This window comes from Lactuca serriola, chromosome 1 (genome assembly GCF_051521515.1).
Source record: "Lactuca serriola cultivar US96UC23 chromosome 1, Lser_US96UC23_V15, whole genome shotgun sequence".
Classification (NCBI taxonomy): domain Eukaryota; kingdom Viridiplantae; phylum Streptophyta; class Magnoliopsida; order Asterales; family Asteraceae; genus Lactuca; species Lactuca serriola.
Genome location: NC_136408.1, coordinates 30,629,602 through 30,773,780, shown reverse-complemented (window position 1 = coordinate 30,773,780; position 144,179 = coordinate 30,629,602). Strand labels below are relative to the sequence as shown.

General features: G+C 36.2%; 10 protein-coding genes and 2 long non-coding RNA genes across 16 annotated transcripts in view; 5 read left to right on the top strand and 7 right to left on the bottom strand.

The window, feature by feature from the left end:
• LOC145080095 (RNA-binding (RRM/RBD/RNP motifs) family protein) overlaps positions 1 to 3,425 on the top strand; it is a 4,328-nt gene extending 903 nt beyond the window's left edge. The window contains exons 3-6 of one of the 2 annotated variants that reach the window (XM_079023148.1): positions 796 to 976; positions 1,661 to 1,697; positions 1,783 to 2,068; positions 2,221 to 3,425. In XM_079023148.1, the coding sequence (XP_078879274.1) occupies positions 796 to 976; positions 1,661 to 1,697; positions 1,783 to 2,068; positions 2,221 to 2,261 (545 nt within the window). In that variant the 3' untranslated portion in view covers positions 2,262 to 3,425. Of the gene's footprint in view, positions 1 to 795; positions 977 to 1,660; positions 1,698 to 1,782; positions 2,069 to 2,200 lie in introns of both variants that reach the window. The other variant, XM_079023149.1, reaches the window with a different exon arrangement.
• Positions 3,426 to 38,533: 35,108 nt separating this feature from the next.
• On the bottom strand, positions 38,534 to 41,158 carry LOC145080079 (E3 ubiquitin-protein ligase). The gene is made up of 5 exons (XM_079023147.1): positions 40,833 to 41,158; positions 40,383 to 40,453; positions 39,255 to 39,360; positions 39,004 to 39,136; positions 38,534 to 38,906 (listed from the first exon to the last, which is right to left on the bottom strand). Exons 1-5 carry the CDS (start codon positions 40,919 to 40,921, stop codon positions 38,745 to 38,747), a joined length of 561 nt encoding a protein of 186 aa, XP_078879273.1. The 5' UTR covers positions 40,922 to 41,158; the 3' UTR covers positions 38,534 to 38,744.
• A 4,930-nt stretch (positions 41,159 to 46,088) lies between these two features.
• LOC145067912 (tropomyosin) lies at positions 46,089 to 49,087 on the top strand. The gene is made up of 12 exons (XM_079014940.1): positions 46,089 to 46,267; positions 46,375 to 46,461; positions 46,960 to 47,093; positions 47,314 to 47,372; positions 47,455 to 47,509; positions 47,602 to 47,652; positions 47,836 to 47,875; positions 47,950 to 47,990; positions 48,062 to 48,163; positions 48,282 to 48,329; positions 48,605 to 48,724; positions 48,856 to 49,087. The coding sequence occupies exons 1-12, from the start codon at positions 46,219 to 46,221 to the stop codon at positions 48,922 to 48,924; spliced, it is 855 nt and encodes a 284-aa protein (XP_078871066.1). The 5' UTR covers positions 46,089 to 46,218; the 3' UTR covers positions 48,925 to 49,087.
• A 353-nt stretch (positions 49,088 to 49,440) lies between these two features.
• On the bottom strand, positions 49,441 to 50,893 carry LOC145067906 (spliceosome-associated protein 49-like). Its single transcript, XM_079014934.1, has 4 exons — positions 50,640 to 50,893; positions 49,965 to 50,176; positions 49,732 to 49,861; positions 49,441 to 49,641 (listed from the first exon to the last, which is right to left on the bottom strand). Exons 1-4 carry the CDS (start codon positions 50,677 to 50,679, stop codon positions 49,604 to 49,606), a joined length of 420 nt encoding a protein of 139 aa, XP_078871060.1. The 5' UTR covers positions 50,680 to 50,893; the 3' UTR covers positions 49,441 to 49,603.
• A 588-nt stretch (positions 50,894 to 51,481) lies between these two features.
• On the bottom strand, positions 51,482 to 54,800 carry LOC145080063 (eukaryotic translation initiation factor SUI1 family protein). Its single transcript, XM_079023146.1, has 8 exons — positions 54,545 to 54,800; positions 53,905 to 54,016; positions 53,541 to 53,731; positions 53,370 to 53,464; positions 52,883 to 53,260; positions 52,623 to 52,731; positions 51,913 to 52,558; positions 51,482 to 51,733 (listed from the first exon to the last, which is right to left on the bottom strand). Exons 1-8 carry the CDS (start codon positions 54,677 to 54,679, stop codon positions 51,609 to 51,611), a joined length of 1,791 nt encoding a protein of 596 aa, XP_078879272.1. The 5' UTR covers positions 54,680 to 54,800; the 3' UTR covers positions 51,482 to 51,608.
• A 20,285-nt stretch (positions 54,801 to 75,085) lies between these two features.
• LOC145053096 (uncharacterized) lies at positions 75,086 to 75,881 on the bottom strand. Its single transcript, XM_079001078.1, has 2 exons — positions 75,613 to 75,881; positions 75,086 to 75,500 (listed from the first exon to the last, which is right to left on the bottom strand). The coding sequence occupies exons 1-2, from the start codon at positions 75,879 to 75,881 to the stop codon at positions 75,086 to 75,088; spliced, it is 684 nt and encodes a 227-aa protein (XP_078857204.1).
• A 4,770-nt stretch (positions 75,882 to 80,651) lies between these two features.
• On the top strand, positions 80,652 to 81,854 carry LOC145080047 (uncharacterized). Its single transcript, XM_079023145.1, has one exon. The coding sequence runs from the start codon at positions 80,771 to 80,773 to the stop codon at positions 81,593 to 81,595; it is 825 nt and encodes a 274-aa protein (XP_078879271.1). The 5' UTR covers positions 80,652 to 80,770; the 3' UTR covers positions 81,596 to 81,854.
• An 8,445-nt stretch (positions 81,855 to 90,299) lies between these two features.
• On the bottom strand, positions 90,300 to 90,932 carry LOC145053078 (uncharacterized). Its single transcript, XM_079001055.1, has one exon. It carries the CDS (start codon positions 90,930 to 90,932, stop codon positions 90,300 to 90,302), a length of 633 nt encoding a protein of 210 aa, XP_078857181.1.
• Positions 90,933 to 94,402: 3,470 nt separating this feature from the next.
• LOC145080036 (uncharacterized) lies at positions 94,403 to 97,042 on the bottom strand. Its single transcript, XR_013695114.1, has 3 exons — positions 95,295 to 97,042; positions 94,651 to 94,905; positions 94,403 to 94,570 (listed from the first exon to the last, which is right to left on the bottom strand). It is a non-coding gene; the product is annotated as an uncharacterized LOC145080036 (long non-coding RNA).
• Positions 97,043 to 102,718: 5,676 nt separating this feature from the next.
• LOC145080025 (uncharacterized) lies at positions 102,719 to 104,740 on the top strand. Its single transcript, XR_013695112.1, has 2 exons — positions 102,719 to 103,392; positions 103,467 to 104,740. It is a non-coding gene; the product is annotated as an uncharacterized LOC145080025 (long non-coding RNA).
• Positions 104,741 to 105,436: 696 nt separating this feature from the next.
• LOC145079984 (translocator assembly/maintenance protein) lies at positions 105,437 to 112,398 on the bottom strand. Of its 4 annotated transcripts, none has more exons than XR_013695106.1 (12): positions 112,244 to 112,322; positions 111,487 to 111,584; positions 111,323 to 111,379; positions 111,173 to 111,235; positions 110,994 to 111,062; positions 110,815 to 110,907; positions 110,593 to 110,697; positions 110,437 to 110,514; positions 110,227 to 110,355; positions 110,028 to 110,121; positions 107,255 to 109,946; positions 105,437 to 105,673 (listed from the first exon to the last, which is right to left on the bottom strand). XR_013695106.1 is itself a non-coding variant. In XM_079023142.1 (12 exons), coding segments are annotated over exons 2-12 (975 nt in total). In that variant the 5' UTR covers positions 111,583 to 111,584; positions 112,244 to 112,322; the 3' UTR covers positions 105,437 to 105,672. The 4 variants fall into 4 exon arrangements, 3 of the variants coding, with proteins under 3 accessions (XP_078879268.1, XP_078879269.1, XP_078879270.1); XM_079023142.1 differs by having other exon boundaries at positions 109,757 to 109,946; XM_079023143.1 differs by lacking the exon at positions 105,437 to 105,673 and having other exon boundaries at positions 109,675 to 109,946; positions 112,294 to 112,398.
• On the top strand, positions 107,543 to 109,663 carry LOC145095297 (exocyst complex component EXO70I-like). The gene has a single exon (XM_079033207.1). The coding sequence runs from the start codon at positions 107,543 to 107,545 to the stop codon at positions 109,661 to 109,663; it is 2,121 nt and encodes a 706-aa protein (XP_078889333.1).
• Positions 112,399 to 144,179: the final 31,781 nt, after the last annotated feature.

Genomic DNA, 144,179 nt, shown 5'->3' with positions numbered 1-144,179 from the left:
ATAGAAAGTATTATTTCATGTTGGTATTCTTGAATTTATAAAACTACAAATCTTTTACGACTTTAGGTTTGTTAATTATGACTAGCATTTGGAATCTTTTAAGAAAACGAATTGTTCGTAGACATGATCATGTATATATACGCAACTATACATTGGGCAGCCTATTGTTAATCTATAAAGATAATATCTCATGGTCATGGTTTCGGATTAAAGAAGTGGAGCTGGAAGATGAATATCCATTGCAAAAACACGATTAAGAAAAAAAATAATTGTGTTTTTTTTTTTTTTTTTAATTAAAGAGAATCAATGAATATTATCGAGTGAGGTAGGGTTTCCACTTTTATAAAGAAATATATCAGTGTAATGCTTTAATTACAACCACACCCACAAAAACATGCATACATGATATATGTATCTATATGTTTTTCTTAAAAACAAAAAAAAAAAAAAAAAAAAAAAAAAAAGACAGGTCATATACAGCTAGCTCAACTTGGTGGTACTCATGTATTTCACTTCATTTTCTTTTTTCATTTCTTATAACATTAGGGTTATTTCAGTAAACTTATATACACCTATCTCGAACGAAAAAATCATGTAATTCGTACGATTTCTTTAGTACAATCTGTCAAAAGAAATCTGTTAGCTTGTAAGTCATCCATTTACTTGGGATCAATTAAAGTACAACAGTTTCGCATACATATGCATATATATTTTTGTATACATCACTATCATGGCTTAAAAGCATGTACATATAATATGTGTGTATAGTTGTAGTAATAAATACGTATAATGTAGGTGGAGGAAGGACCATTAGGGTCATGGGTGGTTATGGAGGAGGGTATCATCATCATAATCATAACCATCATCAAGCTGGTGGTGCAGGTGGAATGGGGACGACAGCTTTCCCTTCTGCTACAGCCTTCCCTCATTATGCCATCCACCAAGGCATCCCTTTCCCTGCTACTAATCTTTATGGGTATACTCTCTCTCTCTCTCTCGATACAATACATAGACATATCTATATGTATGTATCTATGCATTACGCATGGAATGTAGCCACCAAGTATCACATTCCCTGCTGCTAATTAATCTTTATGGGTTAGTGTGTATATATAGACATATACATGCGTACATATACATATATATAAAAGGTTGTTAGAATAAATATTTTAGTTGAAGCATGTGGGCAAGAGAAATAATTAAACAATATTTGAAGGTTTCTTCTGTAAATTGGCCCTTCTGTATCCAGGCGTGCTTTGCTGTGCTCTATCATCCACATGCCTAGCCATCATGATTGCAATCCCATTCTTTCTCTCTCTCTATATATTCTCTCTCTCTCACACACTCTCTCACACACACTCTTTCTCTCTGACCCTAGTCAAACTAACCTGCAAACCGCACATGAGCAGTACTGTACATTACAGTACTTCCATTACGACTTTAAAGATAATTTTGGGACTTTCGTTCTTTTTTTAATCCATTTCAGCAGGCATATGCCATGTACTATGTGTATGGATGATTGTATTCTGTTCTTTCATTTGATTTTTTCTCTTTAAAATATTCGTTCATGCATCCCATGCATAAACTTATAGTCATGTTATAACTTCCACTATACGTTAGGTTTTCATTTTTCTAATTTTCCTTACTCTTGGATCTTCAGATACTCTCCATATTCTCCAGATTACACATATCCAACGGTATGTTTTCAAATTACGTTGCGTTTTTTTTTTAAACGTTTGAATTTGGTTTTTAAGACTTGACTGGTTTCTTGTGTTAATTCAGAGTTACTATAATGTTTATGGAGGCACAAATGGGCAGTATCCATATTATGGAGCAAACGCCGGTGGTGGTATGATAACAGCTGCCGGAGCTGCCGCCGCAGCCGCCGCCTTCTACCCCTACCTGAACATGGCGGAAGGTGGTCATGGAAACTACGCAACTGGTCAAAGCTATGGTGTGTACCCTCATCATCTTTATCAGTATTCTGCCGTGAATTCTTCAGGAGGATACCCACAACAGTATGGCACTCCGATCTCCCTAGCAGCTACTCCACCATTGCAACCTGCAGGTTTAATTTGCATTAAATATATAGATTTTATAATTTATTATATACTATAACGTTTCTTTCATTTCTAATTAATTAATCACACTAACGACAAACTAATCGATTCTAATGATTTGTTACTAACATTTTTGACAGTTTGTTTTGCTGTACCACAGGCGTAAACATGGTTCTACAATCGCCTGCTGCTCATCATTAAGAGATTCAAGAACTACGTTGATGAAACCGAGCCTGCATGCATGCATAGTTCTCTTTTCATTCTCAGAATCTTTTCCATTCTGAAAAAAAAACCCACCCGACCTTTGGCCCAACCATGGTTATCTCTTTCTTTGTCTCTCTTTCATGGAAGCCTTGTAAGTCAAGGTTATCCAAGGTATGGAATCAAGCCCCCCATAGGGGTTATCCATCCAAATTTAGAGGACATTTTTCTATCTTCTCTTTAAAGGGCAGGGTCCCCTACAAGAGAAGGACACCCCAAAAAGCATATGCATGTGCATCTCACCAACTTATGGCTACGGAAAAAGGTTCATAAGTTGGGGAAATTTTTATATAAATTCTTGGCCTATGGGAAAAGGTCAACAAAAAAAAAAAAAAAAAAAAACTAAGACATCATAAAATCAACTCATTTCTCTTGAATTAAGAGAGTTTGTAAATGCTTCAAGTTTCAAATTTTGATGAATGATGTCTTTTTTTTATATATAAATATATACATTAGTTTAATTAATCATGGGGCATTGGAACGTGCCTTAAGTTTTTGTTTTTCTTAACTTGAACCCTAGTCTTAGATTTTTAAAAACTTGGCTAGCATGTTTTTGTTAAAACTATTTCTAAAAAAATTTCTTTCTCGGAAAACAACTGATCATCCCTTCTTATGGTAAGAAGGGGTGATCATGTTTCTTTTTTAAAATTTCTTTGTAAATTCACTTTGGCTAAACAATGGGATTGTTAAGCCATGTTACTAAATAACATTAAGGTGTAGTTGTAGTGCATTTAGGGTTTTTACCGACTTTTTTAGGTAGGTATCATGGGCTTCGTTAATGGAAATGGAGTTCAAATGCATTTGGAAAGTAAGCCTTGAGAGATATTTTCAATCTCTTGGTTTACGATCTCTAACACATCAACCATGGTTAGGACTCAGGTCAACTTTTCCCTTTCCTTCCCTTCCCTTCTCCCCCTCTCCCTCCTATCTGGCTCTCAAGTCTCAAGTAATTTACTTTGAGATGAAACTTAGTACTCTTTTATAATATGTAATCATGATCGAAGGTTTGAACATGGGATTGTAACTAGGAATTAATTAATGTTGCTTAATTACAACACTCATTCTCAATCAATGGTGATTGAGATGAGCCTCTACTTAACCAAAGTTTATTTTCCTTTAGAAGACGTATTGCATGCTTTAATATTCTTTAATTACCTTGCTAAATAATCCCCTATCATGCGACTCCATTTTTCAAATTTGAAAAAATGACCATGTTTCACAAACATATTTACGTATTGTTAAGTCCCATTGTTGGGTTTTTAGTGTTAGATGGATTATTTTCAAATTAATTGATAACAAGTATTTTTATTTTCTCAAAAAAAACATTCAATTCGTCTCGTCTAAGAACATGCAACGTTTATTTCCTACATGCTTTAATACACTTTTTGATCAACAATAAAAAACTTAAAAGGTTTTCAAGTAAGATAAAATTACGAAACTTGTAAACAGTTAACTATTAGTTTCACAAAAATGTAATTATTGTTATTAGAAAAATTGAAGATATAGTTTAAAATCTTATAAAAATGTTAAATATTGCATTTTTGAGGCGTTTTAAAACAAACGATATTGTATATATGAAATAGAGAAATATGCAATGTTTTAAAAACCAGTTTTTTAGTTGAACCGGTATGGTGAACGATTTTCGGTTTAACCGGTTCGACCGCTGAATAAACCGGTTTTTATAATTTTCACATTTTTTCATATTTTTTTACACATAAATACATACACAAATAAATAATTTGATGTACACAAGTGCAAACATTAAAATAGATATGAAAACAAGTTGTAGATCAATCTAAATACATTAAAATAACCCATAACCGTAAGTTTTACATCAATACATATGCATTAAAAATAAAATAAAGGCCTAGATGAATATAATACGTATCAAAAAACTTCATAACATTTATCATTTGTTTTTATTAATAATTTTTTTAATAAATGTGAAAAAATACTAAAGTTTTATTATGCAAACGGTTTCATATCTATGTGTTTTTATTCAATTTAACCGGTTCAACCGGATTTTTATATAAACCGGCCGATTCGATCTGGTTCAGAAATAGACATAAAACCGGTAATAGTTGAACCGGTCCTTTCCCCGGTTTCCGGTTCGACCGGCCGGTTCAAACCGGTTTTTAAAACATTGGAAATATGTATGAGTTTTTTTTTTTTTTTTTTTTTTTTTTTTTTTTTGGGGAGATATGTATGCGAGTTCAAGCCTACGCTACGCCAATTAAGTCTTCATGAATCATGAGTGTTGTATCCCATTTAAGTATATGTGCTAAATATTTTGGTTGCTAAAAAAGGGGAAAAATATGAATATAACATCAAGTCATGAAGATCTTCAAAATAGAAAAAGCAAAAGGAATCTAAATAAAAAACTTGAACTTTAGTAGTCCGGTTTTTAGAAATTTAAAATGAAAGTCGAATTTCTCTTTTGGGATGAAAAGAATATTTGGAATAATATATATACGTGTCCATCGATCATGATGCATGCATAAGCATATCACAATATTTTTCACGTTATATATATATATATATATATATATATATATATATATATATATATATATATATATATATATTCCATGAAATGATAAATAATAAGCAACAAAATTGGAAAAGAATACGGGAAAAACATAAATGCATATACAAAAGCCATCAACGATGATGGCTTTTTTAAACAAAAAGTTAAAGATTAGTAATGATGGTGGTATTTAAAAGAACCAAATATCATTAATGTCGATAATTTTTGTATTATAGGGAAAATACAGCCATAATTAGTTGAATTTTAATATAATTGTGTTCTTTCAAAGAAAGACCATAAACTAAAAAATTGAATGCAAAACATAATGTCTGTCTTTTCAAATTGATTGTTGATGTTATCATGATAATGTCTTCACTTTATGGAACCTTCAAATTGTCTTTGCTTTATGATGACTGAAACCTAACTCCGAACACGAAAACTTTTTCCCGGTTCATTGCTTGTATCTTTTTCTTTCTGGTTTTAGTATGACTTGCTATGATTTTTTTCTTCTTTTGTGATCATTTTTGTTACATCGACACAATAAAATGGAACATTACCTGAGAGAAGCAAGGGTGTTGACACTTACATTGACACAACATTCTTTTTCTTGGTATAAAAAATATTTTTTCCTGATGGCGGCCATCTTTTGAAGAAAGGATGACATTCATTGTCGTGATATGACTTGTTACTTGTCAATAAAAAAAAAATCAAGTTATTGGTAAAGGTGATAGTAAGTGAAGCTTAGGGATGTTAGTGAGAATTTTAAATAAGCTTACAAATTTTTTGTACACTCCAAACAAAGTTTATAACAATAAACATAATATTTTGATTTGTATATGTTATTTGGTATTAGAGATAATTCCAGAGATAATTCAATACAAATAGATTAGATTTAATTTAAGTTTTAAATCTCTATTTGTATGGCTAGTTAGTTACGCTTTGTTGTATTCGTGTACTATATATACCATCAATATACAACCTATAATTTTAAGGGAAAATCAATAACTCTTATATGGTATCAGCCTTATAAACGATCCCACCATAAATTCCCCCATTCTTTTTCATGGCCGACAGCTCATTAGAAACACCCTTCTCTCTTGCTAATATCCTTCATCTTCTCACAGTGAAGCTCAATTCCACCAATTACCTGCTTTGGCGAAACCAGGTCCTTCCCCTCTTGTCTTTCCAACAACTTGTTGATCATGTTGATGGAACCCTAGTTGCTCCTACAACGACAATTGACGTTGAGTGAAAATCTGCCCCCAATCCTGAATTTCTTACCTGGAAAGAGGCGGGTCAAAAAGCCTTTCTTATTCTACAATCATCTCTATCAGAAGAAGCCATGACTGAGACTATTGGTCTCCAAACTGCACGAGAGGTATGGGTCTCTCTTGAACGTGCCTATTGTCATGACTCCCAAAAACGGATGCAAACCCTTCAAGATCTTCTTCGTCAATTAAGCAAGGGTTCCTCCATTGTTGTTGAGTATGGTCGCAAGTTTAAGGCTACCTGTGATCAACTAAGCGCTATTGGCCACCCCGTTAGTGAGATGGATAAGACCCATTAGTTCTTACGAGGGCTTGGGTCTTCTTTTGAGATGTTTTCAACAGCTCAAAGAGCTGTATGTCCCCGCCCCTGCTTCCGTGATTTGTTATGCCAAGCAGAGAGTCATGAGCTCTTTCTTGCCTCCATGAACAACTCTCCCCATCCAGTTGCTTTTACTACTCAATCTACTCGTACTCCCAATCCCTCTTCTAAAGGACGAAACAATATCTCAGGGGGGGGGGGGTTCCTCAGGTGGTCGTAGTCGAGACAGACACCCCCCACATTGTCAACTTTGTCATAAGAATGGCCACTGTAGCACCTGATTCCTAGTAAGTACTCCTTGTGATTAATATTTTAATTTTATTCATTTTTACCTTGGACTCGGCGAGTTGAAGGACCAACTCGCCGAGTAGGAGCGGGATAAGGCGCGGGGTTTGAACTTTTTACTCGGCGAGTCGGTCCCTAGACTCGGCGAGTAGACCCTGTTTGGACAAAAACCCTAATTCGGGCGTTTGCACCCTATTTAAACGCTCTAACTTGGCCTCCTTAGTCCCTAACACTTCCAGAGAGCTGTAGAGAGAAACCCTAGCCCCCATATTGTTCTTGAGAGTGATTTTGGCCTTGTGAAGAAGGTTTGGAGCTTAGAGGAAGGAAGAGGAGGTTGAATGATGGGTTTTGGTCCTAAGAACATCCTATGTGCTCATACAAACGCTAATGCTTGGATCTAGGTTTCTCTATTGTACATGCAAGTTATCCAAGACTATAAACCCTAATTCTAGCATATGGAAATCGATATTAACATATAATTAGGTTTAAGATGTTACCTTGATTGTTATGTAGTAATAACAATCCCAATTCCTCCTTGAATTGACTTTGGAAGGCTTAGAGTCACAGGTGTCACTCCTCTAATGACTTACAAACACCATAAGCAAGAGGATGAAGAGGAGAGAGGTTAGAGGCTGCCCAAAACGTGTTCTCAACCTTAGAAAAGAAATTCCCCATGTTTTTGAGCCTTAAGGGTTCTATTTATAGTGAGGCTATTAGGGTTATCTAACAAGGAAACCCTAATTTGGTTGCTTAAGCCCTAAGCAACCCATAGACTCCTTTAATCAAGACCTTGGACGATTTCCTTATGGGCTTCCCATAAGAATTCGTCCAACCCTTGATATAAGGCAATCCATGGCCCAAATTGTAATTATCCTATAATTACAATTCCAGTCCCTTAAGTTTAATTAATCTCTTTTAGTCACAAAACTAATTACCAATTAATTATTGACTAATATTAATTAAACAATATGATTTCTCCTTTAATATATTATTCTCATAATATATTAATAAATCATATTTAATCCTTTCTCTCCATAATTCGTCCTATCAAGTTGCTTTGGTGAAGGCAACCCAAAAGGACCATGCACCATCGGGTCAAATACATACCAAAATAGTTATGGACTTAGACACTAATCCAACAGTCTCCCACTTGGATAAGTCTAACAACTATTCTGCGTATGACTTCAGATCCTGATATGCAATTGTAGCTTTCCAAAGCCGCTGTCAACTCTGATCCTATCAGATACGCGTGTCCTTAAGATAAGGGATCATATATTCCTCCATTCTTGATATCGTATGAGATATGATTTCAAATCATTCTCTTTGTACTATATCTCGATTTCTGATTTATGACGACTGACTAATTGAACAAATCAAATTAGCCCTAGCCCGGCCGAGCATTTACGTTTGTCATCACTAAATCATCGAGGGGCCCAAAGATATCGCTTTTATCCTTCTTTGGATAAAAGGAACGGATAAACTTTGATACAATGCTTGCTTGCACTCACTTACCGAATTACACACAACAATATGTTTTATAACACCAAGTTACTAGTGCGTTTACATATTATCAATGTGCAACCGATTTGCAAGATACAACTCACACATCTCGGTTTCAAGAATATAAGATGTTATCGTCTCACCAATCACTCGTGAAAACAATTCATGGAGTGATCCAAGTGAGCGTGGGTTTAATCCAATGCTCAAATCACATTCATAAGCACTCATGAACGTTGCAGCAAACATTTGCTTATGTCTAATGCTCTTTAGACAATCCACACACCAATTCACAACAGTCTTCATTCATATCTACTTCCAACATATGAACGACTGTGACCCGTTCGAATAATTCGATTATTCTTAATAAACTCAATTATTCTGGAAGTCAAAACATGCAAAGTGAAACACAAGAATAATACTAATCCCATATGGCCTCAAACCTTTGAGTATAAATAAAACTCCTTCTATTTATCACCATATCGATTACTCATTATTTGTCGTTTCGGGTAATCAACTTCTTACTTGAATTATTACACTTGTCCCATGCTCTTAGCATGCACACAATGTTTACCTATGGTTCTTACTTTTGTGAAATAGATCAAATTGAACACATTTCCAATCATTCTCATTTCACAACTCCAAATCCTTTTTCATAAGTGTGAGAATATCAAATTCTTGTTACTTATAAAATATGCTAGATTCTAATATTCTATGCAACTATCCTTTCGTAATGTCACTGCACCAAAGTCACAAAGACTATTGCCAATGATATTACAAAGTCCTCTATCGGAGATTGTTACAAGACAATTCCATAGACGTGATGTCTCTCACTCAAAGTACATTCTTTGAACATCCTTTTGCATAGAATTTCTAATCTAGTCATAGATTTCTCAATATTCAATTCCCAATATGGACACACTTCCATATGTTCCATATGACAACTCATTCTTAATAGAATCTTTTCTATTCATAATAGAGTCGATATGGTCCATCCAATATGGAAACATTTCCATATTTTCTAATACTATACTTCCAACTACTCACAAGCAACCAATCCTCGTCGAACTTTGGATTGTCCTTTGATAGTTGTTTAATTATTTTAGTCAAAACCAATTCTAGTCCCTTTTCCCTCTAAATGCCCTCGACATTTGGAAAATTTTAGAATGGTCAAACATTAAAGCATTTGCAATCGATCCTATACCCGAAGCGTATGGGACACGACGCACAATGTTTTGTTTGCTATGTTCTCAAAATTTGAATTGTGAAGAGGAATGCCGTAATCATAATCAAAATTTTAAGAACACACTATGTACCTTTGGCTAAATTTATTAACATTTCTCAACCTAATCCTTTAGATTTGAAATGAAGCATAATATTCTCTCCCTTAATTATAGCAAAACAACTTTACAACCCTTACGACTTTGCAAGGTATAACTCTTGTTTTCTATAATTAATATTGCCAACTTGCAATACGTGCCTTAATAATCATACAATCATAACATTTATGCTCCCACTAGCTTTGACACATATTCAAAAACATCTTAACTTTCAGAAAGACAATACCTATTGAATTTCTTAAGTCCATGTTTCTAATACTTAATGCTTTGATAATCTTTTATCAAGGTCTCTTAAACTTATACACCTTTGCCTTAGATATCTTATATGTGTGTCTAAACAATTGCCAAACCTCACAATTCAAATTATGGAAAGGGATACCGTAATCATAATCGAATTCGAGAATGCAATTTTACGATCACTATCTTCTTAAAATCTTTCTTAGTGAAAGCATTTCCTCACAATCATTTTCACGAAGGAGGAAATCTTATGACACTTAGATTTGAGCGGTGTATGTGTTCCTATCCATGTGAATTTGTTAAAACCAAAGTTTACGACAAATTTAAACTCATATGGACCGAACTTTCTTAATCTTGATTTCTTGCCTTATGGTAGCACAACTGCCCACCACGTCTTCCAAGTAGTTAAGCAGCTCACCTTTTTCTTATCAATGTACATTCCATTGATCAAGGTCCTTGCCTTTTAATGCATTCAAATGAGAACTCATAGGACTCACATGCATAATTAACTCGATTGGATTGGCATAGAAACAAAATAATGTCAACACGATAGGTTGTAAACCTCAACTCGTGTGCTAGTGATGATCGATAGGTTTATTTGATTTGTTCTTGAAACCTTTCAAGACCATTAAGACTCCCACTGACTCCTTGACATATAAGATTCTCTTGTCAATAAACATTTCTTGACAAACAAATATTCAAGAGTTAGTGTAGTTTTTATCAAAACACTTCATAAATTGGTCCTAGTTGGTCTTTGTCTTATCCAAGACATCACAACTTTCCACATTTGATGATTGTTATAAACCTTCTTAACACTTATCACTCAATGTCACAATCTTAACTTTAAGACTTGTTTTGGAACGAAGTATGATTGACTTCTTGATTTAACCATTTCTCCAATCCTTGATTCCTCTTCTTAAACATACAATTGTACTAAGACTCACTTAGAGGATCAATTGAGATATGGTTCTTAATCATTAAGACCTATCATAAAGCATAAAAGCTACTCTCCCTTCTTCTTAGAATGGAGAAATTTTTTATCTTTCTGCCTACTTGATTCTTCTTATTTGTTCTGCTTATTTATTTAAACTTTTTCAATCAATTCATAATCACACTTAATCTTGTAAGTATAATCATATTTACTAAACCTTTAGTAAATCATGACGAATATCATTGTTACTCTTATGGTGGACTTGATCAACACACACCTTTGTGTGCTCGATCTCCTTGTCCTTCACTTGACACTTTGTCAATGAATTAGTCTAATTTTCAAATATGAAATTTCTCATTCATCGTGCAACCAAGTTGCATGATTCCAAGTTTCTGTCCAATTGAAACTTGGGCGATGAGAAACTCTCCCTATTTGGTAAATTCTCAACTTTCCATAAATAACATAATAAGAACCAAATCCATTATTGCTAATAATAGAAATATTCAAACATCAATTTTTTCATATACGCCATTACAAGGATAAATAAATAATATAAAAATCAAAATTTATTTTATTGCGGAAAAATTTGTCCTTACAATGCAATTCATTGAAAAACTATGCTAATACATCTTTCTTAGCAATCTAATTCTAACTCTAAGTAGTAGCTCAAGAATCTAATCTTTAATTAATGCGATCGAAATCCATTTCTTCACGGTTAGATTCTGCTCACTTCTTCCCTTAAGCTTCTTTTTTTTTCGATCCTACAAAACATCAATTGTAATCTCATCACATTATGTATTAAGAATCTACAATAGAAGCTTAAAAGAGTTAGTCAATGGATTTTACCTATATTAGAGACATACGTTTCGACTCTCCCATCTCTTAGATCTCTCAGGTAAATGGGGCAGTTTCGTCTCCAATGCCCTTTCTCTTGGCAATAAAAGCAAATTGACTCTTTTGGAACATGACATGGAACTACTTCAGACATTTCCTTTCTCTTATGATCAAACTTTTCGATCATAGCATGTCTTTCATTTCCATTGTCTATATCCATAGAGGTCTTGAAGGCAGATTCACCAATCAACTTTGCTTTTCTATTGCGCCAAACCATTGCTGATTCAGCAGCAACAAGCATATAGGTGAGATCTATAAGGTTCACGTCGTAGTTCATCATATAGTACTCTCTTACGAACTCACTATATGAGTTAGGAAGTGACTGAAGAACCCAATCAACAGTCATTTCCTCACAGACAACAGATCCCATCATTCTTAACCTATCAATGTGTGACTTCATCCCTAGGACGTGTGCACACACTGACTTTCCTTCTTTGTGTTTACTTGCCAAAAGGGCTTGAGTGATATTGAACTTTTCAAGCCTTTGAACTTGTGGGTTAGGGAGAATAATTGGAGGAAGAGGAGGAAGTGAAGCATGATCTCTTGTTCCTCGATCGAATCGTGGAATATCATCTTCATGTGGAATGCTTGTTCCACGAGATTTGAGAAGACCATAGTTGTCGAACTTTGACATCTACAATACGGGAGAAAAACGAATTCAAGTTAGTTGATAGATTGAGTCCTTAGTAAATCACCCAAATGAGATACTAAGGCTAGGACCCAACACAATATTCTACAACTCGGGAGAGGGATGTCGTAACCCTAATTGCAGAATATTTGAAGGTAAGTGAATGACGATTCACTAATTTCCACCACGAAAAATGAAAAAGAATTTAAGTTTTAAATCTATGAAAACTCCTAGATCCTTTGAGATTCATTGAACTTTCAATGGCATGTTTAATTCTCGATATGCCCCTCTAGTTTGTGACTGGGATGCCGAGGATCACAAAGCAGGTGTGAATAACCATGCAAACTTACATGGTGCCCTCACATGTTACAGTCACCTATTCGATGTGCCGGTAAACCACACACGCTCCACCGAACTATGACAAACATTGAGTCACCCTTTGCTACCTTTGCTTAGAACCATTTAGTGTGCCGGTAAACCACACACGCTCCACTAACGTCTTTGCAAGGGCACAAAGTGTAATTTCATGGAATTGCATCAATTCACTTTTGCCTAAGTAACTAAGATTGGGAATTTTATGAAAACATTTAGTTACTTTAATAATTCATTATACTTATAATGGAAGGTTTCGTCCTATCCTACCCGTTCGGCTAACGACCCTCCACTAGTCAAGGGTGCGGTGGGTAAGAGTGGATACCCATTCAATCGTCATTTTATAGGCAATTTCCTTAAACACCCCTTATAGACCAGCTTCGTGAATGAGGCCTACTAACGGTAAGACTGACTTTTACTCATACATATATATAATGTTAGACTTTTAATGTTATATACAGTATAGGGTGTATTTTATACTTTTAAAATATTAGGTGGTCAAATTTAACAATTATACCTTTAATTCAATTAAATTGTAAACCAAAACTTTTATGGATTTATTAAACCTCTTTTAATTATACACCTTAATTAATTAATAAAACCATAAGGGTGTGATTTGAACTTTTTCAAAACAATACTAGGGTTTTAGAATTTAACATTCCTAATTAAACTTTTAATCAACTTTTAAATTCCAAAACTTGAGGGCAAGTTTTGAAACATTTCAAACATTAGAGTTTAGAATTTAAATACACATCAAAATTAAACCATTTAATCAAAATTTAAATTCCAAAACTTGAGGGCAAGTTTTGAAACCTTTTTCAAAACATAAGGGTTTCAACTATTTAAATTTCAAAACTTTTGGGTTCAAATTTAAACTATAAAACCTAAAGGGCAAAATATGAAACTTTTCATAACAACAAGGATCAAATAACAAATAATTTAAATTAATATTTAATCACATAATTATCCATATTTGATTTGTTTAATGATTTCTTGCAAAACAATTTATCAATTTAGTCAAAATAATTAATCAATTATCTTATAAGGAAACAATTATCTTATTAATTGATAAATATTTTCAATTAGATCAAAATTATAGTCAAATATATCATATAATCGGATTAATATTGATCTAACATGATAAGGTAACTATCCCAATGCAAAAACAGTAAGAAATCCCGAGATAACCTCCATCTGACGAGTTGACTCGTCGAGTCAAGCTTGGACTCGTCGAGTCACCTTGGACTCGGCGAGTTCAGCTATGGACTCGGCGAGTCCAGCCTCCAGAAACCCAAAAAAACGAATTTTCCAGATATGCAATGCATCAATACAATTGAAACCAAGCTAGGCTCTGATACCACTGATGGGTTTTGGTCCTAAGAACATCCTATGTGCTCATACAAACCCTAATGCTTGGATCTAGGTTTCTCTATTGTACATGCAAGTTATCCAAGACTATAAACCCTAATTCTAGCATATGGAAATCGATATTAACATATAATTAGGTTTAAGATGTTACCTTGATTGTTATGTAGTAATAACAATCCCAATTCCTCCTTGAATTGACTTTGGAAGGCTTAGAGTCACAGGTGTCACTCCTCTAATGGCTTACAAACACCATAAGCAAGAGGATGAAGAGGAGAGAGGTTAGAGGCTGCCCAAAACGTGTTCTCAACCTTAGAAAAGAAGTTCCCCACGTTTTTGAGCCTTAAGGGTTCTATTTATAGTGAGGCTATTAGGGTTATCTAACAAGGAAACCCTAATTTGGTTGCTTAAGCCCTAAGCAACCCATAGACTCCTTTAATCAAGCCCTTGGACGATTTCCTTATGGGCTTCCCATAAGAATTCGTCCAACCCTTGATACAAGGCAATCCATGGCCCAAATTGCAATTATCCTATAATTACAATTCCAGTCCCTTAAGTTTAATTAATCTCTTTTAGTCACAAAACTAATTACCAATTAATTATTGACTAATATTAATTAAACAATATGATTTCTCCTTTAATATATTATTCTCATAATATATTAATAAATCATATTTAATCCTTTCTCTCCATATTTCATCCTATCAAGTTGCTTTGGTGAAGGCAAACCAAAAGGACCATGCACCATCGGGTCAAGTACATACCAAAATAGTTATGGACTTAGACACTAATCCAACATTGAAGTGCGCAAGGAGGGGAGGTAGATCCGGAATCTACACTGTGAGAAGCTTCCATTCAGGTAGAAAAGTTCTTACCTTGATCATTAGTTCATTAGACCCCCTTTTTGTCCCAAATTAGTGGTTTCAAGCCCTAAAACCTCAAATCCCATGTATTTACGCTTTAAGTTCTGAAAGGACTTCAGATTGAGATCTTATGGACATCCTAGAAGTATAAAGTCTCTGTGGTTGGGGTTATTGAGGTCCCTATTGAGAGTATGACCCCTTAAAGAGCTTGGATTTGCCTTCTTGAGCTTATAGGGCCATGCATGCACGTAAAGTTTGCAACTTTACGTGATAAGCATGCCCTAGGAGCATAGATCTATGGGTTAGAAGCGTTGCATGTCTCAGTTTTGGTCTGTATGGGAAGTGGGTCGAAGGGACTCGGCGAGTCCCAAAGTGGAACTTGGCGAGTTCTATGAAGATGGTCTTAGACTCGGCGAGTTGGATGAACAACTCGGCGAGTCCTATGAAGATTGCCTGGAACTCGCCGAGTTGTTCTTCAAACTCGGCGAGTCATATGAACTTTCACTGAGTAAGAGGGGTTAAGTGTCGAAGGTCCAACCCTTCGTATCTGCACGCGGAATTAGCAGTGTAACGCAGTCCCAAAACCCCAAATCCTCTCACGGGATGCTCTGGTGAAGATTGGAAGCGAGTAGGAGATCTGCTCGTGGAACTCGACGAGTTGCTCTCGGACTCGGCGAGTCGGATCACGAGTTGGTTCTATAGTCCCGAGTAGTGAGTTAAGGGTGACTCAGTGAGTGGAAAGAGGGACTTGGCGAGTAGGACCGGGCTAGTAGGAGAAAGACTCGGCGAGTCTATGCCACGACTCGGCGAGTCCAGTCAACTGGAAGTTGACTTTGACCAAGGAGTTGACCTTGGACCAGGGATGGGTCAATCAATTGACCTAAGGGTATTTATGAGTGGCTAATCTATGTTTATGGATCTGTAGCCGGAGGATTACCGGTGCAGCAGCCAGACGTCCAACAGTCAGACTTTCGGTAGCTACTTTTCGAGGTGAGTTTCCTTCCAGTAGTAATGGGTCTAAGGCACCAAGGCTGGCCCGTTTAGACGATATGTTAGTGTCGGAGTGTGGGCAGAGCCCATATCTCATGGTTGAGTTTGATTATGACATATGTCGGTATGATAGAATTGTTTATACTTGTTGTCTGTGTGATACTTGTATGTTATGGTTTAGCAGCTAAGTGTGGGCGAGGCCCGTATCTCTCTGATAGTGGAGTGTGGGCGAGGCCCGAATCTCTCAGATAGCGGAGTGTGGGCGAGGCCCGTATCTCTCAGATAGCGGAGTGTGGGCGAGGCCCGTATCTCCCAGCTAGCGGAGTGTGGGCGAGGCCCGTATCTTCATGAGTGTGGGCGAGACCCGTATCTCCTAGCTATTCTTTGTATGTTTGTATGGTATGAGGTATTATGGGGGAACTCACTAAGCTTCGTGCTTACGGTTACAGTTTTGTTTTCAGGTACCTCTTCTTCAAGGGGGAAGGAGCTGGCGCGGTAGCGGCACATCATACACGCACCTTGTTTTCCGCACCATGAGTCATTCTGGGATTTTGTACTCTGATAGTTTATTGTTTCCATGTTTCGGTTTCAGACACGATCTATGTTATGAAATGGTTTGACCAGACAATGTTTTTAATTACAATCATTTTCTAAAAGCTTTGGTTTAAAAAGAAATTTTTGGACGTGAAATTTGGGTCGTTACAGCCACTATGTTGGTTCCTGTCCTGATCTCGCTACTTATGCTACTCACGGTTCTCCTGTTGATGCTAACCTTGCCCAAGCCTTTCAAGCTCAGTGCAATGTTAACACTCCGGACTGGTTTGTCGATTCTGGTGCTTCTTCACATATGACCAACTCTACTACAAATCTTGATTCTTCATCCTCCTATTCAGGCAAGGAGCAAGTGGTATTTGCTAATGGTAATTACTCACACATCTCTCATATTGGAACTTCTTCTATCACTAAAGATGTCAAACTTTTAGACGTTCTTGTTGTTCCATATCTCACCAAAAATTTGCTTTCTATCAGCAAATTGACAAATGATTTACCATTTGATGTTCTATTTTCTAACAAGCTCTTTGTCATTCAGAATCAGGAAACCAAAGAATTTCTAGCAAAGGGCAGCGTTGATCAAGGCTTATATGTGCTTGAGAGAGGACAAAAGAGTTTTTTAGCTACTTTAAGAAATAAATGCAACAAAGCTTCTTATGAACTTTGGCATATTAGACTAGGACATGTAGATTTTGATCGTATTTTTTTGTTAAATAAATTTGGATATTTATCTACCAGTTTAATTTTACCTAAACCCATTACTTGTTCATCATGTGCCCTTTCAAAAAGCTAAAAATTACCTTTTGATCAAAATTTAAAATGATCATCACATGTTTTGGATTTGGTGCATTGTGACTTATGGGGACCTGTCCCTATTGTCTCCAAAGATGGGTATAAGTACTATGTATTTTTTATTGACGATTATTCCCGATTTACATGGTTGTACCCCCTTAAAGCCAAATCAGATTTTTCCACTACTTTGTCCACCTTTCTAACCTTTGTGCAGACTCAATTCTTTTGCAAGGTCAAAACATTTCAGTCAGATGGTGGTACTGAGTTCATAAATCATCATGTGAATACTATTCTTACAGCCAATGGCTCTCATCATCAGATTTCTTGTCCTTATACACCTCAACAAAATGGTCGGGCTGAACGAAAGCATCGCCATATTACCGAGATCGGGCTTGCCATGTTATTTAATGCTCATGTTCCAGCTTCATTTTGGGTGGATGTATTCTCTTCAGCAACATATATTATCAATCGCCTTCCATCTAAACTATTAACTAATAAAAGCCCATTTGAGGTTTTATTTGGCATCTCTCCTAATTATGATGTTTTTCTTGCTTATGGATGTCGAGTTTTTCCTTATCTGCATCACTACTCGGCCCACAAACTAGCTCCAAGAAGCATTGCCTGCATTTTTATTGGATACAACACCCAATATAAAGGATATAAATGTCTCGATCCTTCTACAAATCGAATCTACACAACTCGACGTGCCCAATTTGATGAACATGTCTTTCCTTTTTCTGGTACCACCTTTACATCAGATTGTGCTACTTTAGTATTCACCAATTTTGATGAACCTATGATCGATTCTGCTATTTCCATCATCACATCACCGATGACGTCCAATGCATCTACACCAGTGCATGCTCTACGCTCTTGTACAATCTTTCCCAACTTATTCACTTCCGAAAACAGATGCACCACCTTACTTTCGCCATCATCTCAGTCGTTTATGGTTGATCCTCTACCCTCTCCACGCTCACTGCCAACAACTTCTTTACCAGCGGGTCAACCATCAACACAACAATCTGTTACCTCCACTCACCCTATGATTACAAGAGCTAGGGCTGGTATTTTTAAACCCAAACATGTTGTTGATTTGTCTCATCTTGCTCATCAGGGACTTCATCATGCATTGTTTACTACAAAAGAGCCTAAATGTTTCAAGTCAACAGCTAAAAACCCCCACTGGCTTCTTGCTATGGAAGAAGAAATGTCTGCTTTACGAGCTAATGACACTTGGGAGCAGGTCACTCGTCCTACTTCTTCTAATGTAGTAGGCTCTAAATGGTTTTTTCGGACAAAGTTTCACTCTAATGGTACCGTGGAACGTCTAAAAGCAAGATTGGTTGCTCAAGGTTTTACTCAAGTTCCAGGTCAAGATTACTCTCACACCTTCAGCCCAGTCGTTAAAGCATCTACAGTTCGCATTGTATTATCTCTTGTTGTGATGCACAAATGGCCACTAAACCAACTTGATGTCAAAAATGCATTTTTGCATGGACATCTTACTAATACGGTGTTCATGGAACAACCCCCGGGCTTCATTGATCAACGGTTTCCCCATCATGTTTGTTGATTAAAAAAGACTCTTTATGGTCTGAAGCAAGCACCACATGCTTGGTTTCAGTGGTTAAGCACATTTTTAATTAACCTTGGTTTTGTTTGCAGTCGAGCTGACACCTCTATCTTTGTTTTCAAAATGGGATCCAACTTGTTATATCTACTTGTGTATGTAGATGATATCATCTTCACAGGTAATAATCAGCTGCTCATCAATTAGTTCATTACTAAAATCAATAATGAGTTCGTTACAAAGGATCTTGGCCCTTTAAATTATTTTCTTGGCCTTGAAGTCTCTTACATCGATGATGGCTTATTTCTTACACAAACGAAATATGCTCATGATATTCTCACTCGTGCTGGGCTACTTGATGTGAAACCTGTGTTTACACCCTTGTCAACAACTAAGATTCTCACATCGACTGGAGCTTTATTTCCTGCTCCTACGCTTTACAGGTCATTAGTTGGTGCGCTATAATATCTAACTATCACTCGTCCAGATCTTTCTTATGCAGTTAATCAAGTTAGTCAATTTCTTCATGCTCCTACTAATAATCATTTTCAAGCTATTAAGAGGATTCTACGATATGTCAAGGGTACTAGTTCGTATGGTTTGCATTTTCAACATCCAAAAACGTCTTCATTGCTTGGATACTCTAATGCTGATTGGGCCAGATGCGTTGAAACCCGACGATCTGCCTATGGATACTCCATTTTTCTTGGTGGAAATCTGGTTTCTTGGAGTGCCAAGAAACAACCCAGCGTTTCTCGTTCTAGTTGTGAATCGGAGTATCGCGCTATGGAAAATACAGCTGTTGAAATCGTTTGGGTTACCAACTTGCTTCGTGATCTTCATGTTGTCCCTATCGTTGTGCCTACTCTTCTATGTGATAATAAGAGTGCCTTATTCCTCAGTCAAAATCCAATCTCTCACAAGCGTGCCAAACACATTGAGGTAGATTATCACTTTGTTCGTGAACTTGTTGCTTCTGGTAAGCTGATCACCCAGTAAATTCCCACTCATCTATAACTAGCCGATATCTTCACCAAGAGTCTTCCACGACCTTCGTTTGAGCTTTTTCGTGCCAAGCTTCGTGTTGGACCTCCTCCTCTCAGCTTGAAGGGGGGGGGGGGTATTAGAGATAATTCAATACAATTAGATTAGATTTTATTTAAGTTTTAAATATCTATTTGTATGGCTAGTTAGTTACGCTCTGTTGTATTTGTGTACTATATATACCATCAATATACAACCTATAATTTTAAGGGAAAATCAGTAACTCTTATATTTAGTAAAAGCCTCTCTAAGTGGAGGCATATGTATTGCATAAGTACATATATGAAAAAATATTACAATATTACAATAGTGCCTCTAAAGTATACAAAGAGAATAAAACAACTTTAACTAACGCACCCTCTCATTTTCAATAAGGGGTTTACAAATGTTTAAATTGTGTTGAGAATAAAAAAAATAATTAAGTAGGAAGACCCTTTGTAGATATATCTGTAAACCGGTGCGTTGATAGCACGTGCAACATACGCACATGTCTGATAGCAACACATTCCCTGATAAAATGTAATTCTATTTCTACATGTTTGTGCATTGATTTTGTACTTGTAACACCCCATTTTTTTTCAAACTTTTTAAATGTTCTGGTTATAAAACATTCAGATATTAACCCTCATTTACTAAAAATCGGTCTTACAAAAACATTTACAATTAAAAGTTGGATGTTACCATTAAGCATCATACAAACCATAGCAAACAAATAAGAATTACATCCATACCAATATTAAGAAACTTAACAGGTTCCACTCTATCTATCATGACACATCATCTAGCTTCTATCAGGCAACATTCTATCCTTATGTATAACATAGGATACATGAAACGACCCAAAAATACGACCCAAAAATTTTCATTTTTCAATATAATCAAAACCATAATATGAGTATCATAACGTAAAAACATACGCGATGTATCCCAATCATAATAAAATACTGTGCGGAAAACTGTATCATACTACATCAAATCCAAAACAACTAAAACCATCCCCAGGATAAATGCTAAGTTGTGGTGTGTGCGATGCTGTCACCCCGAGCTCTTCCCTTTGCTTGCGGAAGTACCTGAAACCAAAACTGAAACTGTAAGCACGAAGCTTAGTGAGCTCCCCCAAAATACCACATACCATACAATGACATATAACACATATTGGGCCTTGCCCACTGCATCGGGCCGAAGCCCGGAAACTGCATCGGACCGAAGCCCGGAACTGACTGGGACCTTGTCCCCTGCATCGGACCGAAGTCCGGAACTAACTGCATCGGACCGAAGTCCGGAACTAACTGGGACCTTGTCCCCTGCATCGGACCGAAGTCCGGAACTAACTGCATCGGACCGAAGTCCGGAACTAACTGGGACCTTATCCCCTGCATCGGACCGGAGTCCGGAACTAACTGACTGAACATATCATAGCATATCAACTAGCATGAACACATATACTGCATACTGCATCGAGCCGTAGCCCGGAACACATAACACGTAACATATGAAACATAGCACATAAATCCTGTCTGAGCCACGAAGGCATCAAACATACTAGCTACTACATCGGACCGAAGTCCGGAAACTACCGCTAACTGGACGGGCCGGCATTGTGGCCTTAGACCCGTCCCTACTTGAAGGAAACTCACCTCGTAAGCTGGCTGCTGAGTGTGTGGCTCGGGAAGCTAACGGATGCTGCTCCTGAATCTCCTCGGCTACAAGTCCATAAGCACACTCAATCAAATACTAAACACTGCACTTAGGGTAAAATGACTCTTTTGCCCTTGGTCAAAGTCAACTCTCTTTGGGCTGACTCGCCGAGTTGGGTCACCCAACTCGCCGAGTCCTACTCTCACTTCTCAGTTCTACACGCTGCTACTCGTCGAGTGAGGCATCGACTCGGCGAGTACCCTCTTGATCCAAGAACTCAGACAATCTTCATCCGACTCGCCGAGCCGTATGAACAAACTCGACGAGTTGTTCATGATCCTAAGAAGATTGTCTTGGACTCGCCGAGTTGTATGAACAACTCGCCGAGTCCCTCCATCACTGAGTCTACCCTCAACCCGCTGAGTCCACTCTCTAACCCACTGGATTCACTCGACACTGACCAAAATGAAGGACTCGGGAACTCGCGACCCAACTCGCCGAGTCGTTCTTCCCGACTCGCCGAGTTGCCGCCATGCAACTGATTTTTACTCGATTTTGTTTGAATCCAACACATACAATTGATAGATCTGAGTCCATTAAGCTGATTTACCACGTAAAGTTTCCAACTTTACGTGCACAACCTCATGAATAAGGGAAATAAGGCTAAAGGATGCATAAAATGGGTAGATCTATGATTAATATGCAAAGTAACTCCAAAAAGACAGTAGATCTGGGCTCTAAAACACCCCATCATTCAGATCTAAAGATATCTCGACTTATTAAGGCATTCATGCAAACATAAGGCTTGGAACAAGCATCAACTAGCTCTCAGGAGAGCCCTAATGGAAGTTTAAAGCATATAACAAGAGGGAACTCCGAAAATACCTCAAATAACTCAGATTTGCCCTTGGATCTTTGCACTCCAACTCTTCTCCTTGCTTCTTTCTTCTTCTCCTTCTTCACACCTTCACAAAATGGCACAAAACACTTAGCTCACACAAGGGTGGATTAGGGTTCTTTCTCACAGTGTTCTCAGGGTGAGGGAGGCGAGAATGGGGCTATAAGGTGGTTTAAATAGTGGGCAACCCGGGGATTTAGGGTTTCACCCAGACGGATGGACTCGCCGAGTCCAGGATATGGACTCGCCGAGTCCCCGGCTCACGCGTGCTCGCAGCCGCGACCCTACTCGGCGAGTCAGGCTATGAACTCGCCGAGTCCCTCTTGCAAAACTTACAACAATTACCAATGAATTAACATACCGGGAACGGGTCGTTACAATTCTCCCCCACTTGTCTCAGACTTCGTCCTCGAAGTCTGCTACGGCTGGATCTGCAAATAACTCTGGGTAGTGCTCTCTCATCTCCTCCTCAGCCTCCCACGTCCACTCAGACCCCTTCCGGTGCTGCCACTGCACCTTTACTAACTGAATTTCCTTGTTCCTCAAGGTCTTGGTCTTCCGGTCCAGAATCGCGACCGGTCTCTCAATATAATTCAGGCTACTATCAACCTGAATATCCTCTAGGGGAACGACTGCTGATTCATCCACCAAACACTTCCTCAACTGAGACACATGGAAAGTGTTGTGGATCTGACTAAGCTCTTCAGGAAGATCTAATCGGTAAGCAACCCGACCCACCCGGGCCAAAACCCTGAAAGGACCAATAAATCTGGGGCCCAACTTGCCCCTCTTCCGGAACCTGATGACACCCTTCCAAGGTGATACTTTCAGAAGGACCATATCCCCCACCTGGAACTCCAAGTCCGAACGCCTCCTATCGGCGTAGCTCTTCTGCCGACTCTGAGCAGTCTGCAGTCTACTACGGACCTGCTGGATCAACTCAGTCGTCTTGAGCACCACCTCCGTGCTCCCGATGACCCGCTGACCGACCTCGCCCCAACAAATCGGGGTCCTACACTTCCTCCCATACAGCATCTCAAAGGGAGGTCGGTCAATGCTCGCATGGTAACTGTTGTTATACGAGAATTCCGCTAACGGAAGATACGTATCCCAACTGCCACCGAAATCTAGGACACATGCCCTGAGCATATCCTCGAGAGTCTGAATCGTCCTCTCGCTCTGCCCGTCTGTCTGAGGGTGGAAAGCGGTGCTGAAATGGAGACGAGTACCCATCTCGTCGTGGAACCGCTTCCAAAATCTGGATGTGAAACGGACATCTCGGTCAGACACCACTGATACCGGCACTCCATGACGTGCCACAATCTCACGCACATAAATATCGGCTAACTTCTCCGCCGATATACTCTCCTGGATCGGGATAAAATGGGCACTCTTCGTCAACCGATCCACTACTACCCATATCGAATCCACCCCACGTGCGGTCCGGGGAAGCTTGGTGACAAAATCCATGGTAATGTCCTCCCATTTCCACACGGGAATGTCTAACGGCTGCATCCTGCCGTGAGGTCTCTGGTGCTCCGCCTTGACCTTCCGGCAGGTCAGACATCTCTCGACGTACCAGGCGACGTCCCGCTTCATGCAGGGCCACCAATAATCGGGTCGAAGATCTCGGTACATCTTCGTCGCTCCTGGGTGGATAGAAAATCGAGACTTATGAGCCTCGTCCATCAATACCTGCCGTACCCCACCCCAGTACGGTACTCGGCCCACTATCCTCTCACACTTCTGCCTCTCCTCCTTGAGGCCCTCCATCTGAGCCTCCTTGATCCGCTCCAACAGTGGAGTGATCACTGTCATCCTCATACACAGATCCCTGATCGGGGCCGCCGACACCTTGCGGCTTAGGGCGTCGGCCACCACGTTAGCCTTCCCTGGATGATAAAGGATCTCACAGTCGTAATCCTTTAGCACATCCAACCACCTCCTCTGCCTCATATTCAGACTCGGCTGATCCATAAGATACCTCAAACTCTTGTGATCCGTGTATATAGTACAACGGACCCCATAAAGGTAATGCCTCCAAATCTTGAGGGCAAACACAACTGCCCCCAGCTCCAAATCATGGGTAGGATAATTAGCCTCGTGAGGCTTCAACTGTCTCGAGGCATAAGCTATCACATGGCCTCGCTGCATCAGAACTGCTCCCAAACCTGTGATCGAGGCATCACAATAGACTACAAAGTCCTCTACTCCCTCTGGCAAGGTAAGGATCGGAGCCTCGCATAATCTCTGCCTGAGGGTCTCGAATGCTGTCTGCTGCTCCGGACCCCAACGAAATACCACTGACTTCTTGGTCAGTCGGGTGAGCGGCACTGCTATCTTGGAGAAATCCTGAATAAATCTCCGATAATACCCTGCCAACCCTAGGAAGCTCCGAATCTCAGATGGAGACTTCGGGACCTCCCACTGCATCACGGCCTCTATCTTGGCCGGATCTACCAGAATACCCTTCTGGTTGACGAGGTGACCAAGGAACTGCACCTCGCGCAACCAGAACTCACATTTGGAGAACTTTGCGAAAAGTCTCTCCCTCCTCAAAACCTCTAGCACCTCCCGCAGGTGCTCCTCGTGCTACTCCTGCGTCTTGGAATACACCAAGATGTCATCTATGAACACTATCACTGACCGATCCAGCATCGGCCTACACACGCGGTTCATGAGATCCATGAACGCGGCTGGAGCATTGGTGAGCCCAAATGGCATCACCACAAACTCGTAATGACCATACCTGGTCCTGAAAGCAGTCTTCTGTACATCCTCATCTCTAACCCGCATCTGATGATATCCGGAGCGTAGATCGATCTTGGAGAACCAAGACGCTCCCTGAAGCTGATCAAACAAATCATCTATCCTCGGGAGTGGGTAACGGTTCTTCACCGTTACCTTATTCAGCTCCCGATAATCAATACACATACGATGCGACCCATCCTTCTTTCTCACAAACAGGATCGGCGCTCCCCAAGGCGAACTGCTCGGCCGAATGAAACCCTTGTCTAACAGCTCCTGCAGCTGTGTAGACAACTCCTGCATCTCAGGGGGAGCTAGTCGATACGGTGCCTTGGCTATCGGAGCCGCACCAGGAATGAGGTCGATCCTGAACTCAACCTGTCTCTCAGGAGGTATCCCCGGCAAATCCTCGGGAAACACGTCCGGGTAGTCTCGAACAATAGGAACATCATCCACTGTCGACTTGCCCTTCTCCCGGGCATCCAAAACATAAGCTACAAAACCGGCGCAACCTTGCTGAACATAGCGCCTCGCCCTTGCGGCAGAACAAAAGGTCGGTCCTCGCTGTGGCCTCTCGCCCTGAATCACCAACTCTCCCCCACTGGGAGTGCGAACCCTCACTAGCTGAAGCTCACAATCAATCACCGCCCCATTGGGTCTTAGCCAATCCATACCCACAATAACCTTATTCCCTCGCAGGGGAATAGGTACCAGATCCACCGAAAACTGCTCATCAAATAACTGAAGAGAACACCCTCTATGCACTCTGCCGACCCTCACGGTCCTATCATCCGCTATCTCAACCTCTAATGGACAATCCAGCTCCCCTGGAGCTCTACTGAACCTCTTGCTAAGCGCAAGAGATACGAATGATCGGGTAGCCCCCGAATCGAATAATACCAAAGCAGAAATGCCGTTCACAGAGAACGACCCTGAATAAAACATTCCATCATAAGCAACATTTAATCAATAATAATAAAGAGATAAAAGGGAAGATACATAACCGTCACCACATCAGGAGTCGCTCGCGCCTCCTCTGTTGTCATCTGAAACGCCCTACTCTTCGCCACTGGCGCATCAGCTCGGCCCTGCCGGCCATCTGTAATCCTCAAAGTAGCAGGGGCAGGTGCAGCCACCTTCCCCGCTGAAGCTAAACTCGGACACTGGGACTTTTTATGTCCCCTCTGATTGCACTGAAAGCAAATCAGATCTGATGCTGCGACGGCAGTAGCAGGGGCCGTACAATCCCTACTCAAATGCCCAACCCGACCACACTTGTAGCAGCCGGAACTCCCTGCCTTGCACGCTCCCTCGTGCAATCTCCCACACTTGCCACATCGACCGTGGCTCTGCTGACTCCTAGATCTGTGATCCGAAACCTTGGGCTTTTTGCTCGAACCGCCTGAACCCGAAACCGCCTCCGGTTTCCTCTTCTTCTCCATCTCAAGATCAATCTCCCTCTCCCGAGCTCTAGCAATCATATCTTCCAGCGTTTTACAGCTGGACCGGCTCACAAACTGGCGGATATGGCTCTGCAACATCTCATGATAACGGGCCTTCTTCATTTCCTCATCAGCTACATACTGAGGAACGAGAAGAGCCCTCTCCCTGAACTTGGCGGTGATCTCCGCCACTGTCTCTGTAGTCTGGGTGAGGTCCTGAAACTCCCTAGCTAGCTGTTGCACCTCAATGACCGGTGCAAACTCCGCCCTGAACCTGGTAGAGAAATCAGCCCAGGTCATGGCGTCCAATGCTGCATCGTCCCCAATGGCATGCCCGACCTCCTCCCACCAATCTCGTGCCCTGTCCTTCAGAAGACAGGACGCCAATCTGACCTTGTCCCCCTCGGGACATCTGCTAGTGCGGAAAGCATTGGCCACATCCGCCAACCATCTGCTGCTCGCTATGGGGTCTCGCGCCCCATGATAGTACAGAGCTCCACATGCCCTGAACTCCCTGAAAGTAAGGGTGCGCGACCCCATCATGGCCGCCACCTCGGCACGGAAAGTGCCCAATCTCTCATCCATCAGCTCTAGAATCCCCTCCTTGATCGAACCGAAGATCACAGGATTCTGCTCTATAATGATGCGCGTAATCTCCGAAGAAAGAAACTCTCGGGTCTGCTCATCCATGCGCTCATCCCCCGAACCTGAACCTGATCCCTCCCCGGCACCTCCGCTGCCGGCTGCTGGTCTCGAACGCAAAACCACCATTCTGAAACACATCACAACTACATCAAAAAACAGAAATATCTTGAGGGATCATTGATACTACAACTAGCTTCCTGGTCTTGTCTCAGCCTTTCTTGATTCGAGTACGGATCCTCTGCTTCCAGTAGTACGGGCCCATACTACCTTCCACATCTATCCGTACTTTCTTCAAGAATTGCCCTGACTCCACCAAGTCACTTCTACTACTACTGATCTCTGCTACTCTCATCCTAGGCTTGCCCCAGGGAAACCTCAAACTCCACTCAACTAGTCCTCAGCTGCTGCAGGTCTCCTTATAATGCTAATTAACCATCACCTGAACACCATCACATGTGACAAAGATCAGATAATCCTTCAAGTAAAAGACCCGTCCCTATAACGGTTGGACTCAAACAAGAGCTGCGCAATAGGGCCAGTTCCAGTACTCTGGGATTATTCAATCCTGATCACATGTGGTGTAACGTGTTCACCTAATGGCTAACTTCCATCACTCAGAACTCCCACAAAGCACGAAGCAAGCAGCATTCGGAACAAGGAAACATACTCAGGCAGAACTATTCTCAAACGAGAAACTGATCTAGCATACAGTGCTAAGCTCATACTATCAGGCATAACCTAAACAGGCTATCCTACTGCTGTCTACTCATTACTAGCATGCAATACTCATAAGGATGTAACACATAAAGCAGGCACATAAGGCATCCTCCTAGATCCTTAGTCCTATACTAGCACGTTGTTCTATTGAACTGAAACTGAACAAATAACTTGTATGGGTAATTTAGGAGTACTTACTTGAGCTCGGCTGATCGCATGCACCACACCCTTATCTTGTTTTAAAAAAAAATTTCTTTCTTTCTAAGTGCTTTCAAAATTCTTTTAGAAAACATTTTCCTTTTAAAAATCTTTTTATTTCCCCTTAGTTTGAGTTCAGATACACCCGGAAGTGTATCCGAATCCCTCAAACCAGGGCTCTGATACCAACTTGAAACGACCCAAAAATACGACCCAAAAATTTTCATTTTTCAATATAATCAAAACCATAATATGAGTATCATAATGTAAAAACATACGCGATGTATCCCAATCATAATAAAATACTGTGCGGAAAACTGTATCATACTACATCAAATCCAAAACAACTAAAACCATCCCCAGGATAAAAGCTAAGCTGTGGTGTGTGCGATGCTGTCACCCCGAGCTTTTCCCTTTGCTTGCGGAAGTACCTGAAACCAAAACTGAAACTGTAAGCACGAAGCTTAGTGAGCTCCCCCAAAATACCACATACCATACAATGACATATAACACATATTGTGCCTTGCCCACTGCATCGGGCCGAAGCCCGGAAACTGCATCGGACCGAAGCCCGGAACTGACTAGGACCTTGTCCCCTGCATCGGACCGAAGTCCGGAACTAACTGCATCGGACCGAAGTCCGGAACTAACTGGGACCTTGTCCCCTGCATCGGACCGAAGTCCGGAACTAACTGCATCGGACCGAAGTCCGGAACTAACTGGGACCTTGTCCCCTGCATCGGACCGGAGTCCGGAACTAACTGACTGAACATATCATAGCATATCAACTAGCATGAACACATATACTGCATACTGCATCAAGCCGTAGCCCGGAACACATAACACGTAACATATGAAACATAGCACATAAATCCTGTCTGAGCCACGAAGGCATCAAACATACTAGCTACTACATCGGACCGAAGTCCGGAAACTACCGCTAACTGGACGGGCCGGCATTGTGGCCTTAGACCCGTCCCTACTTGAAGGAAACTCACCTCGTAAGCTGGCTGCTGAGTGTGTGGCTCGGGAAGCTAACGGCTGCTGCTCCTGAATCTCCTCGGCTACAAGTCCATAAGCACACTCAATCAAATACTAAACACTGCACTTGGGGTAAAATGACTCTTTTACCCTTGGTCAAAGTCAACTCTCTTTGGGCTGACTCGCCGAGTTGGGTCACCCAACTCGCCGAGTCCTACTCTCACTTCTCAGTTCTACACGCTGCTACTCGTCGAGTGAGGCATCGACTCGACGAGTACCCTCTTGATCCAAGAACTCAGACAATCTTCATCCGACTCGCCGAGCCGTATGAACAAACTCGACGAGTTTTTCATGATCCTAAGAAGATTGTCTTGGACTCGCCGAGTTGTATGAACAACTCGCCGAGTCCCTCCATCACTGAGTCTACCCTCAACCCGCTGAGTCCACTCTCTAACCCACTGGATTCACTCGACACTGACCAAAATGAAGGACTCGGGAACTCGCGACCCAACTCGCCGAGTCGTTCTTCCCGACTCGCCGAGTTGCCGCCATGCAACTGATTTTTACTCGATTTTGTTTGAATCCAACACATACAATTGATAGATCTGAGTCCATTAAGCTGATTTACCACGTAAAGTTTCCAACTTTACGTGCACAACCTCATGAATAAGGGAAATAAGGCTAAAGGATGCATAAAATGGGTAGATCTATGATTAATATGCAAAGTAACTCCAAAAAGACAGTAGATCTGGGTTCTACAACACCCCATCATTCAGATCTAAAGATATCTCGACTTATTAAGGCATTCATGCAAACATAAGGCTTGGAACAAGCATCAACTAGCTCTCAGGAGAGCCCTAATGGAAGTTTAAAGCATATAACAAGAGGGAACTCCAAAAATACCTCAAATAACTCAGATTTGCCCTTGGATCTTTGCACTCCAACTCTTCTCCTTGCTTCTTTCTTCTTCTCCTTCTTCACACCTTCACAAAATGGCACAAAACACTTAGCTCACACAAGGGTGGATTAGGGTTCTTTCTCACAGTGTTCTTAGGGTGAGGGAGGAGAGAATGGGGCTATAAGGTGGTTTAAATAGTGGGCAACCCGGGGATTTAGGGTTTCACCCAGACGGATGGACTCGCCGAGTCCAGGATATGGACTCGCCGAGTCCCCGGCTCACGCGTGCTCGCAGCCGCGACCCTACTCGGCGAGTCAGGCTATGAACTCACCGAGTCCCTCTTGCAAAACTTACAACAATTACCAATGAATTAACATACCGGGAACGGGTCGTTACAATACATGACATTAAAAGAGATACATAAGACAATAATGTCTCGTGAGCTACACGGATTTATGAACAAAACATTTGTCACGTTTTCATCAAAAACATTTAGTCTCCGCAAACATATTTCAAATAGACATTTTCTACGATTGCATTCCATATCAAAACATTTCATTATTCATAACATAATTCAAAAAACAATTCTTTTCACATTTCATTACTTCTTTCATTGAGAGCTAATTCTAGTGTGAACCGTTGCCATTTTTATACGTAGGGTCTAGCAATATCCCCAAGTCTATACCAAGGTGAAAAGAATAAAATCAGTCTACCAATGCATCATTTCCGTTAGGTAATCTATCTTGCAAAGGGGAAGCGTCGTCCCGATAGATTCCTCTATATCCCGCTACGACACTACAAACAAAATGACATTTATTGGCATACACTTTTAATGGCACATTGTTTTTGTGCCACCGTATTATAGTTTTAGTGACATACTTTAAGTGTCATTAAAAAAGTTATTAGATTTAGTGACATATAACATTTTGTGACACTAATATTCAAACTTATCAGTGACACTAAGATTTAAAATACCACTAAAAGTATAATTTGTATATCATATAAACTATTATATTCCACTAAATACTTCCTTCTGCCAAAACTACGTGATGACAGATATAAGGATTTAAGTCATTATTTTGGATCATCTCAACCCGCTTACTCTCTAGATTGAAGCCTCAATGAAACCCTAACTAATTTCTAATTCCTCAACTCGCCTCATTTTTCTATCTAATTTATTCTACAAATCTTATTTGTATATGAAGTGGTGATTGATTCGGCAACACCAGCGCCAACAACGACTTCTTCACTCACTCCTGGGTTTTGGTTTCATCTAATTGTTTCCCTCTTCTCTTGCGCTTTTACCCCCTTCCATCACACATGCTTTACTCTCTCACTCTAGCCATTCGTCTCCATAGAAACCTTAGCTATCACCTCCGCTCTTCCTCACCAACTCCAATTACCTTCACTCTAAAATCCCTAATCGTTGGCGATATATGTGGGTCCCTCTGTGATTTGGTGTTGACTTATAGTGTTGGGCCCAACCATGACTCAATTGATGTGTTCAATTGAAGTCTTATGTCATCATCACAAATCAGGAAACCGAGAAACAAAATTTGGACAATGAGATTGATTTTAATCCATGTCTCATGTTTGTATAACATCTATTAGAACGGAGGAATATTTGATCACTTATCTAAGGACCAATGTATGTTTAAATCAGAGTTCGGCAGTTGCTTCGGAAAACACACTTTGTTGTTTAATTTGGAAGTTGTAATTTAGTTATAGACTTATTCAAGTGAGAGACTGTTGGATTAGGTGTCTAATCCATTAACTAAATTATTAGCAAAGTCCTTTTGGGTTGCCCTCAAACCTAGTAAGAGAATGGAATGTTATTTGGAGAGAGAGAGAGAGAGAATGATATATTAATTTATTATATGATTAATAAATTAATTAGAAATCAAAATAAATAATTTGTTAATATGTTTTGAGAAAAATATATTAGTTCGAAATTATATTATAAATTAATAAGAAATTAAATGGAATTAATTTTACGATTAATTGGAATAATTAAAAATGGAAGGACTAAAAGTGTCAATGTCCAAAAGTTGAACGTTGACTGATTCTAGAACCTCCCTAAGAGAGGGGACGATTCTAGAGGGTATAAGGGAGCCTTTCTTGGTCTCTAAAGAATACTAGGGTTGCTTTGGGGGAAAGAAAAGTGTTAGGGTTATCCATAAGGAAACCTGCCTTTTATGCACCTCCTTATGACCTATAAATACCCTTATCCCTTATGATTTACGGATTCACCTCTTCCAAGATACCCTAGAGCCGAAAATCATATCCTTCCCTTCTATCTTCAATAGCCTCCAACTTGTAGTGTTTGGGTGTAAGCCATCAGAGGCACGAGATTTCTGGTGCTGACTTTCTGAAGATCTACAAAGAAGGAATTCAAGTTTATTTACAATAATAAACTAAAAGGTATGTTTTCTAATAACCTATCTCCAATTTCGAAAATAACAGTCTACTTTAGGGTTCTTGAATTCAAATTGTTGTTTGCATATCATAGTGAGAAGATAGATCCTTTAGGGTGTATGCGAATTTAGGGTTTTGTATTTTCCACCAAAAATATGATCTTTGTTATCTATAAAACCCGTCATACATAATGGGCCTCGCCCAAGGAGTAAACTGGCCCCGCCCAAACTTCACTGCCAGGAGCTACATCTTGGTATTCCATACACTTTTAGGTGTCAGATACTAGTCTCGATACAATCCATAAAGTCATATGTAATCAGGGGTCAGATAGACAGTCGAACGGATGATCCAACCAGGAGCGAGCAATCAAACAAGAACATCACAATAAGCCATTAGACCAAGAGTTCTCGGGCTATCCAACTTAGACTACATAGAACCCAAACTATCACTACCATATAATCATGTAACATAAACATATAACATATACTATCATATTAAATACTCTTGACAACAAGCCTTCCCTAGTTACCCTACCAACATTACCCATAACAATATCATACAATCAACAAGAAAGACTTTGTTAGTCTAGCATACTAAAGCACCATGTGTTTTAAACTGCAAGGCATAACAAGAACTCATCCTAGACAAGTAACATACTTATACTCTAACAGTACCTTTATCCTACCATGCAAAGGATATACAATGGCATATGTGGCATAATGAGAAACTCACTTGGACTGAAGAACCAGAAAAGCACAACAACACTCTTACACCTGGCACAACTCAATTATGTGAACTGTCTAACACCAAAAGAGATAAATACTCAATCAACAATCTAAATCCTCCAAGTTTGACCCTCAAGTCAAACTAGTCAAAAGTCAACGGTCAACGAAGTCAACAGCCACCACGACGTGGTGACCTTTTGGCCACGTTGTGGGCATGTCATTGCAATTATTCCATATGAAGTACATTGCCATGCTGTGGACCCTCCTTGTCCATATTGTGGGAATGCCATGACGAAACAGTTGCGATGTAGGGCTCCTCCACGTCGTGGTCATTCTTTGGCCACATCGTGGTGACTTCCAAAAGCCATATTTTCACATTAAGGACTTAATCCGTTAACTCCTTTTCCCCAACTTTCCTGAAAGGTCCATTTCCTTCTAAAGAACCATAAAAATCATTACTTTATGGACATGCGTGTCCAATGCATGTCTATCCCAAAACTAGGTCAAAAGGGTTAGAAATGGAGTTAAAACTCCATATATTACACCAAACAACAAGAAAGTCTAGATCTAGAACATATGATGACCAGGGGACCTCAATAAGTGAAAAAGTTGTCAACTCTATCCAAACCAACCATTCATAACCACAAATCATGAAGGAAAAGGGAACAAAACGTAGATCCACAAGATATAGACTAAAAATATGGGAACATTAAGACTTACACAAGTCCAGAAGGTGCACCAAGAGATGAAGATGATTTTGCTAGTTGGTCAATGGCTCTACAAATCTTTCCTTCAATATTCAAGTACTCAAAACACCATTAAAGATCTCAAAAGGCAAGAGGAGAGGCTAGGGTTTCGAAATAGGAGGATTGAGGCTGAGGGAAAAGAGCTAACCCTAGAGTTAAGGTCTTTAAATATGGAGGAAACCATAAAAATCATGGGCTTGGGTTACAACAACTGCTACGTCGTGGCCATCCTTATATGACATCGTAGAGCTCACCAGAGACACATGTTTCATATAACTCATGTCACATCATGGGCATCCATGCACCATGTCGTGGCAAATGGTTCTTCTCTATAAAAACCTATTTTGATCCCTTTAAGTCTTTACCTGATACTTTCTAGAAAACGGGTGTTACATATTCATAACTATAAGTGACTATGGATATTTAAAGTAGCTTATTGTTATTTATGAATGAAAACATGCTAATTCGGGGCAAAATGACGTTTGATGAAACAATGCACCTTATATATTAATTCATCATGATAAAACATCACCACTTAATTCCCCGATACCAAAATACAAAAATTCTTAAACAACCGATCTCATCCTTTTAACATGATTAGCCCCAATACCATTAATAGTCTCATGTTGTGTGAAGAAAAGGCATGGTCTTAGGTTATGTTTTAGTGATTTCACCCGAGTGAATCTTTTAGGAACCACTAACTTCATTTTGATTTAATTCACTACATATATCATAATGAAAAAGTCTTAGCGTTCTGTGGAATTCATTCCTCATATGCAAGTGTCTCTAGTACACTCAAGTATTTGTCTAGATATATTTAAGGAGATATTCAATAGTTCTAGAAACAATTTGTTTTCTTAAAACATTGACTTATCTCTTTAATGTTTTTTCAAAAATATATATGAAAGCCTTGAAGTATATTCAAATATCTTATGTCAGATTGGGCATATTGATCTTCTCTAAGAGGGATCCAATATGTCTGGTGTACCATACTACGTGAAAACACGGTCGGACTAGAATCATCAAGACTTCTCTCATTAGTGTTGAATGTTCGCATAAGTATTACCACTTAATACTAATTTTCACCATCCAGGTTTGTGTAACTAATTATTCTTAATTTTCATAAAACTCAAGAACACTATCCATTCACTCTTCAATGCTCTAAGCATATCAGACCAAGTACATGACATGTTTTTTTGGTAGACTTGGTGGAATAAAATCTAGTGATCTCCATGTCTCATCAAATGTGGTCTTTTAATGTCATGTCAGATTGGTATGATTTCAAACAAAAAATTTATCTTGAACTTAGAGATGGAAATGGGGCTCGGGAATACCATGGACCCCAATCCCCATCTTCATCCATGAATCCTCATTACAATCTCCATCCTCATCTTCATCTCCATCAGAGAATATAAATGAATCCTCATCCCCACCCCCAACAAGGACTGGGGATCCTAATGGTGAATCGAAGATTTTATTTTTCTATTTCAATATGAAACTTTTATATAAAAAAAAACTATAAATTTCAATTAACAAAACATAAAAAAAATCTATAGATTACATAAAAATCATAAACATTTTTTCTATCAAATTTAAAGAACTCTATAGCTAAAACTAGATAGACTCACACCTATCTAGTTTAAGACCCTTGTTTATGGCTAAAACTAGATAGGCGTGACTCTTCAATCGAAACATGTTCTTTCTTTTTTGTCTACCCTAGGTGTTATTGATTAGGTTTTTCATGTCTAAACTACTATTTTGACATATGTTCAAGTTAGTAGTTGATCCGGTAGCCTTGAAGATGGACGATCATTCTGATTTTTTAGAAGACATCTTTTAGTGCATGCTAAAGGGCGTGTTCGGCACGGAGCGTTTTGGAACGTTTGAGAGCTTCTAGCTTCTAGCGTTTGACAAAACGTTCCGTTTAAAACAAAAAGCCTCGTTCGACACTACAAGCTTCTAGCGTTTAGTTTAATCAAAACGCTCCAAATCCAAAAGCTACTTCATATAGCGTTTAACAAAACGCTACAAGCTACCCGCTACCAGCTAGTTTTGCCGAACACGCCCATAATAGTTACTTAATTAAAATTTGTCTCTTGGTTGTTACACCCTCATCCTCATATATTTTGAAATTTTTAAAACTTTAAACAGTTAAAAACTTAGACTTTACCCACGATTATTTTTTTAGACATTACAAATTATTTTTCTGAAATGCTTTAAAATCTTATTAAAATAACCATTGCAAATAGCCTATACAAAGGATTTGACAACAAGGCATCTTCACACTTAAATGTAGAAACATATAACCCAAAGTCGTGGATGTTAACAAAAATTGACCAAGAATTATACGATCAAATTAATGACGCTGAGCAAAATGATTTATTTTTTTGCTTTCTTTGCAAAAGAAGATCCAATTTCTTTTGATGATGTTAAGATAAGCGAGGCACTTAAGAAGAGATTAGCTCGGTTGAGGATGATACACAATTTGAAGACTCGAGACCAATGTTTTAAAAACCGGTTTTTTAGTTGAACCGGTATGGTGAACGGTTTTCGGTTCAACCGGTTCGACCGCTGAATAAACCGGTTTTTATAATTTTCACATTTTTCATATTTTTCTACACATAAATACATACACAAATAAATAATTTGATGTCCACAAGTGCAAACATTAAAATATATATGAAAACAAGTTGTAGATCAATCTAAATACATTAAAATAACTCATAACCGTAAGTTTTACATCAATACACATGCATTAAAAATAAAATAAAGGCCTAGATGAATATAATACGCATCAAAAAACTTCATAACATTTATCATTTGTTTTTATTAATACTTTTTTTAATAAATGTGAAAAAAATACTAAAGTTTTATTATGCAAACGTTTTCATATCTATGTGTTTTTATTCAATTTAACCGGTTCAACCGGATTTTTTTATAAACTGACCGGTTCGATCTAGTTCAGAAATAAACATAAAACCGGTAATAGTTGAACCGGTCCCTTCCCCGGTTTCCGGTTCGACCGGTTCGACCGGCCGGTTCAAACCAGTTTTTAAAACATTGCTCGAGACTGTTGTGTTACTCATTTATCTTGCAACTCAAAATAATCAGAATTTGTTTAAAAATGGAATCTACACCTTGATTTGCCAAAAATGAGCAAATCTAATTTACGCAAAACATTGTTGGTACTTCAATTTACTTGCACATTATTATATATATTTTATGGAAATTGTTTTTTTTTATGAACAATGAACTTTTATAATTTTTGTCTATTTTAGTCCCTGAACTTTATATTGTTTTTTGGTAGAATTGGTCTCTATACTTTGGCAACTTTAGTCCTCATTTTTTAACCATTTAGACACTTTTGGTCCTTATAATCAATATTTTAATATTTAAAGTTTGACCACAAAACTTTAGCGGTTTGATAACTTTGATCCCTTTTCTATTTAGGAACCTTTTAATATTTAAAGTTTGGCCACAAAACTTTAACGGTTTGACAACTTTAGTCCTTATTTTTTTAGCCATTTTGACACTTTGGTCCTTGTAATTGATATTTTTACATTTTTTAGGAACTTTTTAATATTTAAAGTTTGGCCACAAAACTTTAACGGTTTGACAACTTTGATCCCTTTTCTATTTAGGAACCTTTTAATATTTAAAGTTTGGCCACAAAACTTTAACGGTTTGACAACTTTAGTCCTCATTTTTAGCCATTTTGACACTTTTGGTCCTTGTAATTGATATTTTTACATTTTTAGGAACCTTTTAATATTTAAAGTTTGGCCACAAAACTTTAACGGTTTGACAACTCTGATCCCTTTTCTATTTAGGAACCTTTTAATATTTAAATTTTGACCAAAAACTTTAACGTTTTGACAACTTTGGTCCTCATTTTTAGCCATTTTGACACTTTTGGTCCTTATAATCGATATTTTTACATTTTTAGGAACCTTTTAATATTTAAAGTTTGGCCACAAAACTTTAATGGTTTGACAACTTTGATCTCTTTTCTATTTAGGAACCTTTTAATATTTAAAGTTTGGCCACAAAACTTTAACGGTTCGACGACTTTGGTCCTCATTTTTTAGCCATTTTGACACTTTTGGTCCTTAAAATCGATATTTTTACATTTTTTAGGAACCTTTTAATATTTAAAGTTTGGCCACAAAATGTTAACAGATTGACAACTTTGATCCCTTTTCTATTTAGGAACCTTTTAATATTTAAAGTTTGGCCACAAAACTTTAACGGTTCGACAACTTTGATCCCTTTTCTAAAAACTTGCTAATTCCTACCGCTTTAATTCATTAGCCATTTTCACACTTCTGGTCCTTGCACTCAAAACTTTTACATTTTTTCATAAAAACATGAACAAAACGGTCCGGGGCAAAGCCCGGGTTTGTCATCCTTGCACTTTCTACGTCTGTCATATTTATCGATTCGGAAACAACATTGAAAACTTCTGGCCCCCGGTAACCTTTCTAGTTATTATGGAGAAGTTGTTTATTACGTTTACCTTTGTTTCTACTTTCATTACTTGAACCTAACCATATTAACACTTAGAGAAAAAAAAAATGTAGTCTCAGATTGAATATGAGCTCTAACTAAAATAAAAACCAAACATAATATTCAGATCTATAAAATCCAAAATTTTCACTAAAAACTTGTCTAATAGATGCCAACAGAAAAAAAAAATCTCCATAAAATATTGTTATTATTGAGAATGGAAGGTTCAACAATCTAAATCCATTAGTTTTATTCCACACATACAAAGTTAAACAATTTATTAGCCTTACATATATATACTTACAAATTGAAAAAGAATATTGAATAATTTCTCTTTCTCCCAAATGCAAAAAACTTAAAAGAATTATGCGACATTTTGGTGGTGTTGTTTAAGTATCCCTCACCCTAAGCTTTAATTCTGTGCTGGATGGTGAGGCTAATTTTGGGCCTGAAGTGTTACTGAATTTATGCACTAAAATCACAAAAGCAGGTAAAAGAATTACGTAAAGTGCCCCTAGGATCAACGGTGCCAAAACCAACCACCCCAACAACTGTAAAAAAATAAAAGTTTAACTTGTATCACGCATTTGAAGGAAACGAGTTTAATGTGAAATTTTGTAGGGGTAAAATTGTAAATATGCAACATACCGCATGAAGGAGGCTTCGAAAGATCTCCATAGAAGCTTCACCGGTTAATACCTTCTTTAAAGCATCAGAAGTCAAAGGGAAATGACCTCCACCCATGATAAACTCACCAAAGCGTAAAAATACTATCATCAGACTAAATCATTAAAAAAAAAAAGGATCAATATTTTGTAATGCAAGATAGGAAAGGAATGGATAAGTTTTCTAGGGCTATTTTAGGTGATGAAGATGAGGAGGGTATTTTTGTCTTTTACCTGAGCTCTAATGGAGTAGCAATAAAATTAGCCAACATAACTGTGGGAGCATTGACAGAAGATCCAAGCACTGCTATAGCTAGCCCACACAGGAACACTGTCACCCCTGTTGCGATATAAGAAGTTACTATATTGCCCTTTTGAATGAAAATTAGTTAAGACTTGACATACCCACTACTTGAGGAGAAAAAAAAAACGTGATCCTGTATTGTAATGTTAAAAGTAAATAACATGATTTATACTGTTTTGTAATGCAAGACTTGACATACCCACTATTAGGGGTGGTTTTGAAATAAATCTTGATCTCAGAGAAAAGAAATGATTTATTTTTAAAGATTTAGATTGTGCCAAATGACATGACATTGTTGTTGGAAGGTCAACTTTGAAGAAAAGGTAGGAGCTAACTAACATTTCCAATAAGGACAAAACATATTATAAATAACTATTAGTATTATTTAAAAGAAATAACGTTTGATTTGAAAACTTATCTAAAGAAAGAAATTCCTTTCATCCCAATATAAATTAATGATTTACTTGGTGCATAGTTTGATAAGAGTATCAACTTAAGTCCATTATCTAAAATGCTTACCACATAAGTCCAAAATAGAAAAAATTCATGGACTGAAATCAAAGTTAAAATGATATTTTGTGATGACTATTTAACGAGTAAAAAACAAATATGGATTTAAATGTTATCACAATAGAAAATTTTGAATTTATTTTGAAACAATCCAGGAAGACCATTAGTTTTGAGGTACATAAGAACAGGAATCTTATGCTATATTTGAATCAAATTCGGGAACTTTTATTGAAACCAAATAGAACATATTTTCAAAATGGATTGAAATTGCATGTTTTAATTTCTTTGATTAAGAAACATGAGTTTTTGTCTTTAGTTCATCGATTATAAGAAGAATTAAAGTACCACAGTGGATGATCAAAAACTCAGTTACCCTGTATATTTTAACATGAATTATCATGACCTTGTTAGATTGCTAGTAGATGTGATTTAACATTCTTATCTCAATAAGCATAAAGACCTGTATAGAGTTGATTTATGTGAGCACATAAGTCAAGATTGCAGTTTTCCTTCTCAAGCATAAATAAGGATTTGAATCAAAAGCATACCAACAATTGGGAACACTCCTAATGAAATGCCAAGGGCAGTTGAGAATGCCAGTTGCTTAGGCTCTGCTCCCCTAAAATCAAAGTGTCATAAAATCAATAAAAACAAATCAGTGCCACTCAACTTGTAATTAGAGAAAAAATGGGTAAATTTTGAGAGAATTTAAACACTCATTGTTACGAGTTAGCTTTCTGAACAAAAGGAATCTTATCCTATGGAAGAACAGTTCACAGGATGATAACTTAATTGCAATATAATTTTGCGTACATGTTAAATTCAAAAAAAGTTAGGTTTGCTTGAGTTGAATCTGAGCTAACAGGTGATATATAGTCCGAATTAATCCAGCAAACAAAGAAGACGTGCTTAACATTTCTTCAATTTGGCACTTTAACAGGTAAAATTGAAAACAGAAACTAATGAAAGATTGTTAGGAAACACGAGTGGTTGTTTACCTGCGAAGGATTTTAACGAAAGGATCAACGATCTTCTTGCGAAGCCAAGGAACCATGGCTCCTAATCCACTTCCCGCCGTATCCGACATTTATAAAATAAAAAACGATGTATACAAATCCGAACTCGAATTAGTTCAAATTCGTCTTAAAATCGATGAATCAAAGACAAAAACTCATGTTGTCTCTTACTCAAAAAATTTAAGACCCGCAGTTTTCGATTAATGGTCAAAAGTTGTTGATTTTGGTTCTATGGAAAGTGCCAGAATTCGCTTACAAAGAAATGCAGCACACAGTTCTGTTTCTATCGTGCAAAAGAAAATAATATCTCTCTCCTAAATGCGTTCTATCTCCTCCAATCGAATCTCCATGAATCGTTTCCTCTGATTGGAAGTTTTAGGTCGCATTCCATTTCAGCCACAAAACTAATAATTTTTTTATTTGGACCACTATACTAAATATCTCACATTGTGATGTGACTCGCAATAACACCAAAACATTTTTATCTCCATACGACCATAAATTAATCATACTATAAATCATGCATTTAAAGTCGATCAGTTTACGTAGTAAAACGACTGTTGCATCTCACGTGCCATGCGAATTCAAATATTTTTGAACTGTTATTATGAATTTGATTAAAAAACTGATCGGAGATGGATTTTGATGCGTGAGTGACAAATAGTTGTTTAATAAAGATTGATTACTAATTTTTTTATGATTGTCACTATGAAATTATTTTTTACATAATTAACTTTTTATATCTTTATTTTTATTTATATTTTTTAAAGATTCTTTTCATTTTACATCTTTTTTTCAGACATGTTTTTTTTCTTCTGTTTTTGTAAATTCTATTGGAGAAATTAAATATCTTTCTATCTTTTAATCCTATCAATTCTCCTACCTATTTAAATTATAACATGTGTCATATTAGTATCCTAAAATATCATTAAGGGAGTGTTTGACTTAGCTTTTTAGAGTCCAAAAGTCATTTTCCAAAAAGTTACAAAAAGTCAGGTTTTACTGACTTTTCCAAAAAGTTGATTTTTCTTCTATCCAAAATCCAAAAGTTGCTTTTAAAAGTCTTTTCCCAAACATCTTTTGACTTTAATCTTTTACTAAAAGTTCTTTTGGCATATGAAAAGTTAAGTCAAACATCCCCTAAATCTAATTCAGGGTCGTCTCTTAGATTTTGAGGGTCTGGACGAAATTGGGCCTCTCTCTCTCTCTCTCTCTCTCTCTCTCTCTCTCTCTCTCTCTCTCTCTCTCTCTATATATATATATATATATATATATATATATATATATATATATATATATATATATATTAGTAAAATTTGTTAATAATATGATAAGTCGATAAACGTTATAAAAATAATCAAATAAAATAACGATACTATATATTATCATACGATAAGTCAATAGATGTTCTTCTACTATTTCTTAAAGCAAAATTATCCACAAACTCTTATAATTAATACTCTTTGATATATCGCTCTCAATAATTATCGTTGTCAATCTATTAAGTCTTTTATGTGACATTGTGAACCGTAAGTATAACTTTAATTAAGATGATGACAACCATATAGAGTATTAAATGATGACAACCATATATATATATATATATATATATATATATATATATATATATATATAAGAATTTAATTAATATTATAAAAGCATGTGTTATATTTAAATACGTGGGTCTTGAATGTCATAGGGAAAAATAGAATTGTGAATGAAATTAAATAACATAATACAAATGTGTATTTTTAGACTAGAGGGGTGAGTTTGTGTAAATTTAGGAAACTATGATGGAAAATAAAATAAGAGATGAGATGTTGTAGGAAAATGAGCAACTACGCAAGGACCAATAGTGTAACTTCACTAGCAAATCGTATAAATGATTAATTGAAAAAAAAATTGTAAAAAATTGTTAGAAAGCTCGAATGCAGATCAATCGGAAGTAAAGGATTCATGGCGCCCAATTTTCCCAACTAAGCTAGCATATAAGTATGTCAATTTTGGATAAGATAATATTATATATTAAATATTCTAGATAATTTCGTTAGAAATTAGGGCCCTATTTTCTTTCGGGCCTGATGCGGTTGCACTTTTTGCCCCTCTTTAGAGCCGATCTAATTAAATGAGCATTAAATGTTACACATGTCACCATTTCATTAGGTAGAAGGATATATAAGAACAAAAAGTAAGAGAATAATTCTCATTCTATTGTAAATTATGTTCTGCTAATGATACATACATAAACTTTCAGTAGTGAGACCTGCTTACTACCCATAGTTAATAACACTTCGAAATTTATGTGTAAATACGTATTTTCAAGTAAACAAGTCTAAATGCAATATAGAGGACTTTATAAATTTAGTGGTCAGTATATGATTTTTTTTTTCTTGAATTTAGAAGTCCCAAAGAGTAGCTACATTGCCTATTTTTCTTAAGATAATTTCAAACAAATTTGTATAAAGTGTGAACGTACTTTTATAGTTTTTTTAAATGTTAACAATTTAAACAGTTGTGCCCCAAATCGATCCCCAATTGACATCTTCAAATTCCAAACTTGAACTAGGCAAAAATAGATTACGGTATCTTTAATTAAATTTCAAACTATAAACTAATGTATCTATTCGGGGATTAAATTTCAAATTATAAACTAATGTATCTATTTGGGGATGATGTATATAAATCAACTTTGCTATTAAAATCATCTCATTCATGAATAAATGAATGGGTTGGTTGTATAAAAATATTAAAATAAGTAAAAGTTCTCCAAATGATAACGAATGGTACTCTGCCTCAAACCTCATTTTGTACTATTTTTTATTATAATATTAGTTTATAACCCATGACCAACACGGTTATAACATTAATTAAAATTTCATATTAAAACATCAAAATTAATAATCAATTATTTTAAATAAATTGTTACTTAAAAGATATTTTTTAGTTATATAAAATTATAATCGTTGATTTAAATAAATATGGGGAGTATATCACCTTATAATCTGTATTAATTTTATTTTATTTTTAATTTAATGTTATTAATTTAATATGATTATAGTGAGAAATTTGAAATTAAATGAGAATCAATTATTAAATTAATGTAATTAGAATAGGAAATTTAAAATTTGAAATTTAAAATGGATAATAAATATATCGACAAGTAATTAATGAAGAGTTATAATACTATCACACTTGTCAATAAGATAATAAATTTATTCATTTATTAAAATATTAATTTTATATATAGTTTTAAATAAAAAAAAAGGAATATCCTTTTTCATTACAATTTAACTCATTCGGCCTATTTTTCTTATTAATAATTGTTTTGTATAATAATTGTTTTATATAGTTTTAGAATAAAAATAAAGAATATCCTTTTTAGTTTGAAAATCAAGAAACTATAACTTCTTATCTTCTAGAAATGTACAATATAAAAAAAGTATAAAAATGTTATTCAAGTTCATAATTTTTTATCTTATAAATAGACTATAATATCGACATACTTTCAAGTCAGTTCTGATTCCCTATTTATAATCTTTTATATTTCGTAATTTATATTAAGTCGGACGGTATCATAGCGGGAAAGGGGAGATGGTAGCTTTCCCTCGTACTAGAACACCATCCATTGGGTGAGGGAAGCAACCCGCGGGAAAGAGGTGGGGGAGGGGGTGTTGCACTCTCTCTCTTCGTGTTTTTTTAATCTTTTTTAATATTTATAAAATTATATACCTATTAAAAAAATATATCAAAATTTATGGTTTATAATTCCCTACAAAATGAGTATAATATATGTATGAAATATATATTTTTTTAAAAAAATAAAAAAAATAATGACGGGAGCTTCTCACCCATTCCGTAAGTTTTAGGTGAAAGAAAGGAAAGTGAGGGAAATGATGGTTTGGCCCACAAAAAATGAGGAAAACATCCCTCCCATACCCTCCACTCTTATGAATCATTCATTTCCAAATACTTTGTTTGAATTTTGATAGTTATCAAGATTATTCAAATAGCCAATACTATGAACACTCGCATTTTTTTTTTCAGATCTAAATCAAGCATATGTCACTTGAACATCTCAAAACCTCATAAAACATCGAAAAACAACAACTAGTCAATAATATGTATTTTGCATCTTCTAAATATGTAATTTTATATTTAATGTTATATTTGTAACTTAATTTATCATTTTTATTAAGTATGTTTGATAAATGTTATATATTTTTATGTCTATTTTTTTAATATTTTTGTATCTTAAATAAATAAATTAGTTGTTTTGAAAAAACAAATAGTATAATAATAAAAATTATGAATTTTATGTAAATAAAAAAATGATTTTGGTTGGGTTGTTAATGGGAATGAAAATTTAGATTTAGTGGGGTTGTATAGACCGAAAAATAAAAATTAGTTTTTTAATGAATATTTGGGTTGGTTGTGATTGTGAATAACAATCAATATATATATATATATATATATATATATATATATATATATATATATATATATATATATATATATAAAAGGGAAAATTGCAAAAAATACATTAAGTTTATATAAAATTTTGATTTTGAAAATGTGTTTTTTTTCTTAATTAAATCACTAAGTTTAAATGTGTGTTGCAAATTTAACCAATCGACCAATTTGTATTATGTTTTTATGTTTCTTATTTGCTGACTAAGCAAAAAACAATATGACTTATATATATGATCCTAATTGGCAAATATTTGAGTTAAATTGAACTTATGAACATATGTACTCACTTTCCTTAATATCTTATTCTCTACTTCTCTCAATGAATCACAATTTTGTGTAATGGTTTCCCAAGATCATTCAAATGGTTAATAATCCCAAAATGACTAAGCAAAATAAGAAATGTTATCCACATTAACAACTCCTAAAGAAACCTTTTTTGCATTACTTACGCCACCATTAGATTATTGACCACTTAAACAACTTTTGGAAAGTGATTGCATATTATCATAATGCTTTAAAATAATAATAATAATAATAAAAATAATAATAATAATAATAATAAGAGGGAAAGTAAGAACGTGAAACTCCTAAGTGGTTAATTGGTTAAATTTACAACAAAAACATAAACTTACTTAATTGAGAAAAACTAAACACAATGTCAAATTCAAAAATTTTATATAAGTTTAATTTTTTTATGCATTTTGCCATATATAATACTACCATTGTAATTTAAAATAAAATAAAATAAGGTGTATCGGCTTCTTTAAATATTTTTCTTTTCCTTCTCCCACCCTTTTTCTACGGATAGAACTGGAACTACTGAGGTAGATTAATTGATTGTGAATCACATTACAGATTGATATATTTTTGTTACGTGAGGTTGTTGAAGATTTCGAGGATGGAGGAGTACTTACAGTACATGAAAACTTTACGCTCTCATATGAACGGTGAATCCCTCTATACATTATTGAATTGCCAAATTGTTTGGTAATTAGTATTTTGTAAGTGATGAATTGATGATGTGTTTTTATTTTGTATGATGATGTGATTGAAGACGTTGAGGATCAAGCAGCGAAGGTTTCTGCCGAAGAGCAAACACAGATCACTACTATTCAGACTCTGAAGAACGAGGTTGATTTAGGTATCTGAGTTTCTACTTTCGTTTGCAAATATATTCAGAAGCGTATGTTCACGCTTTGCTGTAGTTATAATTGTAGTTTTTTGATGCCTAATTATATAAATTTGGATCTGATCAATGTTAGTTTAACTCTAGCATCTTGTCGAGGATCGTAGTATTGTTCTATAATTGCTCATGGTGCGAGTTATTGAAATACCGAGATAGGAAAAACCCTAATACGATGTCCTTTTGCAACATTGCTTAATTAAACGAATATATGGTTTCCATTTGGTCGTATTTTTCAAATTTTGATAGCAGAGGATAAATCTCTTACCATGATTTCGTTATCATCCATCATAAACTCATTATTAGACAAGTCTAATGTGGTTATTAACTACGACATTTATTTTTTCATTCCTACCAAATTATCTCAAAACTTGTATTCTAACTCAAAATTCACATTTCTGGAAACAAAATGAGGATGACGTACATGTGTAACACTCAATTCTGTGAAACTTGCAGTTAAATCTGAAACAAAGCTACTAAAGGAGGATTCTGACCTATTGATGAAGGGAAAGGAACACATATGTTCTCAGATTTTAGAAAGACGAAATAAAATTGCTTTGTTGGAAAATGATTCGTCCACACTTTCACAGGTAGGGTTTATTTGATTCATTTCTACTGAAATAATGAATGAATATAAAACAGAAAGTGGGTATTTCTACTAAATAAGTGAAAAGTCTTGAGGTTTTTACATAAGGATGATTTCAGTTGGAGTGGAATTTCTACAATAATCCTACAACATGTCAAGTTAGTGATTAATAAGGTCTTAGTTACTGTATTTCTTATGTTTTGATTCTACAAAAAAAAAAACAGACATTGGAGCTTATCCAACAGGAAAGATGCAACTTGTCAACCAAACTTGTTGAGAAGCGGTAATTATAAAGACATAATACTGAAAATGGATATAAATAATGGGCATTATGTAGTGCTGATTTGCTTTTCTTAATGTAACAGTGCATTCTATGGCATGACTGAAGAGGAGATCAACACCAATTTAAAAGAGCAACAGGTTCTGTATCTTTTCTTTGCACTATGTATTTTTACTGGTGGTATAAATTATAAAACAGTCAAGTAATAAATAAACTTTCTTGAATTGCATAGGACTGGTTGGATTCATACAAGTCTAGTTCAGAGATTGGAGAGCATGGTTTGGTAATTTATGATCTATATGTGTTCCATGGTCAACTTGCAAGCAATAGCAACATACTTTACTCTTTGTCTTTCTACCTGTATAGGCAATGTACTTTATGTTAAGACTTTTCACGATAGCAACAAACTTTATTTACTATCTAGTGATGGAATTGCCCCTATTAATGTTGAATTAACATGTTACAGGTCAACACACGAATTGACCACAGGGATACTAAATCTTCAGGTATAAATTCATTTCCAAGTTGAACATCGTTGAAAGAAGACATAATAATGAAAACTTTGAAACTTATGTCACAGGAAACTATGATTTTACAACCCTAGTCACAAGTGGAAATCTGGTATGTATCCTTGGATGAAAGCTTAGTTTAATGCAAGTTAATATTTACTCTAAATACTTTTGTATGTTTAGAATGATGCATACAACAATACAATGACAAAGGTTGATGCTGCCAAAGCTAAATTTGACAAGCTAACACAAATGAGATCTGAACTTGCCTCAGAACATCACAAGGTTTACGCAAAAATCTAACCTTCTCATGTTAACAGAATTAAAAATAAATATCCTTTTGATGTGAGTTAATATTTAATCTCAAAGTGCTGGTTTGTTCACAAGTCTTTTTTTTTTACAGGTGAAGGAATCATTGGAGAAACTGAAGGGTAGAGTTGAAAATTTTAAGGTTAGTTTTCATAACATACATTTTAGTTCTTTTCTGTCATCTTTGTTTACTACTTGGTCCCAATTCCACATAAATTTTAAGGTTAGTTTTCAATGCACTTTATCTCATACTCATTATAGCAATGTAGTTATTATAGCTTATTATTGGTAAAGAAATGTAAGTATGTTACTATTAGGGGTGAAATATAAAGTACATTTTACAAGTATCAAGTCATATATTACTATTATGGTTAAATACATGTAAGTATAGTATGTTGCTATTTTTGTGGGTTGCAGCCAGAACTAAGGGATATGCCTAGTGAGACCCTGGAAGAGGAGCTTCAAGCTCTTATTTCTGACAAATCTGGAGAAACTCAGTATCATGAATCTATGCAAAACCAAATCGACACTATTAAGGTAGACAACACGTGGAATTGATTTATTTATTTTTACCAAAAAACAATGTGTTCGAGTCAAAACTCAAAAGAATCAGTTTTTTGTGCAAAATGAAAGAAAAGATTGATTAAAATGATGTTTTGTTTGATCAGGGAATTTCACACATGGTTAAATGTGGTTGTGGAGAGGAGTACAAAGTAGAAGTGGATATTTGTTTGTAATAGAAACATGTCACAACTCAACAAAAGGGTCGTTAGTCTTTACACAAAGTCCATTGTATGGAGCTTGAGTACACTCACTAATCATTGGCATACGTATGAGTGCAAAAAACTCCTTAATGCTATTATATTAGATATGAATGCAATCAACTTCTTATTACTGTTATATGTTGTAATATAAAATAATTTAGGATGTTACACGCATGTAAATATTTTTTTGGATGACTTTCCACTCGTTAAATACGTTTTTGTAGCAAAATGTTTTAATTCTACTTGTTTAAATATTGAAAATTAAACTTAAAGAGAATTGACTTATTTTAAAAAATAGGTCGAATTTACCACACTTCATGTTACTCAACAAAGAATTGCCAAGTGGTTGATCATATACATATAGATAAATGGTATGGATGGATTGATAGGTAGGATCAATGGATGGATTAGATAGATTGATTCCATGGATGAGATAGATGGGATATGTTTAGATTGATTAAACTAACTTTTTTTTTTTGAAAAATCAAATGGACATATCAAGATCATTTTAGTTCTCCAATGGAAATCAAAACTTTATTTACATGGGAAAAAAAACCATGCATGAACACATTTCTAAATACAAGATCATATAAGCAACTTTTTAAACTGTCAAAAAGATACTATTAAGTATTAACACCTTCGTGCTCTAGACTTACACCTCCTTGTCTTTATTCAACCCCAAATCTTCATCTACATAAAAGAAAAAAAAACGTTTAGAAACCCCAAATGAGAAGCAAAAAAATAAAAGTAGAAAGAAACCAAGTGATAAAGATACTTTACCTTGTGCATATCGTGACAGAGAGCTCATAGCAACATCTTCATGGAAGCTTGATTTAAAAGTAGAGGTATATGTGAGCATGGACATGGATTGTGCTTGCAAGTTCAAGGTGTCCTTGTCTTGTCCAGATATCTGTTCAACTTCATCTATCAATCATCATATGAATATGAAATAATAATAAAAAAATGTATGAAATTCACTCATTGAGTTTAAAGAGGAAAGTAATATATGTCACCCCAAATCTCAAGGTTTTATTGTAAAGGGTGACAAGCCCAGTGAAAAGCCTGACAGCATAATCAGCAATCTCCTCTGTTTCATATTCTGCAAACGCAAAGCCTTTTGGTTTATCAGTTTCTTTATCTCGAGGAATGTGCAAATCAACTACACGACCAGCTTGAATAAGTATATCGTATAAAACCCTATCGCTTACTCGCTCATCCAAATTACCTGTATAAAAAGTAATAATAATAAAAACATCAGTTATAACTAAATAATGACATAATTAAGGAGCTTTAACTGACCAACAATCATCTTTCAACCAAAAGTATAAAGAGTTATAGAAAAAAGGGAACCAGATCATGTCATAGAACAAGAATTCAGGAAGAAGACAAGTTTGAAAGCATACATAATAACGTTTAGCCAAGCAAATGTGATCTACCTGTAAACTTGAAAACGCAAAACTCTGATTCTCAATCAGAATTTTACATGGTAAGAAGATTTTTAAGAAAATGAATTTTGCTTAATTCCAGTCCAAAAATCAATCAACCAAAATTAATTGCAATACAAACAATTAGCGCTAATAATCCCGATTGTTGGGACTGGTATTTAGAATCCCACACAAAATGCAATCAAATTACTCGACTAATGGTCGAAATGTAGCAACTGTGTTAAGGTTAGATTTGAAAGTTACCAATATAAACAGTGCAGCTATCCCTAGGATCTGATGACATGATCGACTTAAGAATTGCCGCTAGGAAACAGACGAGAAGGTGGTGAATATCAAATATCGTACGATTTACGCTTTGTTTGGAATTGCGTTTTGAAACGACTTGATTTCTTATTTATCATGTCTTAAGTTTCTAGGAAACAGACGAGAAGGTGGTGAATATCAGCTATCCCTAAGGATCTGATGACATGATCTGATGATACGATCGACTTAATTTTCTCAATTATGTAGCTCGTGTCTTCATAATCTTCTCATAAATATGTATAAAACTAAATATATTTTTCATTTAATCGCCCAATCCTAAAATTAAATGTATAAACAAATATCTGCACCAAAAAACAAACACATTATTTACACATTTGCTCAATCCCAAAAGAATTTGACGTGAGCAAATTTGCATTTTATATGCCTTTTATTTTCTTTAATGTAATGTAGTTTTATTTTTCATAATACAAGTATACTTCAGATTTTGGGTCCATTTGTCACTCACATATTCCATCCCTATATAATAACATTTTGCATACGGAAAATATGAAAATATATGAATTAATACATTTGTAACATAAGGGGCAACCGAGACTTTTTACACTTAGTTTATAGTTATACATACCGGATTTTTATTATTTGACTTTAATTGACCACCCAAAATTGAAACAAGTCCTAATAACTAAGCTTCACACATTATATATTCAGAAAACCAAACTTATTGTATAAAATTTTCGGCAACAATTTTGGGGGTCCACTCCAAACTTCCACCTATTTGTCTTTATTCGATCTCACACTTTCATGTATATATATGTGGCAAATAATGAATGCATCGGTAACTTGTATATCATGCGATTACGAAAATTCATGTAAAATTTCATAAAATCCTAGACATTGTCAAAAACATAGATAATATGCAAAATAGCATCTACATTATGAGCAACATCTTCATTTCCTTGCTGTTTTATCCAGAACCTCAATATATTTCTTTGGGATCCCATATTGCTCAACGAGATATCTAGCAAGTACATCAATCACCCCGCCTTGAACAAGAACCTCATACCCCTTCTTCCCTGGTTACAACAACAACAACAAAAAGTTAGAATGAGGAGGGCATTTTACGTCTTTTGCACAGACAAGACAAAGTCCATGTCCCTGTCCCACCTTTTGGGTGGAGGACAAAAATCTCGGTCAAGCACAGTACAACACAACCTGTTCTGTTTTGTCCTGTACTATTACAACTACAAAGTACCTGGCATTTCGGTGACGGAAGTACTACAAGCAAACTTCTTCTGCAATTCCGATGCCAACGGGTCGGCATCAATCAAAAACGATTCCATTCCGGAGAGCTTCGTCACCTTCTTGTTTCCTTGCCTTCTTTCCGTCATTATCTGCATCGCCTTCAAACCACCTTTTCTCACAACCGATTCCTTTCCTCTCGTCACTTGGTGATGCGCTTGCATTCTGTTTATAAATGTCGGTGCCAAATCCTTCTTGTGTATTTCCGAAGGGTACGTCGATCCTTTCTTAATAGCTCCCTTAAACAACGCATCGCATAAGATCGCATCCAAAACAACAATCGACTTATTTGTCGGTTTGACCAGGTTTTCCTTTTCCACGTAGGCAAACACCACTTCGCTTGCCTCAGATGCGGTGTACAGCTGGCGGGTGTCGGCCCCCACGGAGGTGAAAATCGGATTCACATGAACACTTGGTTTGTAAATCTCTATGACCTCCATTGTTGTGTTGAGATCGGTTTCATTACTGGGATGATCAACGGTTTGTTCGGTTTTCTCCACTTGTTGTTTTTCAGGTTTAAAAGAAGTGTAAACCGGATGCTTTCGGTTAATGGACAAAACCATGACTTCTTTTTTGTGTTTATCTTCTTTTGATGATATCTGCAAGTCAACAAAAGTCAACATGAGATGAGGAAAACATAATCTTGAAAGTCATTCGGCTTACCAATCCTTCAGTAGACTTGGATTGTAACCATTTTGATAACTTTTTGTGTGAAGATTTCTTTATATCCAACACGATTCCCGATGGCCTACAAGGTAAGACATGATTCGCCCTGCAACAGAAATAAAAAGTGTCATAAACCATTCAGACATGAAACTATAATATATTACATAAACATATATATATATATATATATATATATATATATATATATATATATATATATATATATATATATATATATATATATATCAGATACTTACCATAATGTACTTCCGGCAATAGGAAGATCTTTATCCTTCATGGTAGTGTAAAAAGCTTGCAAAAGGCATTTGTCCAAAAGTGCATCTACGTCCTCAACTGAAAGGGTATTTTGGTCTTCTGCTGCAGTGCCCTTATCACTTTCAACATTTTCTGTTACCTTTAGATTATCAAGATCAGTGATTACTTGTTGGGAGATATTTGTGTTTGAAGATGAATCATCCAGGCCATCAATGATGGCATTGGCCACCTCTAATTCTTGGTTGTCTGCATTATTTTCATGATCGCTTATGGCATCAGTAGTTGAAAGAGAAGGATCCCCAAACACTACATCTTCCAGAAACCCAGCATTGGGCACATATCGACCTTCAGCTGATTCCCTAAGGACATATATGGAATTTCAGTTTATCAGTAAGTTCAATGAGTCGATTTGGACTACATTTATAATAAAAAAAAAGGATGAAAGTCAATTGCTTTTCTTGTATTTACCAAAGAGCATCTCGGTAGTGATGACTAATCTTTAAAGCCTTTCCACGAAGACCAGCCTTTAAAGCCTCAGAGCTGCTCATGTAGGTAGACCCAACCTATAAAAAAGAAAAAGAAAAATTACATATTTGAATATTTCTAGAAAGTTCCGGAAGAAATAGTGTAGAAACTGACTGCAATTGGAGCTGGATTCCCAGGAACTTTAACTGCCCATGGCTGCCCGGCTAAAAACTCAGGGAGACCCTCTGAATCTATACTGATGCCCGGAAACATCAAATCTGCCCCTCCAATCACATATCTTGAAACCTCTCCCCCTTTCAGAATGAAAGAGGGTAGAAGATGAGGAACTTTCCATAATGCATACACTGCATTTCCAGATCAATAATGTTAGAAAAGGCGCACCATATATTCCAAATAGGTCACTAAACTTAGGGTTATTTGTGTCATTTGGTAACTAGGAGTTTGAATATCCTCTCACCAAGTGCATAAAAATGATAGTCTATTGACCTAATTCAAAGAATTTGTTGTAGTTGAATACCTGTTGGAAATATGGTTGTGCCTCTGCTATCAACATCAAAGAAAATTGGCAATCCACCTTCTAAACTGTAAATAAGGACACGGTTTGGGTGCTTTGAGACTGTTATCTCTACCTACAAGAAAACCATAACATATTTATATGCATCCATTAAGTTTTGTGTCCATTTCCATTCCAATCATAGTCATAATCAAGTGGTAAAATCATCAGTTTAAACACACATTCGAACACGTTCATATTCTTAAATGCAGGATGATCAAAACCAACATCACCAATGTGTTTGTGCTAACATTCTCATCTCAAATGTTTTATATTTTCCAAATTGAAGCAAATGTCGCTTCTAAAAGATCAAATTACCTTGAATTAGTAACATTTTGCTTCATGGTTGGCTATAATTAGGGCAACCCACTATTCACTAAGTAAAAGACGAATTGATTTACTACATACATTAGAACCAACAATAATATTATCAGAGTAAGGGAATCCAGATTAAAAAATTGGACCTACACCATTCACCAAAATAGCATGTTACAAAGACGAACTCGTAACCAATCAATTAGAAGAAGAAGCAAAAGGAACCCCGTGTTGATTACTGTATCATAGAAATCGATTCAACAAAAATACGAAACGAAAGGAGATAAACCTTAGGGGGGATTAAAGTGTCGAGGTCGGAATCGGAAGCAGCCGGGAAGCGTTCTTTGATGGTTCGCTTCAACTTCTTACGATCTGCACCCGATAATCGCTGCTGCGCTTTTGCCTCCACTGATTTCTTGAACATTTCTTTAAATCAAAACAACTCTCGTTGATGATTGTATCTTTGGCTCACTGCGGGTATGCCGAGCTTACAAAGGAAGAACGCAGGGCAGGAAAAAGGCGAAGCTTGTAGAATCGCTCTACCGCTTTGGAGGCGCTTTTCTTAATTTCCCCAGGTTATCTATCCCTTGTCATTATAAGTCCCTAGGTTTTTTTTTTTTTACAAATTGATACCTAATGTTTTAAGACTAAAGGGAGTGGTGTCCAATGTTTTAAAAATTGGTTCGAAGCGGCCGGTCAAACCGATTGAATCAGGCTCCGGGGAAAAACGGTTCAAGTATCATCAGGTTTATGTCAATTTTTAGACCGAATAGAATTAGATGGTTTGACTAAAACCGGGTTGAACCATGGTCATAAAACCGGTAAAAAATATTTTAACCAATATATTTGACTTAGATTTTACTTGGTCCGATAACACAAACTCATTTCAACACATATTGAATAGCGATAAGCCATTAGGTTATCTCGTTTAAGCATCATATACACCGATTTTCTTCCCATTCAAGCCTTTAGACATCTCATTTTTACCATATCTCTCCTACATATTTGCAATTTTGCATGGTTTATCATGTCACACTTTTTTAATTCTATTTAACCATTTTAATTTAGATAAAAACTAAAAATTTCATTATTTAAAAATTAAATTACAAAACATTAGATTATAAACTAACAAACATAATAAGAAAAATAAGAAAGATAAACCTTACATGATATATTTTTTTCTTGATTTCAGCTTACCGCCTAAGCCAATTTACGCTACTCATTGGTGAAATTATTCATGTAATGATGTAATGGAATGTGGGTGGTGAAAAAATAGGTCTACATATTTAGGGGTGAGCATGGTGCGGTTTGATGTGGTTTTTGGTCAAAACCGAACGCAAACCAAAAATGTGGTTTTTTCCAACTATAAAATCGAACGGTGCGGTTTTTTAGATGTGCAGTTTTTTTGGTTTTTTATGCGGTTCGTTTTTCATGCGGTTACAATTCAGTTGTTAATCGCATAAATTATGTTGCATTTTCTTTTTTATAATTCAACCACATGTTATGAAAACTATATAGAACAACTGGTTCAACAAGTTAAAACAGAAACCGGTCAAGCCATTGGTTTGACTAGGTGGAAAAATCATTAGATTGTTCAACCGGCCAAACCCAAAGGATTCCGAAAAAACCCACACGGTTTACAGGAAAAACCAAAACAATTAATCCCATTAACTGTTTTTTTGTAAAATAAAAACATTTAATTTGAACTAACAACCATTTGCTTGCGGATGAGTCCAAGTTTGTACCTACTATAACTTTGTCATTGTTCAAGCACATATATGATCGGCACATTTCCTCCGTCATTTTATACTAGATGTAGATAAATGACTTTTTTAGCAAATAGTTTCTTGCATGAAAATAATTATTACATTTTATTATTAGTTATCATGTAATAAAAAATTACTATTTTTAAGTAAAATATTTATGTTTATACCTTATATTTATATTATTTGTTTATATTATAGATGTAAATTAATTAATATTGGTGTTTAGTTTAAGAAATTTAAATAAATTTATATACATGAACCTAATATTTTAAAATTTTCGTTTTGCTCCAAATTGAAATTCTTAATTACTTTTACTAATTCAAGTCTTCAAACTTTTGACAATTATTAATGAATTATTTATGCATAACTGATATGTACAAAAAAGACTTTGTAACTTATAACTCTTAAAATTCAAAATACGACTAATATGTTTTATAATATAGTATAAGATAAGTGTCCCTCCATCATCTACTTTTGGTGTGTTCGACACGCAACATTTAGGAGCTACTGACTTATAGCTTTTAAGAAAACGCTACTAAAAAAGAAAAAACATTGTTTGGTGACAGGAGCGTTTCGCTTTTAGCCTAAACAAAACGCTCCAAAATCAAACGCTACCCGCTATCAACTACCCACTATCCGCTACCCGTTAGCAACTAGTTTTGTCGAACACGCATTTTGTGTTGTTCACCAATGTAGCTTTGGCTCACTGCGGGTATGCCGAGCTTACAAAGGAAGAACGCAGGGCAGGAAAAAGGTGAAGCTTGTAGAATCGCTCTACCGCTTTGGAGGTGCTTTTCTTAATTTCCCCAGGTCATCTATCCATTCTCATTATAAGTCCCTAGGTTCTTATTTTTTACAAATTGATACCTAATGTTATAATACTAAGGCTGCATTTGGTTGGCAGGAAATGAATGAGATTCGAAGGAAAATGATTCAAATTCCCTCGAATTCATGTGTTTGGCTGGACTTAGAGGGGGAAAAAGATTCCTAAATGAAATAAACTTTCCACCATATGGACGAAAGTGAATTCCTTCCAAAGTTGGATGGAAAACATTCATTCCCATCAAGAAAAGTGACAGATTACAAAAATACCCTTTGTACTTATCAGAAAACCCACCACTACCACCTCCACTACCATCACCAACCACCACCGCCGCCATCACCGCCCCACCATCGCTACCACAATCATCGGCACCACCACCACTATCATTGTCGCCGCCACCGATCACCTACCGCCACCACCACCGTTGCCGCCACCACCCTACCACCGCCAACACTACTACCACCATCCATGGCCAACGCTACCGACCACCGCCACCAGCCACCACTACCGCTACCATCACTCACCACCACCACTACCAATATCTTCACCACCACCTTCACCATCACTACCAACATTGCCACCACCATCATCGCCACCACTAACACTACCAACGTCACGGCCACCGCACTCACCACCACTACCATCACCCACCACCACCACCACCGACATCGCAACTACAACCACTCACGACTACTACCAACGCTGCCACCACCACCTTCATATCACCACTGCCATCAGCCGTCACTGGCATCACAAACACTATCACCGTCCTCGTCATCGCCACTGCTACCATCATCACCACTATCATCGTCACCACAATCAACGCCACGACCACCATCAACCGTCGCCGCCACCATCACCGTCATCCACCACCATCACCGCCACCCACTAGTATTGCCTCCACCATCACTGTCACCGCCACCACCCTCACCACCACTGCTACCACGGCTGAAATTTTATTGTTTTTATACTTTATCTAGTGTATCTTTAAATATAAGTTAGAAAACAAGGTAAAATTAAGCAAACCATGTAAAAAGGGTAATTCTGTCGTTTTATATGAATTCCAATTCCATTACTGCGAATAAAACAGAATTTGGAATTAATTCAAATTCCATTTCCTGCCAACAAAACAGCATATGAAATTGGATTCAAATTCCTGACAAATTCATTTTCCAATTCTAATTCAAATTCCTTCACCAACTTTATGCGAACCAAACATCACCTAAGGGAGTGGTGCCCAATGTTTTAAAAACCGGTTCGAAGCGGCCGGTCAAACCGATTGAATCAGGCTCTGGGAAAAACGGTTCAAGTATCATCAGGTTTATGTCAATTTTTAGACCGAATAGAACCAGATGGCTTGACCAAAACCGGGTTGAACCATGGTCATAAAACTGGTAAAAAATGTTTTAACTGATGTATTTGACTTGAATTTTACTTAGTCCGATAATACAAACTCATTTCAATACATATTGAATAGCGATAAGCCATTAGGTTATCTCGTTTAACCATCATATACGTAGATCTTCTTCCCATTCGAGCATTTAGACACCTCATTTTTACCATATCTCTCCTACTTATTTGCAATTTTACATGGTTTATCATGTCACACTTTTTTTAATTCTATTTAGCAATTTTAATGTAGATAAAAACTAAAAATTTCACTATTTTAAAATTACATTACAAAATATTAGATTATAAACTAACAAACATAATAAGAAAAATAACAAAGATAAACCTTGCATTATATTTTTTCTTGATTTCAGCTTACTGCCTAAGCCAATTTAAGCTACTTGGTAAAGTTATTCATGTAATGGAATGTGTGTGGTTAAAAAATAGGTCGGCATATTTAGGGGTGAGCATGGTACGGTTTTTGACCAAAAAGGACCCACAAACCGCAAATGTGGTTTTTTTTCCAACCATAAAATCGAATGGTGTGGTTTTTTATGCAGTTACGATTCAGTTATTAACAACATAAATTATGTTGCATTTTTTCCATTGGTTTGGCTAGGTGGAAAAATCATTAGATTTTTTAACCGGTTTCGAAAAAACCCACATGGTTTACAGAAAAAATCAGAACAATTAATCCCATTAACTGTTGCTTGTAAAATAAAAACATTTTAAACTTTGAACTAACGAATTAGCCATTTGCTTGCCGATGAGTCTGAGAACGCAACTACTATAGTTTTGTCATTGTTCAAGCACATATATGATCGACACATTTCCTCTATCATTTTATACTATATGTCTATACGCGCAAAGCAGCGTCGATAAATAGTTTTTTTAGCGAATAATTTCTTATGTGGAAATAATTATTACATTTTATTATTAGTTATTATTTAATAAAAAGTTACCATTTTTAAGTAAAATATTTATATTTATACCTTATGTTTATATTATTTGTTTATACTATAGATGTAAATTAATTAATATTGGTATCTAGTTTAAAGAATATAAATAAATTTATATACATGAACTTAATATTTAAAAATTTTCATTTTGCTCCAAATTGAAATTCTTAATTACTTTCATTAATTCAAACTTTTGATAAATATTAATGAATTATTTATATATAATTGATTTGTAAAAAATAACTTTGTAACTTATACTAATATATTTTATATTTATAATATAAGTATAAGATAAGTGTCTTTTCATCATGAACTTTATGTTGTTTACCATGTGGGAAAGAAAACAATACATATACGATTTTAAACCAAAATATAGTTTTAAACAATTCCTTAAGAAAAACACTACTCTCATATTTTATTAAATCTATTTTATTATATATATATATATATATATATATATATATATATATATATATATATATATATATATAAAGAAAAACCGCATTGAAATTTTCGGTTTTTGCGAAAATAAAAACCGTACCGTCTGTTTTTCTTTCGGTTTTTAGTTTATACAGTTTTTTTGCTTGCGGTTTGGGTTTTTCTCACCCATAGGTATATTAGTGTCGCGGTAGAGTGATAAAAAGATTTGAATTGTTTTTAGTTGGTGTCTTTTAGTTGTTTGGAGAGTACGATGAAGATATTTTTATAATAGTATGATTGAATAAAACATACAAGATAAATTGGTTGATATGTTAAAAATGTGTCTATGATTGTAATTATAAAGGGAACTTAATTAAATTTAAAACAATGGATAAAAAAATAAATTGAGCATTGGGATGCGAAGTGTTGAGTTTTCTATTGGGATTTTTAGCCCATGATAAAGCCCATTTTTATATATATATATATATATATATATATATATATATATATATATATATGTTGCATTGCCTAATTTCAACAACACACAATATTTTTCAGCTACCAAGAGAGTTAGAGATAGTAAGAAGCAAAAGAGGGTTTTTTTTTCTCAATTCCCTTAATTGAAGATAGACCTGCAGTGTTTGGTAATTTTCTGGAGATCCAACGGTCCGTTTTCTCTCATTTTTGGATAGCAGCTTCCCAACATCGAGGCCTTCAGATCCAACGGTTGAATTGTGGAGATCAACTCCAGAGACCCGGGAATCGTCGCTTCTGTTTGCTGCTGGAAATCAGGAACGTTTTTTAGTGATATTCTTCTTTGTCTTTGCTTATTTGATTCCATGTGCTTGATGTGATTTAGTTCCAAGTATATGATGATTACTAGAAGAATTCACGCGCGTTGCGCAGCGTATATTAAAAATATATTTTTAAAATGTTGAAAAATACATGTTTAAAATGGTTATATTATTGACATTAACTTTGACATAATATTTTGAACAATATTATTCATTGACATCAATCCACATTCCTCAATAATAAAATTAAATATAATTATCTATTTAATATTATTTTTAACAATTTTTATGATTGATTAATATAAATTTTTACTTATGCGATTATTTTCAAATTTCAATAATGATGTTAATTTAAAATACAATTTATTTGTTGTTAACGTTATGTAATTTATAAATTGATGTTATTATCATTTAAAGTTATTGTTCTCTAGTTTTAAACCACTTATTATTATTAATAAGTTAAAGAAGACTTTTAAGAAACTCTTAATATTACTATTAAAATGTAAAACATACACTAAATAATAAACTGATAAGATAGACAATTTTCATTTTAAAAGAGATTTGCATAGATAATATGACATATCCATGATTTTTATAATTTGATTTTATTATTTATAATTATGGTTCATTAGTTTTAAAACCACTTGTTATTATTAATAAACGAAAGAAAACTTTTAAAAGAAACTATTTATTATAATTAAAATGTTAAACATATACTAAAATATAAAGTCATAAGATAGACAATTTATATTTTAAAGAGACTTACATGGATATTATGTAAAATATTGCATATCCATGATTTTGTTATTAATTATTACTTTGAAGCAACACAAACATACAAACGTATATATAATATTTAATTAAATATTATCTATATCTCTTTTAATAACATATAATCGATAATATGAATCTAATCTAATTTACATTAAAGTTTCAACCACAACATACAATGATTGTTTTAAAGGAATAATTAAACCAAGAAAAATATTAAAAAAAAAAAAGAATTAGTATATAACAAACTTACAAATTAAAAATTTTAACATAATAACATGGCTCGAAAAATGGTCCAAAGCCCTCAAACCAACAGAAAACGTTTAAACTTGTTTTCTTTGTGAATTTTGTATGTGATTTGTATTTATGTGTCTACTCAAAGAGAATGACATTTTTATATTAGACTATCCATTAATTGCTAATTAAACATATTATATAAGTTATAAAACCTTTCATGATATTTGATTAATTACTTTGAATGTGAAAATGTGTGGGGGTTTCAAATGCATGAGGTGCTTGGAAATTTGTATGGGGGTTTCAAATGCATAAGGTGATAGGAAAAATGTCTCATTTATAAATATAGTATGATATAGATTATAAAAATATATTTAGGAAATATTTTAGTTAAAATGAGAATACAATTTAGTTTTTGCATTTAGCACTACAATTTATCACTTTTAACTATTCACAAAATATTCTTTGGGTTTTTAAGTGAAATTGAAATTTATATTTAAGTTGACACTGTAATATTATTTTTAAATTAACAATTTAAGTGTTTTGTTCAAACTGTTCAAAAGTTGTAGTTTTAAACTGATAATGGTTTACATATAACAACATATTAAATCTAATAAATTAAGTATAATATGTTGACATAACTTTATAAGTAGAAGTAAAGATATTATTTTAATATTAAAATTTAGTTTATTTATGATTACACTTTATGTTTGATATTTATTTAACCTTATTAACAAACTTATAATCATTATTAGAAATACACTACAATTTATCATTTTTAACTATTTACAAACTATTATCTGGGTTATTTAAGTTGACTTATAATGTTATATTTAAACTAACAATTTAAGTATTTTATACAAAAATTTTCAAAAGTTGTAGCTTTAAAATGATAAATGTTTACATACAACATTATATTAAAACTAATATGTTAAAAGTTAAAAATATAACATTATAAGTAGAAGTAAATATATTCTTTTAATATTGAAATTTATTTTATATATGATTATATTTTAGATTTGATATTTATTTGACCTTATTAACCAACTTATAATCATTGTTAGAAAGAAATTGAAAAGTCATGAGAGTTTCAAATGAATGTGGCGAAAGAAAAAATGTTTCTTTTATAAGTATAGTTGATGAATTCTCGCGCGTTGCGCAGTGTGCAATTATATTGTTTAAAATCTTGATTTTTATAACGGGTATTTAGTTGTTAGAAGTTACTATGATCAAGTTAATAAAATTAATCAACGTCCGGATTAAAACGCAAGACCTTTAATCTATAAGAAAAACCTCTACTACGTGGGTTAGTCTCACATTGACATTTAATTAAATATACATTTCAGTTTAGGTTTTATATTTAAAAATATACATAATTTTTAACTATTAGAAAAATAGTCTTATGATATTTTGATTTATCGTTGTGATTTAATATCATTTTTATTTTACCCAATAAGTTATATGTATATAATAGGTTGAAAAAATGAAGAGTTGGTTTGAACTTAGACTAATAATTGATTTTAATGTATTAAATAAATCAAATTAAGGAGGTTAAAGTGAATGATTTAATTAAGTTAAAAAAAAAAACAAGTATGTTTGGTTAATTACTTGAAAGATCAAGAGTTTGCGTAAGTTTTAAATGAATATTTTGAATTAATATGACATTTATTATAAAATAAAAACCAAGATTAGTGAATAACTAAAAAACTATACATTTTAACAATCTTGGCATTGATATTTCTTATTAGGTGTTTGCTTTATAGTTTCAACATTTATTATCATTTCTATTATTAATTATTAAGAATTTTTTGTAGGTTTAAGTTGTGGAGGTAGCTTGTTCGAGCTATGTGTTTCTTCATAAAAGTCCAATTATTATTTTATTGCAATTAATGTGTTTGACTCATTACTCTGTTAATGTTGATTTAAAAAAATCACTTCATTGATCATTTTCAAGAATATGAAACATGTGAATGGATAACAACAATAGAATTAAAAACCAAGAGATACAACTTGTACAACAAACCTACAACAATTAACAACGGTAAAGGGTAAAGTTTCTGGCATCATCTTTAAAAACATCAATGCATCATCTCATTAAAAAGTACAAATTTCCTCATAAAGCAATAAATTCATCAGCTCATTAAAGTGAATTTCTACATCTCATTATGAATTTAACATAAAAACTTGCATATTGTTCAAAATGTGAGGTAGTCTTCAACTTAAATATTCATAAAATCTCAGAGTGTTTATAAATAAGTTCAACAAATTATGCATATTATATTTCAAGTGGAGTTAGAATCATAAAACTTGAAGTTAAATCCTCACCCTTGATTGCTCCATTTACCAATTTAATTTTATTTCCAATAATATAAACATATAAGAAGTGGATGGTGTAGAGTCTTGTCTTTCAAAAAATAATTGGTCATATCTGTTTGCTCAATAAAATATTGCATGTGTCAATTTTTAAAATAGATGTTAGAAAGTTCCCAAACGTAAGAGCTACTTTTATTCACGATTAAAAACATAATATGTGAACAAACCAACAAAAAAAAACAATTGTTTTGATTAAAAACACAAAATGCATACCTTGCTTATTATAGATTATTGAACTTCAATATTATATTGACAACATAAGACTTTCATTTATACAAAAACAGAGAACAAATGATTACTAATTAGACAAAAGAAGTATTTTGTTTTCGTTTAGGATATTTGTTTCTATAGAAGTAAATATTTATAGGCTAACTACATTTGGAAGTTTCAAATGAATGAGATTCATTACTTTGAAGGTGAAAGGGTGCAGAGGTTTCAAATGAATAAGGTGCTGGCAAATTTTTATGGGGATTTCAAATGCATGAGATTCAAGGAAAAATTCTAGCTTTATAAGTATGTATGATTGTATGCCTCTAGTACATCTAGAGAAGAATTTGTATTGCTCTAATATTGGTGATAGTGGATTTAAAGCGACTCTAGTAGTCTCGTGGTTTTACTCTCCTTTCTTGAGAGGTTTCCACGCTAAAATTCTGGTGTCTTTATTGGTTGATTACTTATTGTTTTAGGTTGATTATATTGATTATATAACTTGCATTGGGGCTGATTTGTTGCAAGTGAAAATATCCCATTTGTTTGCATTGTTTGCATCCTAAAAGGTTCATTCAAGACGAGAATAGCTTAGTTAAACGAAGTATTATTCCGCATTGTTATTTATCGTTGTGGCTACATTTTTCCCATGATAAAAAAATAAATTGAGCATTGGGATGCCAAGGGCGGCATAAATTTTTGGCATGTCAAGGACTAGAGGCGGTGTTTATTGTGTTAACTCAACAACATTGAAACCCTTTTTGAGTCACTCCATATGACCTAATTAAAAGAAATAAATTGAGGATAGAGAAATGGCATTGGGATGCCAAGGGTGGCGTAAATTTCCGGCATGTCGAGGACCAGAGAGAGTGTTTATTGTGTTACCTCAACCATATTGAAACCTTTGTCGAGCCACTCCAAACGACCTAATTATTATGACATTATACCCAAAAAATATCTTTTCTATAATTTTTCCATCACCGAGTTCTAGAACCAAGTATGTTATATTATGCCTTACTGGTTTCAATATATTTATTATAAGGGTTTTTATGAATTTCTTTTGTTGTTGTATGTTTTTGATTCCATATTACACAAACATATATTTATTTGGTTGTTTGTTAACTTGGTGTCTAGCTAATAAATATCGTCCTTCCATTTTTGTGCTACATTATTGTCATAAGTAGTCGTATATTTTGGACAATTATCTTAATAAATTAATCATAAAGGTTGTATTTTAAGATAAGTGATACTTAAAATGCTTTAAAATTGATAAATACAGTTAAAATCACAATTGGTAAGAAAAAAAAGAAAATTGGGACAAAAATGAAGTTGATAGGATCAAAACAAGATTTTCTCTAAAAGACGGACTTATCATCGCAATATTTCAAGACCGTGGAGCGATTAAGCATTAGAATTTAAGAACAATCGAGAAAAATTACACTTTGTGATGTAACAACTACCTCTCCGCGACACTACTTCCTTAATTCTATAAGTGCTCCGGATGTACGCTCAACGTACACGAGGCTGGGCAGAATCCATCATTGGGGTGGCTGATTGGGTACGTGGGGTGTACCCTCGTAAAGTCCAAAACTTCAATAAGTGCTTAATGACTTAAGCACTTAAGCCTAAACTTCATATCTATGGTCCAAATGCACCCTAGAGTCATAAGTCTCAAACTTTATGACTTTAAATGTCCAAAAAGTCCTTAATACATGGTCTTGACCCATTAAGACCTTCTACAAGAAGCGTGGAACCAAACTAGCCAAAGGGACCTCATTTTTATGCCTTAGAACCCTTCTTATGGTCTAAAAGGACAACCCAAAACGTCCAAAACCAAACATGCATAACAATGGGACTTTTGGGACAAGAAGAACATCATAAAGCTACTAAAATGAGATCCAAGCAAACAAGGCATAAAGGCAGCAACTTTTTACTTTCTGGGGCTTCCCAAGAAGGTGATGATTTAAGATCCACAAGCTTGCTTAAACTTCTAATATCCTTGATGCAACTCCTTCTTCCTTAAGAACACAAAGAACACACTTTAAGCTCAAAAAATTCTCTTATGGAGTTCGGGTTTTCCAAAAACGACTCAAGGGATTAAAGGCTAAAAGGATGGGGCTAAATGATCCATAAAGATGCTTAAATACCCCATGTAACACCCCGAGATTCAGGTGCATTTCTTTCACCCTTATTCTTTGTCAATTGGTCATGATTAGTCCTTGAGTGGAGGGAACCTAGCAAGTGAGTACGTTGGGCGTACCAGAGGGGTACGCTGCGCGTACTCATGCGCTTAGTTTGGACGCGGAGTCGCCAAGGTACGCTGGGGGTACCCAGAGTTATGCCGGGCGTACCCGACCCAGGTGCAAAAACCCTAATCCGTCTTGTGCACTATTTAAAGGGTGCTAAGGCTCATTTCTCAGCCTCCATATCAGTGAGTGAAACCCTAAGAGAGAGCCTCCCATCGTCCTTAGAGTGTGTGAGTGTTGTTGGAGCTAATTGTGCTTTGGTGACTTAGTGAAGAAGAAGGAAAGGAGCTCTTGGAAGCTAAAGCTTGAAGTGCCAATTTGGATTCGAGATCTACAGAGAAAGGGGCTACACTTAGAGGTATAAAGTTCAAAACTTTCTTCTTCTTTTGGTTTTTTTTGCATGTGCCATTTCTAGGGTTAAAAACCCCAAAGGTGGAGACTTTATGAGTGTAAGGTGCTCCATGGTCCGAGATCTGTCCCTTTTAAGTGGTATTAGTGATTTAGAACCATAAAGTTTCCATCTTGCTTGTTAGTTTGAGGTCATGCTTGAGTAATAAGCCTTCTAGAGTTAGAGGATGGAATATTATAGGAGTTGGTGGCTTGTTCAGCCATGCAAAGGCTTAAAGTCATCAACTTTATGGATTAAGAGGCTTAGATGTGGTCAGATCTAGAAATTGGACGTGGGTCTTAACTGTTTAAGACCTCAAGAGCTAAGGGGCTGAAGCTGGGGAGTACGCCGGGCGTAATCCCAGTACGCGTCGCGTACTGGGTGGCATTCCCCGATTCTGAGAGGCTTTGGTTGACTTTTAGGGTATGGTCTATTGTGGGGCCTTTTGAGTTATGAGAGGGGTAAAATGGTCTTTACCCTTTTGAGAGTGTCATAAGAGGACATAGTCTAGCCTTTGAGAGTTATATTAAATAGGGTATTTATTTCATATGATTAGGCGAAGGCTAGGCCAGCGTTTACCGAGAATGAGATTTACCGAGATACCAGAGGTGAGTCTTCTCACTATACTTTACCTAGAGTGGTAACAGGGTTATGTGACAGTATATTTTAGAGCTATGTGCCAGTGTATTTGCATGCTATTTATGTATGATAATTGTTGTGATATGTGATATGCATGATTCAGAGTTTACAAAGCTAGGACCAGTGGGTCCATAGAGTTAGGACCTTTTGGTCCACAGAGTTAGGGCCAGAGGGCCCACAGAGAGTGGGGACTAGAGGGTCCCACTGAGACACATTGACCAGAGGGTCAAACAGAGTTATAGCCTCGAGTGGCTAAAATGTGTTAGAGTGGTATTTTGGGGAACTCACTAAGCTGTATGCTTACAGTGTTACGTGTTATGTGTTTCAGGTACCAGTGATGACCGCGGGAAGGCGCCGACATGATTTATACACACACATGGGATTTTATGTATTTCGATCTTGGGGGATGTTTTGTGAAACAAGGATATGATACAATGACATTTTATTAATAAATGTGTTTTGAAAATGCGAAAAATTGTTTTAATTTTTACGGTGTTACACCCCACAAACCCTAAAATTAGGGTTTCACTCAGACATAAGTATGCCCATCGTACGTATGTGTACGCCCAGCATATTAGGGCGTGCCCTAATACGCTTAACATACTCACATGTACGCTTAACGTACAACTTCTACTCCCAAAATTACCATTTACTAAGGCTTCTTAGGGCTACATCCTTACAATCCAAGGTCCAAAATGACATACTTAAAACTAAGAGATGAATTTGAAAATTACCTGAAAACCGAGGTGTTACAGTGTTTATGAGGTACTGTGTGCTAAAAAATGGTAGCTTTATAGGTTTAACTCAACCATGCAAGGGTTGATGACCATTTCATGAGGTTAAGTTGTTAAAATTGGGTTTAGGGATTATTAAGCCATGCATAAACTTAAAGCTTCTGAATTTATGGATTAAGAACTTGTTGTGGAGTAGATCTGAAGTTTAGGCGAAAGGGTCTTAAGGGATTAAGCCAATCATATGAGGATTGGTTCACAAACCAATACGCCGAGTGTACTTCTATGTACATTGGACGTAATGGATTCGAACCCTGTATTCTGGTCGGTGTGAGTACGCATGGCATACGAGTTGGGTACACTCAGCGTACTCCCAACTGTGGGTTTAGAAGGGTTGGGCCATTTTGGGCTTTAGGTGCTTTTGGGTTTGGGCCACGGTTATTTGGTCCAATTAAGTGGAAAGGTAAAATGGCCTTTTACCCTAGGAGTCAAGTTTAATGACTTAGATTACCTATTATGGTTTATGACTTAATTATTAATTAGGGTATTATTTGATTGATTAGTGCGGGGATTCTCCAGTTCAGCATGCCGAGCATCTATTTGTAAATCAGTAGGTCAAAGTGAGTTTGCCCATTATACTATATGATACTAAGGTTTATATGTGTTTGTTGTCTTTGTGACTTTTTTTTGTATGCATGCATGTCTGTTTTCTATATGTATGTGGGGTAGAATAGACTCGTACGATTGAAAAATACCGAATGATTTGAAATAGACTCGGGGGTGAAATAGACCAGGTACAACCTTGAGCTAACATGTGAGTTGAAATAGACTCGGGGGTGAAATAGACCCGATACAAACTTGAACTGACGTATATGTATGGTATGCGGTATTTTGGGGAACTCACTAAACTTTGTGCTTTAGGTTTTCAGTTTATGTTTCAGGTACTTTCGGTTCAAATGGGAAGAGCTCAGGATGATCGCATCACATGCACCATGATTTTCCACCTTATTTGATCATGATGTATTTTTGGATGATTATTGGTTAATGGTATTATTACAACAACAAAAAAATGAATGAAATTTTTTGTCATAGATTTTTGGGACGTTACATACGGTTTGTGTGTTAGAATGTTTTCAGGTACTTCCAGTTCTAAAGGGAAGAACCCGATTTGACTGCACAACATTATTCCCCTGATGATTTTTCGCACCGATTACTACTATTTTACTATGATGATTTTGATACATTGTATTGTGACTGACTTTGAGACACATGATGTATCGATTTGATGATTTTAAAAATAGAAAATTTTATGTTGGTTTAGGGTTGTTACAGGTGTGGATAAGAAACGATGTGTAGATCAATGGAAACAATCGTTAACGGTTTGTAGAGGGAGCTTGTGGAGACGAAGTTGTGTAGAAATAACTTGCGGAGATGTTGCGCGGACGATGGTTTTCAAGTGTCAGTGGTATTTTCTTTTTTGGTAGTGCTGTCGATAGTGGTTCACTCAAGATGGTGAACGACATATGGTCGGAATTTTAAGACAATACTTCACCGTCGGAAAGCGTTGCGGTCTTAATGGTCCAAATTTATGTTGAGGTTCCAAGCTTCCATTCTTCAATGGATTTCCAGAGAAAGTGGGGAAGGAGAAAGAGGGGTTGAAGAGAAGTAAGATGGATTGTTTGTGATGATGGTAGGGCAAGAGATTAGTGTTAATGGACCCTTTTAATTTTTTTATATTATTATAAATAATAATAAAAAAAAGACAATACAATCATTTCAGGTATGTCAGGAACAAAGCGTGCAATATTTAAACTTATAACGGTTCGGGTTAATTTTTGAAAATAAAGACTAAACGTGCAATTTGATACTTGGACCAGGAACAAATCGTGTAATTTACTCAAATTTTAATTAATTTATTTGTTAATATTTAATTCTTTAACAAGTATTTTGACAAAACATAATAAATTTTTGAAAATATAATACATTTATCCTCTAATAATTTTTTTTTCTAAATAACAAAAAAAAATATATTATTAACCAATGTGAATAGATGTTTCCACAGATTGACACTCTTTAACTTTTAAAAAGACTAAACTGCACAAATGGTCCATATGGTTTGCTCAAAATTGTCACTTTGGTCCAAAAAGGTATGGACTAGCACCACAGGTCCAAAGTTTTCATTTTGTTGCTAGTTTGGTCCAATTTGTTTTGAACATTTTCATAATGACGATTTTGTCCTTAACTTTTTCCTTATTTAAATATTTTTTTTAAAAGAAAAATAAAAAAATTGCATTTTCTATTTTACTTTTATAATTTTTTTTATAAAGGAATAAAAATAAATAAATAAAATATACAATATCTTTCTTTTTTCTCTCTCTCTCTCTCTCTCTCTCTCTCTCTCTCCTAAAATCCACAACCCCATCTTCTTCCATTCTCTTATAAACGCTAACACCACCGTTATCCGCCACGCATCTAAGTTGGAGCGCCATCTCTCTTACACATCTGATAATAGGGAGGTGGTAAGACGAATCAGAAGATCGAAGACAAATCAGAAGATTGAAGGCTCTTCATCTGCAGAAATCTGAGTTGGAGCGCCTTCTTCGCTGCCGACGCCAATTCTAGGGTTTCTACACCTTCTTACTTCGTAGAATGGTAAGCTTAATCGTACAATGGTAATCCTCCTTTCCTCATGTGTGTGTGATTTAATCAACGACACACAAAAACCCTCATGTGTGTGGGTTTTTTCAATGGGCGCACAAAAACCACATCCCCATCTCTGATTCCCTGTACGCTTCTCATTTAGACCTGAAACCCAAAATCAAAGGGGAAAGGGGGTGATTTTTGAAGTCTTTTAGTGTAAACCAATGGAAATTACACATAGGGATTGCAAAAAAAGTAAAGCGTACATGTAGATGATGAACTCGTAATGAATCAACGCATGGAAGGGTGGGATTCAGAACATGTTATGGGTTTGTAAGAGAAGAAGGAGGTCGATGGAAGAAGTTCAAAAACCACCTTCATCCACCTTTCTTCTTCCCATCGTCAGAAACCACCTCTTCCCCAATCTCTCTTCACTGCAATGCTGCTACAACACCACCACGGTATATCGTCGGCACCATCCTCCTTTCTTCTTCTCGATTTCTCTTCACCTGTATCATCATCCACTATATCGGTTTGATTTCTAGTTTGGTTTTATATGTTTGATTTGTGGATTTGATTTATGGGTTTGAATGGGTTTTGATCCATGGGTTTGTGTTTTTGATTTCCTGTGGTAGAGTTTGTTGAAGTCTTGTCTATCGGATGAAGGAGGGAGAGTTTCAGACCTGGTGAACTGATGAAGGTGAAAACTGAACGAAAATAATGAAGATGATTTTTTTTTCTTGAAGATAAGCCCCATTTGGATTATATATTTGATCTAATATGAAGATTTGCTTAGGAAGATCAATTGAGAGAGAGAGAGAGAGAGAGAGAGAGATTGTATATTTTATTTATTTATTTTTATTCTTTATAAAAGTAAAATAGAAAATCCAATTTTTTTATTTTTTTTTAAACAGAAAAATATTTAAATAAATAAAAAACTAAGGGCAAAATTTTCATTATGAAAAAGTTCAAAACAAATAGGACCAAACTAACAACAAAATGAAAATTTTGGACCTGTGGTGCTAGTCCAAACCTTTTTGAACAAAAATGGCAATTTTAAGCAAACCATAGGGACCATTTGTGCAATTTAGTCTTTTAAAAATAATATTTTACAAATGTCATTTCACTCATCCACTTTGAACTTTGTAAAACATCATTTTTATCCATCAGACTTTCTAAACTTTCGTGTTTTATTCCATCCATCGATAATTTTGTCACTAGTACTAATCTTTTATATTTATTTACCAACAAATACAATAGTATTTAGTTTTTATCAATATAATCTTTAAATTCAAATTACATGTAGACACAAACGGTAGACAAAATACTAGTTATATATTAAATGGTTATAGAACCAACCTTTAAAATAACACCCAACAGATTCCAACTAAAAATGTTCCATTTTGTAAGACATTAAAGTTTAATGGTTATTGCTAGCAATTGATGACCTGGGATCAGAATGATTGGGGAGAAGGAAGAAGTAGAATTTCTTTGAAACAAATGGTTAACTACGGTCTGATATGGGAACATCTTTTTCTCAATCCAAGACTCTTGACCTTATAATGTGATGGGACGTGGTTGGTCTAATAGTATATCAAAACTTTGATTTTAATTTTGGTATATATCATTAAAATATTCATATGCGAAAAAAGTGACAATTTGTTATAACAAAACTGATTTTTAAGTAAGGAAAATAAAATATATATTGAATAGCACAACTGAAGAATCAAATTGGACCCAAAAAATATGAATTTCCGCCCCCTTAATGATTATGAATGTTTGAAAGACAATGAGTTTTGTTCGTTGATCTATTTCAGGTGAGAATTTCAGTCCGTTCCGATACCGAAAGAAGTTGGGGCTAAATAACCGCTTAAAAAAATTGTGATGACATAATCACTGATGTCATCATAACCTTACATTCGCACTTGTTTAACACTTGTTGTCTAATGTCTATTATCATGTATTCGGTGATTTAAAAAAAGAAATACTGAAATACATTCATAATAATTTTATATTTAGCGATGACTCGCTCAACATTTAAAATTAAAGTATAACTAAATTAAACCTATCTTAAAGTGGTCAAGCTTTTGCAAGCCGTCACCAATGAATATGACGAAAAATATGCGTTTGTTGAAATCACAAAATTTTGAATATTGTTGTTCTAACAAGATAAAACATTCTTTAATAATAGCTCAATCTAGTTTTAGTTGTGTAATATATAAAATGCTTGGGGGTCGTAGAACATGTTCGTGGGACAATAAATTACTGTTGGCAATTATGAAACTTTTAAATAACATCATCCAACAATACAATTAAGATGCCAATTGATAAGTGCAATGATGATAACAAATTAACAACGAGAACTAGGACATGCGCAATTTGTTTGTATGTGAGATTTTTGTTTCTATTTTAAGTTCATAATTTGTACATATTTTACAAAAATCTATTTACATTGAATACGATCTAGTTCCAAAGCTAATTACGTCAAACTATAAGTAATATTGCATTATTATTGATTCATTGTCTACTTGTTTTTTGTCATGTCTTGAGTTAGAACAATATTATTATATCAATAAACTAGTTACTTTCATTTTTAATTATTTTATTTTCAATGTTAGTTAATCGGTTTTTCGTAATCAAAACAACTAAGAGCTTGATGCTAATGCCAGGTCGACCCTTAAGAGTATTGATTGTGTGCAACTAGGTGTAATACCATTTTGGTGCCACTTCATATGACATATTACCAATGATGTTATAACACCAAGTGGGGAAATGATCACCATGTTGCATCTTGTTATAACACCAACTTTTTTCTATTTTATAATTTATTTATTTTATTCGATTTTTTTTTAATTTAGACAAATACTTTTTAAATATAACATAATAAATAAAACATAATCTTTAAAAATTATAAATAACATATAATAAAAACAATTTTCAAAGATTAAAATTAACATATAAATTAAATTACACATAACATCCAAATTCCAAAAAAACAATACAACGCTATTCGTTAAAAAAACATTTTCTTAAAAACTAAACGCTATTCGTTATCGTTATTGTTATATAGAAGATATAATCCGCCAAGTCCTCTCGAAATTGTCTGTGTTCCAAGGTTGTAAAAATCGTTTGACGTTAGCTAGTCGGTGGACTGGGGTTAAGGGATTAATCGGCTAGACGGAGATTATTCGGATGATTAATCGGGGACCATTAATTGCTAATTTGTTGAATTTAAAAAAATTAAATATGACTAATATCATATAAAAGTTCATAAATACCCCTAGTATCATAACAAAATAGGTTATTATGATTAATAAAAGACTAATCATACCTTAAATAGTTTCTATTGAGATATAACTTCTTCAAAGTGTTAAAATTTCATCGAGTTCTACTGTTTCACTCATTGTGTATGCAGAGATTAATCGCTTGGCGCCCTCTAATCGGTCGAGTAGCGCCTAGGGATTAATCGGGACCTAGTCGGGATTTTTACAACACTGCTGTGTTTATTTGCGTCCTGAATGTCAACAACTTGATGCAAATGCTCTGTTGTTCTTGGTTGAAACTGAACGTGTCTAGGCTCCGTTGAGATATAATGTGCAATATTTCACCCTTTATCTTCTACTACCATGTTATGCATTATGATACATGCATACATGATATATCGTAGAGTTTCTAAATCCAATGATCGTGCTGCATGTTCAACTATATGCCACTTCGCCTTCATCACTCCAAAAGCACGTTCCACATCCTTACGTGCTCCTTCTTGTTTTCTCTTAAAAAAATTGTCTCGTTCTTCAATCGGGTGGCGGAATGCCTTCACGAATGTGGAATATTGAGAATATATTGTTAGATAATCATGGGACCACTTCATATATATGTAATGTTATCATGAAATCAATTTATTATGGTAAGAATATAAATTGTTGATGGACCGATTTATAGAATATTTACTTACCATATGGGTTGAGTTCCCGGTTTGACTCAAGATCCTCAAGATCCCTTCCATCTCTCACATTAGGGTTTATATCCATCTATATATACATGTGATGAAAAGCAAATCAAAACACACGAAAATACACTAAGAAATTCGTATGGTTCATTGCTGAGGGATTTTAGAGAGAGTTATTGAGATCAACTGGAAAGCTCTTCCTAGTCTCTAGATCCGAAAATCTCAATGGAAAAGGTATGTAATCATTCTTTTATGTTTAAGTTTTCTTTTAATTAGATTCGAGATTAAAGATCTTCATATTATGCTTCCGCGTTTTACGTTTTGGTTATGAAAATAACCAACATATATTCCATTTGTAAGGTAATACCCATATTTGTATTCGTTTCCATTCACCGTGAAAGGAGCATCCAGGGTCTTTCCATTTAAAAGATCGTTGAATATTGGCGACTGATCAAGAATGTTGACGTCGTTGTTGGAACCCGCAACCCCAAAAAATGCATGTCAAATCCATAAATCTTGAGAAGCAACAGCCTCTAAAACCGACGAAGGTGATCCGTGATGACCACTTGCATATTGCCCTTTCCATGTTATCGGGCAATTTTTCCATTTCCAGTGTGTGCAATCAATGCTTCCGATCATTCCGGGAAACTCATGGCGTTCTTCATGCGCCGCATACAATTCTTGCAAATCATGCAACGAAGGTTTCCGCAAATACACATCTCCAAATGTTTCGACAACACCCCTTGACAATGTATACAAACTCTCCCTTGCAGTTCTTTTGGATATTCTCATATAGTTGTCCATGGTGTCAGGTGACTCGTCCATAGCCATCAAACGAATGGCCACAACACATTTCTGCAACACCTTAAACCCTCGTCTACCTCTAGCATCATATCTCAATTGAAAAAATTCATACCTAAACATAAATTAACTACAGTTTATCAATATATTGCATATGTTGTAAAATTAAAGAAACATGTACTAGATTTTTATTTATTTTGTATAAACGTATAGTAAAGAAGCAATACCGACTTTCCAAGGCGTTGACGATCCGTAGGAACACATTCTTACTCAAACGAAGTCTTATTTTGAAGTCCTTCGATTCGTATACACAATTATCTGCAAAGTAATTGCGATATAGATGTTCATGTCCTTCTTCGCGATTTTTGTTTAACATCGCACCTATTGTTAGTAGTGGGGTTGGGTCTGGTTGTAGCAAATCGGTAGTGTAATAATGATACATCATCCTGAAAAAAATATCGTCACCTGAATCATCGAATGAGTCGAAAGGGTCCATATTTTTTTTGAAGATAATTGAAAGTATGTAGAGAGAAGAAGAGAAATTGTGTGGAATTTTTTATAAAATGGTAGGTATTTATACGGTAAATGGTTTTTTTAACAGTTAATTTTTTTTTAATACCGTTGCAAGGGAACGTTTTTCAAACGTTTAAATTTTGTGCGTTTCATCCGGTCGTGACGCCAACGAGTTGCACTCTCGATGAGCAAAAACGAGTAGGAGGCGGTGTTCCCCCTCGTCACGACACCGTTAAGGCATGCCACCTCAGCACAACGAGCATGCACAATGCCCATACCGTCTTGTCTAAGAAGTGCAAGGTGGGCGGCCTTACAGGGCCCTGAAATAAAAAAAATAAGGCCCTGGATTTCTATTTCTATATATATATATATATATATATATATATATATATATATTATCTGAAATTTAAAAAAAAAACATTTGGTTTAGTTGGATAGGGGCGCGCATTATCTTCTCGTTTTTGCCAAAGGGTTCGATTCCCCATTTGTGTAACTCTTATTTTGAATCAGACAAAATTTTTAAAATGGTCCGTGTGATATGCATCGGGGTTTAGTCAAAGCCATGATTTTTTGGCTTTGTGGTCTTTTTGAACTAATTTCGTTGCGTTTTTAGTCCCTTCAAAATTTAAAATGACTATTATGCCCTTGATAAATTTATTTTCTATTTTCTTTCAAATTTTTTTAAATTAATAATTTTTATATTTATAAATAAAAGAGGGTCTCTCTCTTTTCTCTCTCTCTCTCTCTCTGTGTGTTCCTTCATATTTCCTATTAAGGTGGGAAAGCACTAGTGATCAATGGTAGTATGCATCTCCAATCGAGTTAGCAGCTGTTAACTGGTCACTACAATTTTGTGATGGAGCTGCTTCATTTGGATACAAACCTTCTCATAAAATTAACATCACTTTGCCATATCCGGTGGCTGAAGACGGTGTTGGACGATTAAGGTTAATTCAATGATGTTGCAAAAAAACAGCTCAAAAGTGGCAAGAAAACTTCTTCTTGAAGGTGGACCCAGAAACAACCGTGACTATAACTTGCTGATCAGAGCTGGATAGAGATGGATACGGTGGTTGGCTTCTTTGCACGACAGCATCAACTAGTGAAGAATTTCTCTATCGCTTGGATTATTTTTCTATTGTCTAGATTATTTCTCCATAGTTTCTATTCTATGGTTGATCAAGAACTCTATGAGCAGCATATAAAGATGATCCTGAAGCTTTGCTTGAAGTGTTGACATGGTCGGACACATTGGCATTCTCTTTCAGCTTGGTGACTTAGCGGAGGCAGTACATTTGTTATTAGATTTGTAAGCTTCCTCTCTACTGATTTCTGGAAATCTAAAACAAGCCACACATATGGAAATCAATAGCTTTTCTTTTTGCCTGCCATGTGTTTGTTAAAATGTCAAAGAGAAATGAAACATCTATGCAAAAGCAAAATCTGAAATGAAGGCTTTAGTTTAGAGAATGCATGAATGGGTTGCGACGGCGGCACTACGGTGGTGGCGTAGTTGGGAGGAAGCAGCTCCGACAAGGGGTGTGTGTGTGTGTGTGTGTTGGGGGGGGGGGGGGGGGGGGGGTGGGATAGGCTATTGCTGCATTTTCCAGGCGATTTCATACCTTTTTTCATGCTTTGTTCCTCAGGTCGACAATGTTGTTCTTGTCTACTGTGTTTTTAAAAGACGATAAACTCTTCTCCAATCTTATCTGTCTCATCTTTCTGTTTCCAAAACTGATTATGGTTTAATCCATAAGTTATTGTATATGAGTTCTGAGTTGATTTGTATGTTAAGTATGTTAATTTGGGGCAAGTTATGTATTTTAATCTCATCCCTTTCTAAAAATTTGTTAATTCCTACCCCTTTAATTTTTTAACCGTTTTGAAACTTCTGATCCTTGCAGTCAAAACTTTTACATTTTTTTATAAAAACATGAAAAAACGGTCAGGGGCAAACTCCGGGCTTTTCATCCTTGCACTTTCTACGTCTGTCATATTTATCGATTCGGAAACAATATTGAAAGCTTCTACCCCGCGTAACAGGGGTAACCTTTCTAGTTCTTTACGAATTTTCGCTACTTTCTAAAAGGGTAAAAAGATTTAGGGGCTACATAGAAATTGATAGAGAGAAAGTTGGACACATACACCGCAAACATTGTATTTGTTTGTTATAATTTTGGTAGAGTACATGCAATATTTTCATAATATTGTTGAAAAGGAATTATGAAATGACGAAAGGATTTTATATTTTATTATATTTCATTTTTATAAAAAAGACCATTATTATGAACATAGTTATCTAATAAAATGGTTAAATTGGTTATAAACTATTGCCATTAACATTGTTATTTTAACGATTTTAATAATCCAAAACATCTACTCAGTGGTTAGAATTACAACAAGTTCAAACATTTCTTTAGCGAGTCATCACATCAATAGGATCAATTAATAGGACCAATATTCTTACTTCCAATCTTAGATAAAAGCCAAAAATGTTCCTATGTTCATTATGACTTCTTTTCACTAGGTTGTTAAAAATGTGGTGGTTCATGTATTTCAAAATAACACAAATCATGATCATAAACACCATCAAAATCATATTTTTATTTTTTTAGATTTAAATTGCTCTCTAAAAAAAACGATTCTTTCAATTAATGTTTTGTTTGTAACTATTGTGGCCAACGATAGGAAGTGTTGGGCTATACAACTATCGCGGTCAAAATTTCAATAGCGGTCATATGCTGTTATTTGAGATCGTAGTTATCATGGTGGTATAACGGTTTTTTAATATTACATATACTTTATAATTTCATATTATATTTTATATATTTGAGTACCAATACTATAATTCTACATAGAATTAATATCATCATACCTAACAAGTCATATAATATTCTATTATAGTAATATGAAAACTAGGTGGTGTCAAAATGTCAAATAGAGTTTAACCACATTGCATGAGTTCGATATCGTATTTAGTAGGTCGTGGTTGATTTAGGGAGTTAAGTCCCGAATCATAGCCTCATAGGTATGAGTCAATTTACAAAAAAACATTAATGGAGTCTGATCGTAATAGCTCAAGTCGTCATCAGTACAAAAAAAAATGAGAAAGAGAGTTGTCGGTAGACGTAGTTGCTTTGAATGCTTTTAATTATTTTAGTTGTTTGGGCTTTTTAAAATGAAAGTGTAGTAAGATCATTAAAACCACAAAGCGTGTCGGAACCTCGGCTCCATAGGAGGCCAAAAAAAGGCCAAAAATATGAACGAAAATATAGCGGTTATGATTATTGCGGTAAATAGCGGTGAATAACGCTGTAAATAGCGGTACCACGAATCGAAAACGTTAAACTGAAAATAGTGGTTCTTGACCACCGCAAAATGCTATAGCACCACCATAGCACGTAATTGATAGCTTAGGTGTTGGGTGTGTGCCACTAACACGTCGTTAATCCATTGGAATCAGGTGACTTCTGTCATGGTTACAATTATTATCAGTTGATTATTTGTAAATGAACAATTTTATTCTTTTTTTTATCCTAATCACTAATATAACTAGTGATATTCTATTAGGTTTCGAATCTTATTGGAATACTGATAAATTTTGCTTATATATACAAAAAAAATATATATATATATTTACGGCTCATTTTCAATATTCGCACAATATTCACATAAGAACTTTAAAATCACTACTATTCAATAAAAAAATCTGCTAAAAAATATCAAACAAAAAATAAGACTCAAACGAGTAACATTTAAAATATTATCACTTGGACGATAAGTTCAAATACTATAAAATGATAAACTATTGACCATATATAACTATTTGTCAAATATTTTAAAAAATATGTTATTTTATATAGAGCAGGTAAAATAATTGACGGGTGTATAGATTGACACGCACGTAAAATAAAAAATTGAATCTGATATGCTTTTAACTCTAAACTTATTTTATATTATCCTCTTTAATAAATGAAAGTTTTTTTTCCACTTGTCAAATTCTCAATAGTTTTGCCACATGTAATTTTGTAGAAGTTTTAGAATTATTATTTTCCACTTGTCATTTTTTGGGAATTTCTATTTTTTTAAAATAAAATTTCATATAAGGAAAGAGAATCATTCTATTAATTTGATAATAAAGTCCCATAAACGCTCTAAAGAATATCTGATTTCTTTTATGAATGTTCCAAAAAATTACATTATGCTATGTAAAAGTATTATTTTATAAAATATTTAATGTTTAAATATTTATATTATATTTTTATTTTAATAAACCCGTGTAATACACGGGTCTCACACCTAGTACCAGTAATATAATAAGTAAATCGCATGTAGAAATGATGTATCTTTCTTTCGCAAAACATGATTTTGATTTTTGAAGTCGATATTTTAAAACCTATGATATACATATTTATAGTTAGAGACAAGAGACCTGACAATCAAATAAGTTAACAGTGATTAAAAGCTCTCTTAGTTTTCGATATAATTGTCTACCAATCACAAAAACCACTTTTGTAATTTACTCTTTCAATTTATATATCCTCCGTGATTTTTTTTTTTTTACTTCAACAATCAATATCCTTTATTTATTTTTTTTGCAAGTGACCTACACGATTATATTAAGGAGGATTTAAGGTTTACCACTTCCCCCGAAAGTCGTGCACTCATTTAGAAGCTTCCTCAAAGCACCTAAAATTCCAATTATATCCTTTGACTATTCCGACATATCCATCAAATCCTTCTTATCAACTCTTCGCTTGACAAATTTAGACTTGTGGCAAAAGTCTAAAAAGCTACCATTAAACTCATCTCGAAACCTCAAGAAAAACACATGCACATAAACACCCAAAATTTGAAAACAAGAAAACATCCATGTCCTTCATCTGTGGTTCCTTCAAAGATCAGAAAGAAGAGGATTTCGAAGTTCTTTGGCCATACCCTCCCACACCTTTAAGAAAAACAAGAAGACACAGATTTTGTTGCAGAAGGAACAAAGAAAACAAGAACCCGTATTCAGATCGTGGGCTCGACAAATTTGAAGCTCTCTTGGCTGATCTTGATGACATTAAGCAGAAGATCTTCACCCAAAAGGGATCACAGTACATCTCCTTTGTTCGGTTTGTGTACTCAAACTCCAACGATGTGAAGCCCATTATTGTGAGGTTAAGAGATCCAAAGAAACATGACAAAGATCATCACAAGGAAAATAACGTGAAAGACACCAAAACTTCGACACTTTTGAGAGCTACAACTTTGGATCATCATCAGACTTCAAAGACTCCTGGAGCTGTCACTAATGGTACGATCAAAGCCCAAGAAACAGAAGATGTGAAACCATCGATTGATCGATGTACGAAGATGATTAGGGTTGACCAATGGAAGTTGAATTTGAAAAGGAAGTTAGAGGAGTGGTGGATGCCTTCCTATAATTTACCTTTGTTTTTTATTTTGGTCTTGGTTTTCTTAACATTTTTCGGAAGATCTTTGGCGATTATATGCACTTCGATTGCTTGGTACATGATTCCTACCATTGATGGAACACTCGAGAACACGACCATGAAGCAGAAGAAGATGATCAAGAATGGGCACTCAAGACAACCGAGTGAAAATAAAATGATTTCTTCTCCAAAAGCCTTTTTCAGTGGACCCATAAATGTTCAGCAAAAGCGTAAGATGCAGAAACTCATGAGTTTTTGAAGAAGTTAAATTGCGATCTCTTTTATTTTTTGTTTTTGATTTCAAATTTCTTTCCTGTAATTTCGTTTTGATGAGGGATGTTGTCCTTCGTGTACATGTTAAGTTTGCTACCCGATTATGCTGCGTCTTGGACGCATTGAATCGGGTTTGTAGTTAAGTTCGATCTCTCGACAACTCTTGTAAATGTAAATTACCAAACATATGAGAAGAAAATGTCTTATTTTCCGAATAATTGTATAGCATTAATTTTAATTTTTAATCCCAAATTGGGCAGCTTATTTTCAAAACGTTCCACCGGTAGTAATTAAAAATGCCGGCGGTTTTGAATGCAGAACACATTACACGCACACGAGAAATTAAATTGGCTGCTGCTTTTTTTTTCCTACAAATATTCTATCTATTAAAAATATACTAATACTTACCGTTCCACCATTTCATCTAATTTTATTTGATATCCTTAAAATACCCTTAATAAGATAATTAAAAAAAAAAGAAAAATAAAAAAAAGATCAATATAAGGTCAGTACGTGCACCATGTAATTCCACCATTCCATTTAATCTTGCGTAAGCTCCATATCCGATTACTTCTCCATTCCATCAGCGCGCCACCTTCAAGCCTCCAAATCTTAAGTCTAAAGACAGCAACAACTATCAGGTAATTTCTTTTTTATTCCCGCTAGTAGGTTCTGCTGCTTTATTGTTAATAAAATCGTTGGTGTATTGTTAGTAAAATCTTTGATCTAGGCAACATATGCATACCAAATTTGATTTGGTGTACAAAAAACTAGTACAAGAACAAAAGATTATAGTGCTACAACATACTATTCACCCGGCTGTGCCAGTGGAGGTGTCTATGTGCGTAAAAGCATTGGGTGTTGACAACTAGTTATGGCACCAAATTGGTGCCACATCACATGCCACATAAGTAATGGTGTTATAATATCAAGTGGGGAAATGGTCACCATATTAAGAGCATGTTATAACATCAAATTTTTTCTATTTCGTAATTTCTATTTTTTTAGTTTCTTTTTTTTAATTAAAACAACTATAAGTTTAAATAAAACATAATATATAAATAAAACATAATGTTTAAAAAACTAACATAGAATTTAAATTACACATAACATCCTAAAAACTGCTATTCGTTATCATTACTGTGGAAGATATAATCCGCCAAGTCCTCTCAAAGTTATTTGTGTTTATTTGCGTCTTGAATGTCAACGACTCTATGCAAAAACTCTATTGCTCCCGGTTGAAATCGAACGTGTCTGGCTCCATTGGGATATAGTGTGCAATATTTCGTCATTTATCTTCTACTACCATGTTATGCATTATGATACATGCATACATGATATATCGTAGAGTTTCTAAGTCCAATGGTCGTGCCGCATGTTCAACTATGTGCCACTTCGCCTTTAGTACTCTAAAAACACGTTCCACATCCTTACGTGTTCTTTCTTGTCTTCTCTTGAATAATTTGTCTCTTTCTTCAACCGGGTGTCAGAATGTCTTCACGAATGTGGAATACTGAGGATATATTCCATCTATAACGTAATACCCAAATTTGTATTCGTTTTCATTCACTGTGAAAGGAGCATCCGGGGCCTTTTCATTCAAAAGATCATCGAATATTGGCGACTGATATTCCGTTGACGTCAAAAAATGCATGTCAAATCCATAAATCTTGGGAAGCAATAGCCTCTAAAACCAACGAAGGTGATCCGTGATGACCACTTGCGTATTTCCCTTTCCATGCTACTGGACAAATTTTCCATTTCCAGTGTGTACAATCAATGCTTCCAATCATTTCGGGAAACCCATGGCATTCTTCATGCGCTGCATACAATACTTGCAAATCATGCAACGAAGGTTTCCGCATACAATTCTTGCAAATCATACAACACCTCTTGACAATGTATACAAACTCTCCATTGCGGTTCTTTCGGACATTCTCATATAGTCGTCCATGGTGTCGGGTAACTCCCCCATAGCCATCAAACGAATGGTCGCAACACATTTCTGCAACATTGTAAACCCTATTCTGCCTCTAACATCATATCTCAATTGAAAAAATTCATACCTAAAACATAAATTAACTACAGTTAAAATATAGTACATTTGTATTAAAATTAAAGAAACATGTAGTACATTTGTATTTATTTTGTATAAAAGTATAGTAAGTATGTATTAAGATTAAAGAAATTATACCGGCTTTCCAAGACGTTGGCGATCCGTAGGAACACATTCCAAAACGAAATCTTCTTTTGAAGTCCTTCGACCGGTATACACAATTATCCGCAAAGTAATCGCGATATATGTGAAAACGAATACAAGAGATTGGTGGAAGAGTCTTTCGTTTTTCATATATTAATTAGGTTACAAGAGATACATATTTATACAAGAGATTTCTACCAACCTACCAATAGCCTAGCCGTAACTCTAGGATCTGAAAAAACTACAACAATTATCTACACAAAATATTAAATATGCAAGACTTATCTTCTTCTTGTATAGCTCTCACCAACACTCCCCCTAAAGATGGAGAATGTATGTCTAACATTCTCAGCTTGCTAAGAGAGCAATGGAATGATCTTCCACACACCGCTTTAGTTAGTATATCTGCTAGTTGGTCACTTGAGGCAACGTGTGGAAGCTCTATAGTCTTTCTCTCTAAATGATCCTTTATGAAATGTCTATCAATCTCAACATGCTTCGTCCTGTCATGTTGCACCGAATTGGTTGCAATCTTCATCGCAGCTTCATTGTCGCAATACAACTTCATTGGAAACCTTTGTTCAATTCCAAGATCACATAGAATCCTCTTGATCCAAAGCAACTCACAAATACCATGTACCATCCCTCTAAATTCTGCCTTAGCACTTGACCTCACCACTACCTTTTGTTTCTTACTTCGCCATGTGGTAAGATTTCTGCCAACAAACGTGAAGTAACTAGATGTAGATTTCCCATCATTTCGATCTCCTACCCAGTCTGCATCTAAGTAACCAAATACACCACTGCCTTTATTTTTTCCAAAAGCAAGCCTTTTCCTGGAGAAGACTTGAGGTACTTCCAAATTCGATACATCGCATTCATATGGTCTTCACTTGGTGATTGCATAAACCGGCTAACTGTGACATCCCTAAAATCACTCCGAAACGTTTACATGTTAGTTCTAATACCGTCGTCATACGCTTAGAATCCTAAACACATGAGGTTTCCAGATCCGATTGGCAACAAACCATAGATCCAAACAAATAATATCATATATAGCAAACATATAACATTTAGCACATAAAATCATTTTAGGCAACTTTCCTAAAATAAACTAGTGCTTGTGTCTAAAATATGACAGACACTCATATCACAATTTACACTTAGCATTCTAAGTTTAAGTCTAGAAATCCTACAAATTCCTAGTTAGCCTAAACTAATGCTCTGATACCAACTGTGACATCCCCAAAATCACGGTCAGAAAAGACCGATTTAATTTATCATTTTAAAATAATTTTCAGAATAATCATTTGATTTAAAAGAGCTGCGGAATTTGTTCCCAAAACAAAATATGATAAATAAAATTTATCAAAGCATTCCTTAAAGAAATGTATTTTCATATATAACAAAACTCGGGATGTCATGTTCCGATACAGACCAAAAGCATAAACGACATATTATAAGCCTTACAACAGTTATATACAACTACTGGCCTATAAACAAAATAACTTGATGATTCATCCATCTTATGCTCTCGCGCCACTACCTGTAATACAAATAAAACTGAGTGGGTCAGGCTTGGGAGCCTGTTGAGCATATAGGGTGTTCAACCCACAATAAATAATTATATTTAATTTCACCAACCAACAATAACCCGATTACCCATTCCTGTTATCCTCACTTTACGTCCCTATGACAACAACTATTACAAGGGACCTAATTTAGGATTTTCATCAGGACGGACATTATTGCAAAGGGGTTTCCTCAACAATAGATGTCCTAAAGGCAACCATGAGGGGGATAGAGTACACCGATGAACACATCGTTCACAACACCTACAGGTTATGAACCTGCCAGTGTTCCACTGGACAGTCTAGAAAGAGTACGTGGTCGTCATCCATACTCCGCTAGATGACTAGATTAACAATAATATCGAGGCCTCTCATCATTTTTATTTCATCACACATCACTATCTATCCATGTTCTACCCAACATATTTGTAGATAAAATATACTTGTTTTATACATAGTTTAAAACCTGTATTGCATGTTCATTCACACTCAATCCAAATAACAGATGATACATATACACATAACACGTATTTAATAGAGAATAAATCATATCTATGCGTTTAGAAGATAACAATAATACGCTCACATAAAACATATACCTAATACATTTAATCGATACTTGTATTAAATCATGTATATGAAAGAGACTATGCACTCACTTGATCAGAAGATGATCAGACAACACTACGGATCTAAGAGTAGTATTCTTCGGTGAAACCGAGATGCTTTCTTGAAAACCTGGCTTCTCGCGGGTAGAGTTTCGGCTCGGAAACTTTACTTCTCGGGATCCTTGGGGCTTCGAGACTTGCTTCGGGTCTCGGGAATGATACCGGGGCTTCGGGGTATAACTTGCACGCAAAATGAGGCAATAACGAGTGAGAGAGAAGAATTTGAGCACTAAAACTCAGCAGCCCACGACATCTATTTATAGGGTGCTGAGCATCGGATTACGCTGGGTGTAATCTCAGAGTACGCGGGGCCTACTCCCTCTACAAGCAGTACGTTGGGCGTACATCGGGTACGCTAGGCGTACTAAGCAGATCAGACCGAATACATCACTGCTTATGGACCCGAGGCACTCGAGTGTTGGGTCAGGTCAACGTCGCCCATGTCGGTTCATGCATACGGGTACGATGGGCGTACCTCCTCGTACGCTGGGCGTAACCTGAAAATCAAACTTCAAAATTGTGTAACTTCCGCATACGAGCTCCGTTTTCGACACTCTTTATACCACGCGTTGGTGAGACTATACTCTACCACTTTCGTTTAGATTCCGTCGGCTAATTTTGACTTTATTTTTATTATTTATTTTTTGTAGGCCGGGACAAGAAAACTCCGTTAGAAATTCATAACTTCTTCATCTGATGTTCGTTTTCGTCTGTCTTTCTTCCGTTGGACTACTATTGATGAGATCTTCGATTCTCGTTTAGATTGTTTCGGCTAAAAACCACTCGATCTCATATTTGAGTTTCGGGCTGCATACTGCTAAGTCGAAACTTAGAAAAATATTAACTTCCTCATACGAAGTAGGATTTAGACGTTGTTTTTATGCACGCTCTCGGTTTAACGAACTCTACAACTTCCGTTTATATCACTAAGGCTAAATATCACTATAACGTAAATTCACTATTTACGTTACGTAGTGTCGCGAAACTTCAACATGTCATAACTTCTTCGTTATAACTCAGATTTCGGCATTCTATATATATTCGGAAACCTCGTCACGACCATTACAACTTCCTTCATAGATATCGGGTTTATCTAACATTTTATTTTTAACACTTAAATTATCCTTAAGTCAATTAAGTCACAACAATTAGGCATAAATCACATAATACTCAAATAATACATTCTTATTATTTCAAAATGGGTTACAAAGGTTAACCTAGACTATTACATCATCATTAATGCCTAGCCTGGAAACACGGGCGTTACAGTAACTACACTTACTGTATAGGCAATATCCGATCTCGTATGAGATAAATAAATTAACTTCCCAACTAGCCTTTGGTACCTTTCTTTATTTGTCGGGACTTGTTCTGATGAGCTAGAGAGTTTGTGATTAACTTCGATTGGTATGTCTACTGGCTTACAGTCCAACATGCTAGTTTCAGTGAGAAGATCTAGAACATACTTTCTTTGACACATAGAGATTCCATTTTTAGACCTTTCTACTTCGATCCTAAGGAAGTACTTTAGTGGCCCGAGGTCCTTAAGCTCAAACTCCCTCTCTAGAAGTGACTGAAATTTGTTTATTTCATCTGAGTTGTTTCCGGTGACACCATATCATCCACATACACAATTAAGGTTGTAATCTTCCCGATGTTTTTCACAAATAGAGTGTGATCGGCATCACTCTGTTTATACCATATTTTCTTCATAAAATTAGAAAAGCGTCCAAACCACGCCCGAGGTGACTGTTTCAAACCATATAAGGCTTTCTTGAGCTTACACACTTTCCCGTTGTAGTTTATTCCCGGAGGCAAATCCATATACACTTCATCTTCCAAACACCCATTTAGGAAGGCATTTTTTTACATCAAATTGCTTAAGTGCCCAATCCTCATTTGCTGCAATTGATATTAATATTCTGATCGTGTTCATTTTTGCGACCGGTGCAAATGTATCCCCGTAATCAATGTCGTATTTCTGCGTATAACCCTTCGCCACAAGTCGTGCTTTATACCGATCTATGTTCCTTTTTCCATTAAGTTTTATCGTGAATATAAATCTGCATCCCACAGTCTTTTTTCCTGGAGGGAGTTCCACCAGGTCCCACGTATCGTTTTTTTTTTGTAATGCCTCCATCTCGTTGTTCACGGTTGTTTTCCAATTGGGATCTTTTAAGGCTTCTTGTATGCTCGTAGGGATAGCGACAGTTGACAATTCCTTCACCATCAGGGCATGTGAACTTGCTAATTTCTGTTGTGAAAAAAAGTTGTTGATTGGGTACTTTGACTTTGCTCTCACATCAGGTTCATACTATTTCATTGGTACTCCTCTATTGACACGAGGAACCAATCTTGAATCCCTTTCATCTTCGGTTTCCTGCACAACATTATCAACAAAAAATTCGTTATCATTAGTGTCTTCTTGAAACTCTTCGTGGTGGTGCGACGGTTCTGGCATGGTGGTGGTCGGTTCTGGCATAGTGGTGGTTGTACTATCTTGCATAATTTCCTCTTCTTCTTCGATTAGGGTTTCTCCTGATGGAGTTTCGATTAGTATTTCTCCTGGAGTATCTATCATGATGAGCTCATCTATGTCTACCCTTCTTTGAAGAGTTTTCGCTTCATCTATACTCTCCCCCTGACGCGGAGACACATCTCCAAAGTAGGGTTCAGACTCATGGAATGCAACATTCAGCGTTACATGCACCGTACCAGTCTTGGGATCGTAACACCTATATCCTTTTTTTTCTACGTATCCAATAAACATGCACTTAACAGATCGCGGTTCAAGTTTACCAATATTGTGGTGAACATACACACTGCACCCAAATACCCGAGGTTCCATTCCGTTATGTATAGGAAAATTCGTGAGCTCTTGCAACTTTCCTAATGGAGTTTTAAATTCAATAACACTCGACGGTGTTCTATTCATTAGGTAAGTTGTCGATCGAACTGCTTCTCCCTAGAATTTATGTGGTACTTTCATGTCAAACAAGGAGGCTCTTACAATTTCGAGTATTTGTCTATTCCTTCTCTCGGCTAAGCCATTTTGCTGAGGTGTTTTTGCACATGAGGTTTAATGTCAGATATTATTTTCTTTACAGAATTATTGCATCCTGTGGTTTATGTACTCGCCTCCGTTATCCGATTGAAGTACTCAGATTTCTTTTTGGTATAGGGTTTTCACAATATGATGCAATTCTTGAAAAGCTTGATAAACCTCATCTTTAGTAGTTAGAATAGATACCCAAATCATTCTTGTGCATTTGTCAATAAAAGTAACAAAGTATTGGGCACCATTTGGTGTACGAACTTTAACGAGTCCCCATACATTAGAGTGGATTACGATAAATGGAATAGAAGATTTATTATCACTAGAAACATACGAGATCTGTTTGATTTTGGCTTAGCTCACACACACCACACTTAAACTCATGATCCATTACATTTTAAAATAAACTAGGTTTCAACTTCCTAAGATAAGTAAAGGACAAATGCCCTAATCTCCTGTACCACGACCATGCCGTGGATTTATTTGCTTGCTTCACTCCAGTATTCAAAGCTTGACCTTCATGGTTCTCTTCAAGATAGTACAACCGCCCACGTCTAGTACCAATGCCAAGAATCCGATGAGTCACTATATCCTGAAATACACATTCATCCGGCCAAAAAATCATGTAATCATTCAAAGCTTCTGTAATCTGACTAACTGATAATAAATTTGAGGATAAGGATGGAACCACAAGGACTTTATTGAGATCCATAGACCTCGTCAATCTCACTAGGCCTTCACCAGTTACATGTGCCACATCACCATTTGCAGTATGTATTTTTTGTTGTTTTGGAACATGTGAAGTCGCTAACTTAGACGAATCATTAACCATGTGATCAGTGGCTCCTGTATCTATAATCCAATTATCATTCTTTCTAAAAGTATGTGGGTACATACTAGTGGATGTGTGAGCAGCAACTGGGATATTCGTTTCGTTAGCAGAGGTTGTAGTGGCAATCGTGGCTTGACTGATTTTCTTCCTTGGCTTCTTTGTAAAGTACCACCAATCTGGGTAAACGATAATCTCGTAGTATTTTAGTTTGGAATGTCCATCTTCGCCACAGTGGGTACATGAGAGTGTGTTTTTGTGTGTTTGAGGTTCTTCCTTTTTTAGGCCGATTTTGAGTAACCAGATGTACCATACCATCAGGCTCACATACCTTTTCTTCCATGGTTTGTCTCTGATTCTGATCCTTTCATATGTAGGCATAACATGCTTCCAAACTCAGTGGTGGATCCTTTCTTAGTACTTCACTTCGTGCCTGGTTGAATTCTGAGTCCAATCCTACCAGAAAAATATGGACCCGAAATCGTGACATGGCTTTGTTTGCATATACAGCTTCACCCACAGTTTCTTCCTGAGTAGTTAAACGAGCATCAATCTCTTGAAAGATGCTTATGAGTTCGTTGTAGTATGTTGGCAGAGGACGTCCCATTTGTCGCGTGTTGAATGATCTCCTGTTCAATTCAAACAATTGAGTATCATCAGACCCATCGTAGAAGGTTTGGGATACAACTTCACATATTTTAGTTGCAGTCTGGAGACGTATGAACCGGTGAATGAGCGATGGGAACATCGAATCAATCAACCATCTTTTGACTTTGTTATTTTCGAGCAGCCAGGTTTCAATCTCCTTTTCTCCTTCTATGGGTTTCGTTGGTTTGCCCGTGATGTTGCTAGATTTGTTTCGAGCTCTGATTCTCATCTCCATTAGTTGCGACCATAGGGGAAAATTTGAGTCATCGAGAATGACTCCTCCAGTGGGAAACGGTACATCTGTGTGAACGATGACTTGAGGAGGGTTTGAAGTGCTTCCTTTGTCACCCATGTTCTACGAATTCGGTATGGTTTCGAGGGTTTCGAAAGATTATTCGAATGAATTAGGTATGCTCTGATACCATGTGAAAACGAATACAAGAGATTGGTGGAAGAGTCTTCTGTTTTTCATATATTAATTAGGTTACAGGAGATACATATTTATACAAGAGATTTCTACCAACCTACCAATTGCCTAGCCATAACTCTAGGATCTGAAAAAACTACAACAATTATCTACACAAAATATTAAATATTTAAGGCTTATCTTCTTCTACTATAGCTTTCGCCAACAATATAGATGTCTGTGTCCTTCCTCGTGATTTCTGTTTAACATCGAACGTCTTGTTAGTAGCAGAGATGGGTCTAGTTGTAGCAGCTCGTTAGTGTCATAACGATACATTATCTTGAAGAATATATCGTCATCGAAATCATCGGACAAGTCGAAAGGATCCATAATTTTTTTTGAAAATAATTGAAATTATAGAGAGAAAGAGAGAAATTGTGTGAAAATATTTGTAAAATGGTAGGTATTTATAGGATAAATAATTTTTTTAATAGTTATTTTTTTTAAACTGACCCGTTGACAACGGTCGGTCAAGGATCAAACGGTCAAATTTAACTCGTTTCTTCCGGTTGTGATGCCAACGAGATACACTCTTAACGAGCTATAACGAGAAAAAAAGGGGGGGGGGGGGGGTTGTTTCCCCGTTACAACGTCTTGTAGCCTTGGCACGTCAGCCATAACAAGAAAATTTGTTCCCATAGTGTATGCTCTAAGACAAACAAACCATATCAAAAGTCTTCTAAAACAAAGTGTAAAGTAAAAATTTGTGTAATTGCATATGGTGATAGAAGATGCACTATCTCTCATGTTTTTCTTGAACATAACCATGCTTTAAGTCCCAAAATATCTCGTTTTCGACGATCACATAAGAAAATGGATTCATATGCTAAGAGAAGACTTGAGTTGAATGATTATGTTGGAATTCCATTAAACAAAAATTTTCATCCGTTAGTTGTTGAAGCGAAAGGGTATGATAATTTGTTATTTTGTGAGACAAATTTTAGATCTTACATCACAAAAGTAAGACAACAAAGATTGAGCTCGGGGATCTTGATGTAACATCCCAAAAATACATGCCAAAAATTTCATTTTTAAATACCTTATTATAAAACCAACAGTATATGTAACACCCCAAAGTTTGGAAAGCCAAGAAAAGAAAGAAAACCTCAAGTTTAGGGGAGACTCGGCGAGTCCATGGAGGGACTCGGCGAGTCCGAGCGGGATCCGGGTTGATGTGTTAGCGACCGACTCGGCGAGTCGGCCAAGGAGACTCGACGAGTTGGGTCTGAACGAGGAAAACCCTAAATCCGGGACTTGGAGCCTATTTAAGCGTCTCAATCTCTTTCCTAGGGTTCCTTTAGTGCCTCTTTACCCCCCAGAACATCAACCCTAGCCACCATATCCGTTTTTGAGCTAGATCTTGCATCAAAGAGAGCACTATAAGCTTGGAGAAGGAAGAAAAGCCTTGGAAGAGCAAGAAGGGACTGTAGATCCGAGATTGAGAAGACATTTCAGATCATTGGAGGTAATAAGCTGTTGATTGGACTCCCTTTTTGCATCTAGATCTATTCTTATGTGTGAGTTTTGGTCATTATTGGTATGTTTTGTAACCAATTCGGGTTGGAGGTTTAGATCTGGGGTTGCTACCTCAGATCCATGTTGGTTTTGGTCTTGAATCCCCTAAAGTATCAGCCCTTGGTATGTTGAAGAAGCATGTTTGCCATAAACCCTAGTTTAGTGTGTTTTGAGCATAGATCTCTCAATCTACACGTAAAGTTTGCCACTTTACGTGGGAAATAGGCCCTAGAAGTATGGATCTATGAGTTGGAAGTTCTGTTTGGCTCGAAAAGCCACTGCATGGATTGAGGACTGGATAGACTCGGCGAGTCCTTCGAGTGGACTCGGCGAGTAGCTTGAAGATGAGGAGGAACTCGACGAGTAGGATGAACAGCTCGTCGAGTCGGTTGAAGTTAGGCATGGACTCGGCGAGTTGGATGAACAACTCGACGGGTTGGTTGAAGATTGTCTTGGACTCGGCGAGTCTGTTCTTGGACTCGGCGAGTCAGATCGCGAAACCCTAAACCCTTTGAGTTGAGACTCGAATCAGTGAGTCGGGTGGTGACTCAGCGAGTTGGTCAAGACAGGACTTGGAACTAGTGGACTCGGCGAGTCATGGACTGACTCGGCGAGTCGGGTCGCGAATAAGAAAGACCCTGAGCTTATGAACTAGGCGAGTCAGTAGGTAGACTCGGCGAGTAGGGTTGACCTGGAAGGTTGACATTGACCAGGACTTTGACCTTGACCAGAGTTGACCTAGTGACTTTTGGAGGTCAGTTGGACTAAGTGTTATATTGGCTTTTGAAGCTCGAAGAGTTAGTGGAGCAGCAGTTCGGAGTCAGAAGTCAAGTAGCAGTCAAGAGGATTAGCAGCATCAGTTCAGCAGTTTCAGGTGAGTTTCCTTCCAGTAGGAACGGGTCTAAGGCCACAATGCCGGCCCGTTTAGCTAGCAGTAGTTTTCGGATTTTGATCTGAAGCAGTAGTCAGTATGTTTGATGCCTTCGTGGCTCGGACAGGATTTATGTATTATGTGTTCCAGGCTACGGCCCGATGTAGTATGCAGTATACGCGTGTTCATGCTAGTTGATATGTTTATGTTATGTTCTGTTCAGTTAGCCCGGACTTCGGTCCGATGCAGGGGGCAAGGCCCCAGTTAGCCCGGACTTCGGTCCGATGCAGGGGACAAGGTCCCAGTTAGCCCGGACTTCGGTCCGATGCAGGGGACAAGGTCCCAGTTAGCCCGGACTTCGGTCCGATGCAGGGGACAAGGTCCCAGTTAGCCCGGACTTCGGTCCGATGCAGGGGACAAGGTCCCAGTTAGCCCAGACTTCGGTCCGATGCAGGGGGCAAGGCCCCAGTTAGTCCGGACTTCGGTCCGATGCAGGGGACAAGGTCCCAGTTAGCCCGGACTTCGGTCCGATGCAGGGGGCAAGGCCCCAGTTAGTCCGGACTTCGGTCCGATGCAGGGGACAAGGTCCCAGTCAGTTTCCGGACTTCGGTCCGATGCAGGGGGGCAAGGCCCCCAGTTAGTCCGGACTTCGGTCCGATGCAGTGGGCAAGGCCCAATATGTGCTTTATATGTTTTGTGTGGTATGTGGTAGATTGGGGGACCTCACTAAGCTTCGTGCTTACGGTTTTCAGTTTTGGTTTCAGGTACTCGGTTTTCAAAAGAGGAGCTCGGGAACATTGCAGAGCACACACCATAGTCAGTTAGCCTGGGAATGTTTGACTCTGATAATGCTATTATGTTTTGAACTTAATACTCAAAAGTTATGTTTGACTTATGATACGTTGTTTATAAACCCATTTTTAGTAATGTTTTAAAAGAAATTTTTAGTCGTGATTTTTGGGTCGTTACAGTATAAGAAAACATCCATAATATCATGTAATGTCAAACCCAAGTAGAAATAATCAAAACACGTTATCATAAAACAATATCAGAGTGTAATCCCAAAGATCTCGTGTGCGGAAAACCATAGTGTGATGCGCTGCGATCAAGCCGGCTCCTTTCCTTTGAAAACGAGAACCTGAAACCAAAACTGTAAATCGTAAGCACAAAGCTTAGTAATTCCCCAAAGCTTAGTAATTCCCCTATCATACCACATACCATTCGATCATATAACATACATAAACTGTCAGGCATATCTGGGTGCCCGACCTACCCCTTTGGTCCTCTCAACCGGATACTGCCTAGCATATCTGGGTGCTAGTCCCCCCTTCTGTCCTCTCGACCGGATACTGCCTAGCATACCTGGGTGCTGGGCTCCCCTTTGGTCCTCTCGACCGGGTACTGCCTAGCATATCTGGGTGTTGGCTTCCCCTTTGGTATCTTTCAACCGGTAACCGAGGACTATTTCACCCCCTACACTACCACATAAAATCATAGCATAAACACATAAGTCATATATTGCCTAGCATATCTGGGTGCTGGCCTACCCCTTCGGTCCTGTCGACCGGTAAGTGGGGACTATTTCACCCCCTACTACTACCACATAATATCATATCACATATATCATAATCTGTCTAGCATAGTTGGGTACTAATCTACCCCTTCGGCCCTATCGAACGGTAACCGGGGACTATTTCACCCCCTACTACCACTATCACATAACATCATATCATGCTAGCACATAAACATAACATGTAGTAGCAAACATAGACAATTATCACAAAGACAATCATCTAACAACAACTCCTACTGGTGGGCCGACATTGTGGCCGTAGACCCACCGCTACTGGAAGGTAACTCACCTCACACTGCTGAAGTCCCGTAGACACAATCCCACACTGCTGAAGTCCCGCAGACTCAACCCCAACTACTGGCTGACCGATTCCCGAACTGTCAACACCAAAATATCACCCAATTAATAATTGGGTCCCACTACACAACCATAAGTACATTCTTTGGGTAATTACTACATTACCCCTAGCTTGGCTTATTCAAGCCCAAGGCCCAATCTATAGGCCCAAAGTCAATTAGGAATCAAAGCCCAACACATGGCCCAATTTTCCAAATTGGGCCTAGGCCTATACATAGTCTCATTCTAAGGCCCAACACCATATAATCATTTTGGCCCAAACTATGGCCCGTCTATGGCCCAATTTTCCAAATTGGGCCCAAGCCCCTTACATGGGCCTTACCCCAGGCCCATTAAATTATTCTAGTTCATTGGCTTGACTTTGGATGGCCCATTAATTACCCAACCCTCAAGGCCCAAAAGAAAGGCCCAACAATAAACCCAAGTGAAATTAGGGTTTCGCATAAAATGATGATTAGGGTTAAGTTTCCTACTTAACCCATTAAGTACTTAATCCATTTAAGTCCATTATTGCTTAGATTAATCTTTGCCAAAGTTTATTATTTAATATCTCAAGTTATTAAATAATTCTTGTGTGTGTGACCCGATTAATTCTTAAAGTTAGGGTTTCATTGGCATTAGGGTTTTCCAATCCAAATATTAGCTCATTTATCAATTTGTTGGTCTTTTAAGTCAATTAGGGCTTTATTGGGCCTATTAAGCCCACTAAAATATTATTAAGCCCATTAGGGTTTTATTGGGTCCATTAGAGTCCATTAAGCTTTATTGGGCCCATTAGAGCTCCTTTGAGCCCATTATGGTTTTAGTCCCTTGTCTAAACATCCGAACCAAAACACAACATCAACGAGGCACACCGCCACCCGACACGGCGACCGGTAGCGGCAGCCACCACCCTACGGTGGTGGTTTGAGATTGCTATTATTCCATTTTTACATTTTACAATGAACTCTCAAACTAAACACACACACTATACTAAATACATACACACCCGTAACCACCCTTGTGGTGGCTGACGATGGCACGTGGCGGCAGCCACCATGGCTGGCGGCCATGGTGGTTAACTCCTTGATTTCCGGCCAAACACACACACACTAAAACATTAGGCTTGAAGCAGCGATACACGAACATCACAATAAAATCACGGAACACACCCACACAACTCACAGACACCTCCACGGTGGCATGCGACGGTCCCGACGGTAGGCAGCAGCTGCGCGAGGTGGAGGTGGCAGCGGCAGAAGAACGGACCCGTCGGCGTCCTCTTCGTCACCGGTAAGGAAGCATGATCGGTCTGCGACAACAGCAGAAATGCTTTACGTCCGTCGGCAGACTTGTGGGTGCTAACAGTCGTTCGCTAATCAGAAAACAGATCTGACGACGACTCATCGTCTTCATCGGCGGCGGCGCAGCAGCGGCAACAGCCATGATGTTCATAGCCCATGAATCGACATTCCTTTCTCCGTCATCGCCAACAGTGGGTCTCTCGGTGGTTTCAGCTTCAACAACGGTGGCGAAGAGAGGTTGGCTGCTGTGGAACGGTCTCAGGAGCGTGTGGTCCTTGTTGTCGCCGGCAACAAGAAGGAGAGGAGATAGGTGGCGATCGGAGGTGAAGAAGTGGGAGTGGCGGCCGGTGAGGGAGGCATAAAGAGGGAGCGGCGACCGTTATCTCTTAGGGTTAGGGTTACACACCCTTTAAATACCCGCCTCCAACTACAAGTTTCCCATAACGACAATAATAGTCCCTGCCCTTCAATTCTCTTTCAAATGAAACCCAAAACTTGCATTTTAGCCCTCCCTTCCATAATTCCTTACAAAATAAAGCCCCTAATTTACAATACAAACCCCTAAGCCTCTAAAATCCCTTCAAATGATGTCCGGAAGTTACAATTTAGTCCCTGACTTCGTTAATACTTACAAATTAGATCCATATTTTACACTTTTAACCTCCATCTTCGAAACTTGTGACAATTAGCTCCTCGAGACCATCCTTTGATATGTAATTATTTATTTTAGGGCTACCATTTGTTCATTAATTTATTTATTTATTTAAGAAATAAACAGGGTATTACAGTTGAGGCACTTCGTACTTATTTTATATGTATGCAAAAAAGAAGTTCAAAATTTTCTACGTGATTGACATGGATGATGAATGTCATATGCAAAATGTATTTTGGGCAGATGTAAGGTCTAGGGTAGCTTATGAGTCATTTGGAGATGTTATTTCATTTGATAACACTATTTGACTAAAAAATATAATATGTCGTTTGTACCTTTTGTTGGACTAAATCACCATGGAATGTCTATCTTATTTGGATGTGGTTTGCTTTCATAAGAGGATACAGAAACATATGTGTGGTTATTTAAGTCGTGGTTAGAATGCATGAATGGACGGGCAACAAAAACAATAATAACATATTAATGTCGATCAATGCAAGGAGTTGTGCCACAGGTGTATATGAGTCTACAGACACTCTTAGACCTTGAAGATGGGTGGTGCAAACTGGTTGAAAATTACGCACTTGAATAACGAATGGTTATGTTATTTATTTAACTATCGAAGGCGTTGGGTGTCGATATATGTAAAAGTAAACTTTTGGGAATCTGCTATGTAAAGAAGTGAAAACATTTTTTTTTATGCGTATGTTAATTCTAAAACCTCATTACAACAATTTGTTGAACAATATGACAACACACTGAAAAGAAAGATTGAGAAAGAAACTGAAGTTGATTTTAAGTCGCTTAATTATTCATATACATTAGTAACTCGGTTTTATTTTGAAGTCAGTTTCAGGAGGCGTACATGAATGCAATTTTAAGTTGATTCAAGATGAGTTACAAGGTATGTTGTTTTTCAATTCTTTATTGGTCAAAGTGGATGGTGCACGATATGTATTTCATGTCACATATATTATGGAAGGGAAACATGGAGATTTTAAAAAGCAATTTATTTATATCGTTAGTTATGATGAAAGTGCATGTGATATATAATGTTCTTGTCATTTGTTTGAGTTTCGAGGAATTATTTGTAGGAATATGGTGAAGATATTGATTGAGATGGATGTTAAAGAAATTCATCCATGGTATATTTTATCTTGGTGGAGGAAAGATATGAAGCTTGGACTCTACTTAGTGATAAGTTGTTATGAAGATTTGATGAGTAGTGAAAATGCTAAACACTTTGACCACTTGTGTTCCAATTTGATGAGTAGTGAAAATGCTAAACACTTTGACCACTTGTGTTCCAAAACGAATTGGTAACCCGGTCACCCCTTATGCCAGCTCCCTCAATTCGTCTAATTAATTATTTATTTATTATAAAAGAAATGACACCTCTCTCTCTCTCTTATTTGATCGCGTTCTTCCAAAAAACACACACATACACTAATGGCGTGTTCGGCAAAACTAGCTGGTAGAGGATAGGTTGTAGCAGGTAGCGAGTAGCTTTTAGCGTTTTGTTAAACGCTACATGAAGTAGCATTTGGATTTGGAGTGTTTTGATTAAACAAAACGCTAGAAGCTTGTAGTGTCAAACGGGACTTTCTGTTTTAAACGGAGCGTTTTGTCAAACGCTAGAAGCTAGAAGCTCTCAAACGCTCTAAAACGCTTCGTGTCGAACACGCCTTAAGATTAAAACACACTTCTGAATCCACACACCACGCCTTCTGATTAATCATAATGTAGGAAAAGAATATAAATTGAATCCAATCGGTGATGTTGGCTTGATTTCATGATCTCATTCTTCATCTTGAACATGCAAACCTAGATTTTTTTTTCAATTTCTCCATTTTTGAATAATTTCATATAATCTGCTTTGTTTCAAAAATATGAATAAAATTAATCGATCACCTGCTCATCAAGAACCCTCAATCACTCTTTTTCCTTCAAACCTGTTTCTTGTTCTTCATCGGTTTTTGTTTCTAATGCACCTACTACATTAAACCCTAACCTCCCCCTATTTCTCCGACCGCACACCTTCAACGCAACCTTATCCAACCCACAACAATGACATAATTCGAACTAAAGCAAGAAAACAGGGGAAATAAAGACATAATAGCATCAAAGTGGGCTTATGAAATTCATGGGTCTTTGATGGTGAGATAAAGACCATGGATAGAAACGGAGGTCAATTTGGTGGTGGTTTGTGGGATGAAAAGTTTTCTCGTCGTCACCTTTGAGGCTCATCAGATCTTGTATTTGAGGTGGAACAAAACCTAGAAATCACCTAACCACCATCATCTCTGCTCATAAACTTCATATTTCAAAAGATGTCTCAGCTCCATCTCCCTTTCTTTTTCTCGTTTCAATCAGCTAGAGAGTTCAAGAAATCAAGAACTGAGAACCAAGATCTTTGTGTGTGTTCTGACAACATATCATCCTTAAAAAAGCAAACAAAAAACTAGAACTTAAAAACTCGATTTTGCATCTAGAAAATTTGAAATCCCAAAACAAATTTTGATTTTGGGTTTAGAACTTGATATAGGTTTCCCTGATTTCTGTGAGAGAGAGAGAGAGAGAAAGAGAGATTTATTATAACTATTTAAATTAATTAAAAACCACTTGGTATATGTAACTGAAAATGATAGGTTATAAAGACTAAAAAGACATAGATTATAGAGACTAAAAAGACAGGTCACTTACTTAAAGATTATTCCTCATAAAGTACATAAATAACTTAAGGAACTCATTTGACTAAAACCCCAAACATTATAGGGTTACAATGTCATTTTCCTGTTTTTTTAATAAGATAAATTGTTAAATAAATAAATAGAAAAGGAAAAACAAATAAGAAAGATAAAAATGTCATCTAAAACATTTTCAAAATTGAGACGGACCAGAACTAAAAAAAAGGAGAAAAAAATCTTGTTTTGAACTGGTGTGCTACCAAGTCGAAATTTTTCGACAAAATCTTGTCATATAACAATACAAAGTAAGCTGATTTTTTTATTTTATTATTATGATTTTTCTTTCAAAACCATCAGAACCTCGCAGTCGCAGCGTGCATGGCCCCCCTGTTCACTTTCTACTCTTGTCGGCGTATTACGCGGGTGATCTCATCAATTTCTACTCACCAGCGCAGCGAGGCAGACTCCAATCCAGCACAGTAATCCCTTCGAACGGCGGAATTTCATCAAGTCTAAAACTCCTGCTATTAAGTGGTTCAAAGAATGTTAAGTAAGGTTGTTCAATATTCGGATAAAACCGAATTATCCAATTGGACAATTTGGATTGGACTATTTGGTTCGGATATTCGAATTCTTGGATTGGTTTTCAAGAAAACCAAATTATTATTTTGGATTTCAGATTGATTTTGGTTTATAAAATAAGAACCAAATAGTCCAACAAAACCGAATAATAATATATTACTTATTTACTTTTAATATGTCTATAATTATTTATTAAGTTTGTAATTTATTTTTCAAATACGCTAAAAAAGTTTCATCTAATAACAAACATTAATATGCATTTCCTCTCAAAAGTGTTTTATCTATAAAATATTAAACTATAATATATCTTCCTAGTAATTGTTTATAAATTTCAAATCACAATTAAATAATTTGTTTTTACTTATTGTGTTAAACCAAGTAATATTATAATTATTTGTCGTTTTAAAATGTTTCGATTGTTGAAAACCGAATTATTAAAACCGATACAACCTAATTGTAATTGGATCGGATTGGATCTGAATTTAGTTTAGACTATTTGGATTTATATTTTGAAAAACCGAAATCAATTTGGATTTACTTGATTGGATCGGGTTAAACCGATCCATCCAAACAAACACCCCTAATGGTAAGTAATAAAAAGCCTCTCCTTCCGCCCTTTAATTATCTGTATTTAGTGTATGTTTGTGTGAATGTGATTATTCGCAAGACCTAATTGATCAGTTTTGGTGGAAATCGAAAGTTGTAGCTTCAGTTGTTTCTATTTTTATTTCTTGGTAAAGATGATTTTATGCTTACAGCTACCAAGATTGGTGGAACCAAGTTATGATTCAGCTTTGATCTTGCCATTATGAATGTTGCGGATTTGTTTTGATTAATTTTTGTGGTTGATGTCCATCAAGTTTTCTAGGGTATTAGGGTTTATCCATTGCACTCTACCTGTTTGTTTAAATGCCTAAGTCATCTCCGATCAACAACAAGCAGTTAACCTTTGTTAGCTTTGGCCTTCTACATCTCCTTATGCCTTTTTTCACTAAAACAACTCCTCTTTTTTATATAAAGACTAACTTCAACTTTCAGTCTTTCACATACATGATTATTTATTGTAATCAGTTTTGACACTAAAGACTATTAAAAGGTAGAGAAAATTACCCATAAACTCTTATTTTCGTATTACTTCCCTAAACAATGATAATTTTCCTTAACACTCTGAGGTTAAAAGTTAGAGCCTCAAAACCACAAACCCAAAACCCAAAACCTTAAACTATTGAGGTTAGTATATGTTGACTTGTTTAAGTTAGTGAAATCTTGCCATATCTTTCACTAGCTAAATGCAACAAGTAGCATGTTTGTGTTAATATTATAGCATCCTCTCCTACTTTTGTTTCTTTTTTAATCAAGGCATTGAACTTCAAAATTTATGGCCGTTTTTAGCCAATGAAAATTGCATTGTGTTTAGATGACACTGGGTGGAATTTTCAAAATATAATAATGATTAAACAAATTAACAAAAGTATTCAATGATATGATGAATAATTATTTTGTTGTAGGCAATTGATAAAGCTGAAGAAGAATGGAGCCAACACGCAGCAAAGAAATTAATGGATACAAGTGAAAAGGGTCTGCGTCACTCCATACCCAAAGACGTCCCATATCTCAACCTTCATCTACTTTTAAAAAAAAACTAATAAAAATCTATATTTTGAGAAGTTGAAGATGCATTACAACACCCTTTATCTTTCTAGTACAAGAGCAGATTAAAAGCTTCATATATGAGGAGGTGCTAGCACATAATCCAGGGTGACGAGTGCTTTTTTTTGTAAGTTTGAAATTGTTTTATTTCTTATTGGTTCATGTAAACGGTTGGCTTTCCGGACTCCTTTTTGATACCTTGTGGGTTGTGTGTTGATTTGTTCTTTAAAGTAGATTTTAGAATGGTGTAGTACGTCAAATACAGACAAGATTGCAAAAATGGTCCGTATGGTATATAATTTTTTAGGGTTTTAGTCCAAACTACGACTTTTTTGGATTGATGGTTTTTTAAGGTAGTTTGCTTGTGATTTTGGTCCTTCGGTAAACTGAAAAGACTAAATTGCCCCTATTATATTTATTTTCTATTTTTCTTTTTTGTTCTTATAAATATTTATATATAAAAAATAAAAATAGGACCCTCTCTCTCCCTCCTCCCCTCTCGCTCATTTGTCTCAATGAACCCCACCTGATCTCGTTTCAAACCCGAACCACATAGATCAAAACTTGTACGATCTATTACTTCTATCAAACCTCCATCCACAAATTGGTTCTTGAAATTGAACTTTTTGTTGGATCAAACAGTCAATTTCCATGGATATTTTGTTTACGCTTTCATTCAAAATGGATTATCTAAACACGATTTCTTCTTCGGTCTATCTCTTGAATCTCAATTCTTAAAATCATTTTGTGACCGAAGTGATTTAAGATTTCAATCAAGTATTCCTGGTTGATTCAGTGATTGATTAATCGATTCAATAACTTTCATGTGCGATGGGATTCGAACTTGATTTTGTTCAGAACAGTTGAAAACTGACGAATTGGAATACAAAGAATCGATTAATAAATGTTCTGAGTTTCTTCTATATGATTTGTAATGGTTTAAATTGATTTGGAAACTTGCTTACAAAGACAAGTTATGATTCAGGGCTAATGATTTGGATGAAGTGATTTGTGATTTGTATTGGTCCCAAATTAAGAAGAGAATTGGATACCCATTGCCGCCTTCATATTGCGATTCAGGGGGATAAATGATTCAGGACTAGTGATTTGGATGAACGCTATTTGTGATTCTGCAATCTCTGATCAAACCTCGACATATGTTTTATTCGTAAACAGGTATAAATTTTTGTTATAGATCTGACCCAGTGATTAAGGGGTGTCGTCCACACTCCTCATCCTCTTCCTTGCAGGTTGCAGGTCACATGGAGTACCAATTATCCCCCATGAATCTAGAGCTGGTTAACGACATCAATACCGATACAAGAATAGGTTTTTCATCCCATGGATCCTAAATGCGTTCTAAGGCTAATTTTTGCATTGGATATATCTACCGATGGAGGTGAGATACGCAGCCAGGAGAAGATTTCCTTTCCAGATGGCTTTCATTTTGAATCAAATCTAAACCCAGAAACAACAATGATACATACAAAGTTCTAATTAAGGGTGTCTGGCTTAGCTTTTCACAGGCAAAAAGTCCTTTTTGGAAAAGAAAAAAAAATAAAATATATTTGACAAAACTAGTTTTAAAAGCTACTTTTTGAGTTTTTATACAAGGAAAATGAATTTTTTGGAAAAGTCAGGAAATCCTGACTTTTTGTAACTTGTCCAAAAAAGACTTTTAGGCTGTGAAAAGCTAAACCAAACACCCCTTAAACCCATAAAATAAATTCTTTTCATGATTTCACAAACGATTGGATTTGACTATGGGTATTAAGGAGGGAGAGAGAGAGAGACCTATATTTTAATTTAATAAATCATTAAATTAAATAGAAAAAATATTAAAAAAATATCAGGATGGCATATTAGTCATTTCAGTTTAGCAAATGACCAAAATCATAACGAAAATACCTCAAAATGACCACCAATCCAAAGATATCGTGGTTTAAACGAAAACCCCAAAAAAATTAAATACCAAAGGACCATTTTTGCAATTTTGTCTACAACAAACACCTCTACCCCATGGCCCATGGGAGTCATGGGTTCACCACTAGTTAATTTCTTAAATTCGATTTTTATGGGCCATTGACCCATTGTTTTAAAACTCAAACCTATAACTAACATTTTGATTCCAGAACTGTGAATCGATATAGTCTTGATTTCTACATCGTCAGAACATTCAAAGAATTTATAATCTTATTATAACAATTTCTTTTGAATAATTTATTCTTTATTTCAATATAACCTTCGCCATCTTAGAGGCCCAACCGGTAACATTTGGGCACCCCATATGGAAAGTTAAAGATCAAACCTGCATGTTTCAATCAATGGACGACCAGAAGAAAGGCATATGACGATCCAATTCCAAAATAGTTGCTTTAGTATCATTATCAAAGACGAACCATCTCCTTCAAGCCTTACAATATCATGGAGTCACAGAGCATTTATTCTTTTTATTTCAAATTCAATATGTAAATGTAAACACCTCTATTTAAAAAGCATATTATATAACTTGTTGCATTCATAATCGTAGAAAACTAGCTTCCATTTGCTATACTTACTAGGACATCAACAAATAAAAGAAGCCAAATGGATAAAACACTACCCTATTTTTTATAACTTTTAACTATAAAACTGAACAAGAGAGTGAGAGACAATGACATACAGATTCTTTCACAGCCTTTATTTTAAATTTTAACAAAAATAACCATTAAAATAATTAATATCCTTTCTCTGCTTGGTATGCTCCTTATCATCTTTTATCAAACTAATTATTTAGGCTAGTTACCTTAACTAAAATTAAACAAAAGTGATTTAATATATATATATATATATATATATATATATATATATATATATATATATATATATATATATATATATATATATTAAATCACTTTTGTTTAATTTTAGTTAAGGTAACTAGCCTAAATAATTAGTTTGATAAAAGATGATAAGGAGCATACCAAGCAGAGAAAGGATATTAATTATTTTAATGGTTATTTTTGTTAAAATAAATATTGTGTATGTAACAAAAATTTTACGAAACCAATACTTCGAATATGTAGCAATTTTGGATCCTTTTACTAAGGGTTAGATTCATTAAGGTTATGTCTCATCTTTAATGGATCATATAGAAAAGAGAACTATAAAATATGAGAGAATGAGGATGTCAGGTTTGATATGAATTAAAGTATTAACACTAACATCTAACCAGTCAAGCTACCATTAAAAAAAATCCTCCATTATTTAAATGCATACCTGTTAAATTGTTTCATTAAGAAAAAATTAGATAACTGACATAATAATATAGTTTTTATATTTAGATTTAGTATAATATTTATTTATTAAAAAAAATAAAAGAATCCGACAAGACCAAACCCACTCCGACTCGTTAAGATCACAAAATGAACAAATTCAAACATACTTCAGCCAATCCGATATGTCTGATGTACTATCCCTGAAAATAAAAAAACATGAAAACATTAAAAATAGTGAATCGATGTTTTGGGTCAAATAAATTTCTTTAACTTAAATAAACGTTTATCTAGGTTGTTCGACTTCAAAGTTTATCAAGTTACTTGCCATTTTACGATCATAAAGTTTTTTCATAATTTTAATGACACTATTCATTTAGATGGTCTTCATTTTATTAAAACCTACGGATAAGATTTGTGAAAAGAACTTTTTTATAATAAAAGTATTTTAAAGTAGGTATTTTGTTGAGTTGGTACACATATGATACACAAAAACTTGGGTCTTGGGATATATTTGACAAACGCAAATACTAACTCAAAACTGAAAATTATAATTTATTTGTATAAAAAGTTCTACAAAAATAGTTATAATATTTTAAAAGATGTAAACTTAAGTTAAAATGTATCTTGAGATACAAGTGCACAACTAGATTGGTCCTGAAAAATAACGAAACCAAACCGAAAAAAGATCAGACTGTTCTGAAACCGACCCGAAACCGATCCAAAAAATGAACGGACCATTTCAAGACCAACTCGAGACCAGTACCACAATGCATTTTATAGATAACCTCAATTTTTAAATTATATATATAGTCCATAAGTATTGAAAAGGTTACATATTATGTCCAAAACTATAAAATTTGACTTTGGCCCTCCCTGTTCTTCAATTTTTATACGTATTTTAATTTCGGCCCCCCAAATCATAACTTCAAGCTCTGTCACTGGTTAACGTAACAAAATCAAATATTTATTATTAGATATATAGCAAATCTAATTATATCATATACATAACCTACATAAAGAAAACAATAGAGATAAACAACCTACTCCTACCTACAACCTATCTATGCTAGCACAACTCTATGAATGCAAAACCAAAAAAATCGATATTGAAACTGGATTGAAAAAAAATGAAACGAACAAAAAACCACAAATCCAAACTGAACAAAAGACTGGTCCGAATGATGACATATCTTGGAAAAGACCGAACCGACCCAAGACTGGTTCGGAACCCTTTTTGGAGTTTTTATGTAGATAATTGTATTTTGAAAAAATAATTACTAAAGTAGCGTAGTTTTTAGATTATTTACCAAAAGATGGTAAATATATCAACCCACCTTCCTTACCAAATTGTTTCAAAGGGCATGGAAGTTTCATCGCCGACCAAGTGTTCCGCCTTTGAAATCTAAAGCGTCGCATGAACCTTGGTGGTTAATCTTTGGCCTTGTCTAAAGCATAACCGGAATCTAAGGCATCTTGAATAATCCATGTCTTTTACAAGGTCAATATACTAGTATTTGTAAGAGGAGATGTTAAATTGTTAATCTGGCATAATAAGAGTTGTATATGCTGAAAATGTTTTCTTTGGCCTAAATGGTGATGTACTGATGCGGTTTCTCCGCAATATCTACAGTGGCGATGTGGTTAAGGGGGTCTTGTTAAAAACTATTTTGATTAATTTGTTTTTAATTAAAAAAATACAACTACTTGGAAAATAAATTAAAAAGTATAAGAAGTTGGTAAATATTTTTTAAAACCATCGATCATCTTTGTTAAAAACTCACCCTTCTTGTGTGCACCATTGTCTTAAGAGTGTCAACTCTCAACAAGTCACTACCAATGTGACCAAATCATGAAACACATCCGGCTGACGGCTGTATCCAAAGTCCAAACTCCAAACCCATTGATTTGTCCACACCCAATTTTCTATTGCCATTTGTTTTCTTTTTCTTAGTTTACATCGAGATTTAGTCTTCTACTTAATTCTCCCCGTCTCTTTGTACATGTTGCCACCCTATTCTTGTCTTATAAACCAACCCTCGCTACCACCCCCACCACCTCCACCACCCGCCATGGAAGACTACCCAATGCTCACCAAGCTAGAATCAGCATGCTCCGATCTCAAAACCCTCCTCAAATCATCGGCAAATTTACAAACAAACCTGGAAAAACTCGATGACAACTTTGACACTCTACAAGAAACTCTAACTGTCGCTTCAAGAAGGCTAGCCCCTCTTCAATCGCTCTCCATCGCCTCAAAAGCACTCGAAACAAGAATCAACCGTGCAGTTTCACCTGCTCTCGTACTCATCGATGGCTTCCGTATATCCGAATCTCTACAAAGAAAACTCGACGACATTTCAACCAAACTTCCCGCACAAAAGTCCCAGAACAAGCGGCTACGGTTACTCATCAAGTATGTCGATTGTGTGGATAAGTTAAACATCGCGATTAATTTGCTCAGCCAAGAAGGTGGTCCGGCGATTCAGAGGCTCCAAGAGGTGGTGGAGTTTTTGAGTCGGACTAAAGCCACCGACCAGTTCAGAACGCATCGATTGAGAGAAACGTTGGTAGCTCTCAACGCTTTATACGAAACAGAAGTCGATTCCATGAAATTTGATGGGTTGCTTGACGAAGCTTTATTGAATTTACAAGACGAATTCGAGGGGATTCTACTGCAATTAAGGCATCATAACATCGGGGGCAGTGACGACGATGGAGAAGCCGAAGCGGCGACGGCGGCAACGGAGTTGGGGACTGAGATGGAGGTTGAAGTTCTCCGACGGATTTCTGAAACACTTACTGCTAACGATTGCTTGGATATATGCATCGACATTTTTGTGAAAGTTAGGTATAAGCGAGCAGCGAAGGCGTTAATGAGACTAAACCCTGATTACCTCCGAACATACAAACCGGAAGAAATCGACGAAATGGAATGGGAAAGCCTAGAAACTTCCATAACTCTATGGATCCAGCACTTCGAGCTAGCAATCAGAACCGTTTTCATATCGGAAAAAACCTTATGCCACCAAGTCCTCGGGAACATCATGGAAGGCGCCATCTGGCAAGAATGCTTCGTAAAAATCGCCGACAAAATCATGGCAGTGTTCTTCCGGTTCGGTGAAGGCGTTGCCAGAAGCAACAAAGAGCCACAAAAGCTCTTCAAACTCCTCGACATGTTTGATTCGTTAGAAAAATTAAAATCAGAATTTTCAAATGTTTTCGAAGGTGAAGCTGGTGTTGATATATGTTCCCGGTTTCGGGAACTCGAGAAGCTTCTAGTACATTCTTCGAGTAAAGTTTATTGGGAATTCGGTCTCCAAATCGAAGATAACCAAGACGGGTTACCCCCACCACAAGACGGGTCAGTCCCGAAGTTAGTCCGGTATGCTATCAACTACCTTAAGTACTTAACCACGGTTAACTACAGTCAACCCATGGCCCGCGTCCTCCGGACTGAACAGATTTGGAAGAGCGGAACCGGAATCACAGATTCTGATGAGGATTTGTTAAAGGATGCGATTTCGAACGTGATGGAAGCGTTACATAGGAATATCGAAACGAAAAGGTCCGGGTATAAAGATAAAGTTATGTACCATGTGTTTACTATGAATACTTATTGGTATATTTACATGAGGACTCGGAATACAGAACTCGGGAAGCTTTTGGGGGAGAATTACATGAGGAAGAATTACAAAGTGGTGGCGGAAGAAGCGGCTTACTTGTACGAGAAGCAAGCGTGGGGTGGGTTAGTGAGGTTACTTGACAAAGAAGATATTGGAGACGAAGGGATTGGGGATGACAGTATTATAAAGGGTAAACTCGAAGCGTTTTTGAAGGGGTTTGAAGAGATTGCTCAAAGGCATACGAGTAGGTATAGCATTCCCGAAGCTGATTTGCGGGCGCAAATAAAAGAGGCGACTGTAAAGCTTATTGTCCCTGTGTATTCGGATTTTTTGGAGGTGTTTTCGGGGGTTATAAATGTAAAATTGTATTCGTCTCCGGAGTCGGTTGAAAGTTTGTTGGGGCAGATTTTTTCGGGCAACGGGCGGAGTTCGTCGATGGGTGCGAGGCGGCGTGAGATTAATCGGATGGAAGGGAGGAACTCGGTATCGAGTGAGATTGACTCGATACTGGGACGGAGGTCTGTCGATCGGTTCCAGAGGAACCGATCAAATGCTGGTGATGATTAAAGATTTGAAAAGGTACAAAAAAAGTTGTTATAAGATTTTATTTTTAGTAGTAAAATCATTATATGTTGTATTGGAAACAATGAAATTAGTTACTATGATGATGATTTCCAAGCCTTTTGCATCTTTTTGCCGAGATATTTAATTCCGTGAACGGCTCCAACAGTAATGAAACCAGCTACTGCTTGTCGTGCACTTGAAATCATTACTTTGCGCCTCAAAACTTTTTGCATGCGGGATGCAGCTTCTTCGCGTGATCTGATAGTGATTTTATTGCTATTTTGATCTGCAAGAACAGTACATGACAGAACAGGTTATACTGGGTTTGGACTTGGACTAGTACTGATTTGAAAATAACCCTAATTACCTGTATTTCTCTCGGCTAGCCCCATTCCCATTTGGATTCTAACGGATTCAGGAAGGGAAGAAACAACGGAGGATGTTGCAGATAAGCTACAATCCTGGCATTGATAAATATAAAGTTATGAAGACTTTTTTTCATGCACCAATTTGCTTTTATTGGAAATTTAGAGTTGATTATAGAGATTTTTAGAATTTAGACAAACCTGGGAAATGGTCATTTGATGATCACCGCATGAGGAGAGTCTCAAGAGTTGCTTAGTTGCATACTCTTCAACCAACGGATTATACATGTTTCTGAACAAATCAAATTGGCCTTCTACTATCTTTTTCACCTGATGCACAGACAAAAAATAATAAAGCAGCTTTAGAAAAGATTCCAAACACAAAACATGTTCTTATCTATCATGTCGTACCTTATTTTTATCCTCTGCAAAAAGCATGCGCAAGTCACCCATATAAGAGAGGCTACATATTTTTGCATAAAGTTCCCTCTGTATACGGATAAATACAAGGACATGTCAAAGCAATATTCACCAATTTAATAATAAGAATTAAGACAAAATGCAAACCTCTGTAAATTTTGATGGCAAAAGCAGAAGTGCTGCAGAGGAGGCAGCCCTCAAATTAACTAAGTTGACATTTTCGATTTCCTTATTGTCCACAACAACACGCACCTGAAAGCGCGTAAAGTACAAAAAAAAATCCATAGAAATGTTAGTAAGAATCTTGATATCATTGTAGAATAACATGTCAATCTATTAAAGGTGTGAAATGGAAATAACATGTCATACTGGTTTTTGCAAGCGACCACTAAGGTAAAATCTCTCCCAATTCAGCATATCTTGAACTAAATCATCTGTTTGAACAACTCCATACTTATACATCTGCCATATGTTTTTTTTAAACTTGGTTAATTTGCTAATAATAAAGATTAAATACAAGAAAGAATTGATCCATTACAGAAACCAACCTTGTCGTTCCATGAAACAAATGGGTTAAAATGTACACCAACACCAATATGATCCGCTACATTAGTGATCTAAAAACCAAACCAAATCCATGTTTGAAGTAAATAAAGTCGGCATCATAGGGGTGTGTGTATGTGTATGTGTGTGTGTGAGAGAGAGAGAGAGAGGGAAGAGAAAGAACCAGTTTTGCTCCACCAAGAGACACCATCCATGAGGCATAGTGATCCCGGTTCATTTGCAGATTCTTGAAGATAAAAAGAATATCAATCGTTAAATAACGACCCCAAATTTAAGAATATTTCAGTACAAACAGATGGAGGACAACAAATACCTCAGAATGCCATTGTTGAGGATTTGATACACCAAGAATATAATCTTCCATGGATGACTTTAATGAAAAAAAAAAAAAAGGAAACATAAATACAGACCCCAAATTTGAAGAACATTTAAGTAAAAATTCAAAGTTCAACTATTATAAACATGGAGAGAACTAACCTTGTCATTGTTATTAGGATGAAGACTTGAACCATATACACAACAAAAGTCTACTGGAGGTAGAATTTTCAGCAAGCTTCCGAGACTAGTTTCCATGGCTGTTTACCAGTTAAAAAGCTAAATTAATACATTAATGATAGGCTTCAAGAAAGCATGCAGGATGATAAACCATGCCCTTAATGAGTGTTCAAGTGTAAATGACATAATGAATATATGAAACTCAGAAAGTGAAGACTAAGACTAACAGCTGATATTAACTCAATCAACACCTACATATTTGACCATAACAAACAAAAAGACTAAACTAGAACAGCCACAAACAACATTTTTATACCTTCCTCGAGTAAAGAATGGACAAAATCATTATTAAACTAACGTATCAGTTTTGATTAAACTGGTCAATAAGGTTATATTAATGACATAACATCCTTCAAAAGGTGAAAGAGTTTAAGCTGATTTTCTTAATTATGGTAACTTTCTAGTTGAGTGAGGATTATGTTGGCAAGTCAACCTACTACGGAATTAGGGTTTAATAAATCCTGGTTGTTTCCTTTAGTCTCTGTTTTAGTATCTATAATAAACTATACGATGGATCGAGTAAATACAAGTTCAAGCTGACAGAGGCATTTCATCGAACAGTTGGGGTACAATGATAATATAGCTGGCTTTCAAGCAAACAAAGGAAAGATTGTAAACTAAGAAATCATGTGAAACGGAACAATGATGACAGAGATAATGAATGTGGGGGTCAAATTGCCTTCGGAAAATCAAGAACAAGGAAAGACGACGACGACGAAGAATAAGAACCTGTATCACTTGGACTTCAAATCAGGTGGGAATTTCTGGTTTTGAACTTTTGATGGGGTAAATTTTATCTCCGGTCCCTGAACTATAACTGTATACCACATTTAACCCATATTTAAAGTACTACTAAAAAATATATTATCTAATTCGTTTCAACTATCCAATTTGCCTCTTTAATTAGTTATCTTTACGTCTCGTTCCCTGTTCCCGAGTTTAATAAAAGAAAAGAAAAGAAGAGAAAAAAGAAAATTATGAGAGAAAAAAAGGGAAAAGAAAGAAAAACAAAATTTTATTTTTTTTGTTCTTTCTTTCCAAATCCTTCCAAATCGGAAGGAAAATTAAGAGGGAAAGTGATCCTCCCATTTCCTTCCACTCTCTTCTAATTCCCTCCTTTAATGAAACTCGGGAACACCAATGTCTTCTATTTTCTTCTCATTTCTTTTCTTTTCTCTCGTTAAGTTGAACTCGGGAACGAGGTGTAAAAAATAATTCTACCTGCACAGTCTAAATTCTGTACACACGATTGTTTATTTGGTAATAATGATAATTATATCAGTAGATTTCATTTAACAATCATATCACTAGATTAAAAAATTTATTTTTTTTATTTACTTTGTTGTCTTAATATATATATATATATATATATATATATATATATATATATATATATATATATATATATATATATATATATATATATATATATATATATCATTAATTTCAAGTCGTCCTCATTTTAGAGTCTTACCACCTTACTTTTACAGTTTGACAAATTTGGTGTCTTTTAGTCTTAGAAATTATAGAGGAAATATTACAAGTTGGTAAGTTTTCTTTATCCCATATTGGTGGGGGAAGAAGCATTTAGTGGGTTTATAATGTTTTTTTCTTGATAGGCTTTCAAAGGCGTTTAGTAGATCAAGTGATAGGCCAAGCCCACACACATGCCTAGCCTAGAACTAGCTCGATGTTGTGAGCGTGCAAAATGGTGGGATTTAGGGTCAAGTCGGTTTGACCGATTAGGTCAAACGGAGCCAAGAAGACGGCTTGCCTAGGTTTTCTAGGGTCCGACCTATTAGGGCCCTTATTGTCTTTTAGGATTTTGATACCTATAAATACAGCCTCCTTAGGATCTGTATTTGACACACAAATTTGAAAGGCCCTTTATTGCCTTCTAGGGTTTTGATACCTACAAATATAGCTCCCTAGGAGGAGTTGTATTTTACACACGAATTTCGAAGCTCTCTCCCTCTCTTGGCAATTTCTTTTAGCTTTCTAAGTATTCACTTTGTGTTTATCGTTTTCCATTGTTGTTGGAAAACAATAAGTTTGCAATTAAATCTTCGATCTTTACTCTGTTGTTTACAGCCAATAGAGACGAGGTAAAAACCTTTAAAGATAGGAGTCCCATACGTGCAGTTCTTTAAGATCAAAATCAGCTGACAACATGTTGGTTTTACTTTATTGTCTCATGTTTACTTTCGTTCAATACCAAGACGCTCTGCTTCTACTCCTTTCTTATAATCAGATCTAATCGAGAATGATTGATCTTGTTTTTGGATGAAACTTGGTAATCATAATAATAATAATAATTGGATTCATTATTCGCAACCAATCTTTTTTTTAAACGACAAATATATTAAACTACTCCTAAATTATTCCACTTGTATCCACAATGAGACTTGAACCCTCGACCTCAAGGAGGGAGGGCAACACCGGATACCGTTGGGCTAGAAACCTTTTGGTTTCCTTCTATGTCTATTGATTCTGATATACAACAGTCTCTACCCATTTATCTCGTCCACCGCCATTCTTCTTCATCACTGATTCAGATGCTTCTTTAGCCTTTTGATAAGCTTGATCAAAACCACTACTTCTTTTCTCCAACGTTTACCATTGCCTTCATCTCCCATCGACCTCAAATACATTTGCTCCGTTGAAAAGTATCATTGTATATTACTTTCTCTTATAAACCTTATCTTTGTTTTAATCGCATCCCACTACCAACATCTCTCTATCGATAACTACCACTCACTGCTCCCCCTTTCACTCAGAAATGTCTGCCTCCAGTTCTCCTCTTACCTCTACCATTGTCATCTATGGACATTGAATCCTCAAATTGATGTCTTCTTCAAAGTCCTCAGTTTCTAGGGCAAAGTAATTTCGTCGATGCGCCCATTTTCTTTCTATTGAAATCAATGTCACTTTGTGTCTTCTCCATCTGAAACATTGTCCATATACTTTTGCATTTATGAATCTTCCAAAAGTCAAGTGCATACAAACAACAACGAGATGTACACCACCTCCGAATGCTTTCATCTTCCATCACCCTTCTTTCTCTAATACTCCTTTTGTTGAACGCACCACAAACAACAACCAGAAAGGAAAACAAAATAAGAATGCAAAAGGCAAGTTCAGTCTTCTGTAAATCACCTCTGGAACTTCCAAAATAAGTTTTTTATTCATATATCTATTTATTTTATATCCATATTGATTTATGACGTCCAATGTCACATCCATAAATTTTTACACAAAATTTAAACTTTTTCAATCATAAATAAAAACTGTAAAGCATCGTTTACAAAATGTTTTCAAATCAATTTCCGTCAGAGTGTCCCAAAAATCATGACATAAGGATGAGGAGCGGTACGGTCACGCCTTCGCCTTTCCATGGTCTCCTGAAGTACCTGAAACAATAAACTGAAAACTGTAACCCCGAGGGCTTAGTGAGCTATCTCCAAAATACCAATACCACACTGACAATACCATATCGGTAATAATCAATCAATCATCATGTATATTGGGCCATCGGCCTGACTGGACCGCCCTACAGGGCCTACAGTCTGTCTGAATCTATCCCGAGCCTTCGGCATGACTGGTCCGCCACGTGGGCCTACAGTCTCCCCGGACTGCTCATAGGGTATGTTAGCCTTCAGCACAAAGCAGGACCGCCTCAACCCAACCAACAAGCAAATAACCATGTGCGCATAGCTATCATATACTGGCATATACAAACTGTTGGATATAGTGTCTAAGCCCATAACTATATTTGGTATATACTTGACCCGACCCGGCATGGTCCATTTGGGTTGCACTTCACCCGAACAATTTATGGATAATATTTGAGAATAGTACAAGTTATGATTTATTAATATATTATAAGTTCTAATATATTAATATAAGATCATATTATTTAATTAGTAGTGATCTATAATTAATCTAGGATTAATTTAGTGATCAAAGATATTACTAATTAAATATGGGCTTCTATATTTATATAGTGTGGGCTTATGCTTATTTGGAATGGGCTAGGCTTGGATGGAGAAGTCCATGGATACTCATGGAGCTTTAACCCATGGATCTCATGGAAATGAAGAGACATGGGTATTAGGGTTTACATGGATGTAACCCTAATCCACCACACTATATAAAGGAGGCTTTGGCTCTTGAAATCAAGCTAGTGAACACTAGTTGACACATGTTGAGGTGAGGGCCGATTTCAAGAGAAGTGTGACTATTCTCTCAAAGTTCCAAGTTTGTGGTGATTTGTGACTTTCATTTGAGGCATCCACATTATTGGTGCTAGGCTCTAAAACTCCAAGGAATCAACTACAACTACAAGGTAAGTGTTTCTACTAGCTTTATTTGATTCAAGTTCCCCATGCCATGCTAGTTAGGATATAAGCCTTGGAAAAATAATTATTTGCATGTATCTTAGACAAACATAGATCCAAGGTTTATTAGGGTTGCATGTACACTTAGGAAGTGTTAGAATGCTCAAAACCCATCAGTGGTATCAGAGCCTAGGTCTGTTTGTTTGATACTTGTGATTAAAAGTTGGAAAAAGTCGAAAAACTTGCTGTCTGACGAATGGACTCGGCGAGTCCATGGGGGGACTCGTCGAGTTCACTTGTATCTTCAACCTAGTCGGCGAGTAGGTTCATGCACTCGGCGAGTAGGGTCGACAGAGTGCAGATTTTCGACTTTAGTTGCTGGAAATGGATTGGAAACATTACCCTAAACTGTTTTGGTACTTGAAAACTTGTTTTAGCTGGTGTAATGTTTTTGCTAATTCATTTACAACAACTAGTTATCAAAATTACAAAGTTTAATGTGATTTTGATTCTTGAAAGTGTTCATATTCATGTTCTTGTTCTTATGAAGTTTAGATGATCATAGGAATTATTTGTAACCTATGTGGTAGTTTAATTCTTGATCATAATGTGTTTTAATGGAGTCCATAACTTGTCCTCAAGTTATGGAAAACCAAAAGTCTCTTGGATTAAAAACCATTAAAAGAACACAAGAGTTAGAAAAAAATGAAAAGTCCTCATTTTATTACTCTATTAAACTCATATGTTACAAGAAATGAAAAGTTTTGAAAGTTTACAAAACTTGCCCTCAAGTTTTGGAACAAGTAAAGTTAAGTTAAACTTCAGTTCCAACCCTTAGAATTTTAAAAGTTAAAATTCAACCCTTATACTTATATTATTATGATTTAATAATTATATATATATATATATATATATATATATATATATATATATATATGTATAAGAACAAAGTTGTCTTACCGCTAGTACGCCTCATTCACGAAGCCGGTCTATAAGGTGGGTATAAGGTTGTTGCCTATAAAATGGTGACTTAATGGGTGTCTACTCTCACCCACCGCTTGCTTGACTGGTGGAGGGTCGTTAGCCGAACGGGTAAGACAAGGACTTATAAATTCTCATTCAAAGTATGATGAATATTATAAAGTAACTAAATGTTTTATTAAATTCCCAATCTTAGTTACTTTAGGAAAAATGTGAATAAGGTGCTAATCCATGAAATTACACTTTACACTTTGTTTGAGTCGTTGGTGGAGCGTGTGTGGTTAACCGGTACACTAACTTGGACTTAACAAGGTAGGTAAAGGGTGACTTAAAGGTTTATTATAGTATCGATGGAGCGTGTGTGGTTTACCGGCACATCGATTGAGTGATAAACTTTAAAGGGTACCAAGTGATTTGCATGGTTACTTCACACCTCGTTTTGTGATCCTCGGCATCCCAGTCACAAAACCTGGAGGGCACACTCGAGATTGAAACATGCCTTTGAAAAGTTCATTGAATCTCAAAGAATCTAGGAATTTCTAAGAACCAATCAAAAACCTAATACTTAAATGTTTCGGTTTTCGTGGTGGAAATTGGTGAATCGTCATTCACCTACCTTTCAAATATGGTATAGCTTAGATTACGGCATACCTCTTCAAAGTTATATTATATTGTGATTGGATCCTAGCCTTAATATTACATTTGGGTGTTTTATTAAGGACTCTCTTATATCTAAACTAATCTTGTTCTCTTCTTTTTAGATGTCTTCAAACAATGCTGCTTCTGGCTCTAATCCTAATGGCTCCTTTACCCTTATGAACTTGTGTGGGAAAGTCACCTTTGATGGATCCAACTTCAATGAGTGGATCAGAAACATCAGGATGATTACCCGCTACGAGGACAAAGAATATGTCCTTGACAAGGAGCTTAAGGAGATTGATGAGACCACTGCAACTCCTCAGGAGATCGCTGAATTTCGGGCACATGAAAGGGATGCTACGAAAGTGGCTTGCATCATGATGGCCACGATGACAGCGGAACTCCAAAAGTCTTATGAGGATTTCTACCCTTATGAAATGCACCAAGATTTGATGGAAAGATACCATCAAAGTGCAAGACAAGAGAGGTATGAAATCATCTGCTCCATGATAACAACCATGATGAAGGACGGGGAATCCGTCACGAGCCACATGCAGAAAATGCAAAGGTATGTGGATCGTTTGCTGAAGCTTAATGTGAACTTCCCTGAGGATCTTGCAATAGATATCATTTTGCACTCCTTACCATCGTGCTATGATCAATTCCGCATGACATATCACATGAATAAGGAAGAGGTCACACTCAGCAAACTTCAGGGACTTCTCAAGACCGCATAATCAGGTCTTAAGGGGAAGTCGGTTGCTATTACTCCTACTCCAAACTCAACTCCGGTTTTGGCAATTGGGAAAAATCGATGGAGGAAGAGAAAGAGATCCTCGAAGGGTACCAAGGCTCGGACCCTTGATGGCTCTTCTTCAAGTGGAACCAAGAAAGGTTTCGTCACTCCTTCTTTTGACCCAAAAGCGGCTGAATGCTTCTATTGTCATGAAAAATCTCATTGGAAGCGGAACTGCCCAAAGTACCAGCAGGATGTGAAGGATGGGAAAGTCAAACCCAACCATGCAGGTACTTACACTATCATTTCTAATAACTCACCCCATTCTAAGTCTTGGGTCCTTGATACCGGTTGTGGTATTCATATTTGTTGTGACTTGCAGGGACTAAGAAGAAGTGAGAATGTGGAGCAAGGAAGAATAAACTTGATCATGGGGAATAGGAAAGCTTTACCTGTTACCAAGATTGGAGTTTATACTTTATCGCTAAGTAGTGGGTTTAATTTAGATTTGAATAAGTGTTGTTATTCACCAGGAATGGCAAGAAATATTATTTCCTTTCATGCTTTGTACAAACAAGGGTTTACCTTTTCATTTAATAATGAAGTTGGTTCTATAGATGTTTTCTATAATAATGTTTTTTATTTTAAAGCATTACCTTGTGATGGTGTGTATGAAGCTGTATCTGTTGTAGATAACTTGGGAAATAATGTTTTGTGTATTGATTCTACTAATAATAATAACTTGGATAAAGCATCATTATGGCATTGTCGTCTTGGACATATAAGCAAGAAACGCATAGGCCAACTCCAAAAGGATGGAGTCTTGGAGTCGTTTGACCTAAAGTCAGATGATAGTTGCGAATCATGCTTACTTGGAAAAATAACAAAGTCACCCTTCACAGGCTCGTGTGAGAGGGGTGAAGGTTTGTTGGACCTTATACACACGGATGTGTGTGGACCATTCAAACATGCCACAAGGGATGCTAATCGTTATTATTTGACTTTTACTGATGATTACAGTAGATATGGATATGTCTACTTAATCAAGCATAAGTCAGAGACTTTCAAGAGGTTTAAGGAATTTAAACAGGAAGTCGAGAATCAATTGGGCAGGAACATTAAGATGCTTCGATCCGATCGAGGAGGTGAGTATCTTAGTTCAGAGTTCCTCAACTATCTTAGGGAATGTGGGATTATCTCACAATTGACACCTCCAAGGACACCACAGTTGAATGGTGTGGCTGAGAGGCGTAATCGAACCTTGTTGGATATGGTTCGTTCCATGATGAGTCGAGCTACGCTACCAATCTCATTCTAGGGGTATGCCTTAGAGATTGCCGCCCATATTCTTAATCTTGTCCCTACAAAGAAAGTTGCCAAAACTCCTCACGAGATGTGGACTGGCAAAGTACCTAAGCTAGACCACATCAAGATTTGGGGTTGTGAGGCTTTCGTGAGACGCGAGACTCATGATAAGCTCGAACCTCGAAGCGAGAGGTGTATTTTCATCGGCTACCCACAGCAATCCTTTGGTTACCTCTTCTACAGACCTAGTGACAATGTGGTCTTTGTAGCAAGAAGAGGAGTCTTTCGAGAGAGAGAGAATTTATAAGCCAAGGAGACAGTGGGAGGCAAATTGATCTTGAAGAAATTCAAGAATCAAGCGGTGAAGGAACTTCAAACACTAGCCCTCAACTTGAGGAGGAAACTCCTGTTGAGCCAGTTGATGAGCCTGTACCTCTGAGGCGTTCCACGAGAGTTAGGAATGCACCTGAGCATTACTATGGTTTCCATATTACTGCGGAAGGTGAGACACTTATTAGTGATGAGACACTAGTAGGTCTGGATGAACCTAACAGCTACATGGAAGCCATGGTAGGCCCTGAGGCTGCTAAATGGAAAGAGGCCATGGATAGCGAGATACAATCCATGTATGACAATCAAGTTTGGAACTTGGTTGAGAATGTACCTGTTCGTAAGACTGTAGGGTGCAAGTGGGTCTTCAAGAAGAAGACCGACATGGATGGTAAAGTACACACTTATAAGGTGAGACTGGTTGCAAAGGGCTTCTCTCAAATTCCTGGAGTGGACTATGATGAGACCTTTTCTCCAGTAGCCAAGATTAAGTCTATTCGGGTTCTGTTAGCCATAACTGCATTTCATGACTATGAAATATGGCAAATGGATGTCAAAACCGCTTTCCTTAATGGAAAGTTGGCTGAAGATGTTTACATGAGTCAGCCAGAGGGTTTTGTCAGCAACGAGTACCCTAATAGAGTGTGTAAACTCGAGAAATCCATTTATGGATTGAAACAGGCACCTCGCAGGTGGAATCTTTGCTTTGATGAGAAAGTCAAGGAATTTGGCTTTTCAAGGAGTGAAGATGAATCTTGCGTCTATATCAAGGCTAGTGGGAGCATAGTCAGTTTTTTGGTACTGTATGTGGATGACATACTACTCATAGGAAATGACATCCCAACCCTGCAGGAAGTAAAGTCCTGGCTTGGGAAGTGTTTCGCTATGAAGGACCTTGGTGAAGCTGCCTATATCCTAGGGATAAAGATTTTGAGAAACAGGAGTAAAAGACTAATTGGACTTAGTCAAAGTACCTACTTGGACAAAGTGTTGAAAAGATTCAACATGCATAACTCCAAGAAAGGTGAGTTACCCATTCAGTGTAATCCTAGATTGAGTAAGACACAAAGCCCTAGTACTAAGGCTGAGATAGCAGAAATGAGTCGATTTCCTTATGCTTCAGCTGTAGGATCGATCATGTATGCTATGACGTGTACTCGACCTGATGTAGCCTTTGCTTTGAGCATGGTTAGCAGGTATCAGGAGAACCCTGGAAAGGAACACTGGACTGCGGTAAAGAATATCCTCAAGTACCTGCGAAGGACTAAGGACTGGGTCCTTACCTTCGGTGGGAGTGATGACTTGAGAGTTGTAGGGTATAGTGATGCTAGTTTCCAGACTGATAGGGATAATTTCCGCTCTCAGTCAGGCTAGGTCTTTACCCTAAACGGAGGAGCAATTTCTTGGAAGAGTTCCAAGCAGGAGACAGTGGCTGATTCCACTTGTGAATCAGAGTATATAGCAGCAAGCGAGGCAGCAAAGGAGGCGATATGGCTAAAGAACTTCATCGGAGACCTTGGAGTTGTTCCAGCTATAAAAGAGCCAATGGAGATTTTCTGTGACAGCAATAGTGCGGTTGCCTTAGCCAAGGAACCAAGGGATCACGGGAGATCCAGACACATCGACAGAAAATACCATTTTATCAGACATCGAATTGAAGAAGGACTCCTCATGGCAAAGAGGGTATCATCGGATGAGAACCCGACAGATCCCCTCACGAAGGGACTGAGTAGGGTTAAGCATCTCCAGCATGCTCGGAGCATAGGGCTGAAGGATGATATAAGTTTTAGTAGTTAGATAACCCAGAAATCTGTAAAGTGTAATTGACATTAGATGATGAATAAAAGGTGTTTTATTTATGAGTAAAGTGTTGCTATCTCTTGTCGATCGTTTACTATATTTCTTTTGCATGTTTTGACTTCCAGAATAATTTTGTTTGGTATAACATATTATTCAAACCTCCACAGTCGGTCATATGTCGGAAGTAGGTATGAATCAAGACTGTCATGATGGGTTGTAGAGGTCTAAGGTGTTGGACAAGGCTACAACAATCATGAGTGCTCATAAGTTCTGAGCATTGGACTCAACCCACGCTCACTGGAATCACTTCATGGAATTTTATCTCGAGTGATCGTGAGACGGTAATATCATATAAGTCTTCAAACCTAGAGATATGATTTGTTACTTACAAGTTGGTTATGCATTGATTGTACGTAAACGCATTGGTAACTCGATGTTATAAAACGTGCCTTTGTGTGTAATTCCATGAGTGGTAGAACAAACATATGAGTCGAAGTTTATCTGTTCCTTCTTGGATTAGAAGCTGATATCTGGGCCCCTCGATGATTTTGTTTTGACCTACGTACCGGGCCCGGTCAGAACTAAATTGATGTATTCAGTTGAGTTCTATGTCAAACAAATCGGAAATCGGGAAACAAATGCTGGACAATAAGCAAGACAATGTTCCATGTGTTTGTCCGGCTGATATCTAGAATAGAGGACTATATGATCACTTATCTAAATGGCGCGTTCTAGTTCAACAGAGTTTAAAGAGCTACGATTGCGGATCGGTTCCTGAAGTTATACTTGCAAATATAGTTACTAGACTTATCCAAGTGGGAGACTGTTGGATATAGTGTCTAAGCCCATAACTATATTTGGTATATACTTGACCCGACCCGGCATGGTCCATTTGGGTTGCACTTCACCCGAACAATTTATGGATAATATTTGAGAATAGTACAAGTTATGATTTATTAATATATTATAAGTTCTAATATATTAATATAAGATCATATTATTTAATTAGTAGTGATCTATAATTAATCTAGGATTAATTTAGTGATCAAAGATATTACTAATTAAATATGGGCTTCTATATTTATATAGTGTGGGCTTATGCTTATTTGGAATGGGCTAGGCTTGGATGGAGAAGTCCATGGATACTCATGGAGCTTTAACCCATGGATCTCATGGAAATGAAGAGACATGGGTATTAGGGTTTACATGGATGTAACCCTAATCCACCACACTATATAAAGGAGGCTTTGGCTCTTGAAATCAAGCTAGTGAACACTAGTTGACACATGTTGAGGTGAGGGCCGATTTCAAGAGAAGTGTGACTATTCTCTCAAAGTTCCAAGTTTGTGGTGATTTGTGACTTTCATTTGAGGCATCCACATTATTGGTGCTAGGCTCTAAAACTCCAAGGAATCAACTACAACTACAAGGTAAGTGTTTCTACTAGCTTTATTTGATTCAAGTTCCCCATGCCATGCTAGTTAGGATATAAGCCTTGGAAAAATAATTATTTGCATGTATCTTAGACAAACATAGATCCAAGGTTTATTAGGGTTGCATGTACACTTAGGAAGTGTTAGAATGCTCAAAACCCATCACAAACATCAAGCATATCTATCTCACTGATCATAATCATAGAATTCTCTTGTAACTAGAGTACCAACCCATCAGGTCACTAACACACCAATCCCTACGGATCATAAAAGCATAACATACTGTCTACCTCGATTCCGAACTAACAAATCATAACCACATGCAACATACCATAACAATAACAACTAAAGGGTCGGCCTTGGTGTCGTAGACCCTATCGATATAGTGAGGATAACTCACCTCGCCGATGTCGACACGAAAGGTAAACTCCAACTCTCGGATCACTTGACACAGGTTCCACCACCTATCATCATAGTACATCATACTCATAAGTCCTTAGCCTTACAAGGTACTCCATAAACCACTAGTCAACCCCTGGTCAAAGTCAAAGTCCTCAATCAAGGTCAACAGTCCATGTTGACCTTAACTCGCCGAGTACCCTTGGCTACTCGCCGAGTTCCCTGAAGTACATTCCAACTCGCCGAGTCATCGGAGTGACTCGTCGAGTTCCTTTGATCCTCGATCAAACTTAAGGTCACACGTCGAGTTCCCTCCTTGCAACTCGACAGATACACACGCATACATAACCTAGGGAAAACTCATCCGACTCGCCGAGTTGTTCTTCAACTCGTCGAGTCTTATGGTGATCTTCATCGGGCTCGCCGAGTTGTTCATCCAACTCGTTAAGTTCACGACCATCTTCATATGACTCGCAGAGTCATCTTGCGACTCGCCGAGTCCATTCAGTTCCTTTTCCATACAGACTTGATTTGAGCCATGCAATGGCCCCAAATCACAGATCCAAGCTTCTAGGGCATACTTATCACGTAAAGTTGCAAACTTTACATGCATGCATGGCTATAAAGGCTCTAAATGTCTATTTTAAGTTCTTATTGAAGCTTCAAGTCTAAGAGGGACCTCAATCACAACCAATACAACAACTTTATGATTCTAGCATCCAAGGAGGGTCCAGATCTGAAGTTACAACCTCAGATCTAGCCCATAGCTCATCCTTTCAACTTAATACTTCCCCAAAAACCCTAAAACTCAACAATGGAAGAGATTCACAAGAATAAGGGAGATTTGGTTACCTCCAGAAGATGATGACTGAGATAAGAGCTGATTTCCACACTCCACTTGCTCCAATACCCTTCTCCTCTAAGCCTTCTCTCTCCAAAATCCTCTTTTCAAGCTTCAAACACACAATGACATACACACACACGAATTAGGGTTTTAAGGGGTCTCAAAGACTGCAAGGAGGCCAAAGGAGGCTGAGGCTCCTTTAAATAGGGGTGCAAACCCCGGTATTTAGGGTTTCATCTGCCAGCTCCTACTCGCCGAGTCCCAAAGTGGACTCGTCAAGTAGATCACTTAACACGCGGTCCCACCCCACTGCTACTCGACGAGTAGGTCGACCGACTCGTCGTGTAGGGCCTCATCCAATAATTCTTATGTAATTAATACCTGACAATCGGGGCGTTACATTCAATATGGGGATTGCAATTTATCTTACTCTGTAAATTTAATGTTCATGATTTTACTGTCATTGGCAGGTTGAGGATTCGATAGGGTGCTGAATGAGTTTTTTAGTTTCTCTTTTTGGAGCGACATGATATACTTCTAATTTAATCTTTTTGAAGGGTTTTGAGCATTCTAACACTCCTATGGTGTGCATGCAATCCTAAATATCTTGGATCCATGTTTTCTCTATTATACATGCAAACTTGAACTTTCCAAGGTATCACCGTAACTAGCATACAATCATTGATACTTGGGTAATATAAACAAGTTAGAAAGCATACCTTTTCATGTAGCTTTATTCCATGGAGCTTAATAGCCTAGCGCCTCAAGTGTGACACCTCAAATGGTTCACACAACATCACCAACAACTTGGAATAACTTGAGAGAGGAGATCTTATGCTCAAATCGGCTAGCCCTCAAGTGTACACACACTAGTGCCAATTTCTTGAGCCATGGGGTCCTTATATATGGTGGCTATTAGGGTTACACCATGTGTGACATCCCCATTTTTCACGTCCAGAAAAGACCGATTTGTTTATGTTTGTTTTATAAATCAGAGTGATCTTTTAAAGAAAACAGTTGCGAAATTTGTTCCCAAAACAAGATCTGATAATAACTTATCAAAACATTTCTCAAAGAGAATGTATTTTCATTAAATAATAAAATCTCGGGATGTCATGTTTCGATACAGACCAAAAGCATAAACAATCTAAAATAGACCTTACAACAGTTATTTATAACGACTGATCTATAATCCAAAATCTGTCATAAAGTCCACCAACTATCTTGTGCCATTACATGTAATGCAAAGAAAACTGAGTGGGTCAGGCATGGGAGCCTGGTGAGCATATATGGTTTTCAACCCACAATAATATAATTATTATATTTAATCATCAAACAATCAACCCAATTAACCATCCCCATTATCTTCTTTATTTCTTAAGGTTTTACCCTAATAATCAACTATCCTTCATGAAAATGATTGTGAGGAAATGCTTTCACTAAGAAAGATTTTAAGAAGATAGTGATTGTAAAATTGCATTCTCGAATTCAATTATGGTTACGGTATCCCTTTCCATAATTTGAATTGTGAGGTTTGGCAATTAGTCTTAAGTGTTTCGACACACATATGAACTATCGAAGGCAAAGGTGTTTAAGTTCAAGAAGCCTTGATAAAAGATTATCAAAGCACTAAGTATTAGAAACATGGACTTAAGAAATTCAATAGGTTTTGTCTTTCTGGAAGTTAAGATGTTTAAGAATACATGTCGAAGCTAGTGGGAGCATAAGTGTTATGTTTTATAGTAATCATCATGATAGTGGGAGCATAAATGTTATGATTGTATGATTATTAAGGCACGTATTGCAAGTTGGCAATATTAATTATAGAAAACAAGAGTTATACCTTGCAAAGTAGTACGGGTTATAAAGTTGTTTTGCTATAATTAAGGGAGAGAATATTATGCTTCATTTCAAATCTAAAGGTTTAGGTTGAGAAATGTTAATAAATTTAGTCAAAGGTACATAGTGTGTTCTTAAAATTTCGATTATGATTACGACATTCCTCTTCACAATTCGAATTTTGAGAACATAGCAAATAAAACATTATGCATCGTGTCCCATACGCTTCGGGTATAGGATCGATTGCAAATGATTTAATGTTTGACCATTCTAAATTTTTTCCAAATGTCTAGCGCATTTAGAGGGAAAAGGGACTAGAATCGGTTTTGACTAAAATAATTAAACAACTATCAAAGGACAATCCAAGTTCGACGAGGATTGGTTGCTTGTGAGTAGTTGGAAGTATAGTATTGGAAAATATGGAAAGGTTTCCATATTGGATGGACCATATCGACATCATTACGAATAGATAAGTTTCTATTAAGAATAAGTTGTCATATGGAAAATATGGAAATGTATCCATATTGGGAATTGAATATTGAAAATCTATGTCTAGATTAGAAACTTTTATGCAAAGGATGTTCAAAGGAATGTACTTTGAGTGAGAGACATCACATCTAAGGAATTGTCTTGTAACAATCTCCGATAGAAGACTTTGTAATATCATTGGCAATAGTCTTTGTGACTTTGGTGCAGTGACATTACGAAAGGATAAGTTGCATAGAATGTTAGAATCTAGCATATTCTATAAGTAGCAAGAATTTGATATTCTTTCACTGATGGAAAAAGGATTTGGAGTTGTGAAATGAGAATGATTGGAAATGTGTTCAATGTGATCTATTTTACAAAGAAAGAACCATGAGTAAACATTGTGTGCATGCTAGGAGCATGGGACAAGTGTAATAATTCAAGTAAGAAGTTGATTACCCGAAATGACAAATAATGAGTAATCGATATGGTGATAAATAAAGATGTTTTATTTATACTCAAAGGTTTGAGGCCATATGGGATTAGTATTATTCATGTGTTTCACCTTTGCATGTTTTGACTTCCAGAATAATTGAGTTTATTAAGAATAATCGAATTATTCGAACGGGCCACAGTTGTTCATATGTTGGAAGTAGATATGAATGAAGACTGTCATGAATTGGTGTGTGGATTGTCTAAAGAGCATTAGACATAAGCAAATGTTTGCTGCAACGTTCATGAGTGCTTATGAATATGAATTTGAGCATTGGATTAAACCCACGCTCACTTGGATCACTCCATGAATTGTATCACGAGTGATTGGTGAGACGATAACATCTTATATTCTTGAAACCGAGATGTGTGAGTTGTATCTTGCAAATCGGTTGCACATTGATAATATGTAAACGCACTAGTAACTTGGTGTTATAAAACATATTGTTGTGTGTGATTTGGTGAGTAAGTGCAAGCAAGCATTGTATCAAAGTTTATCCGTTCCTTTTATCCAAAGTAGGATAAAAGCGATATCTTTAGGCCCCTCGATGGTTTAGTGATGACAAACGTAAATGCTCGGCCGGGCTAGGGCTAATTTGATTTGTTCAATTAGTCAGTCGTCATAAATCAGAAATCGAGATATAGTACAAAGAGAATGATTTGAAATCATATCTCATATGATATCTAGAATGGAGGAATATATGATCCCTTATCTAAGGACACGCGTATTTGATATGATCAGAGTTGACAACGACTTTGGAAAGCTACGATTGCAGATCAGGATCTGAAGTCATACGCATAATAGTTATTAGACTTATCCAAGTGGGAGACTGTTGGATTAGTGTCTAAGTCCATAACTATTTTGGTATGTACTTGACCCGATGGTGCATGGTCCTTTTGGATTGCCTTCACCAAAGCAACTTGATTGGAGAAATAAATAAAGAGAGAGGTTATTATGATTTATTAATATGTTATAAGAATAATATATTAAAGGAGAAATCATATTTGTTTAATTAATATTGGTCAATAATTAATTAAGAATTAATTTTGTGATCAAGTGTAATTAATTAAACTAGAGGGGCTGAATTGTAATTATGTGATAGTTACAAAATAAGGTAAGGATTATGTTAAATATAGGGTGAACGAATTTAAGGAGATAATGCCTTAGAATTCGACTAGGATAAGGGTTTCTAAGACTTATCTTATGGTTGCTTGGTGGGCAAGCAATTAGATAAGGATAAGGACTAAAACCCTAATCTTTACACCTATATAAACCCCCTAAGGCTCATGAATTCGTCTAAGCCTTCCCAAGAAGTCCTAAGGACGAATTCCTACCTCTCTCCTCTCTCTTTATACCTTCTCCATTTGCTCTTGGTGTTTGTAAGCCATTAGAGGAGTGACACTTGTGACTCTAAGCCTTCCAAAGTCAATTCAAGGAGGAATTGGGATTGTTATTGCTACATAACAATCAAGGTAATATCTTAAACCTAATTATATGTTAATATTGATTTCCATATGTTAGAATTAGGGTTTATAGTCTTGGATTCAAAGCATGTACAATAGAGAAACCTAGATCCAAGCATTAGGGTTTGTATGAGCACATAGGATGTCTTATGACCAGAACCCATCATAATATTGGTCATAAATTAACTAGTAATTAATTTGGTGACTAAAAGAGATTAATTAAATAAAGGGGCATAAACTGTAAAATGCGTGATAGTTAAGTTTTGGGCTGGGAAACCTAATGGACTAAGGGGGAACAAAATTATGATGAAGGATCATCATATTTTCGTCCAAGGCCCCATTCCAGAAGGTTCCATGGGCTGCTTGGTGATTAAGTTGTCCATTAGGGTTTTGGCAGAAACCCTAGCAGCCTACAGTATAAATAGGACCCTTGGGCTATGAAAATCAGCTACACTTGATCTCAAGAGAAACCCTAGAGCCGATTTTAGCATTCCTTCTTCTCTCTCATAATTACCTTCTTGCTAGTTGGTGTTTGTAAGTCATTAGAGGAGTTACACTTGTGACTCTAAGCTCCAAGACAAGAAGAATCGAGAAGGAATCAAGTAATCAACAAAGGTAATCATCTAGATCTGATTTGTTATGTTATATTTCAAATTCATGCTATTAGATCTAGGGTTTGAAAGTCTTGGATTCATTGCATGTACAATAGAGAAGCCTAGATCCAAGCATTAGGGTTTGCATGAGCACATAAGATGTTTGTTTGTGTAAAACCCATCAGCTATTCTTTACAAGTCCATGTTAGTGTGCCGGTTAACCACACACGCTCCACTACTGACTTTGAGAATGCAAATATCACACTTGTTGTCTACTTAAAATCTACTTAGTGAAAGCGTTTCCTCACCATCATTTTCATGAATCGGAGAGAAATCTTATGACACTAAGATTTTATGGTGTATGTGTTCCTATCCATGTGAATTTGTCAAAACCATAATCATAAGACAAGGTTAGTGACAAATCCAAACTCATATGGATTGAACTTGTGCATTCTTAACTTCTTGCCACCTAGCAGCACAAGGGTCTGCCATTGCTTCCAAGTTGTTATGCAACCAATTGAGAACTCTTAGAACTCATATCCAAAGCCAACTTTAACTGGAATGGGCATAGAAGTAGGAATATGTCAACACGATAGGTTATAAACCTCACGTCGTGTGTTAGTGATAAACTACAAGTTTTTATTTTTGATTAGAGCTTGAAGCTTTTTCAAGATCTTTAAGAATCCCACTGTCCTCTTGACATATAGGACTCACTTGCCAAATATTCAAAAGATAGTGCGGATTCTTTATCAAGACAAACACTTCACATAATTGGCCTTAGTTAGTCTTTGTTTTATCCAAAACATCACAACTTACCAATTTCAAATGTACAAGAGTATGACACACTTTACTCTTACATTTGAAAAGTGTTATAAACCTTTCTTTAAGATATGCCACTCAAGTTAGAATCTTGGAGTATGACTCTAAGAATTGTTTTGGAACGAAGTATGTCTCATCTTCTTGATTTAACCACTTCAACAATTCATGACTCCTCTTCTTGGGCATAAGAATGCACTAAGATGTCCTTAGAGGATGAATCGTGATATGATTTCTTAATCATTAAGATGATCACAAAACATGATACTAAAGTACTCTCCCATCTTTTTAGATTTGAGAAACTTATATCTTTCTGTCTAATTTGATTTTTCTCATTTGTTCTGCCATACATCGAAACTTCTCCAATGTTTCAGAATTATACTTAAACTTGTAAGTATAACCATATTTACTAAACTTTAGTAAATTATAACGAATAGTTTTATCAATCTTTTGTGGTGGACTTGACCAGTGCACAAGAATTTGTACTTGATCCCTTAGTCCTTCACTTGACTCACATATACATAGGAGCAAGGAATTAGTCTTAATTTTCCAAAGATGAAAGTTCTCATTCATCATACTATACAACTTGCATGATTCCAAGTTTTGGTATAATTGAAACTCAGGTGATGAGAATCTTTCCTTATTTGGTAAATTTAGACACTACCACAGATAAAAGAATCAAATTCATATTTCCACTATTTCTAGAAACATATAAACATCAATTTTCCATAAATGTCATTACAAGGAGATAAAATAAAATAAAACAAAATTTTTATTTATTTATAAGATGCGGAAAAAATCTTTTTCCTTACAATGCAACTTTAAATGGAAACTATGCTATTACATATTTTCTAGCAATCTATCATAACTCCTAAGTAGTAGCTCAAGAATCCGATCTTCAAACCATGCGATTGAAATCCATCTTCGCGATCAGATTCAGCATACTCTTCTTTAAGTTTCCTTCCCTTTACTTGATCCTACCAAACATCAAATGTATTAAGAATCTCCAAATAGGAACTTAATTGAGTTAGATAGTGGACTTACCTGAAGCAGAGTCAAACTTTTGACTAGACCTTATCTTAGATCTTTCAGGTAGTTAAGGCAGCTTCGCAATCAATGCCCCTTCCTTTGGCAATAGAAACATATGGACCCTTTTGGGAATGGTATACAGGACTATCTCAGACTTAACCTTTCTCTTTACTATTTGGTCAACTGAGTTGACTGTGGCCGATCCTTTTCCATTGGGAAGAGAAAGCTTTTCTGGATATCCAATGTTACTAATTGTCAATGTCCATTGTAGTTTGGGAAGTTGATCTACTAATCAAATTTGATTTACCAGAGCTCCAAATCATTGTTGATTCAGCAGCACCAAGCAAATAGATAAGATCATTAATGGTCATGTCATAGTCTGTTACATAGTATTCCTTAAAGAACTCACTATGTGACTTAGGAAGTGATTGGAGAACTTAGTCAACATCCAACTTCCTCAAGACTTTGACACCCAACTCTCCCGGCTTGTCAATATGTGACTTCATCTTTAAGATGTGAGCACACATAGACCTTGCTTGCCAATAGGGCTTGAGTGACCTTGAACTTTGTGGGTTAGGAAGAATAATTGGAGGAGGTGGAGGAAATGAAGAATGATTTCCGGGACATCATCTTCATTAGGGAAGCTTGTTCCAAGAGTTTTGAGAAGATCATAATTGTCTGAACCAGACATCTTTTGGGAGATATTCAAGATAGTTGATTTAAAGTCCTTGATATAACACCCAATATGAAATATTAAGGCTAGGACCCAACACAATATTTTATAACTTGGAAGAGGGATGCCGTAATCCAAGCTATAGAATATTTGAAGGCAGGCGAATAACGATTCACCAATTTCCACCATGAAAAACGAAATAATTTATTAGGTTTTAATTGGATTTGAAACTCCTAGATCTTTGGAGATCCATTGAACTTTTCAATGACATGTTTCAATCTCGATTGTGCGCTCTCAAGTTTTGTGACTGGGATGCTGAGGATCATAAAACAACGTGTGAATAACCATGCAAATATACTTGGTACCCTTAATATTTACCACTCAATCGATGTGCCGGTTAACCACACGCGCTCCATCGATACTATGATAAACATTAAGTACCCTTTGCCTACCTTGTTAAATCAAGCTAGTGTGTCGGTTAACCATACGCGCTCCACTAACCGACTTAAGCAAAGTGCAAAGTGTAATTTCATGGGTTAGCACCAAATTCACATTTTCCTAAGTAACTAAGATTGGGAATTCATAATAGTTTAGTTACTTAGTAATTATCATTAATACTTTTAATGAAGGAAGAATTCTAGTCCTTGTCCTACCCGTTCGGCTAATGACCCTCCACCAGTCAAGGAAGTAGTGGGTGAGAGTGGACACCCATTAAACTGCCATTTTATAGGCAGTAACCTTACAGTTATACCCCCTTATAGACCGACTTCGTGAATGAGGCCTACTAACGGTAAGACTGACTTTGTTCTTTATATATATATATATATATATATATATATATATATATATATATATATATATATATATATATATATATATTATTAACTTATAATACTATAAAGTATAAGGGTTGAATTTTAACTTTTAAAATTCTAAGGGCTTAACTTGGAATTAAAGTACTCATGAGAGGAAACTTTACAAGTTATGGAAGAGTTTAAAACATTTAAAAATGAGACTCTCCATTTTTCATAACTTATGAAAATCTTATGAGTTTTAATAATCATAAATGTGACTTTTCATATAACTTGAGGACAAGTTACAAAAACACATATTATGAACAACTTTTAGATTAATTTGGATTGAAAACATATTATCACATAATTTTTCTATTAATCTAAATCAGCTCATAAGACCAAGATAATTCAAATCAAACACTTTTCATGTAATTAGCCTAGCCATTAAACTAATACAAAACATGAATCTATTGACAATTATTTATGAAATTGGATTAGCATGAAAATTACCACATCAAAACAGGTTTACAAGTTCAAAAACAACTTAGGGTAATGTTCCTAGTCCAATTCCAACCAAAAACCTCGAAAATATGTTGTCTGGGGTCCAACTTGTCGAGTGCATGAACCAACTTGATGAGTCCACTGTCCAGAACAACAAAAAATCGATTTTTTAGCATTTTTCAGCAATTTGCATCAAGTATAATTGAAACAAACCTTGACTCTAATACTACTGAAGGGGTTTTGAGCATTCTAACACTCCTATGGTGTACATGCAACCCTAAATACCTTGGATTTATGTTTTCTCTATTATACATGCAAACTTGAACTTTCCAAGGTATTACCCTAACTAGCATACAATCATTGATACTTGGGTAATATAAACAAGTTAGAAGACATACCTTTTCATGTAGCTTGATTCCATGGAGCTTAAAAGCCTAGTGCCTCAAGTGTGACACCTCAAATGGTTCACACAACATCACCAACAACTTGGAATAACTTGAGAGAGAAGATCTCATGCTAAAATCGGCTAGCCCTCAAGTGTACACACACTAGTGCCAATTTCTTGAGCCATGTGGTCCTTATATATGGTGGTTATTAGGGTTACACCATGTAACTCATGTCTTTACATATTCTTCATGCTCCATGGGTTAAAACCTTCATGGATTATCCATGGGTTACTCCATGGGTTTAGCCAAACATGAAGAAGTATGGATCATAAGCCCACATATATAAGAACGAATGATTTACACAATCAATCCCCATATGTTTAATTAGTCTCCTTTTGATCACAAAATTAATTTCAAATTGATTCTTAATCAATACTTATTAAATAATATGATGTTATATTAATATATTAGAACTTATAATATATTAACAAATCATAAATATCATTTTCTCACAAAAGTCTATCCAAATTGTTCCGATGTCATGCAACCCAAATGGACCATGCCACTAACCGCTTTCAGTTTGGTTCCACTAGAAAATGTGTTATCTAAGAAAGTGTTCGGAATCAAAACTGGAATGGATTCGAAAGAACCGAAAACTGAAAATAATGGATTGGAGGAACCGGACCAAATATCATTAATCGGTTCCAACCGTGTCCGATTCCAGTTCGGTTCCAATTCCGATTCGATTTTTCGGTTAAAAATCACATCCCTTTTCAACTTTAACGAACACTTTTATGCGATACACGAATAATTTATGCATTTAAGAGTACCCTAAAAAAATATGTTCACACAAAACGACGCTTCATGATTTTGAAAAAATTATAAAAAGAAAAAGAGAGAGATAATGGACATCGGGGTTGGTTGGTTCTTTTGACTTTTGTGCTTGTGGAATTTCTGCACTTGTAGGGGAATACCGACAAGTCCCCAAGGTAACAAATCGTACACGTCCTTTTGCAATATTACTCTTAAAATAAATATACTAAAAATTATTTATTTGTTTATTGTTATTACAACAAATAAATTGATTGCAAATTATAATTATCTAATTAATAATAACACATATTTCTCTCTAGGTACGATTTTTTTGAAACTTGAAGTCTAGAACAAAATTGCAAAGTTGGTCGAGCGGATCTATTTGTTTTCATTTATGGAATTATCGGTATTTAAGGTAAGCATCTATTTTAACTCACTTGATGATTTCGTTACATTCATATGGATTGGCACGGTGTAATTGGAAATATTTGTTATCAAAAGACGATAAATACATAAAATACATGGAGATGACACTCGCCAAGGGTGCTTGTTTATGTTGATGTATAGTTTGGTCCCTTCTATTACCAATCTAGGCTAGGCCATGTATTATATTACCAATCTAGGCTAGGCCATGTATTATACCTTTAGAGCAACTATAACTAAGAGTTTCATAGAAAAGTTGAGATGACAAATTTACTTGTCATTCATATGAAACTCTAGATGCTATATTAATATTTAATAGATTTGGAATATAACGACCGTTGAATTTTTCAATGTCCAAAAAGAAAGCTTTCTAGTTTTTTAAATAAATCTTTAAATATGTTCTATGGAATTTCGTAAAATTTAATGTATTATAGAAAAAATAATAAAATTTTATGAAATATAAATATAAAATGATAATATGACAATTCATTTATGAAATTCAATGCATATTAGACATACCATCATATTTATTATCAATGATCATGTTTTATCGAAAAACATTATTCTACATAATAGCTCTCTCTCTCTCTCTCTCTCTCTCAACCTAATTTTTTTCTCTACGAATATGTTTGACAATTCAGCATCCTCAAACTCAACATAAAAGCCTTACGACATCTCAGATACTAAAGCTTTAAATTTTTTTGTTCCTAGATCTTGACATTCTTAATTATGAAACATGTTATGATTTATTTCAAACTCACTACACTGGCTTTGAGGTTAGTGATCAGATGAATGGTCCAATGACAACATTGTCACAAAAATGATTGATCATGAATAGAACAAATAGAACAAAACTGACTCCATTGTAACATTATGTATGAACAATTGCCAATCTTTGTTTTAGATGGTTTAAAAACAAGCCACGTCTCGTCAGGTTTAGAGAATATTGAAAGCTTATTTTGCGATAATAAAAATGTGAAAGCCATCAACTTCCCAAAAAAATAGTATTTAAGTTAACTACTAGTACTCATAGTTAAAAAGAATAAATTATATTATGCTTCGTTACAAAAAAAACATCAAATAAGTCATTTCTAAATTAATTAATCATAACGATAAAAATAACATTAAATCTTGAATCATATTTAGTTTTATTTAAACAACTATCTGCCATTAAATGATATGATTTTAATAAATGTTATAAGATTGTTTAAAATTGTTACAATTTTATATAACAAATTAGAGTAAAAAATTATTATTTCATATTGATATAATTACTTTTCGTATGTATTTATTAAATTTCAAATATTTGATTTCATTCCGCGAAACGCGGCCTAATAATTTGCTAAATCCCTATCCTAATAAAAGAATAGTTTTATTCTATTTTTGACACGTGTCACCATATTAGACCTTATAATGAATGTATATTTTATTTTCTTTTGCCATGTATCACCCTATTATGTTTCTTAATTAATGCATATCACTTGTCAACCTATTGATTCTCCATTTTAAATTTCAAAATTTTCAATCTAGTTACATCAAATTAATAACATTAAAATAAAAATTAAAATAAAATTAATACAAATTATAAAGTGATATAATTTTACATATTTATTTGAATTAATAATTATAATTTTATATAACTAAAAAAATCTCTTAATTAATAATTTATTTAAAATAAGTGATTAATAATTTTAAGTTTTTACTGTTAAAGTTTAATTATTTTTGTAACCATAATTATCACGGGTTATAAACTAGTAATTTTATAAATTAGTTGTAAAACAAACATGATATGTCTTGACAAATACTTAAAAAGCTATCATACTTGAAAATTATCCATTTTAACCGAAACCAATTTAATCCGATTACCAACATGGCCATCACAATGTTATCCAACATAACATAATAATCAATAATGCTTTTATCTAAAAAGTAATTTGATTTAACAAGTAAAGAAAAGATGGATCGAGGGTGGGGTGTGGGTGTTGGGGGGTGGGGGCCTCTTCAATGAAAGTATGTGATCCAGAATCAGATGCCTGATAACCGCACATCATCATCAATCATGGTCCCTCATCTTCTTGTTTCCGCGTCTCTATCTACGCACTCTGTTTTTCATTAAAGCATACAACCAAGTGCACTTCATCGTCTACTCTCTTATCATACCCCAATTTATAATTATCCATTCATATATGCTCTTATACAACAAAAATATCTATCACATTTTGATTATTTTCAATATTATTAATTAATATTGTGAACCAAAACGTATATGACTTAGTTGTGTTAGGAACTGTTGATAATATATTTTCAAGTTCAACTTGGAATGAATATATTGATTTAGACTGTGTTTTTGACAGACTAATGGAAAAATTAGTTGTTATCTAATAATATAACAGTGATGAATATGAATATGTTAGGTAACAAAAAATATATAATGGTGGGTATGGTAGGGTAGGTATGTATTTAGAAACAACATCAATGGTGTAGCCTTTTCTAGCGTGGCATATGTGGACACCATCCAACTTATCTTCCTCGACGAATGAATTCGTATACAAGTTTCCTTCTTATGAAATTCACTTTGTCTATTCTAAAAGAATATGATTATTTCTATTTTAGATTGTTTAAGATATATATACGTTTTATTTTCTTATAAGAATTCAATCCCAAACACATGCATGTTGATATCAGTTGGGGGGGGGGGGTGCATACGAATAAAGTTTAATTGAAAAGACAAATATAAACAAAATAAAACATATACTCTTTTAATATTGAATTTTAAATCCATACCAACAGCATAAAAATTAAAAAGTTTATAACCTGGATTCAATATTTTTATGTCGATAACACAAAGTTGTTACTAATCGATTTTCTTGAAATAAAAAAATTGCATTTCTAAAAACGTCACAAGGAAAACTCAATCACGAATTCACGATAATATTGGTCACGTCATATGGATCATGCTATTTGATTATTTACTTAAATATTTATCTTAACTCTTAAGTATCGACAACAATAAAAAAAACTATATTTTGTAGTTAACAAGATGATCATATTTTCGAGTTATCTCACAAAAGTTCATATATCTATTGTGCGGATGCATGGAGTGCTATTCTGTGAGAATGACAAAGAAAATATGTTGTTTAATATAAATACGTTAAATATTATATAACTATTGTTATTCTCACACATTCAATAATGAAATCGTTTATAAGGTTATTATAAACTTATTATTATTATTCTCACTCTATCAGAATGTTGTCAGCATGTTTATTGAGTCATATTTTGTAAGAATAAAAATGAAGGAAAAAACGATGTGTAGGAACAAAAATGAATAAAAATTAGTAAGAAACCATGAAAACGACGATAGTTGTATAAGATTGAACGCAGTCAAATTACTAAACAACATATTCTCTTAGTAATTTTCATAGAATAACAGTGTCCATACGTCCGCACAATAGTTGTCCATCCACATTATAACCTAACCTTATATATATATATATATATATATATATATATATATATATATATATATATATATATATATGCACATGGTAGGTTATATGCACTTTCATACAAAATACTTTTTCTAAGAAATTTTAATTAGTATTTTGTCATACGGTGTAACTAGAAATTGTCATGCTCTGTGGGGATTCAGACCGGAAGTCTACTTATGTCCTTTTTATGTGGGCGTAATTTGAAATTTTTTTATTAAACAGAAACTACTTTTATAATTTTTTTAAACATATGGACTATTTCCTGTAAAAGAATTACACGATGACATTTTTTTTCGTAAATTATATGGACAGTTTTGTAATTTATACTCTACATATAGACCAAATATACCAACATACGAAAATTTGTGGCCAAAGTCTCGTACCTAGAGAGTATACTATTTGAACATATGAACCATTTTTGTAAAAAAAATTACATGGAAATTTTCTTTAAACTACATTGACAACTTTTGTAAATTATTTTTTATACCGGAGCCAAACCTACCAACATACAAAAGTGTTGTGGCCAAAGTCTAAAACCTAAATGTAAAAAAATGTGTAGATGTCTTTTATATAAATTATAATGACAACTTTTGTAATTTATTTTATACATAGAGACGAAAATGCCAACATATGAAACTGTTGTGGCTAAAGTCTAAAAATAAAATATTTACTATTCGTACATGTAACTAGGATTTGCTACTTCTGTAAATCGTTGCGAAATCTTCTATTTTGTCTATAAAAATTATAGAAGTTTCATAGTTAATGACTTAATTGTAAAAAAATGTATAGAGGTCTTTTATATAAATTATAAGGATAACTTTTGTAATTTATTTTATATATAGAGACGAAACCTGCCAACATATGAAACTATTATGGGTAAAGTCTAAAAATAAAAAATTTACTATAAGGATTTGCTACCTGTTTGCGAAATTCCGTTAATCATTATAGAAATTTCATAATTAATGACTTAATTTATGCACACCAAACTATAATTTTTTAGACAACCGATTATCATAAATACACTAACAAAAAGCTAGAACATGAAAAATAATAAAAATAGTTAAGTGGATTTTGAATCCATAGAACTTATTTTATGATAGATCTTTATTTACATGTAATAGTAATGAGAATCTAAAGTAGCTGAAGTACTTCGGATTCAAGATAATAGATTGACAAATTTGTAAGGTTGGTTTTTGTGGTATTCAAATTTTTTTTGAATAGGATCAAAAAAGTTTTTAACTTGTATGAAATGTCTAAAATCAAGGATTTTTGTATTTTTGGTCCCTAATACACTTGAAAAGTCGATTTTATCAGTTTCATTTTTTTTTTTCTGTTTTTTTTTTATTTTTTTGTTATTTAAATAATAAAAAATAAAAAATAAAAAATAAAATCTCTCTTGTAACACCGTAAATTTCAAGACAAAATTTTCATTTTAAATAATCATTTTATTCTTAGAACACTTGTTTAAAATCTCATTCATAATCGAATTACAAAACATAGCTCCATTTTCACTTGCATAGAAAACCAGGATCCTCCAAAATATGACTCTTTCTCTGGTGTGTACAATCAAGCCGGTGCCGTCCCGTGATACTGAAAGAAACCTGAAAACAACATAACACAAAACACTGTAAGCACGAAGCTTAGTGAGTTCCCCAAAATACCACACACAATACACATATAAGCCACTCGAGGCTATAACTCTATGGGTCCGTGCACCCAAACTCTGTGAACCCTCAGGTTCTAACTCTGTGAACCTTCCGGTTCTAACTCTAGGAACCCTTCGGTTCCAACTCTGCAAACATGCACAGCATAAATCACATAGAAATAATACAGTACAACACATAACATACATAGCATACAAATACTCTGTCACATAACTCTGGTTACCTACTCAAGGTAAAGTATAGTGAGAAGACTCACCTGGCAAGCAGAAAACAGATATCTCCATACTTGAATCTCGAACTCGCCACCGCCTAACACGTAAGGCAAAACTCTCATGACTATAACTCTCGAGACTAGAATCAATCCTCTCAATGCACCCTCTTAAGGGTAAAAGACTATTTTACCCCTCTCTTGGCCCAAAGGCCACATCGCTGACCAAACCCTAAAAGTCAACGGTCAACCCTTGGTCAAAATCAAAGTCCTCAGTCAAAGTCAACCCCTGACTGACCCTACTCGCCGAGTCAACCCTATGACTCGCCGAGTTCCTATAATCAGAACTTCACTCAATCCGCGACCTAACTCGTCGAGTCACTCCGAGACTCGCCGAGTCCAACAACTCTGAGTCCACTCGCACTTAACTCATCGAGTCATCCCTTGACTCACCGATTCTCGACTCAACCAGGGAATATCGGGACTCTTCGACAAGACTTGCCGAGTCCAAGAACAGACTCGCCGAGTCCAATACTATCATCAACCTACTCGCCGAGTTGTTCATACAACTCGCCGAGTTCCAGGTCATCTTCATCCAACTCGCCGAGTTGTTCTTCCAACTCGCCGAGTCCCAGCTCATCTTCAAGCAACTCGTCGAGTACACCCATGTGACTCGCCGAGTACCACCGGTCTGAATCCATTCAGAAGCATTCCAGGCCATGCGATTGCTCCAAAACATAGATCTAGCCTCCTACCACTCATCCATCACGTAAAGTGGCAAACTTTACGTGAATCCAAAGAGATCTAGGCCATTTTCACATTGGGCTAGGGTTTGGGACATGAAAGCTTCATTAAACACTCCAACACAGGGACTTTCATGCTCTCTGATTCTTCTCCCTTCCAGATCTGAGGTAGCAACCTCAGATCTAACCTCTAGACTTCCCATTACATCCATAGACAAGTTCCCACAAACCCCCAAATGAAAAAACAACATAACAACAGCCCAAGAACGAGATATTACCTCCAAGAGATGCCCCAACTGCAATGTAATTCGAATCCAAGCAAAGCCCCCTGCTCCAAGCCTTCAATCTCCCAAAATTCCTTCAAAAATTACTTCTCCAAGCTCCAATCCACTCAACAATGGTGCTTCACCGCGATTTAGGGTTTTCTGGGGCTCAAGGGGTGATAAGGAGGCTGGGAGGAAGACATAATGTTCTTTATATAGGGCTCAACCCCGAGAATTAGGGTTTTCTCCAATCAGCGCCTACTCGCCGAGTCCTCCTCACTGACTCGCCGAGTCGGCTACTTAGCACACGACCCAGTCGCGACTCTACTCGCCGAGTCCATCCATGGACTCGCCGAGTCACTCTTTCACAACTTACAATTTTAGCCCTTCAACTCTACTCTTGATATTTCGGGATGTTACAATTCTCCCCCACTTAAATTAGGCTTCGTCCTCGAAGCCTATGGCAACTCAACTCCAAAATACTCCCACGACGCGCCACCTGGCCCTAACTGGACCAGGTTCCTCAAGCATAACCATCGAACTCGAACTCACTTCCTCTTTCCTTGCGGGGTCCTGACCACCGTCTCAAACTGGGCACCGACTGTACCCTCCGATAATCACACTCAACAATCGAGAATTACCCGAGATGCATCACCGCTCCAAATCTCAATAATCGCTCGACCCATAAGGGCTAGAAAGCCATGAACCATCGAATCCCCGATCCGAATCCCACTCTATCCATTTCGAGCTGACAGAAAGACCCACTCTTCAATCTCAGAGCAACTCCCACGAGTTCTCCTCTTGCAATCACATACGCATGCTGAACTTTCCCAGCACCCTCAGGATGGAAAAAACCCGATGCACTGATGATATTCTCCAACATCCCCCCCCCCAGGATGAACCACTAGTACATATCCAATACCCTGATCAGAATCAAGCTGGGAGTCCTAGACTCCCTCCCTGCATCCATCCTAAGACTCTTGGCTCTACTCCCGCGGAACCCCTTCCGCGTCCTCAGCAGACATCCCAACATGATGTCATTCCATTCCACTGTCACAGACCCAGTGTTCAACCACCATACTCCAAATCATCCACTCTCACTAATACTTTCACTTCCGTGAACCAACACTCCCCCCGGGGGGTTACATACCTTTCTCTTCCCTTACCCAGGGAAACCGCTAGCCAACCTTGCCACTACTCCATGTATCACACATGCTCTGGATCTGCTCGCAAGGGACCCTCGGGTCCATGCGCTACCTCTCCCCAACAAATGAGGGTCCAACACCTCCTCCCACACAACAGCTCAAAGGGTGGCATACCAATGCACTAATGATGGCTGTTGATATAGGATAACTCAACCAAAGATAAATACGTGCCGCAACTCCCTCTGAGGTCTAATACACATGGCCGAAGCATGTCTTCGAGCGTCTGAACCGCTCGCTCGCTCTGAAGTGTCCTCAGACATCATCATGATAAGCTCTAGCTCATTTCTCATATCTCTCTTCGAGACTGAGCACCAGGTCAGCTTTTGACTCCACAGCTAAGCCTCCAAAGGTTACCCATATCATGATCCAAATAACCCACTAACATCCTCCCCGTGACCACTTTCCCGGCCCAGGGATGCGCAAGTCACAAAATTCTCTTTTCCTCATGCGAGAAAATACAATCCAACCGAGGATCGCCTCAACTCTGATCTCTGGTTTCTGCTGCGCATATCCCTTGCGCATCTCGCCGCATCTCCCGACAGAGACGGTGACCCCAGTCTCGCCCCCGGTTCAACACCCAGGCTCCAGAACTCAATACTAGGGATACTCAAGCCCAAAACTCTTCCACATCATACACTGATCGGAGATCATTCCATCATCACATTCTCTTGCCATCTAGTGAGTACTACGGCTCCCCGCAGTATCACAACACCCTCTAACTAGTGAGTACTACGGCTCCCCGCAGTATCACAACACCCTCTAACTAGTGAGTACTACGGCTCCCCGCAGTATCACAGCACCCTCTGACTAGTGAGTACTACGGCTCCCCACAGTATCACAACACTCTCTGACTAGTGAGTACTACGGCTCCCCGCAGTATCACAACACCCTCTGACTAGTGAGTACTACGGCTCCCCGCAATATCACAACACCTTCTGACTAGTGAGTACTATGGCTCCCCGCAGTATCACAACACCTTCTGACTAGTGAGTACTACGGCTCCCCGCAGTATCACAACACCCTCTAACTCCACTAGCTCATGCTCCGCAGACTATCACCGACAGCTACCCATACTCGACTCGAATACACATTCCAGACTCTGGAAGCAATCGACATATCAAAATGCCCACCCTTGCGAAGTTCCATTCTCTTAATAATCTCCCTGGATGCCCATACTCAAAGGGCTCCCACTAGATCCGTAGATACCTGATACACCACAAATCGTTTCAACTCAAGATTTACGAGTAACTCCGAAATAAAGGTATCATACCCGGATACCTCGGAATATCCCAACAGAACATCACAAGATCCTGCCACAACCACTGATTCCCTTACTCCTAATACCATACACTCACGACAATACATTTCCTCTGAATCCCATAATAATTTCTGATATCACACGATGCGCAACTTCAGTGTATCCAACACTCAATTGGAATACAAGGAAGGCGCTAACCCTTCAGAACACACTGATGATCCTCCGAAACCCTTTCCACTACCGCTCAAAATTCAAGCAAGAATACACATCCTAGCCCGGGAATTGGCTACTCGATATTCGGCTACCCATATCTCAACCTAGAAGTTCTCAACTGCCCATACCGTCATTACGAGCCTTACACTCGAGACGACTCTGACCACCATCAGATTCCTGATCATTGACCACCCGCCGTGGAGACACCCCTCCTTCTCTTATACATATATCACATGCATTATCTCGCCCTGCACCTTTCCTTAATCACCAATGACCCTGATCTCATGAATTCAAGCCGCAGGTTCTGCATCCAACCCCTAACCGCTCTTGCACCAATCTCTGGTTCTCTCAATAAACCACCCGGTTCTCCCCCACTTAAGGTTCGAACCATCACTATCTGACACATCAACAACCTCACAAACTCTTTCCACCAGCAATAACGCACCTGCCCCTGGAAAGTGCTACGCAACACCCG

What these genes read in the sequence shown, in the direction of transcription:
- LOC145080047 (XM_079023145.1), top strand. Translation starts at nt 80,771, where the DNA reads ATGTCCTTCATCTGTGGTTCCTTCAAAGATCAGAAAGAAGAGGATTTC.
- LOC145067906 (XM_079014934.1), bottom strand. Translation starts at nt 50,679, where the DNA reads ATGTCATCAGATCCTAGGGATAGCTGCACTGTTTATATTG. An exon ending in TAGCTGCACTGTTTATATTG is followed by an intron (nt 50,177 to 50,639) that starts GTAACTTTCAAA and finishes CTTTTTATACAG; the next exon opens with GTAATTTGGATGAGCGAGTA. An exon ending in TCTGTCACGATATGCACAAG is followed by an intron (nt 49,642 to 49,731) that starts GTAAAGTATCTT and finishes TCTTTTATGTAG; the next exon opens with ATGAAGATTTGGGGTTGAAT.
- LOC145080063 (XM_079023146.1), bottom strand. Translation starts at nt 54,679, where the DNA reads ATGTTCAAGAAATCAGTGGAGGCAAAAGCGCAGCAGCGATTATCGGGT. An exon ending in GGAATCCAGCTCCAATTGCA is followed by an intron (nt 53,465 to 53,540) that starts GTCAGTTTCTAC and finishes TCTTTTTTATAG; the next exon opens with GTTGGGTCTACCTACATGAG. An exon ending in CACTACCGAGATGCTCTTTG is followed by an intron (nt 53,261 to 53,369) that starts GTAAATACAAGA and finishes ATATGTCCTTAG; the next exon opens with GGAATCAGCTGAAGGTCGAT.
- LOC145053096 (XM_079001078.1), bottom strand. Translation starts at nt 75,881, where the DNA reads ATGGACCCTTTCGACTCATTCGATGATTCAGGTGACGATATTTTTTTC. An exon ending in GTCAACGCCTTGGAAAGTCG is followed by an intron (nt 75,501 to 75,612) that starts GTATTGCTTCTT and finishes ATTTATGTTTAG; the next exon opens with GTATGAATTTTTTCAATTGA.
- LOC145080079 (XM_079023147.1), bottom strand. Translation starts at nt 40,921, where the DNA reads ATGTCGGATACGGCGGGAAGTGGATTAGGAGCCATGGTTCCTTGGCTT. An exon ending in GCTACTCCATTAGAGCTCAG is followed by an intron (nt 39,137 to 39,254) that starts GTAAAAGACAAA and finishes TTAATGATTTAG; the next exon opens with TCTGATGATAGTATTTTTAC. An exon ending in TTCGAAGCCTCCTTCATGCG is followed by an intron (nt 38,907 to 39,003) that starts GTATGTTGCATA and finishes ATTTTTTTACAG; the next exon opens with TTGTTGGGGTGGTTGGTTTT.
- LOC145067912 (XM_079014940.1), top strand. Translation starts at nt 46,219, where the DNA reads ATGGAGGAGTACTTACAGTACATGAAAACTTTACGCTCTCATATGAAC. An exon ending in TTTACGCTCTCATATGAACG is followed by an intron (nt 46,268 to 46,374) that starts GTGAATCCCTCT and finishes ATGTGATTGAAG; the next exon opens with ACGTTGAGGATCAAGCAGCG. An exon ending in GTAGAGTTGAAAATTTTAAG is followed by an intron (nt 48,330 to 48,604) that starts GTTAGTTTTCAT and finishes TGTGGGTTGCAG; the next exon opens with CCAGAACTAAGGGATATGCC.
- LOC145095297 (XM_079033207.1), top strand. Translation starts at nt 107,543, where the DNA reads ATGGAAGACTACCCAATGCTCACCAAGCTAGAATCAGCATGCTCCGAT.
- LOC145079984 (XM_079023143.1), bottom strand. Translation starts at nt 111,582, where the DNA reads ATGGAAACTAGTCTCGGAAGCTTGCTGAAAATTCTACCTCCAGTAGAC. An exon ending in TTGTTTCATGGAACGACAAG is followed by an intron (nt 110,908 to 110,993) that starts GTTGGTTTCTGT and finishes AACATATGGCAG; the next exon opens with ATGTATAAGTATGGAGTTGT. An exon ending in GTGGTCGCTTGCAAAAACCA is followed by an intron (nt 110,698 to 110,814) that starts GTATGACATGTT and finishes ACGCGCTTTCAG; the next exon opens with GTGCGTGTTGTTGTGGACAA.
- LOC145053078 (XM_079001055.1), bottom strand. Translation starts at nt 90,932, where the DNA reads ATGGGTGACAAAGGAAGCACTTCAAACCCTCCTCAAGTCATCGTTCAC.